The 144,179-nt window shown below is 41.4% G+C and overlaps 1 protein-coding gene across 2 annotated transcripts; it reads right to left on the bottom strand.

Moving 5' to 3' along the window:
• Nucleotides 1-42,306: 42,306 nt before the first annotated feature.
• Nucleotides 42,307-138,631, bottom strand: RYK (receptor like tyrosine kinase). 2 transcript variants are annotated; one of them, XM_080671961.1, is made up of 15 exons: nt 138,314-138,631; nt 108,744-108,865; nt 93,466-93,565; nt 91,693-91,827; nt 90,534-90,587; nt 87,899-88,043; nt 82,219-82,319; nt 78,835-78,969; nt 77,272-77,358; nt 71,304-71,373; nt 66,450-66,582; nt 65,128-65,237; nt 64,804-64,963; nt 44,950-45,086; nt 42,307-43,010 (listed from the first exon to the last, which is right to left on the bottom strand). In XM_080671961.1, exons 1-15 carry the CDS (start codon nt 138,540-138,542, stop codon nt 42,899-42,901), a joined length of 1,830 nt encoding a protein of 609 aa, XP_080528087.1. In that variant the 5' UTR covers nt 138,543-138,631; the 3' UTR covers nt 42,307-42,898. The 2 variants fall into 2 exon arrangements, with proteins under 2 accessions (XP_080528087.1, XP_080528088.1); XM_080671962.1 differs by having other exon boundaries at nt 78,835-78,960.
• Nucleotides 138,632-144,179: the final 5,548 nt, after the last annotated feature.

Here is a 144,179-nt window from a genome sequence, read left to right as displayed (position 1 = left end):
GAAATCTCAGCTGCTATTCTTACAAAATGGCTAAGATTATCCAGATTGGACGGGAATACTGTTTGTCCCAACATCAGAGGCCCCTCTAGAGGCAGGAGCCCCAGACTTCTGCCCCTTGCCCTGCAAAACCACAGGAATGATTTGCTGGTCCACAGCAAACAGGGGCAATGAGTAATGATGTGGGATGTTCTCCCCACCTGGGCCACACTCCCAGTGGCAGGAGAGGTCGAGGTCAGGGAAACATCCCGCTGGGAGGAGCCAAAGGAGCAGGTGCACTTCCCAAGGTGGCATGTGGGGTCACTGCAGGCAGTACAGGGTACACACCCGTTATTCCAAACGCATGTTTTGGTTTTTATGGACTCTTACTATTTGTTGGGTTTTCCATTTATCACAGGCATATATGCAGTTTCCTCTTAATACAATTGCCTAACATTTTCTTTTTACTGGGTCTTAAATAGATTTTTAAAGAAGACGGTTAAGCAAATAATTAGAGGCAAACCCAGAGACACTCTGGAGCCCTGGTCAGTAGGCAAAGAGATCACAGGAGGCAGTGCTGAGCTGAGCTGATCAGGGTTGTAGGAGGGGCCCAGACCCAGCTAATTTTAGGGCTCCCTTCAAGACCCCCCAGAGCTTTCCTAAGGTTATGACACCTGGCACCCCCGGCTAGTCTCTAATAAGCCTGCTTCAGCCACACAGGAAAAAGGCACCCACCCTCCTGCTTCTCTTTAGTCACCAAGCCTGACGTTGCGGATCCGACCCCAGGCTGGCAGGAGCAAGGAGAGGGGCTCCCTGTGCTGTATGCCAGCACTTCCTCTCACTTGGCACCAGGAGTGTTAGTGCTCACCAACTGGAGAGACATATGTCCCCAGCTCCAGGCTCCGACAGACACCTGCTCACTGTGTCCTCCTGACACCCCTTTAAGGTAGCCTTCAGAGGGGAGGAAACTGTCTCAGAAATGTTTGAAACTTGTATAAAGTGCAGGCACAGCCAGTACGTAGGTGGCAGAGCGGGGATCTGAACCTGGGGCTGTCTGAAGTTAAAGGCTGCCCCCTCCAGGCTCCTCCCACTGCATCTGGGAGCCCTAGTTCAGTGCAATCAGGGCCAATCCCTGGGAGATGCCGGCCACCCTACCCAGCCTCCCACTGGTTTCCCCTAGGGCCCATCCAGCCTGGTGGAGCGTTTGCTGCACCTACTCACCTAGGGACTAGGAACTACATTCTCCTTTTACAAACAAGGAAACTGAGGCTCAGAATGCTAAACGGATGAGTCCAGAGTTGCACAACTAGTGAGGCCTGGGATTTAAAGCTAATGCAGAAAGCTTCTCCCCAATTTCCAGAGACCCAGGAGGAGGGGTGCCCTTGGCTCAGAGGAGGCGACCATGGACTGAAGAGCAGTGCCCCCTTGGATATCCACTCTGCTGTCTGTCTAGGACTAGCACCCCGGGGGACCACCCCAGGTCAATCCCACTTTTTGGGCTTACCTTCTAAAAGATCTCAAGTCCTGGGGGGATAAGCATCCCCAGGCAGGGCGCCTCGAAGTCAGTAAGACCTCCCAAACCACTTCATGGTCCATCCGGGGAGAAGGTTGCTTCCACGAGGCAGCAAAGAAGGCCAGTGTGGGATCACCCTGAACCGAGTTGGAATTCCAGCTGAGACATTCACCCCCTGTATGTCCACAGCCATGTTAATGGACCTCTCTTTGCCAATCTTCCTACCTATAATATTGAGATAATACTAACTTCAGAGGGTAGCTACAAAACATGTAACACCTCTAGCATAGCTCCTAGAACATGGAATGTGCTCAATAAATCAACAGTAATGGCACCCATTTCAATCATTGCACAAGGGCCTATCATTCAATGTTTTTGCTTTCATAGCTTTCTAATTCTATGTCTTCATTCAATCCTGATTGGTATCCAAACTGTCTCTGAATGATGTGTTTTTGTTTGTTTGTTTGTTTGTTTGTTTTTTGGCTGTATATCTTTGCTTATGCTTTATTTTTTCTGAAACACCATTCCCTTCCCTTTCTATGTGCCTAAATTTTATCCATCCTTCCTGACACAGCTCTTTATGGATCTTCCTGAGAAGAAAGTAAGCTGAAACAAAACAGTCATTAATCAGGGAGAGTGTGAGGGACCAAGAGCCAGGCTCCAAGCTCTGGAGGAACCTGAGACCTAGGAAGAAGGGTACCCACTCAACTGCCTTCATCTCATCAACTATCCATCTGCCTAATGACCACCCAGCCACCTATATCACACCCCCATCTGCCTACTTACCTGTACTATTCAGGGTAGACTCTCTCTGCTCTAACAGGGCCAGATCTCATCCAGCCATTGTTCGCTTTTCTCTTATTTTTTGCCTTCTTTTGGATCAATTTAGAATTTTTTTATCTCCTCCTTGGTTGACTTACAAGCAATAACTCTATGCTATTTTAGTTGTTGCTTTATAGAATTGGTAGCATACCTATACATATAATGTTTGTCATACTCTACTTTCAAGTGATACCACTTCATTCCTGAAAGATATTTTCACTAGGTAAAAGATTCTAGAGTGACAATTCTTGTCTTTCAGTACTTTAAAGATGTCAGACTATTTCTGGTTTATAGTATCTTAACAGGGAATATATGCCTCTTTTTCCCCTAGCCTTTTTTTTTTAACATTTTCTATTTTTCTCTTGATTTGAGCAATTTTATTATGAAGAACCTTGGTGTAGTTTTCTTAGTTTGTTATGCACAAGGTTTATTGTGTTTCTTTAACATCTGGGTTTGTAGTTTTTATCTAATTTAGAAAATAACTGGCCACTAGTTCTTCAAAAAATATTTTTTAAATTAAATAGAACTACCTTGCCTTGGCCAGTGTGGCTCTGTGGTTGGAGCATAGGTCCATGCACCAAAGCATCTGAGGTTTGATTCCCAGTTAAGGGAACATATCTGGGGTTGCAGGTTCGATCCCTGGCCCTAGTCAGGGCTCATGCAGGAGGCAACCAATCAATGTGTCTCTCTCACATCGATGTTTCTCTCTATCTTTATCTCTATCTCTCTCTCCTTCCCTCCCTTCGTCCCTTCCACTCCAAGGAATCAATGGAAAACATATCTTCAGGTGAGGATTAAAAAAAAATAACTTATGATCCAGAAATCCCACCTCAGGGTATATGTACAAAGGAAATGAAAACAGGATCTGTAAAAGATCCAACCTAAGAGTCTGTCAACAATGAATGGATAAGATGTGATATCTTTACTGTGTGTGTAATCACAAGGAATATTACTCAGTGATGAGAAAAAAGGAAATCCTGCCATTTGCAACAACATAGATGGACTTTGAAAGCATTATGCTTAGTGAAATCACTCAGGTAGAGAAAGACAAATACTATATGATCTCACTTATATGTGGAATCTAAAAAAGTCAAATGGAGTAGAATGGTAATTACCAGAGGATGGGGATGGGGAAGGAGGGGTGTTGTTATGAAATGTTGGTCAAAAGGTACAAACTCTCAGTTTTAAGATGAATAAGTTCTGGGGAATCTCATGTACAACATGATGATTATTGTTAATAATACTGTATTATATACTTGAAAGTTGCTAAGTAGATCTTAAGTGTTCTAACCACAAAAAAGGTAATTATGTGATGTGGTGAGGGTGCTAGCTAACACTCGGGTGGTAATAATTTTGCAATACACATGTGTATCAAGTCAACACATTGTACACCTTAACTTACACAATGTTATATGTCAACTATATCTCAATAAAACTGAAAAAAATTGTTCACATCCTCATCCTCCTCTCCTTTCCTTCATGTCTATTAGGATGCTGGAAGTTGTCCCATAGCCCACTAATTAATTTGTTTGTAGTATTCCTATTCCTTGTGTTTCATTTTCTATTGTTTCTATTGCTCTGTCTTCAAATTCACTAATCTCCTCTTCCATAATATCTAATATGCCTTTGGTAACATCCAATGTATTTTTTAAATCTCATACATTGTAGTTTTCATGTCTGTAAGTTCAATTTGAATATTCTTTATATTTTCTATGTCTCTACTTGACATGCTAATCTTTCATCTGTCTTCCTGAACATGCGAATCATAGTTCTAATAACTGTTAAGGTCCCAACTTACTGATTCTGTCATGTATGTAATTTCTGGGTCAGTTTCTATTGGTTGATTTTTCTGTTCTGCTTCTTTGCATGCCTAGCAATCTTTGAATGTAATGCAAGACATTTTGAATTTTACCTTTTTTGGGTGCTAGATGTATTTGTATCCTTATAAATGTTTGCCTCTTGTTATGGGGCATGATTAAGTTACATGGAGCCAGTTTAATTCTTCAGATCTTGCTTTTAAGCTTTATTAGTTAGGACTAATTATGCTTAATTAGGAAATTTTGAAATTAGGAAACTTAAGAAATTTTCCTCTCTAGATGGTGAGAATAGGCTCTATGTCTGTCCCTATGTGAACTACAGGGATTTCTCCTCTGGTCCTTTACATGACACTTTATGCTGCCTAGTGAAATTTCCTCATATACGTGCATGGCCAGTACTCGGCTGCATACTCCAGAGAGCTTCTGCAGATTTCCAGAGCTCTCCCTGCAATTCCTCCAGATGGTCTGCCCTGCAAACTCAAGTCACCTTGGTCTTCCAACTCCATCTTCTCAGCTTGAGGAGACTGGTAAGCTCCCTTGGGTTCTCCTCCAGGCATTAAGCTTGGGCCATCACAGGGTTCATCTCACTTGCTTCCCATCTTTCAGAAATCACTGTCCTTCATTGTCTAATACCCAGTGATTTAATGACATTCTTTCTTGTATTTGCCCAGCTTTTTACTGATTTTGGGTGGAAGTAAATCTGATCCGTTAATCCATCTTCATCAGAATCAGAAGTCACAAATGTTTACCTTTTGATATTATACGTTTAAAATGTCTATTAGTGATCCAAGTGGGGCTGTAGATGCCCTGATTTTATGAGTCAAAGGCTTTGTGGGCACCAACATGTTCAGTTCATTGTGCCTGTTTCCTTGGAACTTGCTGCCAATACCTGGGCTGCTGACAGATGTTTAGAACATCCAGGATGTTCTGTGCATGGAGGAATGTCGAATTTAGGCTCACCTCCCACCACACCACCATTGCCACTCTGACTATTAGTTTAAGTCTTGAATAGTTAAAGCCGTTTTTTGTCTGGGCTTGTGGTAGCTTACAAAATTTAATTCCTCCAAACACTTACAGAGCTGCTAATCTATTTGCTTTCAGTTCCATGTATTAATCATAACCAAGGCTCTTTCCTGGTCATAGTACTCAAATCTCAGAATGCTTTCTCACACCTCTCTCTCAATGTAAAGGTAGCTACCTGGAACCTATCCAGTTTGAACAAAAAGACCAAAATTAAAATTTTCCCTGAGTGTTTTATTCAACGGATACATTTTACTGAGCCTTTATGCTCAGAGCTTTTACAAATCCTATCTCTTCCTACTTGGTGCTTTAGAACATCAGCCTTTCCCTTCCTTCAAGGTGCCAAATTTATAGACTCTCTCAATTTCCTTTCATGTCTATTTTTATGCTAGCGGAGTCTTTCCTCAACACATGTGACCACTGCAATACCTTGTCATCACAGCCAGTAACATCCACACATGCTGAGACTCTGCTCTCCATCCTTCCCCTGGTACCCAGGACTCACTAGGCATGTGGCCTTCTTCTCACATTTCAAACGCAATCACTTTATCAAATGGCTTTTCTCTCACAACACAGATCTCTATTTCTCCAGACCCCAGTATAGATTCCCCTTAGGCCCTGCCCAGGTAGCATCAGTTGGCTAGAGTGTCATCACGATATTCCAAGGTTGTAGGTTCAATCCCTGGACAGGGCACATATAAGAATCAACCAATGAATTCACAAATAAGTGGAACAACAACAAATATCTCTCTCTCAAATCATTAAATAAATTTTTTAAAGAAATATAGCTTCCTTACTGCTTACCACCTACTACTAAGCCAATGCCACATATTGTAGGATTTTGTTTCACCAAGACTCCAGTTCCTTTACCAATTTCTGCATTAGTCAGGATGGACTAACAGCTGCAACAAACCTAAATCTCGGTGACTTAATCCAACAAAGGTTTCCCCCGACACGTAAGCAAAGTGGATGTTCCTGGTTGGGGGCCCCTTCCACCTTCTGGCTCCTCCATCCCCTTGCAGAGTCCTTTGCTGAGTCCCCTGCATTCATACAGAGACCTCCTAGGAGCTGGGCCAGGAAGTGGCATTCCACTGGCCAGAACTAATCACATGGCCCCATCCAGAAGCAGGGGGCACTGGGAATGCAGTTTTCTCATATGCCTGCGAGAAAAAGGAATTGGCTTGGTGACTTCCCAGCACCGTCCAAGTGCAGGGACATTATTACATAGGCGTGGGACTAGTTTGTCTCTAGCCCTGGGAAGTTTGCATTCAGCAGAACAGGTCTGAGTGGCAGAAGACAATGTGGAGAAGGAAGGCAGCCCCTAAGGCTGGGGGATGCCAGGCCCTGTGTGGAGCAGGGCTTCAGCTGGAACAGAGAAAGCCTCATCAGCGCCTTGCCCCAGCAGAAAGGTCTGCTGGCAAAACCGCTCTCATCAATACCTTTCCCTTTCTGCTCTGTGTAGAGCCCTCTCTTACCCAGCAGTTCCTTAACTACTAAACTGTTGTCAAATTTATTGAGCACCTAGCATGTCCCAGGCACAGTGTTGGGTACAGAGGATCCAATGTGATCTACAGAGGCCCCACCTTCATGGGCCTTCCAGCTAATTAGCCAGCAAGTAATTAACTGTGTGTATACAGTATGACAACCTGCACAGTTCTCTCTCGGTCTGAGAATGTGTCACCTTCACCTTTATCTTGTGTAACAATCAGATTGTTATGTGGACAAGCCGAATTTTCCAGTTTTCTTCCTCTTCATCCCTTTCCTGGAACAGGAGTCAAACCTACTTTCCTTCTGGGGCTTTGGCCCTTACCATACCAGGCTAATGGGATAACAGGAGGTATTACCTTGAGTAAGGTAGAGAAAACAGACAGAAACTAGGATAAAGGAAGCAATAAAGTGTACCTGCCACATATCAGTCCTGCTTGTCTGTATCATGTAGTCCACTCCCAGATGAAGCTGCCCCAAGGCTAGCTCTCAGGACAGGCAGGGACCAGGTCAGCAGGAAGAATGCACCTGGGCGTGCCATGGGAAGATGAAAGTTTGTTGACTTATGGATGCACCTCTCTAAGCCTAATCCAGGAAGTGGGGTGGCCCTTCACCCCTACCTCCATGTGCAGGACCACACCCTCTCTCCTGTCCATCCCCTCATGAGCTCCATTAGGACAAAAACCTGACCTACCAGAATTGCCTGGCAGTACTCATGAGGGTGGCCATGGAATGGAATGGGATGGGATTGAGGCCAGCTTTAATGAATACATGGGAGAAGGCTTTTGAGCTGCAGGTCTCCCCCAGAGGAGAAGAAGATGGCCCTGCTTTAAGGCCACGTTCATGGCCCTGGAGCCTTCAGAGAGTACCTGGGGCTAAGTCAGCCTGCTCACCCCCCTACCCTCAACCACCATCCCCTCCTCCAGGCATTACCTGGCCTCTGCATTAGCCCTGATCATTCCTGTGGACTTTTGACAGTCTGCCTCCTTCACCATGCCTGTCTTCTCCAGAGAGCCAGCATGTTCAATTCATAAGGCTTGGTCATAACCAGGCACACAGTAGGCACATGTAATGAATGGACAAGGCATGCATCCAATCACAACAATAATTCTCAATCAGTGAAAAGGATACATTGATATTTTTCCTATCTATCTCACAGGGTTGTTTCAATAAGCAAAAGAGATGGTATCTGTGAGTGTACAGTGTAGATGGAAGGCATTTTTTACTGATGATTGGAATATGGGTGGGAGAGCTTAATAAAGTCATTCCACATTGATTTCTGGTCCAAGGCCTCTGTCTCGTCTCCCCCAAGAGGGTCTCCACCCTCTTTTTGTTGTTGTTGTTGTTAATCCTCACCCAAAGATATTTTTTCCATTGACTTTAGAGAGAATGGAAGGGAGGGAGAAAGAAAGGGAGGGGGCAAAATAGAGAAACATCAATATGAGTGACACATTGATCGGTTGGTTGCCTCCTTCACATACCTCATCCAGGTCACAGGATGCAACCTGCAACCCAGGTCTGTGACCTTGACAGGGAATCAAACCCTGACTCTTTGGTGTCTGAGCTGATGCTCCAACCACTAAGCAACACTGACCAGGGCTCCATCAGGTTCTTTCCAGCCTAACTCTGATTATCTATCATGCAAATGTTGTTCCAAAGATCACAAGTGAAAGTGCTGGCTCTGGGACACCTGAGGTCTAGAGCTGTAGAAGGAAGTGGAGTAGGAAAAAAAGTACAGACTGTATTGTTTTGATCTTAATTACACAGGTCAATCCAATCCAAGCAATAAGAGTATGATTAAGCCCATATGGTTACAGGGTCATCAACGATCAAGAATAATCAAGATGGGAGATGGTTCTTATTGTGACCATTATTTGCTTCCATGTAAGGAAAAATCTTGAAATAGCTGCTTTGCTCAGCTAAGTTACTGTCCACAATCCCTCCTCTCAAGTCCCCAGTCCCAGGCTCAGAGAGCAAGCATTGCTCTGTCTAGTAAATCCAGGTGAACTAACTGGCAGAATTAAGAAAGAGAGAGAGAGAGAGAGAGAGAGAGAGAGAGAGAGAGAGAGAGAGAGAGAGAGGGAGAGAGAATGAGAATCAGAGACAGAGCAACACATAGAAACAGAAACAATTATGTAGGTAAAGACAAAAGAAAGAGAGAAAGAGAGAAAGGAAGGAAGGAAGGAAGGAAGGAAGGAAGGAAGGAAGGAAGGAAGGAAGGAAGAAAGAAAGAAAGAAAGAAAGAAAGAAAGAAAGAAAGAAAGAAAGAAAGAGACACCCAAGGTAGCTAGGTAGTAAGACACATTTGGAGAGATAGGATGTATTTAGGACAAAGATAGAGACAGAAATAGAGACAGAACAAGAGAAAGACACACAACACACACACAACACACACACACACACACACACACACACACACGGCACTTTACTATGTTGATGTCAAAGATCACGAGTTAAACAAAATTACTGGTCTTTGTTAAAACAAGGGAGGCCACACAGCAGGAGGAACTTGGCGATAAGTACCAATAAGCCTAAGTTTATTTGACTACAGATGTGTTTCTGGTGGTCTCTGACTGGCAGGAATCAATGACTGTGATATCAACAATCACAATAAATGTAATTGGGATTAATTCACCTATTTTTAAAAGCTTGTCAGATTACATTTTAAAAAGTAAAAATTATGCTCTTTTAAGAAAACATAGCATACTAAAAATGATGCAGAAAGCAGATGATGCAGGTAAAGATATATGCAAATGTTAATAAGAAGAAAGTAGGCATATAGTATTAGTATCAGTCAAAACAGAATTCACCATAAAAATCACAAACTGGGACAAAGAAGGATATTGGATAAGAGTTATAAGAAGATTATCCCTCTTATTAAAAATAGAACATGGCAGTCATGAACCATTATGCACTAAACAACATGTTTTGCAATATATTAAATGAAAACTGGTAGCTATAAAAGGCCCAGAAATATTCATCAGATTCTCTCAAATTTCTTTCAGAAATTGGCAGATCATGTGGTTTAAAATAAGAAGCAATGTTATACAGAATTTAGAAAGCAAAGAAAAAGTAAAGTAAGGAGCTGGAACCCAAAGATAAAATTAGGACTTTGTACTACAAACAACAACAAAATTTAAAAACTACAATACACATAAAAATTTCACAACAACGTACCATGTAGTAGCCACAAAGAGAAGCTCCAAGAGTCCCCCCCACACACACACCTGGAAAAAATATTCAATTCTCTAAATCACTTGGGGTGTTACCCAAAACCCCAAAAAATCAGACTATAAAACTATTTAGGAATGAGAGGCAAGACAGGAAACTAGGAAACTACATTCCTCTTCCCTTTCACAGAAACACTGAGTTAAAAACAACATATGGACCAGAATACCTCGGTGAGAACTCAGGAAATCAGTTGAGAAGCTACAGCACCAGGCTATTGTAAAATCAAGTGAAAGGGATAGGAAAATGTCTGATGTTTGGTGGGTCCATTCATGGCCCTTTCACTGTGCAGCATAGTCTGGAGCAACCAGGAACAACCCTGAATTCTGGGGTCCCTTCCTTGGGACAGAAACAACATATTGGACTGTGTGTCCAACATCCTGGTTTGCCGAGGAACTCGTTGCTGTGTTTCCTGACTTGAAGCACAGTCTAGCACCAGAGTTTGGAAGCCACTGAAAAGAGAGGCAAGCAGCACATTAGAGCTGCACTGCCATAGCAGACACCAGCTACAGCGAGCCATCAGAATAGGTTTGAGGTCTTAGAACCTCTGGCTGAGCTTGTCACTGAAGCTCTTTCCTGCATGAAGCCAGTATGCAAAGCCTGGAAGAGGTGATTGTTTTCTCAAATGCCCAAATTTCAGCAAAAGATTACAAGGGATACAAAGAAATAGGAAAACATGACCCAATCAAAGGAACAAAACAAAACTGCAGAAACCAACCCTAAAGGAATGCATATCTATAAGATGCCTCACAAAGAATTTAAAATAAGTGTCATAAAGATGCTCAATAAACTACAAGAGAATACACACAGAAAACAGAACAAAGCAATGCATGAACAAAATGAGAATATTAGCAAAGAGATAGAAACTATAAAAAGAACCAAATAAAAATTCTGGAATGAGCCCTAACCAGTTTGGCTCAGCGGATAGAGCGTCAGCCTGCGGACTGAAAGGTCCCAGGTTCGATTCCGGTCAAGGGCATGTACCTTGGTTGTGGGCACATCCCCTGTAGGAGGTGTGCAGGAGGCAGCTGATCAATGTTTCTCTTTCATCGATGTTTCTAACTCTCTATCTCTCTCCCTTCCTCTCTGTAAAAAAAAAAAAAAATATATTTTTAAAAAAATTCTGGAATGAAAAACTAATGAGGGGTTCAATAGCAGACTTGATCAGACAGAAAAAAAAGTATTAGCTTAAAGAAAGGTCATTTAAAATCATTAAGTCAGAGGAGCAAAGAGAGTAAAAGAATGAAGAGAACTTAAGGGATGTATAGGACACCAACATACACTATGGGGATCTCAGAAGGAAAACAGAGAGAAAGGGGCAGAGTTTATTTCAGGAAATCATGGCTGAAAATCTCCCAACTCTGAGGAAAGGAATGGACAGACAGATTAAAGAACAACTAGGATAAATCCAAAGTGAGTCACACTGAGACACATTATAATCCAACTGTCTGAGGTCAAAGACAAAGAGAGAATCTTAAAAGCAGCAAGAGAAAAGGGATTCATCATATAATCCATAAGATTATCAGCGATTTCTCAACAGAAACTTTGCAGGCCAAAAGGAAGTGGGATGTTACTATATTTGAAGTGCTGAAAGAAGAAAAAACTGTCAACAAAGAATACTATCTGGCAAAAAAGTCCTTCAAAAATGAAGGAGAAATTAAGACTTTCTCAAATGAACCAATGCTGGGGAATTTATTACCACTAGACCTGCTCTACAAGAAATGCTAAAGAGAGTCCTTCAAGCTGAAACAAAGGATGAGGATGGCAGACAGCAGCACAAAGCTGTTTGAAAATATAATCATACCTGGGAAAAGTAAGTACATGGATAGATATAACCTGTACTTCTGTAATCCTGATGCACAGAATGTATATACACATGTGACTGAGATAAGACATTCTTTAAAGCTATGGGTATACAATATAGCAAGATGTAATCTGTGACATCAATGACATAAAGTTGGGGAAGGTGGAGCTATAAAGAAGCAGAGGTTTTATATGCAATTGAACTTACGTTGTCAGTGTAAAGTTGAATGTTATATTAGGAGGTTTTATGCAATTGCAATGGTAGTCACAAAGAAAATATCTATAGAACATACATAAAAGGAAATGAGAAGAGAACCAAAACACACTACTACACAAAGGAAGGGAGTAAGGAAGGAAAGGAAAGACAAAAAAACCACAATACATACAGAAAACAATTAACAAAATTACAATACTGAGTCCTCCCCTATCAGTAATTACCGTAAATGTACACAGATTGAACTCCCCAATCAAAAGACATATATTGGCTGAATGGATTAAAAACAGGATCCAACTATATATTATCTACAAGTGACTGACTTACTTAGATCTAAGGACACACACAAGCTGAAAATGAAAGGATGGAAAGATATTCTATGCAAATGGGAACCAAAAGAGAGGAGGGCTACACTAATATCAGACAATGTAGACTTCAAGTCAAAAACTGTTACAAGACATAAAGAAGTACATTATAAAGATACAGGGGTCAATTCACCAAGAATATATACAACTAGAGGCCCAGTGCACAAATTCGTGCACTGGTGGGGTCCCTTGGCCTGGCCTGTGGGGATCGGGCCAAAACCAGCTCTCTGACATCCCCCGAGGGGTCCCGGATTGAGAGAGGGCAGTTCTCAGGTGACACACCCCAGAATCTGGCTCATCACCTGAGAACTGCAGCTGCCAAGTCACTGCAGCTCCTATGTTGAGCATCTGCACCCTGGTTGTCAGGGTGAGTCATAGTTACCAGTCGGACGGTTGAACGGTCAGCCGGTCAGCTGGTTGCTTAAGCTTTTATATAGAGAAATTATAAATATTTTGCACCAAACCTCAGAGTTCCTAAATATCTGAAGCTAACTTTGACAGAATTAAAGGAAGAAATAGACAGCAATACAATAATAGTAGGAGACTTCAAAACACCTACTTTCAATAATGAATAGAAAAAACAGATAGAAGGTCAGTAATAAAAGAGAGAACTTGAATGCTACAGTTCAATTGAACCTAACAGACATACACAGAACACTCCACCCAATACCAACAGAACATATATCCTCCAGTGCACATGAAACATTCTCCATGACAGATCACAAAACAAGTCTCAACACATTCAAGATTGAATTATACAAAGTGTATTTTCTGATCACAAGTGGAATGAAACCAGAAATCAAGGGTACAAAGGAAATAGAAAACACACAGATATGTTGAAGTTAAACAACACTCTCTTAAACTACCAATGGGTCTAAGAAGAAGCACAGGAAAATTAGAAAATACCTTGAGTTAAATGAAAATGAAACACAACTTATGGGATGCAATGAAAACAGTGCTAAGCTTATAGCTGTAAATATGTATATTAAAGAAGATATAAACAACTTAAATACCTAGAAAATACTAGAGAAAATAAAGCTAGCAGAAGAAAAGAAATAAAGATTTGAGAATATATAAACAAAATAGAGAATAAAAAACAATTTGTAAGTCAATGAAATTGAGTTGGTTTATTTAAAGATTAACAAAACTGACAAAATCTTAGCTAGATTAACTAAGAAAAAAAGAAAGACTCAAATAACTAAAATCAGAAATGAAAGAGGGGTATTATAAACAATGCCATAGAAATTAAAAATATATATATAAAAGAATTATATATATATATATATATATATATATATATATATATATATAATGAATTGGATAACCTAGAAGAAATGGATTAATTCCTAGAAACACACAACATAACAAGTCCAAATCATGAAGAAATAGAAAATCAGAGCAGACTAATAATAAACAAGGAGATTGAATTAGTAAACAAAAACATTCCCCACAAAAAAATCCAGGACCTGAGGGCTCACTAGAGAGTTCTACCAAAAAGTTACTGATTCAGGTAAAACAAGTAAATAATTAAACTGAATAGAGAATACAGAATGAAATCCATGCATGCACAGGAACTGAACATTGCAAAAGTGTTTTTCAAGTGATGGAATATTCAACCAATGATTTGGGAACAATCCTATCTAATAAAAGAGTAATATGCAAATTGACTGTACCTCCGTTACACCCACAAGCCACGCCCACCAGCCAATCAGGAGCAAATATGCAAATAAAACCCAACCAAGATGGCTGCGGCCACGGAGAGCAGGAGGGAGGCTTGGGTTTCCCTGGCAATGGAGGAAGCCAAGCTTTCCACCTGCCCTTGCAGGCCTAGGCCTCCACTCAATGCTACAAAGTTTCAATGATAGAAGATAAATAAATCCCAACAAAAATGGTGGCAGCCATGGAGCTGGAGAGAGCAGGAGGCTAGGGTTGCCCCCGGCGATGGAGGAAGCCAAGCTTCTGCAGCCCTGGCCGGCCTAGGCCTCCACTCCAGGCTACAAAGTTTTAATTATAGAAGATACAGAAATCCCAACAGAAATGGCTGCCGCCACGGAGTGAGCAGAAGGCTTGGCTCCGCTCTAGGCTACAAAGTTTCAATTGTAGAAGATAAATAAATCCCAGATACCAGGGCCTCTGCTTGGGTTGCAGGGGGGCGTGGCTGGCCTGCAAACCACCACAGGCCCCTCGCCCAGGCCGCCCCATGCCCCAAGGGAACCCCCACCCTGATCTGGGACACCCTTCAGGGAAAATCAGCTGGCTCCCACCCATGCACCCAGGCCTCTATCCTATCTAATAAAAGAGTAATATGCAGATTGACCATCACTCCAACACACAAGATGGCTGCCCCCATGTGGTCAAAGATCCTGCCCCCATGTGGACACAAGATGGCCAGCAGGGGAGGGCAGTTGGGAGGGACCAGGCCTGCAAGGGAGGACAGTTGGGGGCAATTAAGCCTGCAGGGGAGGGCAGTTAGGGGTGACCAGGCCAGCAGAGGAGGGAAGTTGGGGGTGAAAGGGCCTGCAGGGAAGGGCAGTTGGGGGGGACCCAGGCCTGCAGGGGAGGGCAGTTGGGGGGGACCCAGGCCTGCAGGGGAGGGCAGTTGGGGGGGACCCAGGCCTGCAGTGGAGAGCAGCTGGGGGGGACCAGGCCTGCAGGGGAGGGCAGTTGGAGGGGACCAGGCCTGCAGGGGAGGGCAGTTAGGGGTGACCAGGCCTGCAGGGGAGGGCAGTTAGGGGAAAACAGGCTGGCAGGGGAGCATTTAGGCATCAATCAGGCTGGCAGGGGAGTGGTTAGTGGGTGATCAGGCTGGCAGGCAGAAGCGGTTAGGGGCAATCAGGAAGGCAGGCAGGTGAGCAGTTGGGAGCCAGCAGTCCTGGATTGTGAGAGGGATGTCCACCAGGATTAGGCCTAAATGGGCAGTCGGACATCCCTCGAGGGGTCCCAGATTGTAGAGGGTGCAGGCTGGGCTGAGGGACACCCCCGCTCCGTGCATGAATTTCATGCACCGGGCCTCTAGTTAAGTATATAATGTGAAAGGGGGAAACAGAATAAAGTTACCTTACCCCTTCATAAATATAAATTCATCTATAAAAGTACTAGGAGAAAATTTTAGCTGATATGTTTAAAATTAGCAGATAAGAAGGAGTTCTTAATACATAAAATACAAAAACTACAAAAGGAAAAAAGAAACACTAATGAAGTTGACCATACTAAAAAAAAATGTGAACAAACTAGTGATAGACTGGGAGAAGATATCTGCATAGTACATATCAAACGGTAAATAATATTGAGAATATCTGATGAACTAGAGTGAAAAGAAGAGAAAAAATGATAAGCCATCCAATGGAAAGGTGGGCAAACACTAGGAACAGGCAATTCCCAGAAAGGAAATACAGATAAAACTTGGAGGGAACCTTACTCTTTTATAAGAGTATCTGCGGTCTCAATAGTGTCCCCAAAGGGTGACTCAAGCCTCCATTGTTGGTATTTTTACCCCTCTGTCCTTCTGCCACTTGGCCCAAGACATGAGGACAAGTGTGGGAAGTGGAGTAACTAAAGCGCCAGCTTTAGTTTCCTAGACAGAGGACCAAAATGGGGAGCCACAGGGAATCAGCATGGAAAGGCTGCAGAAAAGCAGGAGCTTGGGAAAAGAACTCATGAAGTTTATGAAGTCCTGGACTCACCTTGTGCATGTGTGGGTCTAATCCTGAAGAGTATACCAAAGGATCTGAGAACTAAACCAAGAGATAGACTGTATCCTAGGACCCACGCACATCATACATGCAGGACAGATCTGAAGAGCACTTGCAGATGTTTGAAAATGGAACTCATTTAAAAACCACAAACCACAGAAGGCTGGCTGGAACTTGCAGCCAGAACCCAAATGAGTTAGTTGCCTCTAAAAAAAAAAAATCAATTTTTCATAGGATTCAAACAAGAACCAGAATACTGTTACATACTATTCACAATTATCAGAACACAATTCAAAATTACTTGCCATACAGAAAAACGCCCACAAAAAAACAGCTAGTAAAATCTCAACTCTCATGGAAAAAGATAGTTAATAGATATTATTATGATATCAATATCAATATGATATAAATATTGGGATTATCTGACAAAAACTTTAAAATAGCTATCTAAATAATAAAGAGCTAATATGCTAATGGATGTGATGCCCTCATGCTTAATGACTGATCAGCAGGAGGCTGCATGTGCAGCAGGCGCGGGTGGGTGGGGACTTGCAGCATTGGGGACTTGTGTGAGGCTCTTGTCTCTGCCCCCTGGTGCTGGGCCCAGGGATGTGAGGCTCACGTCTCTGCCCCAGTGCTGGGCCTGGGGATGTGAGGCTCACAGCACTGGCCCAGGTGCCATGAGGCTCACGTCCCCGCTCCCGGCACTGGCCCCGGGAAAGTGAGGCTCACGTTCCTGCCTCCTGCACTGGCCCTGGGGATGTGAGACTCACGTCCCTGCCCCCGGCATCGGGCCCAGGGACGTGAGGCTCGCAGAGGCCTACCTCTTTGGGGTGATGGATTACAGGGCTCCTGCACTGTGACAGGGCACAGGCCAGGCTGGGAGACCTCCCCCCACCCCGAGTGCACAAATTTTGTGCACCGGGCCACTAGTTGTTAAATAAAAGGAAAGGAGACCTCAACAGTGAAATAGAAGCTACAAAGAAGAATCAAGTGGAAATTTTAGAACTAATACAATTACTGAAACAAAAACCTCATTGGAATCTAGGAGGGAAGGCAGGAAAGGGTGGGTGGGTAGGAGGTAATCAACCTTGTATGCATATATGCTTGGCCCATGAACACAGACAATGGGGCAGTGAGGGCCTGGGGCAGAGGGCAAGGGTGGGCTAGAGGGGATTAATGGGGGGGAAAAGAGGACATATGTAATACTTCCAACAATAAAGAATTATTTAAAAAATAGTTGTAAAAAAACCTAAAACCTCATTGGATGGACTTAGTAACAATGTAGATGACAGAGGAACAGTTGTGAGCTTGAAGATAGAGCAGTAGGACTTATTTCATCTGAACAACAGAGAGAAAAATATTGGGGGGTAAGGGAGTGAACAGAGCCTAAGAGGCCTGTGGGACAAAACCAAACGGTGGAACATTGGCATTATCACAGTTGCAGATGGAGAAAACAGTGTAGTGCAGAAAAAATACATAAAGAAAAAAGGCTGAAAACTTCCCAAATTTGGTGAATGATATAGCTTACAGATTCTAGAAGCTAAATAAACCCCAAAGATAATAAATCCAAAAAATCCATGCCAAATGCTTCATAATCAAACTGCTGAAAACTTAAGACAAGGAAAAAAAATCTTGAAAACAGGAAGAATGAAAAATCAATGATGCACCATTTCTTATGGAGAAACAATTTTTAGGGAGAAACAATTTGTTAGGGCTTCTGAAATCCACTTAAATTGCCTGTTTTTTGCCCTAAAGTTAGCACTTCTGCAGAATGGTTAGCTTTTTTTCTAAAGATCTTCACATAGCATTAGGCTTTGTTTTCATTATAAGCAAGCTTACTTTCTCATGCTAGAGAAAACACACTTCAATACACTCATGTGCTAGAGAAAATCACACACAAACTAGCAGAATTTCTGCATTATGCTGACATCATTATGCTGATATCATTCATGTATGAGCTAATCTTCATTTTAAAAACATATTAGTGGAACAGTCTGTATTTGATAACAATGGGAAAGGAATACATGGGATTAAAGTGTCCTACAGTCATTTCATTGTCCAGGAAATGGGTAAGGTATTAACATTAATCTTTGGGAACATCAAAAAGTGAATGTTATGATTTCCTGGTTAACTATTAACAATAAAAATAGAGGGTATAGATAAAGGAGAGAAACCAAGATGGCGGCATAGGTAAGCACCTAAACTGCTGCCTCACACAACAATTTCAAAACTACAACTAAAAGACAAAACAGACACCATCCAGAACCACAGGAAAGCTGGCTGAGTGGAAATTCTACAACTAGAAGGAAAGAGAAAAGCTCACAGAGAATTGGAGGTACGGCAAAGGGTCTTTGTGTGCACAGAGAGGAAGGGCAGCTGAGAGCCTGGCTGACTTTCTTTGGTGGGAGGGGGAAGGAAGCCCCCAACTGCACTGAACCCCAGTTCCGACTGCACTGAACCCCAGTTCCGGGCGAAACCCCGTGGACCCAGGCTCATACAGGGGGAGTCTGGACTGTCAGGTAGAGAGAAAGGCACCCGGAGACTCAGAGACCCAGGGGAGCCCCAGCGGGCAGGGGTCTGGAGGCACGCGCACCAGTGTGCACAAAGACTGCGGAGGTTGCCACAGGCTTTCCCTAGCAGAAGGGAGTCGGAAGCTCCTGACTGCACTGAACCCCAGTTCTGACTGCACTGAACCCCAGTTCCAGGTGAGCCCCTGGGGACCCACGCTCTTACGGGGGGGAATCTGGACTCTCGGGCGGAGACTCGGGAGCTGGGGAAGGCAGAGGTCTGGAGGTGCATGCGTACAAGGGCAAGGCTGATGGGAAGCCAAGACTGTCTGCTCCTCCCTGAGACTCCACCCCATCCAAGCTGAGCACAGAGGTTTTTGCAGTTTGGCAAGTCTAATCCTATAAGGCTGTCTCCAGCACTAAACTTCTCCCAGCTTAGACACAGCTGATCCTCACAGCCAACTGGCCTGGAGGTCAATTCCTCCCAGTGATACCAACAACAATCAAGACTTAACTACAACAAGGCTGTACACACAGTCCACAAAGGGGTGCACCAAGAGTATCCACCTCAGGTTAATTGGGGAGGCCGACCCACTGGGCAATATAGGAAACCTAGCACACAAAGCTACCCTACTAACTCAGGGAAGCAGTGAAAATGCGGCGACAAAGAAACAGATCACAAACGAAAGAAATGGAGGAAAACAAACGACTGGATATAGAATTCAAAACCACGGTTATAAGGCTTTTCAAGAATATCCTAGAAAAGGCCGATAAATATAACGAGACCCTCGAAGATATGAAAAAGGACCAACTAGAAATTAAACATACACTGACTGAAATAAAAAATATTATACAGAGACCCAACAACAGACTAGAGGAACATAAGAATCAAGTCAAAGAATTGAAATACAAAGAAGCAAAAAACAACCGAAAAAGCAAAAAGAAAAAAAAATCCAAAAAGTTGAAGATAGTGTAAGAAGCCTCTGGGACAACTTCAAGCGTACCAACATCAGAATTATGGGGGTGCCAGAAGAAGAGAGAGAGCAAGATACTGAAAACCTATTTGAAGAAATAATGACTGAAAACTTCCCCACCTGGTGAAAGAAATAGACTTACAAGTCCAGGAAGTGCACAGAACCCCAAACAAAAGGAATCCAAAGAGGACCACACCAAGACACATCATAATTAAAATGCCAAGAGCAAAAGACAAAGAGAGAATATTAAAAGCAGCAAGAGAAAAACAGTTAGTTACCTACAAGGGAGCACCCATACGATTGTCAGCTGATTTCTCAACAGAAACTATGCAGGCCAGACGGGAGTGGCAAGAAATATTCAAAGTGATGAATAGCAAGAACCTACAACCAAGATTACTCTACCTAGCAAAGCTATAATTCAGAATTGAAGGGCAGATAAAGAGCTTCACAGACAAGAAAAAGCTAAAGGAGTTCATCACCACCAAACCAGTATTATATGAAATACTGAAAGGTATTCTTTAAGAAGAGGAAGAAGAAAAAAGTAAAGATGAAAATTATGAACAACAAATACATATCTATCAACAAGTGAACCTAAAAATCAAGTGAATTAAAAACCTGAGGAACAGAATAATCTGATGAATATAATAGAATCAGGGGCATAGAAAGGGAATGGACTGATAATTCTCAGGGGGAAAGGGGTATGGAGGGGTTCAGGAAGAGACTGGACAAAAATCATACACCTATGGATGAGGACAGTGGGGGGGAGGTAAGGGCAGAAGGTGGGGTGGGAACTGGGTGGAGGAGAGCTATGGGGGGAAAAAAGGAGAAACAATTGTAATAATCTGAATAAAGGTTTATTTAAAAAAAATAGAGGGTATACTTGGAAGCTAGTTGAGGGGAAATAAAAATGTTAAGATATATACTTAGTCAAACATAAGAAAGGCGAAAGAAGTATGGGACCCCTGAGACAAACAGTAAGCACACATATGTGAATTAAATTGAAATATATTAGCAATTAATTGTCAGACTATTTAAACAAAACAAAATACAACTGACAATATTTACAAGCTATATTTAAAAAGAAGCAGACAGACTCTAGCTGGTTTGGCTCAGTGGACAGAGCGTCAGCCTGCGAACTGAAGGGTCCAGGGTCAATTCTGGTCAAGGGCATGTACCTCAATTACAGGCTCAATCCCCAGCTCTGGCCAGGGAGAGTGTGGGAGGCAACCAATAGGTGTCTCTCTCTCACATCAATGTTTCTCTCTGTGTCTTTCCCTCCCTTCCACTCTCTGTAAAAAAAGAAATTAATGAAAAAATATTCTTGGGTGAGGATTAACAACAATAGCAAAAATAGCAGACAGGTTTATAGTAAAAAGAAGGACAAAAGGTCATGAAAATACTAACTAAAAGAAAGCTGGCTTAGCCAATTTTAATATATTTCTATTTGGAACTGATAGAACAAGTACACTAAAAGCAGCAATATTTTTTAGCTGATTTGAGCAATGCTGTTAAGAAACTTGATTTAATGGACATATTTGTTGCACCTAAAAACTGTAGATGCACATTCTTTTCAAGCATAAAAGGAACATTTACAAAAATTTACCATAATGCCGTAAAACAAATTTCAAAGGAATGAAAACTACAGAGCATGCTTTGTGACCACTATGAACTTATTCTAGAAACTGATAACAACAAAAGATAACTAGAAGTTCAGGGACCCAGAATATTCAAAACAGTCATGAAAAAGAATAAAGTTAGAAGACTCAGATTTTTTTATTTCAGAACTTACTACAAAGCTATAATAATCAAGACAGTATGGTGTTGACATAGAATAGGTATATGGATCAACAGAACTGAAAGCCCAGAAATAAACTCTAAGATTTATAGTCAATTGATTTTCAACAAAATGGCCAAAAAATTTAAATGGGGAAAAGAATATTCTTTTCAACAAATGGTTTAGAAACAACTGAATATCCACATGCAAGGAAATAAATTTGGACCCCCTACCTCAGATCACCATAAAAATGAACTCAAAGTGGGTCACACATGTAAATATTAAATATTTCTATTTTATTTTTAAAAGCTTATAGTTTTACTATAAATTTCTTAGAAGAAAGCACAGGAGTAAATGTTTGCAATCATAGGTAAAGCAATGTTTTGTTTTTTTTTTATATATATAACACAAAAGCACAATCAATAAGAAAGAAGATTGGTAAACTGAACTTCATCAAACTACAAAACTTTGTTCCTCAGAGAACATTATCAAAAAAGGAAAGCCCTGGCCTGTTGCTCAGTGGTCAGAGCATTGGCCTAGGGACCTACGGGTCTCGGATTCGATTTCTGGTCAAGGGCACGTACCTTGGTTGCAGGTTCCCCAGACTGGTAGGGATGTGTGCAGGAGGCAACCAATTGATGTGTCTCTCTCACATTGATGTTTCTCTCTCTCTCTCTCACCCCTCTCTTCCTCCCTTCAACTCTCTCTAGAAATCAATGGAAAAAATATCCTGGGTGAGGATTAAAAAAAAAGGGGGGAAATGAAAAGGCAACCCACAGACTAGAAAAAAATATTTGCAAATCATACATGAGTCTAGTATCAAGAAAATATATTTTTAAAAACCTTACAACTCAATAATGAAAGGGCATATAACTCAGTTTAAAGATGGGCAAAGAATATGAAGAGACATTTATTGAAAAAAAAAATGCTCAACATCATTAGCCTTTTGGGAAATGAAAATAAAAAACACAATGAGATATCACTTTATACCCACTAATATGGCTATGATAAAAAAAAAGACAAATAATAACAAGCATTTTCAAGGATATAAAGAAACTGAAACCTTTATGTATTGCTAGTAGGAATGTAATATAGTGCAGCCACTTTGAAAAAGTTTATAAATTCTTCAAAATACTTAATAAAGAGTTACCACATGACCCAGCAATTCCACTCCTAGATATCTACCCAAGAGAAATAAAATGCCCACACAAAAACTTGCACACAAATGCTTATAGAAGCATTATTCATAATATCCCAAAATGCAAATAATCCAAATGTCCATTAAATGATGACTGAATGGTATAGCATATACAATGAAATATTATTCAACTATAAAAATGAATGAAATACTGATACATGCTATAACATGGATGAACCTTGAAAACATTATGCTAAGTGAGAGAAGCTAGTCACATATGATATGATCCCATTTATATGAAATGACCAGAACAGGCAAATCCATAAAGATAAAATAAATAAATAAATTAGTGGTTGCCTGTGTGGAGGAGAGGAGAATGGGGAATGACTGCTAACAGGTACACGTTTTCTTTCTGGAACTATGAGAATGTTCTAAAATTAGATTATGGTGATAGCTGCAGAACTCTGTAACTCTACCAAAATCACTGATTGTTTTAATGTTTATTATTTAAACAGATGAACATTATGTTATGCAAATACCTCAATAAAGCTGTTAAAATCAATAAAAGTGAAAGAAGATGCATTGACCATAACGTGAACAAATATCAAGTAGCTAGGAATAAATCTAACAGAACATTGGCAAGACCTCACTAAGAAAACAATAAAATTTGTTAACGAGAAAATCAGAAGACCTAAAAAGAAATGTCATGATCACTCATATTAAAGAATGGACTTCTCGTTTCTGATTTGGCATGTAGATAGTTTATCACCCCCATCCTCACAGAAGAAAAATGCTGAACACACTGACAATCAACAGCTCATCTTAGATCTACAGAGAGTTAAGGTCATAGGGCAAACAGCTGCCCCAAACCCTGGAGCAATACACAGCTTACCCAGAGAATTCCCGGAGCAGATGCCTGAAGCTGGAGCCAGGAATGGTAGGAACACTTCAACAAAATTGCCAAATTGCCGGAGGCTCAGCAGAGACAGGTTTCAGAGTAAAAACTTAGGAAGGGGCCATCTTGGGGATCCCTCACACTTTTATAAATTTTACCTCAGGAACCAACCAGGAGATTGGAGAAGGTTTCCCTTGTGCTTCAGGTAGGGGGAAGAGGAAAGGAACCATTTTGGAACATACCCAGACCTCTCTGTTCTCCTTAACATGACTTGTCCTCAAGGGAAACTATTTTGCTAGAGCCTAACTGACTTGAGTTTTACCAAAGCCTAACCAACCTGTGGAAAGGGAAATCTCCAACTCCGGTTCCTTTTAGGCTTCCTGTCTGTTAAAGGGAGAGGGAACTCAGAAGCACTTGTAAGCTCAGGGACATAGGCCTATCAAAAGATTGAGACTTAATCATAGGACTACAGAGTGCTCCCCCCACCCCTTCCCCCAGAACTTAGAACTCCTATAGAGCAACGGGAGATTACAGCTAGAAGACTGCAAGCCTCAGATCCTATTTAAGAAAGAGTCTGTAAAGAAACCCAAAGGCAGCAGAGGAGACAAACAAGAACACTAGAGGAAAACTGAGCCTCTGATACCACAGCTACAGCAAGCAGTAAGCATAGCCAACTCCTAGCCAGATAAACATAAAACTTCATACTCATGTCTTATCAGTTCTTTTATGCATCATGTCCAGCTTTCAACAAAAAATTCCAAGCCTGCTAAAAGGCAAAAAGCACAATCTGGAGAAACAAAGAAAGCATCAGAACCAGACTCAGGACAGAGATTTTGGAATTATCAGTGAGAATTTAATATAACTATAATTAATGTGCTGTGGGCTCTAATGAGAAAAAAAAATGGACAACATAGAACAGATGGGTAATGTAACCAGAGCAATGGAAACTCTAAGATAGAATCAAACAGAAATGCTAGGAATCAGAAACAGAAATAAAGAATGCTTTTGATTGGTTCATCAATACACTGATGGACATGACCAAAGAAACAATCAGTGAGTTTGAAAATATGTTAGTAGGAATTTCCTAAATGAAAAAGCAAAGAGAAAAAAGAAACAGAATATCCAAGAACTGTGGCACAATGACAAAGGGGGTAATATATGTGTAATAGGAATGCGGGAAGGAGAAAGAAGAAAACACAGAAGAAATATGTGAAGTGAAAGGATGTCCATTTGCTCTGACTTGATCTCCAAGATTTGTGTATTCCCAACCAAAATACACAATAGGCTTTATTTTAAAGTTTTTTCTAGAATTTGACAAGCTGATTCTAAAATATATACAGAAATACAAAAAACTAAGAGCCCAGATCTCTTAAAGAAAAACAAAATGGAAAAACTTGCCCTATCAGATATGAAGACCCTACAAAACTATTATAGTACAGAACGTGTGAATACATAGCTCATAAACACATATAAATAGACTGGATTGAGGACAATGGTAGCACTGCAGAACAATGGGGAATGGATTGCCTTTTTGATAAATTATTCTGGAACTATAAAATATCCATGTGAGCCCTGTCAGAGTAGCTCAGTTAGTTGAGTGTCATTCTGTGCATGGAAAGGTTGCCAGTTCAATTCCCGGTCAGGGCACAAACCTGGGTTTCAGGATTGATCCCCAGTCGGGGAGTGTGTGGAAGGCAGCCAAGCAATGTTTCTCTCTCACATTGATGTTTCCCTCTTACAATGATGTTTCTCTCTCACATTGATGTTTCTCTCTCTCTCTTCCTCTCCCTCCCTCCCTTCCTCTCTCTAAGCATGTCCTCGGATGAGGATTAAAAATAAAATGGAGAAGATAAAAGTATCGATATGACATGCTATACACTTTAAGCTTACACAATACAATGTTACATGTCAAATTTATTCAACACAAATGAATAAAATAAAGCCTTATTAAAAAATACCCACAAGAAATGCAAATGAAACTTAACTCCTATAATCAAACCATGCGCAAATGTCAACTCCAGGTGGACTATGGACCTAAATGTAAAATGCAAAACAATAAAGATTTTAGGAGATAGTGTAGAAGAATATCTTCTAACTATAGGATAAAAATATTATTTAAAAATAAGGCACAAAACTAGTACCACAAAGGTAAAAGTTGATAAATTTGACTACATTAAGGAAAAAAATCTGTTCCTCAAAAGATGCCATCAAAGCAGTGAAAAGGCAAGCAGAGTGGGAGAAAATATTTTCAATATATGTAACTGACAATGGTATGTATATCTTATATCTAAAGAATTCCTATAATTCATAAAGAAAAGGCAAAACAAATAATTTAAAAATGAGCAAAGGGGTGAACAGGCATTTAAAAGTCTACCCAAATGAGAGAGAGAGAGAGAGAGAGAGAGAGAGACAAAAAGGTGTTCAACCTTATTAGTAATCCCCCTAAGGAGATACCACTATACCTCCACCTGACTGGTTAAAATGCATGTTTCACAACACATAATAAAATATGAAGAGATCCAAGTTGCAGAACAGAAGGCACACTAAACAAATAACAGTGATAACCTATGATGGGAAATATCAAGGCCACGCCGCAATAACTCACTGGCTTATAGCCAGTCTGCGTAACTGCAGAGAGCCCTGTGAACACAGATTCAAATGAAAACAACACTTTAAGGAACTCTCCCAGTTCCTGGAAACAACATCTGAAGGCTAAGGTGGAGAGCCCTGAAATTCCTTCCCACTGGTTCTCTCCAGGGCCCTTGAGTCAGCCTCTCCAGAGAATGTGGTAGATCCCGACATGAGAACCAGGAAATGTTCCTTCCTTCTTTGTCCCAAACAATAAGATGGACCTTTCACAGGGGGAGGCAGTAGGACAAGGTAGCCTTTTACTAACTGGTTAAACAGTTTATTCTCTGGACAAGACTCCTCAATGTGTGATAACTTAATGATTATTGCTAACTGAACTATAATGAGGGAAGGGCTGTCTATGGTTCCTTTAGGTATGCTGACAATTTTTGTACAGAAATTTGTAAAGAAACCAGTGGAACCAGGTGTTTGGCATTTTAATCCAATGCAAAGGTGTCATGCATTTGGAATGTGCTTATCTCTTCCTAAAAGGGGGAGGGGACATAAGCTTACTGATAGAGGTTTCCTACTTTGGGAAACAAGGGACAAATGTGGGCTTCCTGGTAGGAACATAGACCAAAAGAAAGCAGAGAGTTCTAGAACAGGCAAGAGAGCAGAGACAAGCCAGCTGAGGTTGGAAAGGGCTTCTCACAGCACAGCATGTAATGAGCCCCCAATGAATGGCAGTGATCAAGGTGATGGTGCTAGTGGTCCTGAGGATAGGGTAGGGAATAGAATGTGGGACCCTGTGGTGTGTCTCTTTGGATACACTGCTGTCTCTGGCCAGAACACTCTGCCCACATCTCCTCCCCCTAGCCAACTCTACTTTTCCTCAAAACATCGCTCCTGGGAAGTCTTCCTGACACCCCAATGCTGAATGTGGGACCCATCCCTCGTGCTGCCCTCTCTTGGATCTTGACCACACTGTGCTTGTATGTTCTTACTGTCCTCTGAGAGTTACCATCACATTCTGCAGTGGTGTTTGCTCAATAAACAGAAAGAAAGAGGAAGGGAGGAGTGTCATAGTCCTTTATAAACAGTGATGAGAACTTACTAACGTGAGGTTGGTATTATCAGCAATAAATGAAAAAAGAGAGGTAAAGAATGAAAGCAGGAAAAGGGAAGAGGAGGGGTGGGAGAGAACCAGAAACAGAGGACTTTTGAGGAGAGAAGGTGAAGGGCAAACTACCCAGATCCACAGGCTTCCTGTGAGAGCAGACATTAGGTGGGTGGGATTACCAGCTTCCCAAATCTGCTGCTGACCAGCACGAGGAAAGAATAGGGTAAGAGGGCTGGTCAGCTTCTTACCAGCTCTTTCTCACTGTGGCCTCAGCCCTTCTGGGGCTGGCCTGTAGGTAGATAAATGGAGGTGGGGGTGGGGGTGGGGGAGGATTAGTATAAAACTACCTCCAAAGAAATTCTCTGAAATGCTTTCTTCCCAGTTCTCCCCTCATTCTTATATGAAACATTCCTTGGCCTTTTTCATTGTAAATTATGCATGTGGTAGTCTGTCACAGACTTGCTTGGAATTTGTCTCTCACATTGTTGATTCAGTCAAACTAATAGGACAGAAGGAGTCCCATTTCAACATTGATTACACTAGTGAAAAATGGCAAGTGAAAATAAAAATCACAGCACTAAGCATGGAAGAGGGGGCCACTGGTGGAGTTTGAAAACATGATATAGAACCAACCTGATGGGCAAAGCAGAGCAGAGGAGACAACCAGAGGGGATGAAAACCATTGCTCACTGGGGGTCTGGGAAGACGTTGGGGTTAGAAGGTGTATGCACAGAGGGCAGGAGCCAATAGGGGGAGAAATCAGGGTGCATCCTAGGTCTATCTGGAAAGAGTTGTGTTCAAGAGCACATCCACTCTATGCTTTTTTGTTAATCCTCACCCGAGGATATTTTTTCCATCGATTTTTAGAAAGACTGTAAGGGAGGAAGGAAGAGAGGGAGGGGGTGAGAGAGAGAAAGAGAGAGAAACATCAATCAAGAGAGACATATGGATTGGCTACTTCCCACACGTGCCCCAACTAGGGCAGGGGATCGAACCTGCAACCTAGGTATGTGCCCCTGACCGGGTATCAAACCCATGACCCTTTGGTGCATGGGCTGATGCTCCAACTACTGAGTCACTCCAGCCAGGGTTTGCGTCTTTCTTGAGTAGGCAGACAAACAAGACAACATGGTATGGCTGAACCAGAAGGTGCCCCATAAAAGAAGTTGGACAGGATCTCTGGGGAAGGATGGGGCGCCAAGAAAAGGCTTCCCTCATTGTACCAAGTGGGGAGTGTGTTCTGACCATGGGCCCTAAATGAAATCCTGCCAGTCAAGAATGACCAGTCAATCTTGCCCTAGCCTCCCACCTGGAGCAGAGGGCTATTGAAGAAACAGATCAATATGATGGTAGAGAAGACCAATACCAACCACCTATGGGAAGAGAAAATAATTTCTAAAACATCTATTGAGCATCCTCATTGAAATTCTAGGTTTTTCACCTGGCCAGTGTGGCTCAATAGTTGAACTTCAACCTATAAACCAGGAGGTCATGGTTCAATTCCAAGTCAGGGCATACGCCCAGGTTGTGGGATCAATCCCCATTAGGAGGTGAGCAGGAGGCAGTTGATCGATGATTCTCTCTCAACATTGATGTTTCTCTCTTTTTCTCCCTCTCCCTTCCTCTCTAAATCAATAAAAATATATTTTTAAAAAAGAAATTCTAAGTTTTTCTTTTGTAGACAAAGAAAAAAAGTCATGAAAGAAGAGAAAATAAAAAACAATGAAATGTTCTTGAAAATTAAAAATGTAATTATCAAACTAAAAAAATACAAAGAAGAAATACATGCCAGAGAAATACAGGGAGAATCTGAATTGTGTGGCTTCAGGTTAAGGGCTGGAGGGACGGCTGACATTGTCCCTGTGTTGAGCCCTGCCCCACACGACCAAACCTAATTCTGCATTAGCTTGGTGAACTCCATTACCTCCACCCTGACAACTCCCTGAGACTCTGCCTCATCCAACCTGCACTCCACCAGGGGCTTTATAAACAGCTGAACTCTATGGCAGCCAGCAGGTGGCAGCAGGTCTCAGGGTGCTTTGGGCCTTTTACTGACCTGCCCCAAGCCTAGTACTGGTGGCAACTGGCCTCTCCTGCAGCATGGTCCTTCCTATGCACATCCATCCAGATCCAACAAAGGCAGCTATCAACTGTGAATCACTCTGCAGCTCCTAACTGGTAGCCCCGGGCCAGTCACACACAGCATCTGACACTGACCACATGGGATTCCCTCCCAAGACTCTCCAGAACCAACACACCCAGTGGATAGTTTCAGACCACAAAAAAAAAAAAAAAAAAAAAAAAAAAAAAAAAACAAAAACAAAAACAAAAAACAAAACCACCACCCAATTAGCTCCACAAAGCAGCACACAAAGGGAGGTAACAGTAGGTACAAGACCCCACTGTGGTAAATCCCACTCTGTAGGGTCAGCCTCCACACAGTAGCTCGTACACTGTGGTTATGACCAAACCTCACAGCCAGTCGTCCTGAAGGTCAATCCCACTGATGTGCCAATAGCAATCAAGGCTCAACTACAATAGGAGGGCACACACAACCCACACAAGGGACATTCCAGGTGATCAGGGAGACTGCACCACTGGGCCCCACAGGACACCTACTACATAAAGCCACCCTGCCAAGACCGGGAAAGGTAGAAGATCTATCTAATATATAAAAACAAACACAGAGAGGCAGCCAAAATGGGGAGACAAAGAAACATGTCCCAAATGAAAGACTGGGAGAAATATCCAGAAAAAGAATTTAATGAAATGGATGCAGTAAGTCTACCAGATAGAGAGTTCATAACACTGGTTATAAAGATGCTCAAGAAACTTAATGAGAACTTCAGTAGAGATAGTAAGCATTAAAAACGACATAGAAACCATAAATAAGAACCAGTCAAAAATGAAGATACAATAACTGAAATGAAGACTACACTACAAGGTGTCAATAGCAGATAAGATGAAGCAGAGGATCGAGTCAGCAATTTAGAAGACAGAGTAGCAGAAAACACTCATTCAGAACAGCAAAAAGAAAAAGACTTTTAAAAAATTATGATAGTTTAAGGGACCTCTGGGACAACATCAAGCATAACATTTGCATCATAAGGCTACCAGCAGGAGAAGAGAGAGAGATGAGATTGAGACTCTACTTGAGGAAATGACGGAAAACTTCCTTAACCTGGTCAAAGAAATAAACATACAAGTCCAGGAAGTACAGAAAGTCCCAAACAAGATGAAGCCCACACCAAGACAGCAAAGGATAGAGATAATAAGAGAATCTTATAAGCAGGAAGAGAAAGACAGTTACCTACAAGGGAACTCCCATAAGACTGTCAGCTGATTTCTCAACAGAAATATTCTTGCACATTTTCTCTTCCAAGTAAGTTTTAGAATAAGCTTGTGAAGTTCTTTTTATTTTACATTCACTTATTCCTTTATGTAGACCTGAGTTCCTGGCCTATATTATTTTCCTCATTATTTCTAAAGAATTTTTTTGAACATTTTTTTGCAAGGGAGGTCTACTGGCAACAAATGCCAATTTTTATTTGTCTGAAAAAGTCTTTATTTCTCTTTCAGTCTTGAAGAATAATTTTGCAGGGTAAAGAGTTATAGATTTGTAGGATTCTTTTTTTCTCTCAACACTTTAGTTTCATTCCTCTCTCTTCTTGCTTGTATGCTTTCTGATAAGTGAGATATAATTCTTATCTTTGTTCCTCTAAAGATAAGGTTTTTTCCCTTTGGATTTTTTCAGAATTTTTTATTTTTGATTTACTATAGTTTGAAACTAATATGCTTAAATCTATGGGTGTCTTTTTTTTTGGGGGGGGGGGGCAGCGGATTATCATTTTTAGTGTTCTCTCAGTTTCCTAGTTCCTATATCTGTGGTTTGGTGTCTGACATTAATTTGGGGAAACCTTCAGTCATGTTTTAAGTATTCAGGTTCCTTTCTTTCTTCTCCTTCTAGTATTACCACATCACATATGTTACACCTTTTGTAGTTGTCCCACAGTCCTTGGGCATTTATTTTTTTTCAGCCTTTGTTCTCTTTGATTTTCAGTTTTGGAGCTTTCTATTGATATGACCTCAAGCTCAGATTCTTTCCAAAGCAGTGTCAGTTCAATAAGTTATCAAAGGAATTCTTCTTTCTGTTAGTATTTCGAGTTCTAGCATTGCTTCCTCTATTTACATGCCCCACTGCTCTTGCATGCTATCTACTGTACCTCAGCATATTAATCATTATTGCTTTAAATTCCTGGTCTGATAAGTCCAACATCCCTGCCATGTCTGGGTCTGATGCTTGCTTGCTCTGTCTCTTCAAATTGTTTTATGCCTTTTAGTATACCTTGTATTTTTTTTTTTCCTTGATAGCTGGACATGATGTACTGAGTATAATGAACTGCTATAAACAGTTATTATGGCTTATTAGAAGGCTAATAATTCTGGTAAGTTATTTTTTATTAGGCCTTTTGTTTTTTAAAATTAGTTCCAATAGTTTGTCTAATAGTTTTATTAGTTCTAATTGAGAATCAGCAAAAGCACAAGCAGCTTCAAGAAATGGAATTAAAAGATTTAGATTAAAAAGGCATACACACAATGATTAAAACAATAAAGATGCAGTGGAAAACATAAGCAACTACTTAGAAAAAAAGATATATGTTTTACAAGGGGAAAAAAAAAACTTTTAGAAATGAAAAACACAGCCATTAAACTTTAAAAACCTAAGTCCATTAAAAAGTGGAAGAACCAGAACTGAAAAAAAGAATTGATGAATCAGAAGGTAGGGTAAAAAATGTTACCCGGAATGCAGGATCAAGTTAAAATGAGGAAAATATTAGAGAGAGGTTAAGAGACCGAAGATAGAACATGAAGCGACAACATCCCCCTTCAAAAATATTTTCTCTCCCTCTTTTTGTTAGGGTTTAATTAACCTGACAATAAACTCTAGTCCTAAACCTACAGCTTGGCATTTTCCTCCGAGACAAGAAGTTAAGCAAATGCTTAATGTAGCAAGTACACGTTATAAAAAATATGTTTTCCTTAGATCTTCAAAAACAATTTCAAAGCCACTTCCTGGTATCTGTGCCTAGATGAGAAAGTATGTAACAAAAGTACTGTGCACTTTCTAATTTCACTGCATAAAAAAATAAATAAAGGAATAAATAAATCCTGGGGCAGGAAGGAGGGAAGGCCATTTGTCATGAAGTCACCATGGCAGTTGCCAGTGCTTCCCTTTCATGGTAGGTCAGCCAACAGTAACAAGTCTTCCGAATGACATTCTAGGTGGTGTTTGCACTGGTGAATTAGAGCAGGGAGTTGGTGATGTCTAGGTCATGGGTCATTTCCTGCTCATGGCCACAGGCAGCAACCCAACCCCAGTAGGCGCCTGTGGTCTCAGGTCCGGGTCCAGCGGTCAGGGCCATTGATCCGAAGTTGTTGCCACTACTAGAAAAGCAACTCTAGACACTCTAGCTAGATTGTGTAGGAGTATAAGTATGAGTGAATGTATGAACAGATGAGCCAGATGCTGTTTAATGTCATGGGGACACAGATGTGGAAGAGGAAAGGTACCCACATAATCAGTGGAGTTCATGTAAAAACTCCCTATACATGGCCATCTCACCCTGTAGATCAACATTAATGATTACCTGGCTGGCTAGCTGGCTCTCTCTCTCCTTCCTTCACTCCTTCCCTCCCAGTTTTTTTTTCAGGAATGTGTTTTAGAAACGATCTCTGGCATACCTTTCTCTAAGAATTTTACATACATTTACGTTTTTTTTTCTGCCAGTAGGAACTCTTGGAATAATGAATTCCTTATCTGTATTTCTCATTGGAAGTGGGAAGACTACCTTGGTTTGGTCAGTAAAATTACTCTTTGCTCCAAGAAATAATATATTTAATAAACCCTAAGTGCTAAAAGAAGTTGCAGAGGAGAGGATGGAGTGGTTCTTCTTTGCTTGGGGTTCTACAATGTAACAGACCAAAAAATTCATGTCTTTGAGACTTCTGGGCAAGATGGCACAGTGGGTAAATGCGGTACGCGCCTCCTCCCACAACCACATCAAAATTACAACTAAACTACAGAAAAACCATCGTTCAGAACTGCCTGAAATATAGCTGAATGGAAGTCCTTTAACTAGGGAATTAAAGAAGCCGCATGGAGAATGGTAGGAGGGGTGAAAACAGGGACTGGCTAGTCCCATACCCACAGACCGTAAATAGAACGAAGCCCAGGGGATCCAAGGTGGCAGAGGACAGTAATGTTGGCCAGAGGGAGAGATGAGAAAGCTCTTGTGAAAGTCCAGGTAGTTCTCTGCCTAGCATAACCACCCTGGCCTTGGTTTGTTTCCTGGGGCTTCCTCCCCTCACCCGGTTTCCAGGGTAAGGAGGTGATGCTTCCTGTGCAATCCCTTCTAGAATTCTTGTGCAGGCTTGTGGGGTCTCCAGCTGTTCTGAAAAATCAAGCTGTGCCATACTTGTCCACTGTGGTGATCCAGATAGCTCCTTGGTCAGCAAGATCCCATCCCAGGATGGCTCAGGCAGCTGTAAGGAGAGTGGACTAAGTGGGGGAGGTTGGAGGGCAGCCCATTAGGAAGGGATTGTAGTTGTCCAGGCAGTAGTGGTGAAAGCCTGGGCCAGAGGGGTGGTGATGGAGTGAAGTGGGGGATACAGAGACACATTTTAGGAGTACGGGGATGAGAGAGAGAGGAACCAAGGCTGGTCTCTCATACTGACTGAGTGGCATGGAGTGTTGTCATCTGAATGAGAGACTTCTAATCAGAAGTGTAATAGCTGACTGTGTGACCATCCAGAGTGCTTCTTCCTTGCCTGGGAAACCTCAGGGAAGAGAGAGATGTCTTCTCTCCTGAGGGAAGGAGGACCTCGGGATGACTGGATAGGAGCATGAGAGGGGCCACTCTTCACGTCCAACCTCAGCAGGGACTTCCCTCAAAGACTCGGGGCCACAGTCTCGGAGTCAGCTCCAGGGAGGCTGTGGGAGGTCCGGCCTAGTGAGACCACCTCAGGCCTGCCCCTCAACTTCTCCCAGCTCCTGCCTGGGGCAGCCATGCAGTCAGGGCCTGGGGGCCTGGCTAGACGCCTCACTATCCTGAGAAGAGAAATCCCCCTTGACCTATGTGATGCAGCTTTCCACAAAATGAGCATTTTTCATTTTTTACCTCTGGGAAATGGAATATTTGTTTTCCAAGAAACAGATTCTTGGATAGAAAGGGCTGGATTTACAAGTAAAAGTTTTAATAAAAATAGGGAGGCAGGGGACAGAGGAAGGCAGCCTGACTGGTTCCAGCTGATGCCGCAAGTGGTTTCCTCACGGTGAGGACGAGGCCCTCACACACTGGGACCGGCTGGTCTGGGCCCCTAGGTTTAGAGGGGCAAAGGCTGGGGAAGGGGGGCTTGAAGTTCATAGATGCAGTTTCTCCTCACACCACTGGGGCCAATTAGGAAACCAAACTCAAGGACAGAAGTGATGGCCACTCATGGGCAATGGTTTGAGCCATTCCTCTTTAGAGCCGGAGGCACTACTCCTTCATGTCTCTGGAGATGCTCTCCCCAAATGGGACTTTTGGGTTTTACAAGGCCCTTGAAGAAGGCTCTCTGGGGCTGGAACCTGGGGGGTGTCCACAGCACCATAACTCCTGCTTATGTGCCCTAGGTCCCCCTTTGCACTCCCACACTACCAACTGTGAGGACAGGGTAGCCTCCTTGCCTTCCCAATTTCCAGGGCCTGGCAGAGTGTCTCAGCTGTTCTAGTTGAATGAACAGACCAAAGATCAGATCCCTCCAGTACAGTATAAACTTATTGTTCCTGATGGTAAGGAGAAACAGCCAACTTTTATCTCCCTAAAAACCCCTCCCCTGCTCAAGGCCAGGCAGGAAGATCAGCAATGATGGGGTTGTATTCCTTCCCACAGCTCTGCCCCCATAGGTCACAGCCTCGGCACTGAACCAGCATGGCAAGCAGCCGGGTTAGTGTCCTGATCTGCCCATTCTGTTCCCCTGCACATGAGTGACCAGCTGATGGTAGCTCACATCCAGGACAGCTATGGTCCAGTGTGAAAAGAAGAGATGAACTGGTCAATCAGATTGTCTCAAAAAATTGATACAAAAGTAAGTCCAGAAACTGCCCATTAATAGATATGTAGTGCATATATAATAGGTTAGAAAGGCCAAACTGGTCCGATGTAAGGTTGTTACAAACTATAACTAAGCAAAAGAAGAAGACCGCTGGTACCCAGACAGAAACAAAGAGACTTTAAGAGGCCTGGGATCAAGGACGGCCTTTGGGAGAGATGACACATGAGGTGGTTTTTATAGGTGAGGGGAGTAACCTGGATTGATGGGAAGGGGGGTATGAACACTGATTTAGTATTAGGTAGTGAGGAAGGGAGGAGAGAAGGTGAGACAACCAGGGGCCAGATGATGAAGGGTACTCAATGCCAAAACAGGAGGTCTGACCACTGTGCAGGGTACACCAAACATGCCGTGACTGCCTCAACTCTGCAAACCGCCACCTCACCATGTCAACCTCCTGCACCCATGGCTCCACCACAGGTCTTGTCTCCCAGAACTAAGCCACCTCTACATCCAGCTCCAGCTCCTGCTCTAACCGTGAATAACTAATTCCTATCCCAACCACTTCCTCCTTTAGTCTCACATCTATTCTGCAACCTCCTGGACTCAAGGCTTCCAAGGCCCACAACATTCTGGCCTAACTACCTTGCCCGGCTGGAGCTCTTAGCTGACCCCCTGAACTACGTATGGCTCAACACCCTAAACTCTCTTGCACTGCTATCCTCACACCTGTCCAGAAAATCCCAAAACTCAACCTTTCATCCATCGACCTACAGTTACCTTCATCTTCTGTGGCAGATTGTTTGCTGGTCCCTCAAATCTAGTCTCTTTTTCCATAGAAATAGCGTTTTAGTTGGGAACATGGCTGCCCAGCTAGACCCATTTCCCAGACTTACTTGCGCTAGGTGCCTACACTCTCACCAATGAAATATGAGCAGAAGTGATGTGTACAACTTCTCTCTCTTACCTAAAAGGAAATTATTTGCTTTCCACTTCTCTTACCTCCTTTCAGAACCCCGCGTTGGCCATGCAGCCATATTAGCATAGTGTACGGAATGGCAGAACAAGATTGGAGGGACCCAGGACTCTGAGTGGTTCTGGAAATTGAGCTACTCCACCAGCCTTGGACTGTAAGGTGAGAGAGAAATAAACATTTATCTTATATAACCCACTCCTTGTTGTAACAGATTCTATTGTAGTCAAATTTGTGGAGAAAGTGCCATAACCAATCAGGACAATACCACCATACAATTCTTATCTCCAACCTCAGCTCAGTTCCACTTTTGCTTGATCTTCAGCTCCCTTGCAAACTCCCCCCAGTAAAGGCTTCCAACTCTCATGATGTTTATCAGAGGTCTATCCAACTCCTTACATTTCTACAAATGTTGAGGCCACCAAATAGAGTCTCTCTTGCCACTCTCTGCCTCGAATACTATGCTCCAATAATACCAAACTGCCCACAGAGCTAAAAAACTAAAATAAAATCAATGTCCACTAATTCGACAGCTGTATAATAAAATGCCCCCTTTTGGAGCATTAATTTATTTGGAGCACACTCCAATAATTAATTCCTCTCCCTGGGAAGGAACACCTACCTCCTTAAAAGAGAAAGAGCCTATTTTTTATCTTGTGTCTAGAACAGGGGTGGGCAAACTTTTTGACTCGAGGGCCACAATGGGTTCTTAAACTGGACCGGAGGGCCGGAACAAAAGCATGGATGGAGTGTTTGTGTGAACTGATATAAATTCAAAGTAAAGGAGCGGAGGGGAGAGCAAGAGAACCGGATAGAATAGCCGGATCTGGCCCGCGGGCCGTAGTTTGCCCAAGGCTGGTCTAGAAAGTGATACTGAATTCCGTTTCCTTAATGGTAAAAGTATTAGGTTACTCGCCTTGCAGCTCTAAAATGCAATGCTATGCTAAGGTGGCTAGATGGGGAAAAACAATTTAATAGCTCCTTTTAAATCATATTATATTGTTTAAATGAACTTGAAATATCACATCCTGTGGAAAGGGAATGAGGTTCCTTTAAGAGGGACATGTAATACATGAGCCAGATGGTCAGGCTGGCAATAAAAGGATGCTAAAGAACAGGAAGAAGTTCCCAGTGGCCAGAGGACGGTGGGGACAGGGGAAGGCCCTTGGGTGGAGCCAATATGAGGTTTCCATGAAGCCCAGCAGTGCCAGGGCTTCCTTTTCCTGCCTTCCCAGAAGGGGCAAGCAGGACCCTGGGGAGCACTTCACACAAGACAGGTGTCTGCTTAGCTGACCAAGAATGTCTATCAGGTCAAATAAAGCTGCCCTTCTTTCTGCTAAGTCATCTGTGGGTCTTTCTCAGGAAGAAAAAAGAAAAAAACAAAAGAGCAAAGCCCAGAGGGACACTGCCTAGAGATTCCAACACAAAACTTAAACTACAGGAATATCAAGACATTGCACTTCCTGATGAAGAGATTAAGGTCAAGTCAAACCCATTTGGCCTGAGGAAAGTCAGAGTTAGAGGAAGTTTATTCAGAACATTAAATAACTTGGGTGCTTTTCTGTTGCCAGGGCCCATGACCAATTCCTCCTCAAGTCCACCAGTCTCTGGAGTATCCTGATGGAAAGAGAGAGAGAGAGAGAGAGAGAGAGAGAGAGAGAGAGAGAGGAAGAGAAAGAGAGAGAGGTGAGAGAGAAACATTGAGAATTGAACCCAAGACCCTTCAGCGCATGAGCCAACATGCTAACCACTGAACCACACAGGCAGAGCTAAAAAATATTAACATCTGTTCTTTGAAAGGTTAGGAGACATCTTCTACTAAGCCCTCTAGGCCTGGTTAGCCTGAATTACTTAAAGAACATCATTCTCAGGAAGAAAATAGAACCCACAGATTCAGTTTACTTATATTTACACAACAACGGAGTCACCAAAGGACACTTTTCCCAGAAGGTATTCTGTCGGTTAAGTGGCACTTGACTGTACTCAAATACAGTTATACAAGATAACTGTATTGTGTCCCAGAAAATTAAGTTCAATGTTATCCTGAAATATTAAAGGTGAAAATGAATGCAGAAACAAAAATTATTAATAAGCAACTGTTTAAATTTTTCTTTTTAGCCCCATAAATTATATCACCTCCTTTTTATTATATGGTGTTGGTGTGAATGAGGGGCATGGGAGAATAACACCTGGAAAACAATCTTCAAAGTCAATGAATTACATCATGTATAACTCCAAATGAAGTGGGCCTTGTAGAGAAGCATAAAGCAGAATTTGCAATCAGGCTTAATTATTCCTGTGACCAAAGAAAAAGCAGGAAAATAAAGTAAAAAGGGTGTTGGGAAATGAGGATGGGGGTGGGGGGTGCTTAAGCCAGCACTACAGTGGGATATGGTCTTCCCCACCAATCTGTCTCTTTTTATTTCATGTCTTCTTGATTTATATTCCATAAAAAAACTCTTCATTTGAATACAATATATCACTGGTGTTAAAACATAATACTTTAAATATGAGATAATCCTTTAAAGGAATTAGGTTTTTTTTTTTCTTTTAAGCCTAATTGCTCTCTTATGTAAATTTAGATATTTTTACTCATCAATGCATTAAATATTCAAGCCTACAATATGTCAAGTGCTAATTAAGCAATGGAGATTGAGATCTCAGGAAACACAAGTTTCTATCCCCAGAGAATGCACAGCCACGTGGTTAAAATAAATAACTACATGTGCCCCTGTCTTACCTTTGTGGGAGTGCACACCCAGGGAACACGCTGAAAAGCTCCGGCAGGGGCAGGGGAAGGTGTCAGAGGAGCCTCCTGGCACCGGGCAATCTAACCCGAAGCCTGGCATTCTAAGAGCAGCAGCACATGCAAAAGAAGGAACAGGTGGAACAGCAGTAGTGAGCCAGCCGGTGGAGAAGCAAGGGAACTGCAGCGACTGCACCTAGGAGTTCGCATCCCCACCCTGAAGGCTCCGGGAAACTGCTGAAGAGTGTCAAGCAGGAATGGCAGCAGCTCTGTGTGGGAGTGTGGGAAGCGTTACTCTGGCAGAGGTTGGCTGGATGAGTTAAGGGCCAAGAGCAGTTAGCAGTTACAGAGGCAACAGGGAAAAGATTGCAGCTAGCAAGACACCATGATGGGTCTGAGGTTCTAGGTTAGTCAACTCAATAGAATGTCATTCAGTGGGAATGTTTCACGTTTTGTATACCGCCTCCCCTCACCCTCACATTATTTCTTCATTAAAAACATAATCTTTACCACAACCAAAGGGACTGGGAGGACCAAAAGGCAAGAGGCATGTCCCATACTCCAAAGGGGTTTTTCTCCCTCTACTGGATCATTCCCATTAGCCTGTGAAAGAAACATTCTCTGGTACCTGTATCTTCATCTGGAAAACAAACACGCTCTCCTCCCAGTCCCATACTCCCACCAAAAAAAACCAAACCACCCAGAACACTTCTTTGACCTTCCCTAGTTACCACTCTATTTCCCAATAGCTCTGACTACAGAAGAATTTCCCTTTCCCACGTGTTCACACTTCAACTTGCTCTGATACCTGCTGGTTTTGTCAATACTGTACCCTCCAAACGCCAAGTCCCACAGAAGATTCTCTCTCCACTGGAAACATTTTCTCCCCTGGGTTTCCATGACACCTCATTTTCCTGTTTGTTTTTGTTGCTTTTTCCAACAGCAGTGGCTTCTTCTCAGTCTTCTTCTCAGACCATTAAATGCTGGTGTGCTTAGGCTCAGGCCTAGGACCTCCTCTCCATCTACACCATTGCCTGAAGCAAGTTCATCCAGTGCCATGGCTTTTAAAGATAAATTACATTACACTCCTCCATTTACATGTTCAATGAGACCTCTTCTCTGAGCTATACTCCCATGTATCTATTCCATTCAGATGACCATTTGGCAACTCAAACATAGCCTACAACAAATTACTGATCCCCTTGCCACGGCAAAATCCTGTTCCTCCTGGGGTTTTTTCCATCTCATTATATAGCTTAGCCATACAGTCAGATGCTCAAGCCCCAAACAAATTAGTCATCCCTGATCACTTTCTTTCCTTCTCCACTCCACCCTGTCTGTTACCTTCAAAACACATCTCCACTCTGTCCTTCCAATCTCCCAAACCACTATACTTTCTTTCCTAAACTGTGCAAGTTTCTTAAAAGTCTCATGACTTTCATCTTTTCCTTCCTATAATGCAATCTTCACAAAAGAGTTGGCATAACCTTTTTGAAAATTATAAATCAGGTCATGTCAATCAATCCCTTACTGAAAAAAAAATCCTTAAAATTCCATTGTATGTAAAGAAAATATAAATGTGTCCAATAGTTTGTAAGACCCTGCTGCCCGTGCGTGTCTCCCAGACTTCATGCAGAACCCGCCCTTCCCTGACTACAGTCTGGCCACACCGACCTCTGTTCTCTTCTTCTAGCAGCAGCCACAGCCACTGGAAGATAAACAGGAAGGGCCGAGCCTGGAGGCCCACTCGTTCCTGCTTCAAGTCCTCTGCAACTATGTCCCTTCTCAATGCTGTGTTTTTGGCATTCAGATCTCAACTCAAATGCCACCTGCTCAGAGAAGCCTGGCTAAATATTACATCTAAAGTTATAATACCACTCTACTTTATTTTCATAGCACTTACCAAAATCTTAAGTTTATTATCTGCTTCTCCTAACCAGAATATAAGACCTAGAAAGGGCAGAACCTCATCTGTCTTGTTCCCTGCATATCTTAGAGCCAAATATACAGTGGGCACTCAAAACATATATACTGAATAAATAGCCAATCCTCCTTGCTTCTACAAATAAAATATTCTTATAATAGCAGTATCGCAAGAAAGGACAGAGGGGTGACTAGAGCCAGCTTATAATATCATGTCAGTGCTTTGTCAATTTGTTTATTTCCTATAAAAATATCATTTTCTGCAACGTCTGCTCAGTGACATTCACAATCTATGACAAAACAACTGGAAGACCAGCCATAAAAATCCTGTAACTGCCCTTTTCTTCCTATGACTCCAAGTAGGTTGGCAAGAAAAATCTATTTAAATTCTTAAACCACCTACTATGAAACAAATATACATACATACAACAGCTTACAATCAAATTCTAGTGGACAGCACCTCTACTACTCGCTAATTTGGGGTAGAAGTCAGATGTCAGTACTTTTTCTTTTGGGCTGACCTTATACATAGAACTGTGACTTCTAAACAGTACACTAACCTGAACACAAAAAAAGGAATGCACTGAATGTTGGAAGGGAAGCTAGCGTTGTGCATAATACCATAGTTAGTGCTAAACAATATGTGTTGATTGGATGCCTTCTAAGATTGCAGGTTGTGAATGAAAACATCTATAACTTACAAAGAGTTCAAAGAGTTTTTTTAAAAACCGGCCATTCAGGGTGTTGAGTACTTCAAAAAACCAAAGAGGCAGTGTTAATAAATCGTACATAGAAAAACCATGCTCTTGGCCTGTTTGTGACAGAGGATGGACTGTGTGAGCTATTTTTCCAGATGTGCTGCTAATTCATAAAGCTTCTTTGACAACATCAAAGGCCTCCAAATGCTATGCATTCCCTCTTGTATACCTATGAGGATGGGAGTAGCAGGAGGCACCCTTAGGCCTAACCATCTAGGAGGCCCATTCAACTATGCATTAGGCCAACTATAACCAAGCACCAATACACACACACCCCTAATTTAAAGGTTCTGGAGAGAAGTGTCAGTGTTGTGACACTTCTTTGTAATCATAATTCCAACTTTTTATTGGAACCTGGAGGCTGAGCAGAGTTAGCTGCAATTGTATCAGGGGCTGGGAGCCTTAGTAAAACACCCATGAAATACAACATCTCATCTACCTGCTGCATGTTCAAACCAATCATTGATTAGGAACAATATTTTCAATACTGCCATAATAGAAAACAAATCCTTTAATTTTCCAAGTGTTTTAAAAAACAATTTTATACTTGTCAGCCTAGAAGGTAAGCACAACATTTACCAGTTTACATTTTTTTAACTCACAACTTGAGCACCCGCTCTGTGCATAGCACTAGTCTAGGTGCTTAAAGGGATTCCTAACCTTAGAAACGTGACTTCGCTCTCTGAAATTGTATCACCACCTTTTCCAGAGAGTGAAAATAAATAAAACCACCATTCTTTACTACTGACTTGCCCCAAACCTACTTCTGGCTCCTGGAGAAGCTAATTTCTGCCAAATTTATGATGTTTCAATGAACTCAACTCCTACTTCCTCAAAAATAAAAAAAACAGAACTCCTTTTCTTTAAAAAAATAAAAAACAAACAATTTTCCACGAAAGGGTAGTTTCCATTTCTAATAAGTATTTTTTTTATTTCTTTTTTTATTCTAGCTTTTCAGTTTTCTTTCTCCAATATTGCCTTTTCTTGTACAAGGCAAACCAGACATCTTTGTATGCTGTTTTTCTTTTCCTAAGAAAAAGTACTTCATCTCGAAGACAAACCATTCCCAAGACTAGTGATAAATATTTTAAAAACTTTAAAGGTGAATCACCTACATTTTACCTTGATGAAGTAAAAAAAAATAAAAAGCAGTTGGCACTAAAATGGCTATTCCAAGTGTTTAAACAATTTTAAAAACTGTTTATTTATTTTGTAAGAAGGTACCCCTAGTCCAAAGTAACTATGTTTTAAAAAATTTGGGCCAAAAAATTTACAAAAACCTTTTCAGTTCAACCTAATAAAAGTGATATCTAGAAAAATTCCCCGTTATTAAGTCTGTCTTTAAAAGTTCAGATTCTAACGCATTTCTAAGGCACAGTGTTCTGGAAGATGAATGTGCTTCTGCTGGCGTCGCAGGATGGGTGAAGCATCTATGACTGGTTCCCAGTGAGCCTGGCGGGAACCTTCCGCCTGGACGCTGTGGGATGTGAGAGTCAAACATAGGCCCCCAGGGCTGCGTGGAACTCCGTGAGACACTGTACCAGCTGCTGGAACTTGGGCCTCTCCTCCGGATCCAAGGCCCAGCAACAAGCCATCACAGCAAATCTGCAGAGTGACAGAGATGGTACAGTGACGATGCAGTACTCCCAACTTTTTAGTAGATTTGATGCCAGTTATGTTTTCTGTCCACACATGGGCATGGAGAGGATGACATATTAAAAATCAATCACCATTACTACCTGTTGGGAACTCTAAAATGAAAAGAAGCTAAAAGGAGTTATGTGAATTTTATATGTGGATTTCAATTCTTCATAAGAGCATACCAAAATTTATCAGCAAATACAGAGATTTCATGTAAATATCTGTGTTATCCTGTATTTATGTTCTGAGAGAAAGAACCTGGAGGAAGAGGAAGCTTTAGCTAAGCTCTAAGAACCTTGGGTTTTCAGTAAAATCAGGGCAAACGCTGTCACCCTGCCGTGATGATTCTAGAATGAGATGACACTCACCCCTGCACTCATCAACCCCTGACTGAGTCCCATTACAGGGGAAGCTGAGCTATGTGATGCAAGCAGGAAACAGGAACTATTTCACTTGCCAGCTCAAAACTTCTTTATATATCAATTGACACCAACTGGCACGGCAAGATGACAATGAGAAAGCCTTTTTATAACTAAACTAGTGGCTCAGTGCACGAATTTGTGCACATTGAAAGGAAATTAATTAGAAGAAATATTTTAATATTACTATTCGCCCTTTCTCTATAATAGAAGTGTCGACCAAATTCATGATCGACAATAACAGGTCAAAACACACATGTGCGATTGGTGCCAGTGAGAGCTTTATATGTATCGTGCATGCGTGAGTCAACCTAGCCTTTTATATACATAGAATAAACTTGCTTAATTAGTTAAATCTGCTTTCTGATTTAGATAAAACTTTTTCCAGCCTAGTGAAGCACCACAACTTCTCTTTCAGGTAATTGTCAGCAACACAGCAGTAAATGTCAACACGAAGCAGATTATTATTGTAATCATACAGGGAGAACAAAGGGTAAAATATTCAACTGTAGCAGTGTTTGATTATATTCTGCACAGTGAGAAAACCTGAAGTCATTTTCAAGGTCTACCATTTCTTACTTCTTTTCAGTCAGGTCAGGTTTCTAAATCTCCGTTTTCTGGCTAATGAAAAGAAAATAGGGTTCCACTGATTCTCCTACCTACCTACTCCAGGACTTCTGTGAGGCTCAAATGAGATGAGGCATGAGAAAATACTTTACAGACATTTGATTACAGTGTGAAATGTTTCCACCTGGCTATAAAGCAAGCTGTGTTCCTGGGCTGAAGAAACTGCAAGGAGGCTAGTTGCTAGGAGAGGAAGCCAGGTGTTGATACGTGATGTCATTGCCCAGTGCCCACAGCGACTGTTTCTGGGCTGGACTGGGCTGTGAGCCTCATTTTGTGCCATGGGGTCTTGGCAGCATTGGCTGTGATTTGGTGGGGTGTCGCTCCGGGGTGGTGGTGGGGCCTGTGTCCCACTTGGGGGAAGCTGAATGTTGCTTTGTGGGCGCCAGGTCTGCAGTGCTGTTTCTCTGTAAATGGCCAGTGCATGTCACGGCAACTCCTGCATTGAGCGTCTGACCCCTTGTGGTCAGTGTGTGTCATAGCGACCAGTCAGATGATTGGACACTTAGCATATTAGCCTTTTGTATATACAGATATGTCCTTAAGACTCTACTAGTATAAGTAAAAGTCATCCTTCACTCTGCATAGAGTAACCCACATAATGTTCAGTGTTTTCTCACTACGTACATTAATCTCTTGGATGGATTAATTGCTATAAACATAAGATAAAAAAAGTTCTAATGTCAAATGTGTTAAAGAGTGGACGAGTCTGGCTGACTCCGGGGTTCTCTGGAAGAGTCTAATTCACCTCTGAGGAGTCGTTATTCTCAAAGGGAAGCCTCTGCACACCCGCTGCTTTTCTTTTATACCAACATCGTGAAAGGAATGAAACCCATGTCTTCAAGCACAGAAAAACTTACAGTTCATCAGGACAGTTGATAGGCTGGGCTATTCGGTAACCATCTTTCAGATACGCGGCCATCTCAAAGGGGTCGATGTCCACATAGGGTGTTTGGCCCAGAGTCATGAGCTCCCACAGCGTCACTCCGAAGGCCCACTGAGGAGAAGGAAAGCACAGGAGGGGTATTTAGAACAGTTGTCAGAGTGCTGCTGCCTGTGGCCAGGTACAGACCCAAAACAGCAGATTCACCAACCCTTACGGAAAGGCAAAATATTATCTACCACGCCCAATTAGTTTATCTTACTGGGACAAAAAAAAAAAAAAAAGGCATTTTAGTGGATGCATCCTTTAATGTGAATATCATTAATGGATATTCTAAGGTGATTAGATGCATTGGAAAAAATAGTTTTTACTGTTGATTATAAGCCCACAACCCAAAACTGTTAATTATAGATTTTCCTAATATGAAACTTTGTTAGTTTAAATACTGTAGCTCGTATCCACAATTGAGAAGTGGAAAATGAATATAACTTTAGCCTAACTAGAGGGAAGAGCACCCTGAAAGAGTGAAATATGCAAAATATGTAAAATATAGAATGCCATGCATTTTTTAACTATATTCACGTAATTTATTTTTTTTATTTTATTTTTTTAAGATGTGATTTCTTTCTTTAAAATATATTTTATTGATTTTTTACAGAGAGGAAGAGAGAGGGATAGAGAGTTAGAAACATTGATGAGCGAGAAACATCGATCAGTTGCCTCCTGCACACCTCCTACTGGGGATGTGCCCGCAACCAAGGTATATGCCCTTGACCGGAATCGAACCTGGGACCTTTCAGTCCGCAGGCCAATGCTCTATCCACTGAGCCAAATCAGTTAGGGCAGTGGTCGGCAAACTCGGCTCGCGAGCCACATGCGGCTCTTTGGCCCCTCGAGTGTGGCTCTTCTACAAAATACCACGGCCTGGGTGAGTCTATTTTGAAGAAGTGGCGTTAGAAGAAGTTTAAGTTTAAAAATTTGGCTCTCAAAAGAAATTTCAATCGTTGTACTGTTGATATTTGGCTCTGTTGACTAATGAGTTTGCCAACCACTGGGTTAGGGCATATTCACATAATTTAAATTAACAGGTGAAAGTACCCTGAGAAGATATCCCCCAACCCTGCTTGAGTAAAAGATCAGATTTATTTAAAAGTAACCTGTGAATTACTGACAGGAGCAGAACTCCTAAGCAGAGGCCACAGTGCTCATTCCAGGTCCACCCTGGCTACCCCGTGGCTCCCGGAGTGTGTGGGAGGGCAGGCAAGGTGTCCACACAGAGCTGCCGCCATGTGGCTGGGAAGGATGCACCGAGGGGGCTCCCACTGATATGCTGCACCTGTGAGCCCCAAGGTCAGAAAAAAGGCACAAAGGAGAACACCTGTGTACCCTGGTATCGTGTTTATGTCCTTTCAAGTTCTAGAAGTTGTGTGTCCTGTATCTCACTTAAGTTTCACAACAAATCGGTGAGAATCACTGGCAGCCTCATTTTACAGGTGAGGAAACTGAGACTGAGAAATAACTTGCCTCAAAAATTTTTGAGTGAATGAGAAAAAAACTGGAAAAATAGAAAAGAAAAAAAAAACACAAGACAAAAACAAGTCTGTTTACAAAATCTGAGCATAGTGTATTAAATTTTATGTTACTATTTTTTCAATAACGTACTCTTGAAATACTCCCTAAAATATACAGGTTTTTTAAAAAAGCCTTCTATTAAAGAATAAAAGCTTTATTTCTTATCATAATCTTTGTAAACAAAAAAACAATGGAATGATATCTTACAGAATTTTTAAAAAACTGCTACTGGAGAATACTATATCAAATCAAAATATACTTCAAAAATGAAAGCAAACTACAGTTTTCAGACGAACAAAAGCTGAGCGAATGTCACCAGTGGGCCTGCACTGCAAGACCCAGGAGAGCAGCTCTTCAGGTGGAAAGAAAGAAGCCCAGACGAAACGTGGACCAGCACAAAGAATGGAGAGAGTGCTGAAAACATACGAGTAACAACTAGGTATGTTTTCTCTTGTGAAAATGTCCTCACTAGATTGTTTACAGCAACAACAGCAACCCTGTATTGTGGGGTTTATAATATCTAGAGAAGTACAATGCATGCCCATGATAGCACTTAAAGGATGGAAGGGGATGAGTGGAAATATTTTATTGCAAGCTGCTTATGTTAAACATGAAGTGACAATATTAGCTGAAAGTAGGTCTATATTGTAAACCCTACAACAGGTTTCCCAGCCTCAGTCCTTCTGATACCGTGGGACGGGTAATTCTTTGCCGCGAGAGGTTTTGTGCTTTGAAGCATGTGGCATAAGCACCCCAAGTTGTGATAACTAAAAACGCCTCCAGACATTGCCAAATGTCCCCTGGCTGGGGGTTGGAGGTGTGGGGGAGTGGGGTATGGTAAATTGCCCCCAGTTGAGAAACACTAAAGTAGACTGATCAAAGAAATAAAGACACAGATTACCAATATCAGGAATGAAAGAGGGAATGTCATTACAGATCCTATAGACATAAAAAAATATTATGAACTCAGCTTTATGCCAATAAATGTAATGTTAGTTGAACAAATTGCTTAAAATAAACAAATTACCAAAACATACACAAGAACAAATTGAAAATACTTATAGCCCTATACCTATTAAAGAGTTCATAATTAAAAATCTTTCCACACACAAAAAACTATGTATCCAGTTTCACTGGGTGAATTCTATCCAACTTGAAAGAAAAAAAAAATCTGTATTAGTTTCTTAGAGCTGCCACAACAAAGTGCCATAAATGGGGTGGCTTAACAGAATTTACTTTTTCACAGCTCTGCAGGCTAGAAGTCCAGCACGAAGGTGTCAGCAGGGCTATGCCCCCGCTGAAGCCCGTGGTGAGCATCCTTCCCGGTGGTTTGCTGGCAATCCTTGAGAAATGCAGTTGAAACATGTCAATCTCTGCCTGTTCTAAAAGACACTCTTCCCTCGAATATCATGTTGGTGTCCTTTCTTATAAGGATATTAGTCATATTGGATTAAAAAGTCCACCCTAAATGAGTATGACTTCATCTTAACATTTTACTGCAATGACCCTATTCCCAAATAAAGCCACATTCTGAGGTACTGTGCCTATTTTGTGTGTGTGTGTGTGTGTGTGTGTGTGTGTGTGTGTGTATGGCACACAATTCAATCCACAACACAACCCTACACTAACTCTTTCGGAAGGAGGGAACACTTCTCAACTCATTTGGAGGCCAGCATTACAAGAAATACCAAAACCAAAGAGTTCAGCCTTTGGGCACTTAGTATCTTTTTCATTAACAGTGACCATTAGGGAGCAGCAATGCCCATCCTTGAGATCTGTACTTTTTGGTGGTGGTGGAGTGGGGAGACAGGAAATTGATGGAGATGGATGTACACATTTTAAATCTCTATAGAAGCAGAGCCTACTGGTTTAGGGGGAACAGTCTAGTCCACTTAAAAATGAAAAAATGCTGTCAAGTTAATAAAAGGTAAAGGAAGCTGCATGCTTACATACAGGTATTTATTTGTCTACTTTAATACCTTCCTCTCTATGAACTTTTAGTACTGACACTGATTAGTACAAATGATGCTTAATTTTTAAAATTGTGTCCAACTTCCATCCGGAAGGTAGTTCCCTACACAGAATAGAATCCAAAGAAGGGAAACTGGTTAGAAGGGATTTTCCACCCATGGAGCAGCTGTGGAGAAGGATAATCAATCCAAACCAGATTTTGGAGGAAGAAACAGTGGGAAGTGATAACAAATGGATACTGACACTTTGTACACGGGAATAGCTCCATCCTGACAAGGGAGGTACATTCTGACAACTTCGGACTGTAAGGGACTTTCACAGTCATGTTAGTGGTGTCTGAGGCCTGGCGTGTGCACAGGTACTGCAACAGTTCAATGAGTAGAAACTGACTTTTAAAAATTACTTCTTTTGCATTATTTTGTCCACATTATTATCGCTGAGCATTCACCCAAGGTTCTCATATTAAAAATTGCAATGCTAATAAATGCCAAAAAAAGGACAATAAAGCCAAAGGGTGCACTGCAGTTTCATTTCCTTAAAAGCCAACAAGTGATTAATTGCATGTTGGCTCACCAAACCCTTCAAAAAAAATCAAGACCAATAGCACAAGGATGATTTGTGGAAAACTTGTTCTCTGAAAGTCTTCTGATAACTGAACCATTTAAAACTCAGAAAGACTTATTCTATAATTTCCTTGTGTTTGACGTCACTGGAAAGGGAGTGATAAGAAGGTCAAGTTGTTTTTTCCAGAGTTTTATAAAAGGCTGCTGCTACTGTTAGAAGGGTCTCAAGGTCTGGGCCATTCTTACTCAGTGCTATTCTTACTAAATGTTAAAATGTGGTTGAGTATTTTGCAGATGCAGCTGTAAACAGAATGAGCTGACAGGAACTCAACCAGATAAGGAAAGCCATTTACAATGAAGAAATCAACATGTATTTGACCACATAGTGTATATAAGCAATGCCTAAGCCTCCCTGCAAAGAGGCAGAACTATCCCATCTTTTTCACTTGCTGAAAGAAAACAAAACTACCTTGCAACAGCCCTGAACCCCTTGAGTTCGGTAACGCTATGTCATTTAAAGAACGTTTAAATGACATAAAAGAACATTTAGAGAATAACAAATTCTATTCATTTTATTCCTCTTCTCACAACTTATGTTATTTTATAGATTTTAAATATACAGGATATAAAGCATTCTTTTCAACTAACAATGTATTCTGATGTGACTTGTCAAAACGGCATAAATAAAATTATTTTTTACTCTATTATGTCATGTTAACTAACGCTGGGGCTACTAAGAGATTTCCATGCTGTTACTTCAGGAACTTAAAATGCAAGGCTGACCTCAGTATACTACATGGATAAGAAAAAAATGTCAAATTCTTGATCATTCCATCTGACCACAGTAAGAGCATAATTAAGAATTCTATGGCTAGGCCTTTCTGTCAATACCAGATACCTAACATCCCTTTCTCGTGGAAAGTGGAAATGGGTTCCAATCACCAAAGTGCAATTAATTTAATCTGGGCCAAGTGCTTGCCAAGCCTGACTAACAAGAAGAATTATCTGGGGTGCTTGTTTAAAGTACAGACTTCCCAGTTCTATCTTCAAAGTCCTGAGGCCTGGAACACAGTATTTTTAACAAGAATCCTAGCTGTGTCTTAAGATCCAGCAAATTCAGGTACTTGTCTTAGATATGTTAGCAGAGGTGGTCAGATAGCAAAGACAGTTTTCATTTTTATTGTAGTATGGCCGACATACAATGACCTGCCTTCACATAAAGTGTTCGATTTCTAAGTTCTGACCTGTGTATACACCCCAGAAACCACTGCCACATCAAGAAAATAAACACCTCCATAATCTCCAAAAGATTCTTCCTGCTCTAATCCTTGTCCTTTCACTCCTATGTAACCATTTGCTTTCTGTCATTAGAGATGTTTGTATTTTCTAAAATTATACATAAATGGAATTATTTAAACTCTATACTTCTTTTTTGCCGAGCTTCTTTCACTCAGAATAAGGATTCTGAGATTTATCCATGGCGCAGCATGTTTCAACAGTTCATCCTTTTTCGTTGTTGAATAAGTAGTCCATTGTATGAATATAGTGATTTGTTTATCCATTTACCTGTTGATGGACACCTGGATTATTTCCAGGTTCAGCTACTAAAAATAAAGCTGCTATGAACATTTTTGTACAAGTATTTGTAAGGACATATACTTCCATTTATCCACCAGCAAAATGACTGATGTGGTACATATATGTTTAACTTTTTAAGAAACTGCCAAACTATTTTCCAAAGTGAATGTACAAATTAGATCTCTACCAGCAGTGTAAGAGCTATAGTTCCTCCACATCCTTGTAAACACTTCGTCTTCTCCATTTTAGTCATACTGGTGGGTGTGTAATGGTATTTCATTGTGGTTTCAGTTTGCACTTTCCTGATGACTAATGATGTTGACCCTATTTTCATGTGATTATTTGCCATTCATATATTTTTGCTGCTGAAGTGTCTCTTCAAATATTTGCCCATTTTTGTCTTGGGTTGCTTTTTTATTACTGAGTTTTTAGAGTACTTTTATATATTCTGTATATATGTCCTTTATTGGATATGTGTTGCAAGTATTTTTCTCCATATGGCTTGTCTTTTCATTCTCTTAACATTGTATTTCAAAAACAAATTTTAAATTTTTATGTAGTCTAAATTGTTCTTTTATAGATCTTGGTGTCTTATCTATGAAATCTTTAACACAAAATTTTCTTCTATGTACTTTTCTAGACATTTTATAGTTTTAGGTTTTAAATTTGGTCTATAGTCTATTGAGTTAATTTTTGTGTATGGAGGAAGATATGGATCCAAGTTCATTTTTCTGTAGCTGGATACCCATTGCTCCAGGACTGTGTGTTTAACAGAAAATTCTCTCTCCACTGAATTGCCTTTGCACTTTTGTTGCAAATTAGTTGACCGTACATTATGTGGGTCAACTTTTAGATACTCTATTTTGTTCCACTGATCTGTCTACCTTAAGACTAACACCAGACTGTCTTGGTTACTATAATTTGAAATCAGACCTCCAATTCTGTTCTCTTTTCAAAGCTGTGGTGGCTACCCTAGGTCCTATGTATGTTCACATGAATTTTAGAATCAACCTGCCAATTTCTACCGAAAAAATTAAAAAGCTTGCAAAGATTTTCTTTGGGACTATGTTAAATCTTTATGTCAACTTAGAACAAACATCTTAACATTGAGTTTTCTAACCGGTAAACATGGTATAGTTTTCTATTTATACAGGTCTTTAATTTCTCATAAGGATGTTTTATAGCTTTCATTGTATAGGTCTTCACATGTTTTGTCAGATATATTCCTAAGAATTTTATATTTTTGATGCTTTTTATGTTTAAAAAAAACCTTTGATTTCTGATTTTTCATTATTAGTGTACAGTAATCCAATGAATTATTGTGCATTGATCTTGTATCCTGAAATCTTTATAAACTCATCTGTTAGTTCTAGTAGCTATTTTGTATATCTCATTGGATTTCTTCATAGATGGTCATATCCACAAATAGTACTTTTTCCTGTCCAATCTTGTATTGCCTTTTATTTCCTCTTCTTGCCTTTGTGTGCTGGCTGAAACCTCAAGTACAATACTGAAGAGAAATGATGAGAGCTGTTATCCCTCTTGTTCTTCTTATCAGGTAAAGAGCATTCCGTCTTCCCACCAGTAAGTATGATGTTAGCCATAGATTTTTGTTTTTGTAGATGCCCTTCATCAGATTGAGGGAGTTCTCTTCTATTCCTAGACTGCTAACAATTTTTATTGGGAATGAATTTTGAATTTTCTTTTAATACTTTTCTGCATCTACTGAGATGATCATCTGGTTTTTCTTTTTTAGTGTGTTAATACAGAAAATTGCCCTGTTTAATTTTCAAATGGTAAAACAAACTTGTATTCTTGGGATAAAGCCTATGTGGTCATATTATTTTTAAAATATATTTTTGAGTTTTATTTACTAAACTTTAGGTTAAAATTTTTGAATTTAGGATCATGAGGAATAATGAGCTATAGTTTTCTTCTCACCTTTGTCTGATATTGTTTCAGGTAATGCTAACCTTATAGGATGAGTTAGAAAGTATTCTTTCCTCAATTTTCTGAAAATTACATAGAATATGTATTATTTCTTCCTGGAATGTTTGAGATACTCAACAGTGCCCTATAATTCACTATGGACCTAGAGTTTTCTTTTAGGACATGCTTTTAATTAAAGATTCAGTTTATTTAATAGGTATATAGGGCTATTCTAATTATCTACTTCCTGAGTGAGCTTTGAAAGTCCTCATTTCCCAAAGAATCTGTCCATGTCTAAATTTATTGGGAAACAGTTTTTCATAATATTTTACCACTGAATACCTATGAGAATCTGTAATGATATTACCTATTATTCATTATATTGTTAATTTGCAACTTCTTTTTATTCCCCTTAGTCTGGAAAGAGATTGTTAATGATATACTCAAAGAGTTAAGCATTGGTTTCACTGATTTTCTATCGTTTTTGTTTTGCATTTCACTGTCTTCTGTTAAATCTTTATTATTTCACTTTATCTACTTACTTGGTTTTTAATTTGTTCTTTTTCTAGTTTCTTAAGGTGAAAACTAAGATCACTAATTTGAGACTTTTCTCCTTTTCTAATATTGATGTTTATTAGTATATATCCCCAAATTTTTGAAATGTGTTTAATTGAAGTCTACTTTGTAATTTCCCTTTTGCTTTTTTCTTTGACACATGAGTTATCTAGAAGTATATTATTTAGTTTCTAAATATTTGGGGATTTTCTAGATTCCTATTTTTTATTTTTAAATTAATGACATTGTATTCATAAAACCCTACTTTTTATGAATTAAATTTTTTAATTTATTGACTTGTTTTATGGCCCAGAATATGGTCTAGCTTAGTAAACATTCTATGTGCTCTTGAAAATAATATGCATTCTGCTGTTGTTGGAATGGAGTGTTCTATAATTGTTAATTAGATCTAGTTGGTTGACATTTTCATCCAACTTACTTTCTTTTTTTTTTTTTTAATAAATCTTTATTCAGATTATTACAATTGTTTCTCCTTTCTCCCCCCATAGCTCCCCGCCACCCGGTTCCCACCCCACCTTCTGCCTTTACCTCCCCCGCACTGTCCTCATCCATAGGTGTATGATTTTTGTCCAGTCTCTTCCTGAACCCCTCCATACCCCTTTCCCCCTGAGAATTATCAGTCCACTCCCTTTCTATGCCCCTGATTCTATTATATTCACCAGATTATTCTGTTCCTCAGGTTTTAAATTCACTTGATTTTTAGGTTCACTTGTTGATAGGTATGTATTTGTTGTTCATAATTTTTTTAAAAAATAAATCTTTATTCAGATTATTACAATTGTTTCTCCTTTTTCCCCCCATAGCTCCCCTCCACCCAGTTCCCACCCCACCTTCTGCCCTTACCTCCCCCCTGCACTGTCCTCATCCATAGGTGTATGATTTTTGTCCAGTCTCTTCCTGAACCCTCCATACCCCTTTCCCCTGAGAATTATCAGTCCACTCCCTTTCTATGCCCCTGATTCTATTATATTCACCAGATTATTCTGTTCCTCAGGTTTTTAATTCACTTGATTTTTAGGTTCACTTGTTGATAGATATGTATTTGTTGTTCATAATTTTTATCTTTACTTTTTTCTTCTTCCTCTTCTTTAAGAATACCTTTCAGCATTTCATATAATACTGGTTTGGTGGTGATGAACTCCTTTAGCTTTTTCTTATCTGTGAAGCTCTTTATCTGCCCTTCAATTCTGAATGATAGCTTTGCTGGGTAGAGTAATCTTGTAGGTTCTTGCTATTCATCACTTTGAAAATTTCTTGCCACTCCCGTCTGGCCTGCATAGTTTCTGTTGAGAAATCAGCTGACAGTCGTATGGGTGCTCCCTTGTAGGTAATTAACTGTTTTTCTCTTGCTGCTTTTAATATTCTCTCTTTGTCTTTTGCTCTTGGCATTTTAATTATGATGTGTCTTGGTGTGGTCCTCTTTGGATTCCTTTTGTTTGGGGTTCTGTGCGCTTCCTGGACTTGTAAGTCTATTTCTTTCACCAGGTGGGGAAAGTTTTCGGTCATTATTTCTTCAAATAGGTTTTCAGTATCTTGCTCTCTCTCTTCTTCTGGCACCCCCATAATTCTGATGTTGGTACACTTGAAGTTGTCCCAGAGTCTTCTTACACTATCTTCAACTTTTTGGATTTTTTGTTTTTCTTTTTGCTTTTTCGGTTGAGTGTTTTTTGCTTCTTTGTATTTCAATTCTTTGACTTGATTCTTGTGTTCCTCTAGTCTGTTTTTGGGTCTCTGTATAATATTTTTTATTTCAGTCAGTGTATGTTTAATTTCTAGTTGGTCCTTTTTCATATCTTCGAGGGTCTCGTTATATTTATCGGCCTTTTCTAGGATATTCTTGAAAAGCCTTATAACCGTGGTTTTGAATTCTATATCCAGTCGTTTGTTTTCCTCCATTTCTTTCGTTTGTGATCTGTTTCTTTGACGCTGCATTTTCACTGCTTCCCGAGTTGGTAGGGTAAATTTGTGGCCCAGTGGGTCGGCCTCCCCAGTTAACCTGAGGTGGACACTCTTGGTGCACCCCTTTGTGGACTGTGTGTACAGCCTTGTTGTAATTAAGTCTTAATTGTTGTTGGTATCACTGGGAGGAATTGACCTACAGGCCAGTTGGCTGTAAGGATCAGCTGCGTCTATGCTGGGAGAAGTTCGGTTATGGAGACAGCCTTATAGGATTAGACTTGCCAAATTGCAATAGCCTCTGTGCTCAGCTTGGATGGGGTGGAGTCTCAGGGCGGAGCAGACAGTCTTGGCTTCCCGTCAGCCTTGCCCTTGCACGCACTCGTAGACCTCTGCCTTCCCCAGCTCCCGAGTCTCCACCTGAGAGTCCAGACTCCCCCCACAAGAGCGTGGGTCCCCAGGGGCTCGCCTGGAACCGGGGTTCAGTGCAGTCAGAACTGTTGCCCAGTGCAGTCAGAAGCCTCCGACTCCCTTCCACTAGGGAAAGCCTGTGGCAACCTCCGCAGCCTTTGTGCGCACTGGCACGCGTGTGCCTTCAGACCTCCGCCTTCCCTGGCTCTCGAGTCCAGACTCCCCCCGTAAGAGCGTGGGTCCCCAGAGGCTCGCCCGGAACTGGGGTTCAGTGCAGTCAGAACTGGGGTTCAGTGCGGTCGGGGGCTTCCTTCCCCCTTCCGCTAGAGAAAGTCAGCCAGGCTCTCAGCCGCCCTTCCTCTCTGCGTGCACAAAGACCCTTTGCCGTACCTCCAATTCTCTGTGAGCTTTTCTCTTTCCTTCTAGTTGTAGAATTTTCACTCAGCCAGCTTTCCTGTGGTTCTGGATGGTGTTCGTTCTTTTAGTTGTAGTTTTGAAATCGTTGTGCGAGGCAGCAGTTTAGGTACTTACCTATTCCGCCATCTTGGTTTCTCTCTCTCAACTTACTTTCTATTTGATCACTTACTGAGAGGGCTTGGCAATGTTTTCAATTATCTTTTAAAGAGATATAAATAATAAGAAAAAATCTTATGTATTACCCATGTAGTTACCATTTCTGGTGCCCTTTGTTCCTTTGTATAGATCCGTATTTCCACCTGGTATCATTGGTTCCTAAAGGATTTCCTTCAACATTTCTTGTAATGTGGGTTTTTTGGTGATGAATTTTTAAAGCTATTTTGTTCTGAAAAAGTCTTTATTTCTCCTTCATTTTTGAAAGATACTTTTCCTGGGTATAGAACTCTATGTTCACAGATTTTTCTTACAGTGCTTTAAAAACATTGCTTCTCTGTTTTCTCTCTTGCATTGCTTCCAATGAGGTATTTGCTGCCATCCTTTCCCTGGTTCCTTTGTTAAACATATTAACATGTATTGTTGTCTTTCTGGCTGCTTTTAATATTTTCTCTTTATCACTAGTTTTGAGCAATTTGACTATGTGCTGTGGTTTAGTTTCTTCAGGCTTCCTGTGTTTGGGGTTTGCTGAGTCCTTAGATCTATGGGTTTATATTTTTCCCCAAATTTGAAAATACTTCAGTGGTTACTTCTTCATCATTCTTTCTATCCACCCGACCCTCCACTCATGTCTTTGGGGACCTCAATTACACATATATTCAGCAAACTGAAGCTGTCCACCAGCTCAGTAAGAGAGCCTTCTTCAGGAATTTTCTGTATCTTCTCTCTCCTTTATCTTGCTTTACTCCCATCTCAGAAGGGAGGTGGACTTCCTCCTGTGCCAAGACTGTATCTTTACCTGGACTCCTGGGCACATTCACCCATCATCTCTTAGACCTCCCCTCCAATAACCACGTTTCCAACCTCTTTCTCTCTATTGCTTCCCTGGCCTAAAAACAAACCAAACATCCCAATATAATAACACACACACACACACACACACACACACACACACACACATAACAAAATAGAGCCTCTCTTGATCCTGCCAACCCATCAAGCTATGATCTTTCCATTTCTCTTCATAGCTGAACTTCAAAGTGTAATATATTTATTGCCGCCCTGTTTTCACCTTCCATGGTGTCAAATAGCACATCTATCTTTATTGATTTACTAAAGTTGCTTGTTTAAAAGCCCCTCTTTAACCCTCCCCACCAATGATTTCCTCATTCTTTCTGACCACTGCAATTATGTTTACAGACTAGATTCTCCTTGAAACTATTTTCTTCCCTGGCTTCTATGACACAGCATTCTCTGGATTCTCTTCCTATCTCTCCATTTTCTTTCTTTTCTCACTAATTACCAATAAACATTTCATATCCCCTTGGCTTTCTCCTCTCTAGATATTCACTACCTCTGGGGACAAATGCTCTTGTTCATTCAATCACCACTTTTAGGAAGTTAATGTCCAGTTTCTAATACCCTACTTCTATACCTTTAGAGAATTCCAGAACCACATTCTTAAACTCAACATGCCCCATATCAAATCGAAAGTACAAATCAAAGATTGCACTCAAGTTTTCAGAAACATGGGCCCTGATTAAAAAGGCACAGTAGACATTTATGCAAAAGATATAATAGTTATAATAACTGTGGTCAAGAGAACAAATAGGATATCTGATGGGAAGTCTGTGGGAGTGGGACAAGGAGAAATGTGAGGATTCAACATTGAAACAGAGAGAAGAGGCCAGTGTAAGGCCATTCAGGGCTCTCTTACACAGTGAAGTACACAGCTCTCCAAAGATAAGATCAGTACTGCTGGCTGAGACTGTTCTTAAAATAAGTGACCCCAAAGGCATATATATGGATGTCAACTTCAATTCTGTGACTATGGAACATCTGCTAAGGGAAAATAAGTAAGGCAACGTTCCCATTGCCCATTCTGGGAAGAATGACTTGTCCATAAATAATGTATATAAGGCAGCATGTGATAGGTAGGTACAAAAGTCTCTGGGGAATCGAAAAAAGACAAAATCAAAGGTCATAAAAGGGCCTTGGCAAGGTGGTTCAGTTGGATGAAGCATGGTCCCATGCACCAAAAGGTTGTAGGTTTGATCCCCGGTTGGGGAGTATGGGAGGCAACTAACTGACCAATATTTCTCTCTCTAAAATCAATGAAAAACATCCTCAGGTGAGGATTTAAAAAAAAAAAAAAAAAAAAGGTCATAAAAGGCCTTGGTATGTTTGGAACCAGCAGGAATTCCAGATTTGCTGAAATGCAGAATATAAGGAAATATACAAGGGATTTATGAAGCTAAAAAAGGACAAGGACAATAAGATTAAGGAATAGGGGCTCTAAAAAACAGGGGAAGGAGTTTGGATCTTTAAGCCTTCACTTTGAAGATCAAACCATCATGGAGAAATATTCCTAGCAGTGGAAGATTGAGTTTACTGGACTTATTAACATTAAGCAATTTTCACAAGTTTTTAAAACTGACACTCCACTGTGCACAAGATACAGGCTTTATTAGTATATAGCCCTTCTAAATATCCAATTTTTTAAGATTTTATTATTCTGTGAATTTTAATTTTTCAGACACATTTTCTAGGCCTTTACAATAACTATAACTGAAATACCTGGTATACTCCTACAGGATTATGTTACTCTAAAAAAGTTTTACTATTAAACTTTAAGATCCAATAAATTTATACAAGTAACCCTTGAAGGGATCGGGTCCTTTTAATAATTCTTCAATGTTATCTATTAACTAAAACTCTTAATACTCCTCCAGATTTTATCACTGTGGCTAATATTTTTTATTCCAGCTAAACAAGCATACCCAGATGTACAATGACTATATAAAATGCATTGATTGCATCACATATCAAATTTAGTACGTGTTGCTAACACAACTTCAAAAATCAGCTATCTTTAGGCACAGTATTACATGTGACTGAAAAGATACTCCTTATGCTGTAAATCTGTCCTAGGCTCTGTGATTAGGGAAGACAGAAGAGCCAACATTGGATGCCTACCAGGCCGTCATACATTTCTGCTATTTATGGCATGTCCCTCCACTGTCCCAGATGCTTAGACACTGCTCCACCAGAGCACTGGGTCTATCTGAAGGGAATGTTACATACAAAGGGCAGGGCAGGAATGTTAACAAGATCTCTTAAGGAAAATATCTATTCTTAGGGAGAGCCAAGTACAGGAAATACATCAAGGGCAATTACTCAATCAAAAAATAGCAACTAGTCACCTGTGAAAATATAGTAACTGTTCTTGAAGTAAACCCATTTATTCCTCATTCCCAGGAAATATTAGGTCTAATAAATACTTTTAAATAAAACTAAACAATATCTTCTTAATTTTAAACTTCAAATCTTTATTTCCTAGTGTCTGAAAAATACTATCACCTCTTTAGCTTTTCCTTAATATCTTTATATCAATTCCTCTTAACCTAAATTTAATATTTAAACAGTAAGTCTAAGATTGTTGATGTATAAAATTTGCAACCATAATGGCAGCAAATACATATTAAGCATCTAAGCATTATTCTAAAATTAATAATGAAGATAAAACATAAAACAAAACGTTTTCTAGAGGGATTGAGGAAAAAAAGAGAAAGAGCTCATGGACACGGATAACAGTATGGTGACTGTGTGGGGTAGGGAGGTGAAGAAGGGTATAGTGGAGAAAATGGTGATGGGGGGAAAAAGGATTCTCTGAAAAGTATGGTTTTGTCTTTGATACTAGAGTAGTTCTAGGTCAAAAGACCAATCCTCATGGGTAAGTTATGAATAGGAGTTTCTCCTGCTCAGATCTGCTCAGGGCGTGGCAATGACTTTCTAAGGGACTGGGCAGTGCTTACGAGTAATAAGAATCACTCTGCTATAAATGTCCTACCTAGATAACTTTATAGATTTCCCTCCTCTAGGTAATGTTTCATGTTTACAAAATAAACAGTATAGAAGCCCTGCACCCTAAAAACTGTTCAAATATCTTGAAGGATCTCCTTGTGGCCATAAACCACACTGATGTGATTAGCATTAAAACCATTTCCTTGACTTGTTTATCCCAAGAAAATGATTTTTAAACACAATGTAATACCATAAAGACAAGAAAACCAACAAGAACGAAACTCTTAATTGTGCATTCTTGATTGCATTTAGTCTCTTAATAAAAGATAGTCTTTTAACAGAATTGTTGGATACTATAATTAGCTAAATAATTCAACGGAGATATAAATCAAAAAATCATTTTCAAATAAAGGAAAAGAAAGTCACCAAAAAAATCTATGATGGAATTCACATCTAATGAAAACAGAATAAAAACAATATCCAGAAATTCTTAAGAATGCCCATGATGACATCATAGCTTAAAATAATGTTAGAAAGAGATTTATAACTAGTCAAACCTAGTTGTGTGCATTTCCTAAGTTCAACAGTTAGAAGCTGATATTAGCTTTATAAGAATCTTGACATATTGAAATATAGAATCTTTCCATTAAAAATTGTGAAAACACAATCCAGAGATAAAATGTATTATTTGTACGATGGAAAACATTAATATATTCCTAAAAAAATCATGTAGAGTTTTTAACTATAAAAAAAAATACAAAAATGTTAAAAGGACAAAGAAAATGTCCCCTCCAAGGCAGTAATACAATTAGTTGTTACATTTATACCCAAAATATGTATTTTACATGTGTAGAGACTCTGGTGGGAGTGAGGTTATATTACTTGTTTTGCATGTGAATCTGCATGTTTTTCAGCCCAAAAGCAGAAAATTAAGTGTAGCTTTTAAACTCCCAACTCCATCCATAAAGAAAAAAACCACGTAATTATACCTATACATTTTTTCTGATTTATACTATTATTTTTTAAATATATTTTGAATTATAGTTAACATACAATATTATATTAGTTTCAGGTGTACAATACAGTGACACAATATTTATATACCTTATGAAGTGATCCACAATAAGTCTAGTAAGCATCCGTCCCTCACAAAGTTATTACAATATTAATAACTTTGCTGTTATTACAATATTATTAATAACTATTCCCTATGCTGTACATTACACTCCCAAACAATTATAACTGGAATTTTGTACTTAATTACCTTCCCCTTTTCTGTTAATCCTCCCACTTACCTTCCCTTCGGGGAACCATCAGTTTGTTTTCTGTATCTATGGCATTATTTCTGTTTAATTTGTTTCACATTTTTCTTTTTTAAAACACGGTGTTTGTTTTTATTGATTTCAGAGAGGAAGGGAGAGGGAGAGAGAGATAGAAACATCAATGATGAGAGAGAATCATTGATCGGCTGCCTCCTGCACGTCCTCTACAGGGGATCGAGCCTACAACCCAGGCATGTACCCTGACTGGGAATCAAACCGTGGCCTTCTGGTACGTGGGTTGACACTCAACCACTGAGCCACACTAGCCAGGCCACACAGCTTTATATTTAATCTCTTCATTAAGAGCAGTACATATTCCATTTGGATGGTGAATTATCTTTCCTTTTTATCAAGTAATTTTTATTGTTATTATCATTGATGTGGCTGATATAAGAATTCAAAAAATATTCAATCCTATGAAACTGAAAAGCAGGATTTTTACACTAACAGCCACATCATAGTCTTAGGAAACAGAAGGGTATTCCTCTTCCTTTAAACCTCAATTATCCAAGGCAAAACATATTTGGGAGGGTTTGATACCCAGTCAGGGCACATGCCTGGGTTTCGGGCTCGATCCCCAGTAGGGGGCATGCAGGAGGCAGCGCATTGATGATTCTCTCTCATCATTGATGTTTCTATCTCTCCCTCTCTCTTCCTCTCTGAAATCAGTAAGAATATATTTAAAAACAAAACAAAAATACTATGTTTTAAAGCCAAAGTTAAACCTGTTTCCCCCCACACCCTATAAACAAAGTTTTGCTTAATGTAGAAACTGGTGAAAAATTCCAGCTATGATTCAGAACTCCTGACTAAAGATTTGGTAACCCTAAAAACAAGCACCCTAAAAACAAGTACAGTTGGTCCTTACTGTCATTCAATACAGCGGCTGTGTGCTGGCCGAAATTCCAATTCTGTTTTCTCTTTTTATATTATTTGAGAAAAATAAAAAACAAAAAAGCAACCCTCCCCACTAAAGAAAAGTTCCACGTTTTCTTCAGATGCTTTGCATATTTGCACGGTTTTACTTGAAATTGTAACTTCTTGACAATGTTAGAGAAGTTTTATTCCATTATGAAAGCTCTGAGAAAACAGATGAGAATACAAGCTGAGCCCTTAGGGTTCAGATCTAAGAGACTGGATGTGAACTTGTGCAGCTGCTCCTAAAGGAAAACCTCCCTTCCTCATCATCACTCATATTTACTCTGCCCCTATGACAAGTGTCAGATACGTCCGTTTTTTCCCCTGAGAGTGGTTGATTTTAAATTAAATTAAAACAAAGTCTTTTGGCCCTAACCGGTTTGGCTCAGTGGATAGAGCGTCGGCCTGCGGATTGAAGGGTCCCAGGTTCGATTCCGGTCAAGGGCATGTACCTTGGTTGCGGACACATCCTCAGTGGGGAGTGTGCAAGAGGCAGCTGAATCGATGTTTCTCTCTCATTGATGTTTCTCACTCTCTATCCCTCTCCTTTCCTCTCTGTAAAAAATCAATAAAAATATATTTAAAAAAAAACACAAAGTCTTTTGAAGATATGCACAACAGAAGACCTTAATTTACAGAAAAAAGGCAAAAGACAATGTAAGTAAATTGTTCACCCACATCAAGTGAACACATTTAATCAAGACACTTGGTATATAAAAAAGGCACCCTATTATCAAATAGCTAACCTCACCTTTGAAAAAGAAAAAAAGGTAATCAGATTTTAATTAACAAGAGAGGGTTTCTCCCCTTATCAACTCATTCTAATGTCAAAGATTTTAAATTAAAATATCAGGTTTTCAATACGGAAGTCTTAAATAATTTCAATTACTGAATGTAGTACGTTGAAAGATGGCCCAAAGATATGTCCACATTCAAACCCCTGAGACTTGTAATATGTGGCAAAAAAAGTGATTAAGTTAAAGACATTGAGAATAGAAGCTTATCCTAGCTTATGTAGCTGGGTCCTAAATACAATCGTATCCATCATTATGAGAGGCAGAGAGAGTTTTGAGAGACAAACACACAGGGAGGAGAAAGTGACCTGAATATGCAGCAGGGAGAGGCAGCCCCAAACCAGGAAACGGCAACCGCCCCCTGAAGCTGGGAGAGGCAAGGAAGGTTTGCCTCTGAGAGCCTCTGGAGGAAGCACAGCCCTGCCTGCATCTGGATTTCAAACATTTGGCTTCCAGAACTCAACTCTGAGAGAATAAATCTCTGTCACTGCAAACCACCAAGGTTGTTGTAATTTGTTACAGCGGCCACAGGATACTAATCCATTGAGGAAAAGAGTGCGTTAAAAGAGTAATCCTTAAAGCACACACACTTACTAGTAGAAGTAAAAGGATAACTCGATACTATAAATAAAATGAGAAACAATATATAATGATATAGTAAGCCCATTTTTTACAGTTGTAACTTTGAAACAAATTATTCTATTAAGATTTTACATGTAACACTAACAGATATCACTGATCATTCAGTGTTTGCAGTTAGCACAAAAATTACGATGGCAATTGCTTCTTTTTTAAATTATGTTTTTATTGATTTTAGAGAAGAAGGGAGAGGGAGAGAGAGAAACAACAATAGAATCATTGACCACCTACCTCCTGCACACCCCCAGGGAATCAAGCCCCCAACCCAGGCATGTGCCCTGACCGGGAATCGAACCATGACCTCCTGGTTCATGGGTCGACTATTCAACCACTGAGCCACACCAGCCGGGCACAACTCTTTATTTTATTCCACGATTCTATTCTATACCAAAATATTTCTTTACCTACACTCTGAATGTTTTAAAAGCTACTTTGTGACCAAAAATATGTTTCCATAGCTGCTTGTACTTACACCTACCTTAACTGCAGTTTAAGATAACCTCTGAATATTCACTACAATAAAGAGACAGGAAAATATATTCATCTTTCAAAACAGATTAAAAAGTGACAGAACTTAAAAATGCCTGCAAAATACCCATAAGTAGATGTGACTTCTGAAACTGAACATTAAGTATAAAGAATCCCACCTACTTCGTGATCTGCTCGAGTGGGCAGACCACCCAGAAGCTGATAGAGGGAAAGAATGACATCTGAGGAATTATAAATGACACAGGTTGTAATATTTAGGTCATTTTAAAAAAGAAAGCAGTAAATTTTTGTGATCTTGGAACCACTTGGTCATTCTGAGACTTCAATAAGAAAATAAGAATAATCAAATATTTTAACCTCTCTAAGCCTCAATGTTGTTACCTTTAATACTGAGAGAATCGTAGTTGCCTACCCCATAGTGTTAACAGTGCTCCTTATGGGGTAAATGTGAGATGCCACACAATAATGGACCATGGTTTGGGTCACAGCTTCTCTCCATAAACTGGCTGACTGAGCTAACTACACTTGCTTTCTCAATGAAAAATTTCAGGGAAAAGTTACTAGATTTCAATAATAATAATCCTATAAAATAAAGAGCTAATATGCTAATTAGACTGAACAGCAGAACGACCGTCCAGACGACCTTCTGGATGAAGCTGTTGCTGTGAGGGCTGAGTCCCTTGCATGAATTTCATGCATCAGGCCTCTAGTAGTAGTAATAATAATAATAATAATAATAATAATAATAAAACAGAAAGCCTTGTTTCCATTTTGTTGAAATCCAGGCCCGAGCACTTACCACATCACTAGCGCTGGAGAACTCATTATTAACCAGACTTTCCAGAGCCATCCACCGAACTGGCCTGTTTTCATTGTCCCCCAGACAGTGGTAGTCCATGGGGAACAAGTCTCTGGAGAGGGCATTGTCTGTGATCTTAACTTGAAGCGTGTCATCAATGCTGAAAAGTAAAGATACAAATATCAAATGCAATCAGAGTATTTAAAAAATATAGGTCACAGTTACTCTTAAACACAACATAATTCCCACTATGATTTCTGGAAAGAACCCCAAATCCAAGGAATACTAAACATCGGATGACAGTGATGAGCCCGTGGCACCTACACACAGTTCCTAGCAGCCAGGTCTTTGTGGATGACTTCCCTTCTGGCCAGATAGCTCATTCCACAGGCAATCTGAATAGCCATGTGTACCAGGTCTTGCTGAGAAATTGCCTGTGGGAACAGAAAATGACAATGTTTGCAGTTAGCACAAAAATTATCATGGCAGCTGCTTATTTTATTCCATAATCCCACTCTATCCCAAAATACTTTTAATACTTACACCGTTTTTTTAAAGCTACTTTTTGACTAAGAATATATTCCCTGTACTTATATCTACTATAGTCCTTACTCTGTAAAATAATTTACCATTTATTTCTCTCATCTGTTAGGTATATCTCCCCAGCATCCAGCACACAGAGCAGCTAGCTACTCATAAGTGTCTGCTCAATGCTGAACACACAAGGTAACATTTCAGATGCTTATTACTCAATAACCAGTTCTTTTCTTTTTAAATAGTTTTTAGTAGGAGATTATCCCCTAGGGGTCATTTTCAAACGACTACAAGCCTACAGCTCTCTCCACACTGGTGTGCTCCCTGGAGCCAGGATGCCAGTACTATGGGCAGAGGAACGACATTCTTCCCCAAGTGATGCTGGGGCTTTAGCCTCCAACCACTGGTTAGGAACCAGCTTTAATCCTGTCTGTTTCCAAAGCATGTCAAATGTATTAAGCCAAATACTCAATGCAGCCTCTGAATCCATGTTCTCCTGACAACCATAATAAGTAAATTATTATACATCTTGAAACAAACTTAATGGGGCTACAAGATACAGTGGCAGCAAACACCTACTAGGTTTTAGCACCACTACCATCAAGATGCGTTTGCAATCTGACTAATGCTTCACAGCTATGGCACAAGTAGTGCAGAGAAAGAAACGCTTACATGACTAACATCTTACAGCCGAGCATATTAAAAATACACCCTCCAGTCATCACCAGCTTTTGGTACAATATGGACCAATGGCTCTGAATATGGACTAAATAGGCCTGTTTCCTAGCCTAGAAGGGAGACCTAGTTCAAGTACCTTCAAGAGTTATTAGAGAAATGACTGGGAAGGTGTTACAGAGATTTTGAGGTGATTCTAAATAAACACACAATAGGTATACAAAGAAAAACTTGAGCATCAGCAAAGTGTACACCTTTAGGCAGGAATCATAAAGCAATCTTCCTCCAGACCAACAGGTTATAAACATCATCTGATTCACTTTGAGTTTCTTTTTGCAGGCCTTCACACAGATTATAGTTAAGAATGTAAACATCTGCTTTCAAATACAATATCAGAAACTACTGGTAAATAACTGGTATTTGGCAAATTTTCTCACCTGAGGATTATTGGCCTCTACTAATTTGCATTGCCGTAAAAACAATTTTAGATTCCCCCAATTCATGTAAGGCAATATCACCATGGGCTTTTCTCCTTCTTCTATACACACATGGGTAATAGGAAGAAGATTTCTATAAAATAATCAGAAATCAGGAGAAATACAAGTGAAACTTAAAACTTCAGGGGCTTATTTGTAATAAAAAGCAATAAAATAAAGAAAACCTAAAATAAAATAAGAATTATCTCTAACATATGTACTTAGAAACATGATTACCATTAAAAATATAAAATTATAAATGCTCCTTTAAATTAGACTTCAACATTTCTCATAGATGCACTCTCTCGATAGGGAAAGTTATAAGCTCAAAGCTGCTTCCTGTGGACTGGATTCTCCGAAGACACATCGGGCCACACTAAATCTTTACTCTAAAGGATAATTAGAGACAAATGTTTGACTATGAGCATATTATGATAATACCCGATTCTGTCCATCATCACACTTAAAAAAAAAAAGTCCTGATGCAGACTGTGGACAAGAATATGACAATCAAGAAGGTCTTTATACTGGACAAAAAGCTGTTCCTAAAGTGGCAACTAAAATTTCTATTGGTAGTTCATCTCATGGTAAAATTCCTGAACATGCAATGAAACTAAAGCAGTCATATTTTTGTGCAAAAAATTAAAATTTAAAGTTATCAAGACTGCATTATAAAATTTACAAAAGCCTCCATTAACCAAAAAAGGGGGGGATAGTAGGGTAATATCATGTAAGGAAAAATATCCTATAAGTAAATTACATCTAGAAAACTTTTACCTTACAAAATTAATTTTCATTTGTAATGCTAACAGCAAGACACCCATGAAAAACACACATGGTGTCTAAATAAGACAAAGAAAAATCGTTTGGGCAAAAATAAAAAGGATCCCAAATCAATTATATAGAAAAGATTCCTTCATTTACTTTTGGTTGAGAATATGTTTGTATATTTTCAGAAAACAACTCCAAGACCATGTGGATTCCTGCAACAGAGAGGAATTGACAGGTCTGCTCCAACCACGAAGACAAGAGGAGAAACAGTCCAGAGATGGAAGACGCTGACGACGCCTTGCCACGCTAGCAGTCAACAGCTGTGCAACGCAGCAGGTTGCCTAGGACCAAACCAGAGAGGTTCGGACCTGCATAGCCACCGTGTGCCCACCATCCAGATATCATTGCTGACATGTACACTTAAGGAACTGTTTGACATTGAAACGGGGACTCAGAACTGTTGGACACTGAAATTGGGACTCAAACATTTTTTGTTATTATACGTTTATTTCTAGTCTGCAGAGGCAAGATTTTTTAAAGGAAAGAAAAGGGGAAAAAAATAGATACAGAGGCAAAGAAGCATTGAACAGACTGTCAAACTACAGCGGGAAGGCAGAGGAGGTTGGGGGGGGGGGCTGTAAGAGATCAACCGAAGGACTTGTACGCATGCATATAAGCATAACCAATGGATAAAAGACAGTGGGGGGGGGGCGGCAGGTAAAGGCATGTACTGGGGGGAAGGGGAGGCCGGGGGGAGGTCAATGGGGAAAAGAAAAAAAAAAGGAGACACATGTACTACCATTTGTAATACTTCAAACAATTTTAAAAAAATAAATAATAATAATAGAAAGAAAGAAAGGTCTTTAAGGGGCTGAAACTGTCACAAAAAACAAGATGTTCTTAGCTGGTCACATGGTATTTAGAATCCAATTTCCAAATCCATAATTTACCATTAACTCTCTGTGCAACCATCTCTTTGGGCCTTAGTTCTCATACTAAGAACATAGGAATCCCACCAACCATAAAACGTTGCTGTAATGTGCAAAGTTAAGCATGTGGAAAACAATTTTACTTTTTTAATTTCTATGGCACAATAAATACATTTCACCTTATTGCCTAATTGGCATCTGGAAATAACCATTAATTTTTCCCACAGTTATATAACTTCTTATATAATTACCTTATCTTCCCCACTAAGCTGAAAACTCCTAGAAGGCAAAAAATAACACGGACTCTTATTTTTACACCTAATGCCTCATATTTTATATCACAGAAAGCAAGCATTTAATAAATAGTTGATAAACACAGAAATAATATAGCTTTAAAAACATTCCTGTTCCTTAACATAATCTGCTTCCAAACATGTTTAATAAAGAAAAAAAGCTACAAGAGCAAGGACAATTAATATTAATTGCAGAAAGTTGCAAACAACTTGAATGTCCAAAAAGTAAGTAAAGGAGAGCACACCCAAACAATAGGAGAGTATGTATCAAGAAAACGGTCAACAAGAGCTGTTATGAGAATGTGAGTAAAAGCTGATCTCATAGGAAAGCAAGACACAAAAGTCACCTGTTTGCAGGATAATTACAGTCATGAGGGGGGTGGTGGTATAAAACTGCACAGAAAGATGCCACGATTAAGGAGTTGTTTTGAGTGTGGGACTCTGGATCAGTTCTAACTTGCTTTTCTGCATTTCCTAAACTGTCTCAATTGAGCATACGTATATCTCCTCTAAATCCATCATCACGTAATTGTAGCCTGACCATCAGTGTGTACATGAAGGCTGTGGGCTCCCCTGTGTGTGCAGGGAAAGCACTGGCTCGAGGAGCTGGGGAAATGTGGACTCAGTAAGTAAGCCTGTGTGCGGTAACCTCTCCCTAAGGCTTCTGCTTGCACTACCGCCTGAGAGTGGCAGTGACGATGAGTCCACTTCACAGGCAGAAGTGAAGAGAGAGGTTAGGTAATCTGTCAAGGTCAAAAAGCAAGTACACAAAGAATAAAAGGCAAATCTTTATCTGATTCCAAAACCCTCATACTTTCCCCTGGACATTTCCTCCCAGGGGAACAAAAGGGAGCAGAAGGGAGATGAAAACTCCTGCAAGTCCCATGCACACTGAAGTGACTACAGCAAGTTTGCACTCAGGATTAAATGAGCATTTCAGGGGGGATGTAAAGAGGTGCCCGATCTCTTACCACCACCTCCCCCAAAATTATTCCTCTGCTCCTTTCCTCATGCCTGAAATTCCCTGAGCAGAGTTTAAGGCATTTATCCAGGCACAGCAAGTTTGCTAGAGGAGATCACATCATTTTTCTATCATCAGAGGATTAAAATCCCCTCTGGGAAAGGTAACAAGTAGCACGAAAATGTTTCAAGGTACAAATGGCTGCTCTTCATTCCACCCATTTCATAAAGTAAAGGAGCATGAGGAGGAAGGTCTGGGATCTAAGAAGAGTGGATAAGGGCAGAAGCAAGTGCCGTAGAGAAGAACAAGGTGGAAGAAGGGTGGATTCTGTGGGAACTTAGACAAGAACTGCATCCAGCTCTCAGTCTTCCTGAGTGTCCTTGCAGTCAGAGCTGGAAGGCAGCGATGCTCAACCTTTTCATCTAGTGGCACACATAAATTACTAAAATTCCGCGGCACCCCAAAAAACACTTTTTGCTGATCTGATTTTAAAAAAAGTGTAATTTTGATTCATTCACACCAACAGCTATTGTGTTGGCTCAGAAGGTAAAAGCTTTTTGTTATAGCTCTCTGAAGAGGACTAATACCAAGCTTTCAAAAAAGCTCTTTAGCCCTGGCTGATGTGGCTCAGTTGGTTGGGTGTCATGCCATGCACCAAAAGGTTGCTGGTTCGATTCCCAGTCAGGGCATATGCCCAGATTTCAGGTTTGATTCCAGCAGGGGCATTCCGGAGGCAGCTGATCATGTTCTACTCTCATACCAATGTTTTTCTCTTTCCCTCTCTTTTTCTCCCTCTAAAAATCAATAAAATATATTTTTAAAAGCTCTTCATATAGAACTATCTTTTTAAAAATCATACTATGACCACCCTACCCAGTTTGGCTCAGTAGATAGAGCATTGGCCTGCGGACCAAAGGGTCCCGGGTTTGGTTCCAGTCAAGGGCACGTACCTTGGATGGAGGCTCCTCCCTGGCCCAGGCCCTGGTCGAGGCTCTTGCAGGAGGCAACCAATCGATGTGTTTCTCTCACATCGATGTTTCTCTCTGTCTTTCCCTCTCTCTTCTACTCTCCCTAAAAATCAATGGAAAAATATCCTCGGGTGAGGATTAACAACAACAACAACAAAAATCATACTATGACCTAACAAGAGATTGGTTAAATAAAATGTGGTAGTACACTGACTTAATGAACTACTAAGTAGCCTTTTTAAATGTGGACATGATTTTATAGTGACTGACATGAAAAGTTAGATCTTGTTTTGTTATTCCAAGAAGCATGTTAACCTTGCTAAGGATAATAATAGTATATGATTATATAGAAAAATATTCTTTTAAATGCATCGAAAGTGTTAAGATGTCCAATTTACTTTAAAATATTTCCACACTCACAAATATCTATCATCTATCTAGACAGATGTTACACATACACTTATATGTACAAATGCAAATAAAAATGGCAAAATGTTAATAACTAACAATGAATTTAGGAGCCAGTCTTTTTGTGTTTATTATTCTTGACTTTAGCATTCTCTAGGTTCAAAAATTTCATAACCAAGTTTTTTTAGCACATGTATTATCATTATTCTATTTTTAAAGGGAAATATGCACATAAATATGTATAAACTCTCCAATGCTTAGCTCTGATTATCCAGATGTGGGCTCACAAGCTCTTGTATAGACTTTTCTGCATTTTTAAATTTTATGCTATGAGTATCATTTCCCTTTTATACTCAGAAAAAAAAAAACCCCAAACTATCCAAAAAGACACTATTGAATTCAGAACACATCACAATGTTCTTAAAATAAAAATGTGAAATATAATGCCACCATGCTTATTAAGTGCTGGTGGTTTTTCCTCTCACCTGTGATGGAGGCCTCGCAGCTTACAACTTTCAGTGAGCATCATTGTCACCTGAATTTCAGAAGCTTGATCTACGTCAAGAAAAAGACATTATCTTGAATGACAATACTATATGTACATATGCATTACTATTCTCTGCTATTAGTAAATAACTGTCTCAAGTAAATTTAAATAGGTCTTGCTTAAAATTCTATTGCAGTAGGTAGTGTCTTGTTGAATAGGTCAACACTAACAGAAGTCATTAAAAATAAATTTGACTACATAAAAGTTAGAAATTAAGGATCTATAAACAAAGTAGAGAAGTTAATAACAGACTGGAAGAATATCTGCAACACATAAGGCACACAAAGGGCTAATTTCCTTTCTGTCCCCCTTCTTTAAAGAGTTTATACAAATCAATAAGAAAAAAAATTAAAGAGAAGGCATTTCTCCACTCTTTGAAAGGAACATTTCCAGTAAGCATAAAGTATATTTTCATTATAAAATTAAAAATGAGTGTCATTAAAAAAAAAAGGTCTTAGATGCCAAAAACATAAGAGTAAAGTATATCTTTAAAAACACTTTCAAAGAAACCATAAAAATAGTTTTTACTGTCAACAGTAAAAATAGTAATAATAATTTACAAAGCTTCTGACCAATGCAGCATTAGAGGGAGGAGAAGATATAAAGACTGGCAAAGCCAAGATCCATATCCCAGCCCTACCTAGTAAAATGCAGAACCAACAGTAAAATCTGTACCACTGAGCTCAGGCACTAGGATTACATGTCACATTCACTCCTTAAAGCTGATAAATTGCGAATTTCATTTACTTTCAACTCTAACAGATGTTTCATTTTCTTCCCTCTCCCACGACTTGTTATTAGTGTCCCCTTCCCAGGAAGCTTCACTTAGTTAAGACTTTTGTCGGAATGTCAAATACATGGACAAAAAGCCAAGGATGTGGAATGCTTGGTACTTCTTTGGAAACGGTGATCCACACCAATGTCCAGTGAAATAAACTCTAGTTGTCTAAAAACTACTAAACATTTAGGATCACTCAGTAAATGTATTATTAGTCTCTCTGTATTCTAAATAATTTTTAACAAAATTATAGCCAGACTATTTGGGGGCTGGCAGGATGTTTTTAGGATCAAAAACTAGTAATCGCCAAAACCGGTTTGGCTCAGTGGATAGAGCGTCGGCCTGCGGACTGAAGGGTCCCAGGTTCGATTCCGGTCAAGGGCACGTAACTTGGTTGCGGGCACATCCCCAGTAGGAGGTGTGCAGGAGGCAGCTGATCGATGTTTCTCTCTCATCGATGTTTCTAACTCTCTATCCCTCTTCCTTCCTCTCTGTAAAAAATCAATAAAATATATTTAAAAAAAACAAACAAAAAACTAGTAATCATTGGAGGTCCACAGCAGTTGGTAAGCATATACCACCTTCCCATTAACTGGTACAGAGACCCAAATAGAACAAAAGGTAATTTCAGGATATGTCATTTTTGTGCATAATATTTTTCCAGTTCTTAGCTTTGATATAAACATGTTCTATTAAGTAAGAAATACCTGAACTGGATGATAATCTAAGAAAATACTGAATTGGAGAAAAAATAATTTTACCCACTTATTAAGAAAAAATAATTTTCCTGGATCCCTTTTCCAGTCTAGTCCTAGTCTTTTAATTTTAAATACTGAAAGATCTATTTTCAAGATGGATACACTTGAAAAGAATACCATAAAATAATGCACATTGTAAAAACTACGAAAGAACAAAATGATATTAAAAAACACATTCACAAGTTACAAAAGATTAGCTATTATATAAGAACTTAACACAAAAATACCTCAAATTAATTCATTTATTTTATTAAATTCAATTTTGCAATCCTGTGTGAAATATTCAGATTCCTAACTTTAATCTCTAGAAATTTATATTGGAATATCTATTAAGTGTCTGTGCAAAACTGAATTTTTTAAGCCAAAGTTTGCCCTACGGTAAAAGTCAATGATCATTTCAAAACATATATTTTTGCATTTAAGCTGCACTTTTAATTGTGTAGCATGTAACAAAGCATACAGATTTGTGAAAGTACTTTCAGTTACATATAGGCTTAATTAAGAGATAAACATAACATTGTAAAAAAATAAATCACAGAGAAAATCACGTGAAGTTCTCTAACAATTTGGAAGTGAGGGCTGTGGTCAAAGCACTTCCTCTTTGTTTCCAAGCAAATCATGACCATATATTGGCTGAGGACTCACTGTGCTTTCTCTTGTTTCCGCCTGGCTCAAAAAGAACATTGTCATTACAGTAGTTCGGCGCAGAACCAAGCAAGTGACTCCAATTCAAGTGCATACGGAAAGAGAAATCTTATCTTGTGAAACAGTCCCAGTATCCACATTGTGTTTTCTTATCACTATTATTTCCTTCTTTCTCCCCTTCCAATCCTATATCAACCCAATTCTGTACAGAAATCTCTTTTGTTAATTCGAGATTCATTCAGAACAAATTAATAACAGCCCAGTCTAAACTGTCCAAAGAATATTTATAAAGCCCAGAAGAAATATTATAATTAAGGGGAAATGTTTCCTTAAAAAATGGGGAAAGTGTAACCAAAGGCAATGGTTATTAAATTTAGAGTTCAAAGTTTATATTTACGAAGAGTACTATGTACACTACCCCTCAAAACTAGGCAGTAATGGAGGGATAAGGACACATATGTAATACCTTAATCAATAAAGACACTCACCCTTCAAAAAAAAAAAAAAAAAAAAAAAACTAGGCAAAAAATCTGGTGGGACCTGATTTAAATGTTAACCTTTAAAATTATTTTGGGGCTAGAAAAAGTGGGTGAATAATATAAACACTGAACAATATAGTGAGTTAAACCATCTACTTAGAAAAGATAAAAAGTGTGAGTGTGTGTTTGTACCACCCTTAAACAAGCAATTTTGCTAAATTCAAAGAATCAAATTCAAATCCCAAAGAATTTTTGTTAGATTAGTACAACTCAACTTTTTAGAAACAATAAACATGCTTTCAATGAATCCCTTTAAGTAAATTTAGAAACAAGTTCTTACAAACCAACTTTGTAAACTTCATAAAGTTGTCAGCTCCTATTCATAAAACTGAATTGAATTTTTCCCTCAATTTCTGCATTCAAAATGAATTTGTTTTTTCAAAATTAATATCTTGTCATCTCAATCTATATCAGTGTCAGACATTAAGCACCTTATAAATTACTACATTTTTCTTTCTCTTAAATACTAAGAATTATTTAAGCTCTTAGAAACATCAATTATAAATAATTAAAATTCTAATGTTTTAAAGTCTTACTAGTATTTAATCCTATCTAATAAAAGAGTAATTTGCAAATTGACCATACCTCCGCTACACCAACAAGCCACGCCCACCAGCCAATCAGGAGCAAATATGCAAATTAACCCAACCAAGATGGCTGTGGCCATGAAGACAGCAGGAGACTTGAGTTGCCCCCAGCGATGGAGGAAGCCAAGCTTTCCGCCTGCTCTGGCTGGCCTTGGCCTCAGCTCAAGGCTACAAAGTTTCAATTATAGAAGATAAATAAATCCCAACAAAAATGGCGGCAGCCACGGAGCTGGAGAGAGCAGGAGGCTTGAGTTGCCCCTGGTGATGGAGGAGGCCAAGCTTCCCCAGCCCTGGCCTGCCTTGGCCTCTGCTCAAGGCTACAAAGTTTCAATTATAGAAGATAAATAAATCCCAACAAAAATGGCTGCAGCCATGGAACAAGCAGGAGGCTTGGCTCCGCTCAAGGCTACAAAGTTTCAATTATAGAAGATAAATAAATCCCAGATACCAGGGCCTCCGCTTGGGTCACCGGGGGGCGTGGCCAGCCTGCAAACTACCACAGGCCCCTCACCCAGGCCACCCCACACCCCAAGGGAACCCCCACCCTGATCCGGGACACCCTTCAGGGCAAACCAGCCGGCCCCCACCTGTGCATCAGGCCTCTATCCTATCTAATCCTATCTAATCTAATAAAAGAATAATATGCAAATTGACCATCACTCCAACACACAAGATGGCTGCCCCCATGTGGTCAAAGATGACTGCCCCCATGTGGACACAAGATGGCCGCCACAGATGGCCAGCAGGGGAGGGACCAGGTCTGCAAGGGAGGGCAGTTGTGGGTGATCAGGCCAGCAGGGAAGGGCAGTTGGGAGGGACCAGGCCTGCAAGGGAGGACAGTTGGGGGCGATCAAGCCTGCAGGGGAGGGCAGTTAGGGGTGACCAGGCCAGCAGAGGAGGGAAGTTGGGGGTGACCGGGCCTGCAGGGAAGGGCAGTTGGGGGGAACCCAGGCCTGCAGGGAAGAGCAGTTGCGGGGTGACCAGGCCTGCAGGGGAGGGCAGTTAGGGGAAAACAGGGCAGTTAGGGGCAATCAGGAAGGCAGGCAGGCGAGCAGTTGGGAGCCAGCAGTCCTGGATTGTGAGAGGGATGTCCGACTGCCCGTTTAGGCCCGATCCTACCAGATTGGAGGGGGTGCAGGCTGGGCTGAGGGACACACCCCACCCCGTGCATGAATTTCATGCACCAGGCCTCTAGTTTATTAATATTAGGGAATAAGCCATATATAAATAATATTCTAATATATTTTGTTAGGAAATCTCTAATTAAACAATATATGTAAATCATGCCCTAGCAGTGTGGCTCAGTTGATTGGGCACCATTCCATGCACTGAGGAGTGGCCAGTTTGGTTCCCAGTCAGGGCACATGGCCAAGTTTTGGGCTTGATCCCTGGTCGGGTTCGTGCAGGAGGCAGCTGCATGATCAATGTTTCTTTCACTCTCACATTGATATTTCTCTCATTCTTTCTTCCTCTCTCTCTAAAAAATTTCAATAAAAAAAATCTTTTAAAATTTTGATATAAATCAATAATTGAAAAAGTAGGTATCACATTTCTCCAAGTGGTTAATATATTCATGGAAATATAAAGTAGTACTACAGTATACCTTTTAGAAAACAATCTGGCAATATATTTCAAAATTTTAAATGTAGTATCTCTTGGAGCAGCCAAGCCCAACTATGGCTATACACGCAAAACTATACCAAGACATACCCACACATGGCCACATGGATATGGATATTTTCTGCAGCATTATGTAGCAAAGGCAGGGGCAGGAGGAATGAAATTCACATAAGGAACAGTGGGTCATCCTTTTTTTTAAAAATCCTTACCTGAGGATATATTTCTATTGATTCTAGAAAGAGAGGAAAGGGAAGAGAAAGAGAGAAAGAGAGAAAGAGAAAGAGAGAGAGAGAGAGAGAGAAACATTAATGGGTTGCCTGTTATATGTGCTCTGACTGGGAACTGAATCAAACCTACAACCCCTCGGCGCATGGGACGATGCTCCAACCAGCTGAGCCAGGGCTCATCTTTTTTCTTTATAGTGTTCAGTACTGGGCAGGTGGAGAGAGAGGAGGGAAAATTATTAACAATGTTTTTCTAATTGAATTTATTGGGGTGACATTGGTTAATAAAATGATGTAAATTTCAAGTGTATAATTCTATAACATATCATCTGTATATTGTATAATGTATTCACCACCCCAAGTCAAGTCTCCTGTCAACATTTATCCACCCTATGCTCTCTTCTACTCCTCCTCACCCCCTTTAACAATGTGCTTTTTTAAGGGTGAAAACCAAAGACTTTTAACTTAGGAAAACTACAATATTATATGTAGCAATAATGAAGTCAAGTGGATGCAGTTTAACTAAAAGCCTGAGTAATATCTAATAAATGTTTAAGGTCTTAATTTATTAGACTTCTATTTTCTATACCTGGATGAGAACTACCCAAAACTCTTTAATAGTCTCATATGAGCTAAATTAACATAGACTGATTTATAAAGGTCTGGCACACACTGAGAATTTAAGGCAGAATTTAGCTGGCATAAGCCACCTTAGACAGGAAACCATTATGGAAATAGTATGGAAAAATTCCTACCTTTAACTGTTTTTACAAATGCTTGCTTTTCTTTATTTGGATCTTTTTCATCTATTAAAATCCCATGGAAAATACGCCCAAAAGTACCTAAACGGGAAAGAAATGAAAGAGATCATAAAATAACCTTCATAAAATTATAAGTACAAAACTTTCTGGCACAATATAACTTAAACATAACAAGGGTATATGTGATCAACAACATTACTATAGCTCTGGGGTAAGAAGACCCAAATCTTTGTTTTTTTTAATGACTGTTAGAAGTTCTTTGTTACTAAGAAATAATTTGCTTTCACCCTAGCTGGTTTGGCTCAGTGGATAAAGCATTGGCCTAAAGACTGAAGGGTCCCAGGTTTGATTCCGGTCAAGGGCACATGCCCAGGTTGTGGGCTCGATCCCCAGTAAGGGGGCATGCAGGAGGCAGCCAATCAATGATCCTCTTTCATCATTGATGTTTCTATCTCTCCCTCTCCCTTTCTCTCTGAAATAAATAAAAATATGTATTTTTTAAAAAGAGATAATTTGCTTTCAGAAATACCAGATCTCACAAGTACATGAGAATTCTTTCTGAATTATCCTAAATAAACCAGTGATACAGCCAGGAGCACTGAAGCTCAGCAGCAGGGTATCCACAGAGGCATCTGAATTTCTGGGCTTAGCCTCAACACAATGACAAAGGAGAAAAATGGGCTATTCTCACGCATTTAAAAACATACACAAAAAATCTGCTTCTGTTAATTACTATTTGCCACTGGGGACAGTTTAAGATCCCCAACTAGCTGTGATTGACCTACTGCATCCCAACCAACAGATAAATTCAAATGACTCACGTATCCCAAACATTCCTAACCGAATTATGGGGTGGGGTGGGGAAAGTGTAACTCCGTATTTAACAACTTGAAGAGCTCAACGAAGTATTTATTATTAACTTCTGTCCTCTTCTTTCAGCATCTCTCCCATCAATATCCTAAAACTCAAAGCAAGGACCAACAAGTGGGGAAGGAAAGAGTACTAATATCTATCAAACACCTAAATGTGTTAGTTCATTCAATGTGCATCATTTCATCGTAACTAGCCTAAGAGTAGAACGGGTAGTCCAAATCTACAGAAGAGAAAATTGGACACAGAATATATGAAGTGATTTCTCCAAGGTTGTAGGAATGGAACTGGAAGTTGGGTGTAACTCCAAAGCCCATGCATGCTCCTTTTGCTGGAACCCCACACTATATGCCACAGAGAAAATTACTTAGAATGTTTCAAAGAGGCCTGCTAGGTTGTGATCATCTTTAAATAAGAACTAAACGGAAAGAAAATATACTTTAAAGGGAACAAGCATTAATATAAGTGCTTCAATATACTTGAAAATCAAGAATTACAACAAAGCCCTACTAAGTTGAATTAAAGATCTAAAGAAGGAGAAAATAAAATCAGTTTTATAAAGGAAATAAATTATGCACTGCTTTCTATCCTTAGACATAAAATCAAATTCTTAAAATTAGAAACAAAAAATTTGTTAGTGCTAACATGAAGTCTTCTGTGAAAACCTGATTTTGAGATAATAAATACCTTCTTGGAGTACATCTTTTAGAGTTATCCTCTCCCTGGAGATGGCTATGTCCTTCACCTTAGCTTTGGCCTCCAAAAGAGTGACACTTCTTAGGTCGTTTTTCTCTATTCGCAGGGTAGGATAACCTGAGGAGCCAACAAAGCCAAACCAAGAAATATAAATACCCTAAGTATGGCACCATGGTCCACTAGGTCGGTTAGGACCTCAGGACTCAAGGCACAGGAATGAATGAATGTGCACACAGGAATGGGAAATTATTTATGTAGGCAATACTCAATTTTAAAGAAAAACTTTTCCACCTACCCCAAGATCTTAAAATGAAGAATTAAAATAAGAAACACTAAAAATAATATTACCATTACCGCCACTTCAATTGCCTGTCAGCCAAATGAAACAAGCTTTGATTCATGGAATTCAATTTAATCCATCTTATGGACTGTTTGCTTCCCAAAAGATTTTCTAATATAGTCTCCTAACAAAAGAACTTTTCAAAGGAAGAGATGTTTGTAAAAATGTCTAATAAAATGTGTACTCAATTTAATCATTCTGATATCCACAGAGCCTAGTTCTACCATTGTGAGATTCATATTTGTTTTTCAGTTCCCTAACTAACTCTCACTCATAACATGACAGCAAAAAAAAAAAAAAAAAAAAAAAAATTCTAGCCATAAATTAAAATTCTCATGCCCGCCCCCCTCCAAAGTTAGAATAAAAGAAAGATCCAGTGTTAGCAAGGGGAAAAAGGGGAAATTAAAATGGTATCTCCAATGGTTTATTTGCTTTAGGAGAGATTGGGAAGAAAAATCCCAGAAATATTAGTGGACCTAGACAGTGGTCATCAATGGCTGCTAGAAGAACAACATGCAAGTCTTTGGGGAACTTCATAATGGATGGATCAGCCTGACAACCCGATTGCACTATAAGCAGCTTGACCAAGACATGCCTAAGTGTGAGTATAATGTGAATATCCGTATCTGTTTAATCCTGCCTAGAGTTCTCCGAGTTTCTTGGACCTGTGGTCTGTTGTGTTTTATTATTTTGGAAAATTCTTGGCCATTATGTCTTCAAATATTTTTTTCTGCTCCTTTTTCTTTCCTTTTTTAAATTTATAAACAAAGTATTTCCATTGAGTTTTTTTTTAAAAAGTATTCGTCTTATGATATATAATAAATAAATTATCTATCTACTTAAGATTATATCCACAAAAATAAGGAAATTTTTTATTGATTGTAACTAAAAAAGTATTTTAATAAATAAATGTATTCCCACTGACTTTTTAAAAAAGTATTTTGCTTTCTACTTATACAATAATTGAATTACCTGCCTCTTTAAGGTTATATCCACAATCACAAATTGACTCCCAAGAGCAAAGCCTGGCATCTGAACATTACTAGTAAAAGCAATGTTTTGTTTATGCTGAATAGTCTGGACTACTTTCACATCGATCATCGTATTTCCTGAGGAGCATATATTTCTTTCTTTTGTTGGTGGTGATGGCAATTACTGTTAAGATTTCTTTTAAATTTATTTTCATCTAGAGAGCCCCCTTAACCACTCCTCCCCCCCCTTTTTTTCTTGCCACTATCTTATTAAAGAAACCTGGTCAGTTATTCCAGAGAATATCTAGTACCTGCTTTTTCGAATATCATTTAACTTCTGTATATTTTATAAAGTATAAATCAGTTCTATAGCCTTGATTAGATCTGGTTAGGTCCAGGTTAACTCTTGAGGGTGGGAGGAGAAACAAGAAAAGCCCAGGGCCGGTGCTTCACAAATGTGAATGCAAAATATCTACTTGTCCTACTTTTCGTGATGCTAGATTCATGAGTGGGTTCAGGTGTGACAATCTGATCCTCAAATGGTAAAGTTCCCATTTCCCTTTGTTCACAGGGTTTTAAATATTGATGATCTTTTCCTGAATCAAAATTTTACTGAGATTACAAATATAATTTCTAATTCTATGATTCCTTCCATATTTATCAGCTGAGAGTCTTCTGTGAGGAAACATTTTGCCTCATGAACCTGCACTATCTGGTTACTCTGAAATACAGTTCATGGAGCCAGCTGTCAGAGTAAGATATTGTTGGTACCTTAGTTACCTGAGAATGATCAATTTTTTAAAAAGGTATCATTATGAACTCGTGGATTTATACAATTTATGTTAAAGTCCACTGTAGCCATCATTGTTTTAGATGTTCAAATGGGCCCATTTTGGGAGCTCTTCAAGTCTTTCGTAGCTCCCTTAATTTTTGGCTCAGCAACTGGTTTATCTGGTCCGTTCCTGATTCAATCCTGGAACCATGCATTTTGCCAAAGAATTCCGGTTCTTTTTATTGGGAAACGGTACTGAAAGACCACAATAGGGCAGTGGGTGAAGAACAGATATTCTTAGTATTAGTTTACTAAAGAAAAATGCTAGCCCAAGGAAGGTAACAGTTAATACCTACAAGAACCTAATTCATCAACAGCACCAATGAGTGGAGCCCTGACTTGTGACCTAGTGTCTATCTTGATGTTACCTTGTTCCTTATTTGTATGGTGACTGATTTCTCTTTGCCTACATTATACTCTATGAGTGATAATTTCCCATCTACATGTTCCAGTATAAAAACTTTTATCAAAATCCTGTTTAAGCCCTGGCCAGTGTTGCTGTGTGATTAGAACATTGGCCCACACACTGTTGGGTCATGGGATCAATTCCTGGTCAAGGGCATATACCGTGTTGCAGGTTTGATACCTGGACCTAGTTGGGATGTGTGTGTGGGGCAACCAATTGATGTTTCTCTCTCACATTGATGTTTTTTCCCCTCCCTCCCCCACCATTCTCTCTAAAAATATCCTCGGGTGAACTTTAACAAAACAAAACAAAACAAAACAAAACAAAACAAAACAAAACCCTTATTCAAAAAACAGGAAATCAGATCTCCAGCTCTCAATTCTAGTAGCAGCTAGTGTCCTATCTAGATTAGGAAACAATGTAAAGTCCTTACCATAGCCCATAAGACCATCAAACAATGTATTAAAATCCAAATCTCTGTCTTCATGCAGTTCAATGGCTTATACTACCTAAATACCTGAAAACCTTCCTTCCAAATTTCTACAGGAGTGATTTTATAGCTCTCTAATACACTTAATCTATGGAAATCTCCACGAAACTAAATATAGCAATTAAACTTAAATTTTATTTTTCACACTCCAATTGCAGAATGTTTCATTCAATGTTCTAGAAAGCAAAAGTTGAGGATCAGGCCTAATTCTGCAATCAGACACTATGTACGTAGTATGGTAAACACGTCCCATAAGTAACTAAACACACAGAACCACTGACAGACAGACCACGGACAACTTTAGTAAATCAACTTTAGAATTAAATTAACTCTTACTGGTGATAGGAGTTGCATTGTTGGGTGTGTCGGCTCTCAGATACTGAGTCGTCTGGGTAGATGGCTGAGACAGCCCTTGGGAACTGCTGCTGGCACTGATGCTGCAAATAATTAAGAGAAATATTTGGCAAGTCAGCTTCAATGAGAAATTTCCTTTCTCCATACACACAAAAAGCATGTAGACATTATAACTAATTTAAAGTCCTGATGGAGATGGCAATAATGCATGGATTTCCAAAACAAACGTTTCATATTGAAAATTTTAACTACCTCATAATGCAAAGCTAAATGTTTTATTTCTCTTCTACTTCCACAATCATCAAGCAGGTTCACCTATCAAAGTCATACAGAAATGTAGGTGCCAGTCCCAAGACACCACAAATAGTAGCCGTCCTGAACCTCATACCATGATAAACAATACGTTACGGAACTATGAATCACCTCTTACGAAAAGAGCCCATGCCACTCAATTAGATTGTTTTTAAGAAAAGGAATCAGAAAGAGAGATCTCTTTTAATGATGGCCCAAAATCAAATGGCATACAGATGATGGAATAACAGAGGATTTACAAATTATTATTATCAATTATTTTTGTTATTACTAATATGACGCATCCCCAAGCCTTAGAATGACAAGGAAGCACAAGGCACCCGTTTTTGGAGTGCTACTTAAAGATCACCCTAGAAAACAAAGTTGTTAAAAGTCCAGGATTCAATAACAAGGAGGGAAAAGAAGCATCCCCACCCCCCCAAAGGGGGTAAATAAGGAACTTCAATTTATTTCCCACAAAATAGAATAAAGAAAAACCTACACCCAGGATTTTTTGAGGCTCAAGTTGTATAACATATATGAAAACACTAGTTAAATATTCCCTTGCAACCAACATACAGTAGTGGGAGAAGGCTCAGACCCCAAATTATTTACTATCTCCAGTAGGTGGCACTCTTGTACCAACTCAGAATTCTTGAAAATACTGTGGGCATACCAAGAATATGAGTATGTCCATGCCAATTTTTTTTTAAATATATTTTACTGATTTTTTTTTTTTTTTTTTACAGAGAGGAAGAGAGAGGGATAGAGAGTTAGAAACATCGATGAGAGAGAGACATCGATCAGCTGCCTCCTGCACGCCCCCTACTGGGGATGTGCCCGCAACCCAGGTACATGCCCTTGACCGGAATCGAACCTGGGACCCTTCAGTCCGCAGGCCGACGCTCTATCCACTGAGCCAAAACGGTTAGGGCTCCATGCCAATTTTTTGTTTGTTCAACAGATATTTAGTGAGTCCCTACAATGAGTAAAGCACTATGTTAAGTGGTTAAACAAACCTTTAAACCCCAGACTTACTGTTAAAAAAGAAGCGGGCAGCAGTCAGGGATCCACCCCTGGTAACTATTAAACCCGTAATCTATATACGGTAGCTGTATCACATGAGGTAGAAAATGGGATAAAAGTGTATGTTTTCTAGCACTTAATAGTTTAAAGCCAGAATAAATAAATTACCTAATTTGATTTTCATAAGTAAGTAAGATTAGTTATGGGGATATTAACTCTGCTTCAGAGTTGAAGTTAGGAGTTAGGGCAAAGAGCATCATTTTCTTTCACAGCACTTATTACAATTTGTGTTTCTCTGTAACTTTATTTATTCATTCCACAAATACTTGTTAAGTGTCTACTACATACCAGATGCTGTGCTAGGGACCCGGCAGTGGACATAACATACAAAGACCCCCCTCGTGAAGCTGGACAGCAGGGATTTCTTCTTCACTGTCTGCCTTGCCCAGGCCACTATCAGGCCCTGTGGTTGGGAGAGCGCCTGCTTGTTCACTTCTTCCTCCCCAGCACTGAAGCCAGCGCCTGGCACTGCAGGCCCAGGGGCCCAACCGAGCCTCAGTGACAGCTCAGTGAACAACTACTGACTCGATCACTGAGCAGAGAAAACCATACTTCCTTGTAACAAAAAGAACAGTTGCTTCTGACATGAGTTGGAGACATATACTGAAAGAGGCAAAAAATTATTGGTATAATGCAGAGGTTGGGAACGTCCAGGCCATGGGCGACAGTATTTGGTCTGGCCCTGCCTCATTCCCGTTACCTCATTTCTCTCTCAGTGCTGCCAAGGCATTAGGAGTAAGTAATTAAATGCTTGACCAAATATAGCTAATTTTTAAGTTGATAATTTTGCATGGCCCATGAATGATGTTATGAAATATCCAAATAGCCCTTGGCAGAAAAAAGGTTCCCCACCCCTGGTATAACAAAGTGGTTTTTGCCTCTCTCTACTCATTCTTCAATCAACAAATTTTTCATCCAACATTCTTTCGGCTGAGACCTGTTAGGCACTAGATATAGAAACAAAAAGAAATATAGGTGACCTCGTCACTAGTAATGGTGAGGGTGGTGGGGTAGTGGAGATAATGGAAAATGAAGATATTGCAAAATAGCAAGTTCAAGTACCTCACAAAAGAGGAACGAACTTCCCTGCAGTTATAAACTAACAGGAGAAGACCACAGTGTGGACAGGGTACAGAGCATCACACTGTGGGAGGGCCCCGGAGTGAATGTGGCAAGAAGCTCTGCCTCTCAGGACAGTCTCGCCTGGCATAGCACTGAGACGGAAAGATCACCTTATGCTCTCAGGAAGGGACAGCTACACACATGGGACCCAGTGGCCCTGGCAGGAGCAAGCCCAGGGAGTTTATTCTCTGCCTCTAAAGAAACTCTGTGTACAGCAGGACTCGGCTCCTGAATGCCTGGAATCGAGGAACTCTCCATCATCCCTGTCCCAGGAATTCCATGGAGCCACAGGTCCCATCAAACCACACAGGGCTGCGGTTTAGGGGATTAGGGGAATTAACGGGGGTCAAGCATGTGTAACAGTGCCTGGCACGCAACAAATGCTTTGTACAATTACAATACTGAGCTACTGCAATAATGTCTCCTGCTGCTCTGCCCTGGTGATAGCACTGCTATCCTGGAAAGTTAATCTCTTTGAGCCTGTTTGTTCATCTTTAAAATGAGGACAATTTCACGCCAATAGGTGATATGAGTGTCAAATCAGATAATACATGTAAAGTGCTTGTACAGTGCTAGTAAACAGAAAACACTCAATACCACGGCAGCCATTGAGATCTCAGTGGGCCCTGTGCAGAGGGAAGTATGTGTCTCTTAAATGCTATTGGATTACTGGATGGGAACTTCTAGTCACCGCTGTTAGCTTGCCAGGCACATAATAAATAGTGGCTAATAGAACAGAAAAAAGCAGAATAAATTAGTCCATCACTACTGACACACTGAACCTTTCTGAAAACAAAATTGTAACAATGGCGCTTACTGTATGTAAGTTCACAACATCCCCAGTAAGTATGTGCCACTATTATCTCCACTTTAGAGATGAGGAAAACTGACACATAAAGAGGAGACATAACATTCTTGAGGCCAGAAAGCTAGTAAGCAGGACACAGAATTCAGAGATGCTCTGGCTCCAGAGGCCAAGCTCTTAACTACTAAGTTATGCTCTGAAAACAGGTGATAGTGTAAGAGCTTTTATTCAGGCAATGTCTGGAAACATTCAACTGAAAGCTAGAGAGAACTTGGGACCAATTCATGGGTGATAACAGATTATTTCCACAGGTAGAGGTTTATACCCCGAGGAATCGGGAAGTGCCTGCACAACTCTGGCCTATGTGGATTCCCAGGCCTGGTACACAGGCAAGCACTCAAGGAAAATGTGTGCATCGAGACTGACCTCTAAGTGTCATGCTCTTCAATGCCCCTCTAACTCTACCTGTTCCCTTACCTCATTTCTCCCTCGGTGCTTCCAAAGACCATTTCTTCCTCTATAAAACCGAAGTCTAACTTCAACACTACCAAGTATACAAAACATATTCTGAAACACATCACCCATGTATTTCTCTTTTCATTCGCATCTCCTTTCTCGTTTTTTCTCGACTCAGGTAAAGAAAGTAAAACAATGGGAACAGAGAGAACTTCGGGGCAGGTACTGAATTCAACCAGGCTCCCTGTCCCCTGGGGCTTTGTTTGGGCCACAAATGTGCTTATCCAATGTATGAACAACACTGTGTTAGGACTGGGGATTCAGCAATAAGTAACACACACTGCTCTCTAATTGGAAAAAGCTTACATTCTAGTAGGAGAGACAAGTACACAGAAAAACGATTTCAGGAGGGAAATGTATAGTAATTGTTACCCCAAAGAGGGAGAGAGACAGGGAGGGAGAGAGAGACAGAGAGGAGAGTGAAATGGGTAGTTGGGAGACTTAGAAAAAGACTTCATGAAAGAGATGACAATAAAGTTGAAATGTGAAGAATGAACAGAGTTTGGACTGCTGGAAATGTAGGGAGCCTTGTGGACAAAAGGAAACTTGGAACAAAAGTCCTGAAGGGCAGGGTGTAGGGCTAAAGTGAGGGACAAGTAATCACGTGACTAGAGCAGCTGGAAAGAACATGGAAAGAAAGGGAGAAAGGTTCAAAGAGCATGGGAGATACATCTCTGCATAAGGCAGAGCTTTGACAGCCAACCCATGCTGCTGGGATGTCTTCAGTCAGCAACTGGGAATCCCTGAGGCAGGAAACAAGAATGGTGTCTTGGAAAAATAAAACTGTCTATCACTCCTTTTTGACCTTTTACCCTATCCTGTTTGTAATGTCTTCCTTGTCATCTCTGACTTACCCAGGCTAGGACCAGCACCTTTTGTATCCCACACTATAATACACATACCATAATCATCAACTTCATAAAACTTCATAATTATGGGTCCATGTCAAAGATTAAATACCTGAAGCTAAGGTGTATATCATTAATTTTATTATTCCCAGCACTTAGTATATATAACCTAGTTTATCTCAAAGTCTACAAGTTAAAATCATCCAGGAAGCTTTAAGAAAAAAAAAAGTATGCCCAAACACCACCTCAGACCAATTATGTCAGACTCTCTGGAAGGTGGGACCCAAGGACTGGTATGTTTTAAAAGTTTACCCATGATTCTAACGTGCATCCAGGTTGAGAACCGATGGTTTAAATTATAGCAAGTTCTCAACAAATGTTTACTGGGGCCCAGCTGGTATGGCTCAGTGGTTGAGCGTCGACCCATGAACCAAGAGGTCGCCAGTTTGATTCTGGGTCGGGGCACATGCCCAGGTTGTGGGCTCAATCTCCAGTAGGGGACGTGCAGGAGGCAGCTGATTAATGTTTCCCTCTCACCAATGTTTCTATCTCTCTATCCCTTTCTCTCAAATCAATAAAAACATTTTTTTAAAGAAATGTTAATGGATGGATAGATGGATGAATGGACAGATGGATGAATGGACAGATGGATAATGATGGAGGAACAAAGTAGGAGGAAGAAACAGGGCTATTTTTAAAAGGTACTAGGAGTCTGCTGTAGGGTCATATCAAAGGGGATGATGCGGAAATTTTGATCTCGACTTCTCTACCAACAAATAAACTGTAATTTCTGACTTCACAAATTAAAAAAAAAATTAGAGAAACACAATGACAGCAATCACAGATACAATAATTTTTCCTTTGCTTAGGGACTTGATCATCCTCCCTCCCTCCCTTGCACCACTGCACACCAGTGTGCGTGAGTGTCTGTGGGCTCCCAGGCAAATGCAGATACTGCTTTTATTTCCTTACTTTCCCAAAATATGTACAATACCTGTCATCCAGTTCAATCCTTTTCATACTATGAAGGTGCAAAACAGCTAATATTATTGCTACGAGAAATATTACTGCACAGCAAACCCCTACGCTGATATAAAACACACGCGTAGAAGTGGTGGGAGCTGCATGTACAGGATCATCTGAAACAAAAATGAAAAGCACGTCAAGCTTTTTAAATAAATTCACCAATTGCTTTGTGACCCAATATACAGTATAAGTATCCTGTTCTTTGTAAAAAAAGGTTTTCATTTCATGTGTCCATTCTCTGATAAGATCAGTTACCGGCAGTGCATTGATGTAAGCTCACACAAATTTTTTAAATGTTTTGTTGTAGCTTTTTAGAAAGAAGTTTTAAATAGAACTTTTTGGTTAATGAGTATACAAGTCACAGCAGCTCCATATAATAAACCACCTATGGTGATGGAAATGTTCTAAGTGAGCTGGCCAATACAGCTGCCACTGGCCACCTGTGGCTACTAAGCACTTGAAACATAGCTAGTGCAACTGAGGAACTGAAGAATTACTTTTATTTCATTATAATTAAAGTTAAATAACTGCATGTGGTTAGGAGTTATCATATTGGACAGCACAGATCTCCAGATCCTCATACTTCCTCAGCAGTGATGCTGAAGTAGGCAGATCAGCCAACCACACTGCTCCCAGGAGAAGGAATATATAACACAGCAACCCATATGTTTAAGAACAACAACAATAAGCATTTAACCTTTTTCTCTTTTGAGAGTAACAAATTATTTTGCTTATCTGTTTTTAAAGATAAAAGCAGAAAAACAAGACTATTTATGAAATAAAATAATATTCAGCGTTATATTATTCAAAAAAGAGAAAGAAAGGAAGCCTCAACAATAGAGAAAATAACTCAGAAGACAGAGACACACACACACAGAAGCAAACTGAGAAAGAGACACAGAAAAATGAGAAACGGAGTGGAAGACAGAGAACAGAACTGGTGTGAGTGGAGATTTAAGTGAGTTTTGATGAGTACTTACATGGTAATTCTATTGAATAAAACCTGAGGAATTTGGGTTTTATCCCAAGTGAGATAGGAAATCATTGCAAGGTTTAAGCAAAAGAATGACACACATTATCATAGTAGAAGAAAAAACAAAGACGACTGACTGCACGCTGTGTAGAGAATGCTGGGGGGGGGGGGGGGGTGCAGCAGAGCAGATGCAGGGAGAGAGTGAGAGGTCCAAGAAAGAGAGAGCAGTGGCTGGAGCAAGAGTGTGGAGTGGAGAGAGAAGTGAATGGATTGGGAAGCAGATTAACAGGCCTTGCTCGTGGATTATACTGAAGTGGAAAGAAAAAAGAGGAATCAAAGCTCTGGCTTAAAGAATCAGGTGAAGAATGGCACCTTTACAAAGACAAGGAGAAAGCAGGCCAGAGGAGGAGAATCCAGAGCTTTGTTCTGTCCAAGAATACTTTGTGCACATCTATGTGGAGATGTCAAGTGTGGGGATAAGTTGGGACAAAAGGTAAAAGTTAGAGCTTTCAAGCCCTTGGGGAAAAGATTGCTTTCTAAAACTTTAACTTGGAGTCCACAAACAAGAAATCAGAACAGATTAATGCAAAGAGACCGAATGGCTTCTTGGTCCTCCAGACCTGACTGCAAAAATACAATCTAGTAACCTTTTAAGATGCTGCTATTAAAACTACCTCAGGGAGAGTAAGTCTCAATGATGTGTCCATGTCAGAAAAGGAAAACGGAAGTTACTATCTAAATACAACCATTACCATAAAAACAAAAATCTACTTTGAGTTTCTGCTCTGTGGGTTTAATTAACATGGCATCTGTCTTTAAATTGACACGTTCACCTGGAAGAAATTAGCTGAGGGTTAGGTCCAGGTCACAAATCAGATTTTCTAACCTGCTAAAGAGATGAAGATCTTACACGTATTTCATGTTCACACTTTAATTATAACCATTTGAAATGTGATATGAATTCTTGCTTAAAAATTTTTCTAGATCACTTGTTATGAAATACTAGAGGCCTGGTGCACAAATTTGTGCACCAGTGGAGTTCCTCAGCCTGGCCTGTGGGATCAGGCCGAAACCAGCTCTCCGACATCCCCCAAGGGGTCCCAGATTGCAAGAAGGCACAGGCCAGGCTGAGGGACCCCACTGGCACATGTTCGGGGCCAGGGGAGGGACACAGAATGTTAGCCAGCTGGGGAAGGACCGTGGGAGGGCTCCAGAGCGTGTCCAGCCTGTCTCCCTCAGTCCCAATCAGCTGGACCCCAGCAGCAAGCTAACCTACCAGTTGGAGCATCTGCCCCCTGGTGGTCAGTGCACATCATGGCGAGTGGTTGAGTGACCTTAGCATATCATTAGCATATTATGCTTTGATTGGTTGAACAGCTGACCAGACGACTGAACACTTAGCATATTAGGCTTTTATTATATAGGATACAAATTTTACTTCAGGAAATGTTTAGTATTCTAGTAGTTTCATCTGACTATACCAATCTACAAAACAGCAAATTAAACAGCAAGGTGTTTATCTTTTGACAACCTGGAAACCACAAGGCCTCCAAGCTTCATGTAATCGTGTTCATTTCCAATCACCATTTTCATCCCTAATGAAGGAGAAGGATAATACAGAAACACTTACAAATAGTTCTGCTAGTGTTTTTGTCCAATGCTGAAGTTTTTACTTCTTCAAGTTCTGAATTAAAAAGGAGAAAGAAAATGCTTTAGAAATTATTTTCCATGAAAATCCTTAAATATTATCATTACATTTTCTAAATTTTCTCTAGCACAGTTTTATGTTATAGAAGAACACTGCCTGAACTAAGATATTTGTTGCAAGATAATAAATGATAGGTTATTATTCTGATAATCATCACTATAATCATCAATAACCAAAGGATGTTCCTTATAGATAGATGCTTAATGAAAAAGGGTTTCTGTGCCCAGCTGGTGTGGCTCAGTGGCTGAGTGTCAACCCATGAACAAGGAGGACATGGTTCGATTCCCTGTCAGGGCACGTACCTGGGTTGCAGGCTATATCCCCAGAAGGGGCACGCAGGAGGCAGCCAATCAATGATTCTCTCTCAGCATTGATGTTTCTATCTCTCTCCCTCTCCCTTCCTCTCTCTGAAAGCAATAATATACTTTTAAAAAATAATAATAAAATAAAATAAATGGGTTTAATGCTGTAAAGTACTTGGAACATTGTAAGCATAATAATTTGAGTAACAAATTATTCAAAAGCAAAAATACCTAATATTTAAGTACCCATAAATGGTATTCTAAACTTTAGGCTAGGCTCGGTCTAAAACAAAACACACCTCTGAAACAGGTTATTATGCCCAGTTTTCAGATTAAAAAACTCCTGAGATTTGGATTAAGTAATTTGTCCCAAACTTCTGCCAAGAGCAGAGCCATAATTCTAACCCAGGTCTATCGAACCTCAGGCAATGCTTCTGTACAATAGTAACTTTATAAGGTAAATACTCCTTCACTCAGGGCCCTTGTCAGAATCACCTGATTTTTTTAAGTCTTCAACTATTACAGTGCTATTTCACATTCCTAATATAAAATTCCCTAGCAATTCCGACAAAAGGTTTGAGAAAGTAGGGAGGGGCTGCTTCCAGGCTGTAAAATGACCTGGCGATTATCTTGGAATTTTACTGGGCAGTGCTCTTTCTTTCCTCATTTACAATTATAATCGAGATTTGGTTACAAATCTGTAAAAAACACTACAAAATCTATTTTTGACCTTCTTACAATCTATATAGAACACATAAATTAGTAAATAAATTCCTTACTTTTGTAGCACATTTTCCTTCGTTTAAAATTTAAGACTGTAAAGTTTTTTGAAGAGGTTACTGTCAAGTTGAGCTGCATTAGAATCATAACCTCAGAATCTACTTTGCCAGTACAGGAAAGCTCAACCCGGAACACTGTTTAAAAAAAAAAAAAAAGAAAGTTTATTTTAATTTTCTAAAATTCAACACTAAAGCCCATTAAATATCTTTAAATTATTTGATTTTTGTTTTATTAAAACTAAAAATACATTTACATAAAATTCTAAGCAGAAACTTTCAGAAGACTTATCTTCAGACTACACAGCCTGAGACATTATTTCATTTATTACAAATGTAAAAGTTAGTGTTAAAGAACAAACCAAGAAATAAATGGAAAGATAATTATTTTCAACTTTTGCGCATGATATTAGTATCACTTTGTCTCATATGTTCTCTTACTGTGTTATAATTAAGCTACAGAAACATAAAGCAAACCCTGCCATCTTACCAGCCACATCGACAATAATAAACATTACTTGATAAAAAGGAAAGACAATTCACCACTTGAATGCAATATGTACTGCTCTTAATGAAGAGATTAAATATAAAGCAGTGTGGCCTGGCCAGTGTGGTTCAGTGGTTGAATATCGACCCATGAACTAGGAGGTCATGGTTCAATTCCCAGTCAGGGCACATGTCTGGGTTGCGGACTCGATCCCCGGTGAGTGGCGTGCAGGAGGCAGCCAATCAATGATTCTCCCTCATCATTGATGTTTCTATCTCTGTCTCCCTCTCCCATTCTCTCTCTGAAATCAATAAAAACATATAATAGTGAATAAGACTGCCAGGAAGACTTCCTCAACATCGCTGTGGCTTATATCATCCAAGTTTAAATAATTTTCATTTTCTTAAAATTTCACATCTTCAGGAACCTTTCTCAAAAGGCTGGTCCAAAAGTAATTAAACTGGTGTAAATATGATACTTCAATCATTTACTCAGACAAGCCCTGAGTGCCTATCCCAGGCCAGATGCTATACTAGGAGCCAACGGTAGAGAGTTGAAAAAGACAGCACCTGCCCTTTGGGTGGCCACAGGCTAGGAGGGAGAGAAAAAAAAAAACGAAGAATTACAAGATAATGTATATCTGTTCAAAAATAGTGAAATAAAGATTCTATGGGGAAGAAAGAACAGAAGAAAGGGTTAACGATTAGAGGGAGAGGAAGAGGCAGGAAAAGAACAGTGCAGATTTTGAGACTTGTAGACTATTACATGTGAATGGGAGTTCACAAGAGGAAAAGATGGTTCCAAATACAGAGACCAGCACATGCAAAGACATGGATATCAGAACTGCATGGATGTGGAGCTGCTGGAACACTGGGGCAAGTGCAGCAACAAGGCCAGACAGGCAGGGGCAGACAGTCATCCTACAGCATGCTGGCTGGAGCGTCTGGGATGCATTCAGTTAATGGAGGTGGGGGACACGGTGTGGGAATTACTCCCAGAGGAACAAGACCCAAACACGGGGACCCATACAGAGGCCAATGCCAGCAAGGCAGAAAAGGAGATAAGGAAGAGCTGAGCACAGATAGTTCTGGAGGCGATGGAAAAGAGGGAATGGTCTAAAACTCAGTACAAATCATCAATATTTATAAAAATTACTTTTCAAAGTACTTATATATCTTATGCCTATCAAGTAAGATGCACTACACAGCAGCATGGAATATAACTTGTTCTTTTGGGATATGGGAGACACAGTTGTAAACAGTAGGTTAAACACTGTCTTTGAGACTCACCTGATAAAGTGCGTGGAACTTCCCCCTGAGCAGAAATGTTGACCTGGGGCATGTCCATTGCCACAAAGTTGTCTACTTGGAATCCCAGCTTATATTCAACCTGTAAAATAGAGAAATAAACAAACTGGACCTGTGATAACAGAAGGAACACTGATCACCTGACTTCACTGATTTGGCTCATTAATGAATACATGTGCCTTTCAGATGTACAATCTAGCTATTAAAAAATGCAAATAGAAACAGTCCTAGGAATTTTCAACTGGACAAAAATTCAGCCCAGTAAGCCACTGTCTACTTCATATCCACCACACTCCTGTAAAATCTGCCATGTAGATTTCAGAAATTCTACTGAGAACTACACAGCCATTGAAAAAGAAGCCCTGGAGAGCCACTGAGATGTGTAATTCACAGACCAAGATTAGCCAGCAATGCCTTCTCTAGCTGGTAAAAGCCAAGCTCTGATGGGCTACATGTGGCTGGCTGATCCACTCCCACAAGCAGATTCCAAGGCAGGAATCTCTAATAGAATATCTAAGCCACGTTCTCTAGTCCAACTTTCACCATTAAGCAAATTCATGGTTGGATGCCCATCTAACTTCTGAATCTGTTTCTCAAGTGAGTCAGAATCCAAAAGGGAAAAGAGGTGACTTAAGAAGATTTCTCTGGAATATTTATCTATCAAATATCTGCCTTACACAGTATGACTTAAAAGAACCAACCAGCATCAATAAATAAATAGTCTTGCTGCTTAGAAAGATGTTCATGGAAGCAATAGCTCAAACTGCAAAGCAATAGTTGAAATTCAGAATGGCTGCCACCTTCAATAAGGCCTTATATCTCTCATTATTCTTTGTTCTGCCCATGGGCCCTTTTTTTCTTTTTTAAATCCTCACCCAAGGACATTTTTTTCATTGAATCCAGAGAGAGGGAGAAGGAGAGGGGGAGGGGGAAATGAGGAAGAGGGGAGGGGAGGGAGAGAGAGAAAGAACCATCAACTGGCTGTTTCCCATTGGGGTTCAAACCCGCAACCTCAGTATGTGCCCCAACTGGGAATCGAACCCACGATCCTTTGGTGTGTGGGCCACGCCCTCACCATGAGCCACCATGGCCAGGGCCCATGGGGTCTTGATAAGACTAGTACCTGCTTCCATTCAGGGGTCACAGAGCAGCTTTGGTGGAAGGCTAGGATAGGTGGAAGCCAAGGGGCAGTGGGTTGGGAAAAGAGTAGCAGGAAAGAGATTCGAGAACCCATTCTTTAAAAAATATATGTATTTTTTCAGTTATAGTTAACATACAATATTATATTCGTTTCATGAGTACAACATAGTGATTAGACATTTATGTAACTTACCAAGTGGCCACCCCAATAAGTCTAGTACCCATCTGACATCATACATAGTTATTATGATATTAATGATTACATTCCCTATACCAGTGGTCGGCAAACTGAGGCTCGTGAGCCACATGCGGCTCACGAGCTGCGGTTTGCCGCTCTGTTGACTAATGAGTTTGCCGACCACTGCGTAAGGCATTACCCTTACCCAGAAGTTTTGACTTCAGGTTAAAGACATTAGTACATTATTAAAATGTTTTTTAGGTGTTTTTCACTAAGGCAGTGGTCGGCAAACTCATTAGTCAACAGAGCAGCTAACAGCGGCTCGCGAGCCACAGTTTGCCGACCACTGCCCTATACTGTACTTTATAATTGGCAATTTGCAAATCTTCTTTAAGAAATAACAAGGAAGAATTGGAACCAGGTTGGAGGGGGTGGAATCCCAAAGCTTTTCTGTCTTCTTTTATTAATGGGAGCTATTCAAATGTATATGCTAATGAAAAAAGCCAATGAAATGGGACATCATAAAGATGAAAGGCAACTGGGAAAGAGTATCATCCCATATGTAAGACGGGTGGGGAACCTTTTTTCTGCCAAGGGCCATTTGGATATATATAACACCATTCAAGAACTATACAAAATTATCAACTTAAAAATTAGCCTGCTATATTTGGTCAAACATTTAATGAACTCACCCCTAATGCCTTGGCAGGCCAGACCAAATGATTCTGCAGACCTTATATGGCCCGCTGGCCGGTTGATGTTCCCTACCCCTGCTGTAAGAGAAAGGACTGGCATTTGGTAGGGCTCCAGGAAAAGGGGTGTCTACCCATGGATAAGAAAAGGGACTTAATTCAACAAATTTAACTCTCCTTTCACACTCTATCTGAAAGTCCCTGAATGCTGTAGGGCAGTGGTCAGCAAACTGCGGCTCGCGAGCCACATGCGGCTTGCAAGCCGCGGTTTGCCGCTCTGTTGACTAATAAGTTTGCCGACCACTGACCTAGACTCTCGATTCCAATAATTACAAGCTGTTGTTGTTCCTTGTGATTAAGCTCCTATCCCAGGGGTCGGCAAACTCATTAGTCAACAGAGCGGCAAACAGTGGCTCGCGAGCCGCAGTTTGCCGACCACTGCTGTAGGGAGATGCAAATGTTAAACTACTGCTTTGCAGTTACAATAGGTATACAAATAACTGTCAATGGCTATATTTGATAAGTGCAACTGTTCATAAAGGAAATGTTCTTGCTGCTGCACATCAGTAAGTGACTTAGTGGTGCCTTGGCTAGGAAGTGTTCACTCTCACCTTAGCACACCACCACCCGGTTACTGCCACCAGGAGGTGCTAGCAGGCTTTTCAACAATTCTCATTGACTAACAGTGAGAGAATGCACTCACTGTATCCCAGTATCTACGCTATCTCTGAACAGGACCATACATGGAAAGCAAGTGCACAAACTGGCAGTCAGCAAGAACTGGGTTTGGAACCGTTAGACTATGTGATCCTTAGGGAAATTAACTTTTCCAAGTTTCAGTTGTTGTAAAATGAAGATAAGGGAACCCGTTATGAGGATCAAACAGAACAATTAACGCAGCACATCTATCGGTGTGGCACAGGTTCCCCTTGATGAAGAGTCCAGTGGCATCAGTAGTTATTCCAAAGTAGCTACCCTATTGTCCCACTGCACTTCCCATAAGCACCAGCCTACTCCTGACCCTAGAGATCCTGACACAGCCTTCCTGTGCTCTGCCGAGATCACTGCTGCAGCCCTTCTGTTTTGTCCCCCACCCTGAGAACCCCACTATTCTAAACAGCCCTCACACTCTTGGCCTCTTCACAAATGTCTTCCCCACCTTGTCCCCCAACATGGCTTTCCTCAGAAGTTGTGTCCTCCCTTGTTTATCATTCAATTCCTACAACACCTGACCCTCAGGGTCTCTAGGCAGTAGGGGCAGCATTCTTTTATAATCTTTAGGTCCTTTCTGAACATCCCTTCCTCATGCAAAACCACCTACATTCTGAGGCTTGCAAGTTCTATTCCTAACATCTACTTCTCATGCCATCAACATAAACAACAGACACAGGTCTTTGCAGAGGCCTTGGCCCTTGTCTCACTTTATCTCCTGCCATCTTCCTGGTGGCTTCAATATTCAATATTCCTACCTACTAAAGAACTTGCTCCATAACCAAACAATGCAAAAATCCCTCTCTATCAAAGATCCCATCACTTCCTCTGATTTCTACATAACTAGTTCTTTCTCTCTACTCTAATTCAGCCAACATTTATGAAGCACATTTATAAGCAAGGGCTGTGCTCTCACAGCTGAGATGTAATAGCCAATTATTTCCCTCCTTTCCAGCCCAGCCAGTGACCTGGTTTCACTTTCCCACACCAAAGAAGACAATGTTACTGACACTCATATCAACACCCTAGGTTCACTCCCTGCCCCCTTAGGGGCAGCCCCAGCTCCTGATGCCCCTCACTCTACTCCTGCTACCCAGCACTGCCAGAGGCAATCACATTCCAGGAGGGAAAGGTACTCTCACACAAAGTTGACTCCAGGCTCAGGGTAGGCCCTTAATCCTGCTCAGCTATCCTTCCTCACCAACCCTCTTTCCCTAGTTTTCTCATTCCAAACCTCATAGGACCTCTTGCCTCATCACCTGCTGCTCTGCCTGCTTCCTCACTCAACAACGTTCTTGTCCCTCTTGGTGAGCACAGAGGAGCCCCCTTTCTGCCTTCCTTTTCAGCACCAGGAACATCTGTTAGAACACCCATCCTTTGCACCCAGTCCCAAGGAAAGATCTATTCTCCTCTCCAAATGACAAACCTTTCTATCTAGCACACTAGGTTCTAGCCCAGGGGGATCTCATATTACCAACGGTCTTCCTCACTTTCCTCTATCTTCAATCTCTCCCATGTGCCCAATTACCTACTAAACATAGCTACCTAACAACTTATAGCCCTCAAATTTAACAGATTCAAAGCCAAACTTATGTTTCCCCACACGCACTGTCTCCTTTACTGTAGGACTCAGTTATTATAAGCAGAGGCACAGCTAACCAGGGACCAGAATCCCTAGGGAAGCAGAGAACAGCATACGGGGTCAGGGCTCTAACCGCAGAGCCCAGGACAGGAGTGGGGAGAACGGCAAGAGGCAGGGAAGTGAGCTTGTGAGTGGAGCAGGGTAGAGTGAGGGGCATGAGGAGAGGTGGTGAAGGGGCTCAGTAACAGGTTTGAGAAGGACAACCCTGTTGCCAGAACCGCAGCCTGGCAGAATAAGTCTGGAGGTGTGGAAGCCTGCCTTTTGCTGGCTCTCTTTTTGAGGGTTCCTCAAAATATGTGAGGCATTCGTTAGGCAGTTCTCTTCTCCCTCTGGAATCTTAAGATACAAAGTTTAAAACTGCTGTTTCTGGGGTCAGGGAAGAAAGTGCCCATTGCTACATTCCATTTTCTATACTTCGGCATGTACTGATCTATACAGAATCGCACTTGCCAATAATCCTTTGAAGAAACTGATCTGTTCTACAGCTAACATTCATAATCTACGGCAACAAAGGAAATCTGAACAGCAGTTGTTTGTCAGAAAAAAGAATGAACCAAAAGACTTCAGAAAAGAAACTAGAGAAAATATAAATATTTGAATAAGCTAAAAAATAAACATTTTTGGTAATCTTCCCTTACTTGGAAATGAATGGCTACTGCAAATAGGCAACCGATGAGTAAAGCCATTTCCTTCTGAAACATAGTACAGATTTAAAGTGAATACCTTTGCCTACAGCCTAACAGCATTTTAATTTCTCTGAATTTCTCACAGAAGCCTTACTCTGCTGGGGACACTGCAGACTGCTCCCCGGAGCTGCTGTTGGAACGCTGAACGAGTTCCCTCAAACCCTCTTGACAATGATGAAAAATTCCTGAAACCAGAGAACAGCTATGGGGTGGTATGTGTAGGGGAGGTATTCTGCTACCCTTTCATATATTTTTGCATTTCAGCTATCTAAAATATAGACACTTAACAAATGCAGGGTTGTTTTTTTTCTGGACATAGGAGAATGTTCCAGAATACAGAAGAAACTAATTATTTGTTAAAACAACCCAGTAGCTTTTGCTTTTTTTAAAGTGTGTGGCCTTGTGAAACAGAAGCAATATCACAGTTCTCATCCCATCTGGAAATGCAATTAGCCAATGGTATTTATCCACCACTCACTACGGCAATGTGACACATATCGAAAATAAGATTCAGCTCCAGCCTCCAAGGAGACCAGTCTGTTTGGCAAGACAAAACAGAGTTGTGTAAACACTAAAGAACAGCACTATGAGCAAAAGCTTTGATGTGTGAAAACGAATGTTAAAATTTCTACAATGTGAACTGACATACCAACGAGCCCAGGGATCTTTGGAAGCAAATATTGCATCTTCTGGCACGGTCTTAAAAGGCAAGAACCAAGAGTTTCTGATAAAGTGTTGGAGCTTGGGAGCCATGGCCCTCCTTGTGAAAGCTCATGACTGCATCCCAGGGCCAACATGACCAGGTGAAGAACCTTCTCTATGTCCCTCCTGTCTTCTTGCATGACTTTCCCATTTCAAGTCAACTCTACTTCCTGCTTCCTCCCAAATATGAGTCTTAGTTTCCTCTTATAATAACTGATCGATAAACCAAAGTACAACTGTATAATTGTATCTGATATAGATATCTAGAGGGAGGAAAAATTCAACTGTATAAGCAATGAGACACTTTACCAGGATACATTGGAAAATATGCAGTATATTACTTGTTCAAAAATACACACACACATACACACCTTATCCATGGACAGATCATCTCCAGAAGGGGAGGTTAGAATCAGGTAACAGTGGTTGCCAAGGGGAAGGGGACTAGGTGGCTGGATGGCTTGGGGTGGTACTAAGAAGGAGCAAGAGACTTATTTTTCACTATATACCCCTTGTGCCTTTTGAATTTTGTACTATGAGCATATATCAAATATTTAAAAGATTAATTTTGAAAATAAAAAACTTCAATTCATCAACTGTGCTAAAATCACCAGAGATTATGACCTAAAACTGGAATTATGAGCTGCAATGGTGGCCAAAGCCTGAAACGAGATTCTCTCTCTCTCTCTCTCGCTCTCTCTCTCTCTCTCTCTCACACACACACACACACACACACTTCTTAGAATTTTTTTTTATTATAAAATGTTTTAAGATACAAGATGATTACTTTTCTCTAAATTCTTATACCTGTTACACATGAACTTGTGAAATTAGTTTAGCTATATAGTCAAGCTATGAATTCCATTCATTTATTCACATTTACAACTTTATTCAGAGTAAAACACCTGAAAAAGCCCACGTGTGCAACTGGTGTCAAATGTACCCAGGCTATGTTTTCATGCTCCTAGAAACAGGAAATTCACAGCTCCTAAAGGAGCACACTATAATTCTAAAAAGCTCTACTGTCCACAAGTTCCCTGTCTGATGAGCTGTGCCCTGTGGCTTTTACCCCCAGCATCTCTTCTGCAGTCAGTTAAGGAGCACCTGTAAGGAGCATCTCTTCTGCAGTCAGTTAAGGAGTACCAGGTGTCACAGCAGGCACAGAGGACACAGAGAAATATGAAAGGGATTCCCACCTTGGGGTGCTGAGCATCGAGGAGGAACGCAGAAAAGAAATAACTACTACAACACACTTAGAACATGATGAGGGCTATGGGGGAGGAAAGAGCAACGTATTGTGGGTACAGAAAAGGGCACTGACACCGCCAAGGAGAGGTGACACCAAGTCTTATGGTTTTATGAGATAAGTGGGAGTTAATGAGATAAAGAATGAAGAAAGCACATTTCTAGCAGAGCCAATAGCAGCAATGTAACAGAGCACAGGGCATTCAAGAAATTGCTGAACAGACAAAATGGCACTAACCAATTAGCTGGAGAGGACACAGAAGGGAAAGGCAGGGATGAGATCATGAAGGCTTCCTAAGAAACCAGAACTTGATTCTGGTGGCAACTGAGAACCTGGAGCAGCTTTGTGTTGGGTGCACCAAAAGGCCATCCAGAGGCAAAACCATTCACAAGATCATTTGCATATGTAGGTAAGAAATAAATTAAGGTCCAAAACTAAGGATGAGGCATTAGGTCCCGACATAGGGAGGAAATTAATTTAAGGTGTAATTATGAGAAAGAAGCAACTAGACTTTAAAGGTCTAAGAGGGTTAGTCTAGGATCCAGTCTGGGCTTCTGGCCTAGCCATGTAACTAGATGGTGACACCCTCCAACAAGTCAGGGAACTTCTGCAGTTCCAGGAATGTCCTACCAGCAATTAAACACCAAATGTGCACTAATGATAGTATTTAATATCTGCCACAGAAGTAGTTTAGAAATTATGCTGTACACGATAATGTGAAGAAAATGGATGTACAATAGAGCTATGCAACATGTACCCCAGGCCGACACTACTTCCCATTCAAACGTGTGTTCATCTGAGCCCCTTCTTCTATCTACGCTCTTCTACTCCAAGTTTCTCCCATGACAGGCTCCTAAAAACTCCTCATGCACCCTCTAAGAGTGATGTCAGATCCCTGAAACTAATTCCAAATAAAATCATCAGTGTGTGTGTGTGTGTGTGTGTGTGTGTGTGTATTAATCTTTATTGTTGAAAGTATTAAATATGCCCCCCACTTCTCCCCATAGTTTAGTTTAGTTCAATTGTAACTGTGACATCCCACGTTGTCTTTTTAGCTACAGGTCCCCCCATAACACTTGCCCAGGAAACAGTCTCATAATATATCAGCATTCTTTTTTCCTAAGTGGGCCCAGAAATAGTCACCTTGTTCAAGTTTAATAAAGTACCTAGAATAGAATCTCTACTACTTCATTACATTTTTCTCTATTTTAAAAATCCATCTATTACTTGTTTTTATATCCATCAACATTAAAGGTAGAAAAGGTAACAAAGGATTGATTTACCTATCAGTTTTTTTGGAGAACATAGAAGCTTCTCTGCCTGAAAGCTGTTCACAGAAAGTGGATCTCAGAGTTGCAGGGAAACTTAAAATTCAAGACCCGCCACTCCACTAACGCTTGAATTCCTTCTACAACAGTTTTACCACGTGGCTGCCCAGTGCAGATCTGACTGCTTCCCCCGAGAGGGAACACACTACTCTCCATGACAGCACTGGCTGGAAAGTGAAACCTATTTTTAGCAGATATGCAAAAACTAGTGGTTAAAAGTGTGATAAGAAATGGGATTTTTTTTTTTTATTAAGGTATTATATGTGTACATATCTTACCATTGCCCCCCCCACCCCACTCCCATACATGCCCTCACCCCCCAATGTTTTGCATCCTTTGGTTACTCTTATATGCATGCATATAAGTCCTTCAGTTGATCTCTTAATTCCCCCACCTCTCCCTAACCTTACCACTGTAATTTGACAGTCTGTTTGATGCTTTACTGCTTCTGTATCTATCTTTTTGTTCATCAGTTTATAATGTTTTTCATTATCCCCAAATGAGTGAGATCATGTGGTATTTTTCTTTCATTGACTGGCTTATTTTACTTAGCATAATGTTCTCTAATTCCATCCAGGTGCCTACAAATGGTAGTAATTCCTTCTTTTTTATGGCAGCATAGTATTCCATTGTGTAGATGTACCATAGTTTTCTGATCCAGTCATCTGCTGACTGGAATGGGATTTTTAAAAAACAATTTCAAATTCTCTCTCCACAATTACTTATCCATCACAAAGAAGAAAACTGCAGTGTGAAAAACCTGGTGAACTGGGTGATCAGCGCTAACAGCACCAGCAATGGAACAAGCTGGCAGTGTGTGCACTGTGAAGAACAGCACTTCTGTGGTGTTTACAGCCAGAGACATTCCTGAATTGAATCAAGAGGATACCTCAGACAACTCAAAATGAAGGACTGTCTACAAAGTAACTAGCCTGTATGTTTCCAAAGTGTCAAGGTCAAGAAACACAAACAAAGGCCACGGATATATCCAGTTTAAGAGGGGAATAAAGGGATATCAACTAATTGCATGCATGATCCTAAATTGGGTGGGGAAAAAAAGAGCTATAAAGATTGGGATAATTGACAAAATGTGAGTCCTGTGGTAAAATAGTGTTATTGTATCAGTGTTAAGTTTACTGACTTTGACCATGTTATGTAAAGAATGTCCTTATTCTTAGAAAATATACCCTGATGTATTTAAGGTTAAAGGGATGTGATGCTTGCAATTCCCTTCCACACAGTTCAAGGAGGAAAAAGTGTGGTCACATGAGAGTGGGGAGAAAGAAAGATAGAATGAATAATAAAGTAAGTAAGTGGAACAAACCAGTAACAACTAGTGAATCTGGGTAAAGAATATATGAGAATTCTTTTTACTATACTTATAATTTTTCTTTATGTTTGTAATAGTCAAAATTAAGTTTACCAGACCCCTCCAAATAAGGTTACATAATCTTTATACTGAAAAATGTGTAAGCCCGGTTTCCTTGAAGAATTCAGGTGCACACTCATTGAAACGGACACATTCAGGTTAAAATGTCTCAAGTGAACTTTTTTTAATTATTTATACCACATCCAGGTTATTATGTACTAAATGTTCTTAATTATTTCACATTAATTTTTCTCTCGTCACCTCTGTTTCTGCATCTATCCACTCCTAAAAAAGCACCCCCCAAATTAGAATACCCCAAGGCAACAATGTTGGACAGCTGGGGTGCCCCAGGCAGTAAGGCATACATGCTTTACCCAGGATCCAACGAACAACTTTACCACGACATTCCTGCAGCTATGTTTTAGTGCATAATTTGTATGTGTGTACTGTTTCTATAAAGTATGCATGGGTATCCTATCTAATAAAAGGGAAATATGCAAATTAACCGTCACTCCACAACAAAATGGCGGCGCCCATAGCCACAAAGATGGCAGCATCCGCCATAGCCACGGAGCCCGCAGAGCAGGCAGGAGGCTTGGCTTCCTTCATGGCTGGGTGCTGAGGGAGACATGCAGGGAGTGCAGTGGGGAGACATACGGGGAGTGAGCAAGGTTCCCTGTCTGGGGGTTCCAAGTCCACCATTGGTTCCTTTCACCACTGATTCCCCTCCTCGCAGGTATCCTGCACACAAAAGCCATTCTGTGCAACTATGTCATGTCCTAATGGGTGAATCCTAAACCGAATGAGTGTCACATCTGGGCAACCTAACTCCCCTTAGAAAAAGGCCCTGGGAGGAGGGATTTAGGAATCACGAAGCCATGGTGACCTGCTCGGTCTCCTAACTGCTGCCACACACAGGCCGTCTGAGACCCTCCCAAACACCACCTGAGCTAAACCTGAGAACCAAGATATTTTTTCAAGGCCCAAAGTTGACAGGCTTAAGCGGGCAGGGGATCAAAGCAGAACAGCCAACTCAACCAAAGACGCAGGAGCCTAAGATAACGCAGAGAAATGTCCTGGCCACCATGTCCCACAGACGAGAAGCAGTCAGAATCAAGAAGTGAAGTCTTACCTCAGCTGGGGTGTTTAAAAGTATCTAAAAATATCAATTCCATCACCGAGTCCACTGCCATGTTTGCCGCGGATGGGAGGCACGCAGAGAACTTTCAGGGCAGCCCTAACCCCCGGGGTGACAGCGGCTCGGGAGAGGGAGAGACTGCAGCACTTCCGGTGTCCAAAGAGCTACCACTGCAAACCTTGGCCTATTCCGGTGCGTGGTGCTGCCCACCGGAAGCCTCCGCCCCGCCTTCTCCAGAGCAGCGGAGAAAGGCTGAGAGACGACAGGCGGATACGGTGGCTCCTGTGGTCCAAATCCTGTGTCGTCTCCATTACCTAGCCTCTGCGCCCTAGCCGATGCCTGGGTGCTTGCAGAGCAGCAAGGAACCAGCCACCCTGTCCTACAGATTGTGTGTTCCACCAGGAGAGGACAGGGATGCAGGGAGGAAACAGCCTCAGACAGACATGCGGTGCAGCTGTTAGAGGGCATGAACACCATGAAAACATGGGAATGAAGCCACATAGGGGCTCCACGAGGGAGGGGCAAACGGAGGCTCACTGAGGGAAAATGGACTGAGGGAGGAGAGCCAGGCGGATGCCTGGATAAGGGCATCGGGCAGAGGGCACAGCCTATGGAGAGGCAGCAGGACGAGCAAGAGGCCAAACGCGAAGGGGGTCAAGGCTGGGTCAGGGGCACATCCTGCAGGGATCCAGGGCCTGTGAGAACCTGGCGTCCCCTGAGTGCAGGGGGAGGCACCGGGTCTTTAGGTGAGGACCCGCTGGCTTCTGTGTCAGGAGCAGGCTGAAGGGGAAGAGGAAGCAGGGAGACAGCAGGAGGCGACAGCACCCTCCCCAAGGGCGATGCAGAGACAGTGGAAGCTGTGGCAGCCGAGGTGGTGGCTTTGGGGTGTACTGGAGGGAAGCCAGAGTTTGAGGAATGATTTGGGGGAGAGGGGTGAGGAGGCCTCATGCTCCGCTGGGCCCCTGGGAAGACAGGGTCTCCCGCAGCTGCTGGCAGGGGGCTGTCTGTTTTCAGGGTCTGACTGTAAAACTCAGACCTTAGTTTGAGCTCCACATGAGGGATATGGAATGTTCAGGACTAGCCTCCCACTGAGGTCCAGGAGGCGGGTCATTCCCAGCTGGCTGCCCTAATCCCTCCTCGCGGCCCCGCCCCCCAAGCTCTCCTCAGTGATGACAAGTACTTATTGGAAACAAGCAAATGGTTTTAGTTTTGGTACAAAAAAACAACAGAATGTACAGTATTATGGAAAGCAAACGTTGAAAACTAGGAAAATGAAGCTCCCTTTTGGACACGCAGATCAGCTGTGCCCAGAACCAGGTCACGGGTGACACAAAAGGTCTCAGGGTCCAATGCAAAGGGCTTCCCCAGGTGGTCTGACTCCAATCCCCGACTCCAGTTTCCAGGACAGAGACGATCCCGCACCACAGAACAGAATGGCGGAGACCAGCCCCAAGTCCCGCCGCCTAAGGCAAAGCTTGCAGTGCTTGCATAGAAAAAAACACTCCTGAGAAGCTGGGACAGGGCAATCAGCATTCAGATCAATCAATGCCTCTAACTCCCACCCTGGATCTGTAGTGCTCCCAGCTTTGCCCCTCCCTCCCCTCCCATACCCCTCTCAGGTGAACCACAGATGGCCCTTCCCATCCCCCACCCTCTTCAGCTCTGATGGGAGGTAGGGAGAGTGGGGGGTCATGTGAGAAATCTGAGGGCCTCAAAGAAGAGCTGCTTAAAGAGCCAGAGACAATGTCTCATGAGTGTGTGTTTAGAACCGGTCCCCCTCCCTCCCTCCGACTCTGTCACTGCAAAATTTGGCTGTTTTGGGCAAGTTGACCTCTGGAGTGTTAATTCTCTCTCCTTTAAAATAAGAACAAGAGCCCAGCGGGTGTGGCTAAGTGGCTGAAAATGGACTGATGACTCAGGAGGTCAAGGTTTGACTCCCTGTCAGGGCACATGCCCAGGTTGTGGTCTTGATCCCCAGTGTGGGGCATGCAGGAGGCAGCCAATCCATGATTCTCTCTCATCATTGATGTTTCTCTCTCTCTCTCCCTCTCCTTTCCTCTCTGAAATCAATGGAATATATCCTATATAATAAAAGACTAATATGCGTATTGTCCCCTCCACCAGGAGTTTGACCGCTTGCTATGACGTGCACTGACCACCAGGGGGTGGCACAGAACATGGTGGGTGTCGGCGGTGAGGCACTGGCAGCGGATGGCAGTGGAGGTGCTGCTGGCCCCAATGGGCTTCTGAGACCGCAGGGGCTGGCTGGGCTCACCATGGGTTCGCGCAGGAGCTGGTCTGCCAAGGCTGACTGGGAGAGAGCGTGCTGCCCGCCTGGCTTCCGTGCAATGCAGCTGGGCAACCCAGAGGTCCATGCTGCAACCCGGCCCACGGTGTCTAGCCGCACTTACCACATCTCAGCGTAGGGACTTGGGCACTGTGACTCAGGCAGAGGGGGACAAGTGGGGGTGTGGAGCCCAGGTACTGCTCAGGCCCAGAGGTCAGCTGGGACCTGCCCTTCCATGCCATACACTCACAATTCAATAGCCAGCCAGGCCTAGGGACCGTAACTGTGCACGAATTTCATGCACCGGGCCTCTAGTATATAATAATAAGAATATATGCCTATTTTTATAATCATTTTTATTTATACTTACTCACTTTGTAAGGAATATTGGTTCATTGGTACCATCTTGGGAGAGGGAAGGGAGAAATAATGTGGCACTGTCAATCAAGATTTTTTAAACATAAATGTTTTTGACCTAATCATTTCTTAGTGATAATTTACTATTCAGAAATAATGCCACAAATGCACAAAAATTTCTGAACAAAGATGTTCTTAATGTGTACACATACACACATACACACACACACACACACACACACACAATTTTTTCTAAGTTTTTATAGTCATCAATAACAAAGGCAGAAACAGCAACTACCAGTTGTTTTCATCATCCTGTTACCATGGATTCTGCCTGCCAAACGAAGTGAGGGAAACTATTTGTAGGAGTGAAAGGAAGCACTGTTTGAAATAGTAAAATGCTATTAAAAATCCATGTGTCAATGAGGCACTTAAATAACTATAAATTATACTTCCTTACAATATCATATTACAAAGCCACTAAAGAGAATGAGTTAAATCTATAAGTAGAGAAATGGAAAAATGCCAAGATATAGTATTAGGTAGGGGGGAAATACTGTACAACACATGTGTCATAAAATCCCCTTTTTGTTTAAAAGAGGGAGAAAAAATGAGCCTTGAAGTATACCAAACTATAAACAATTATTACTTCTGGGTACAGATCTACAAAGTTTTAAAAGTTCTTAAAACAATTCTATAATATTTGAATTTTCCCAAAAACCACTATTGCTTTACAAGTAGAAATAAAAATCCATATTAAAGTGGTCAAATTTAAAAGACTTTGCAAAAATACAGAACAGCCACCACTTTACAATACTTAAAAAAAAACACTCCAGTCAGACTGGCGTGGCTCAGCGGTTGAGCGTTGGCCTATGAACCAGGAGGTCAAGGTTCGATTCCCAGTCAGGGCACATGTCCAGGTTTCAGCTCGATCCCCAGTTGGGGGTGTGCAGGAAGCAGCCGATCAATGATTCTCTCTCATCACTGATTGATGTTTCTCTCACTCTCTCTCTCCCCCTCCCATACCCCTTTTCTCTTTCTCCCTATTCTTACTCTCTGAAATCAATAAAAAATATATTTAAAAAAAACACACACTCTGAGAATAGGTATTCTTATTTGTTTTTTAGTAGCAAATTTATTTTTATTTCCCAAATAAAATCCTACTCAGAAGCCTATATATAAAGCTGAACGGAGGAGGTGGGCTCCACATTGAGCCTCCCACTCTTTGACTTTTGAGAAAATTTGTATTCAAGGAGTCTGAGGAAATGTGAAGAATTCAGCAAACCAAGCAAGATGTGCCTTACAGTTAAGGAAGCTTAGCCACAGCACACATGGGTGCCTGAATCAGCTGCACCTCACTTTCACCGTTTCTCCATAGATGGGAGAATTATATCCATTATATCAAACATGTCAAAAATATCTATCTCACCAATTCTCCCACCCCCACTCATATTGCTTCACCATAACAGCATAGTCATTAGCAGGTGCAAATGCCCCTTCAAACTAGACCTTCATCCCTGCTTGAAAAGCCTGAAGGGATGTTAAGTGTTCTGTCATAAGCTAGGCACATAAATGATGGCTACCTCATTTTAAAAGACTTAAGGAAGCCTAGAGGAATAGGCTAAAGATTTAAAATAAAAATCTGAAAGGACCTAGTATTGCTACAGCCCTCTACCCACTGACCCTTTGTGCAGATGGCAGCCCACCCCTCAGATATAGCCCTTGCCTCAGCTTCTGGGCCTAGGTGGGGTTAGGTTGGCATCTTTGGTTGACCACGCTCTTACCTTGGACTTTGCATGCCAAGTGAAGTGCAGGAAATTTGTCTCACTGGGTACTAATAGGTTAAAGGATAGAGCGTAGTGACTAACAAGGTCATTTCTCACATAATAAAGTTCTGCATCGAGACCTAGAAAAAAAATAAAGAAAAAATAATTAAACTCCTAAAATACTCTCAAAATCATTAACCATCAGTATTTCAAGTACAAATAACAGAGTGAAAATAAAACTGATGTACAAATGCACATCGCAAATGTCTCCCATTGTGCTGCCTTATGAAGCAGGAAGAACACCGGGCTTCATCAACACCCACAAAGGTGAAGAAATTGGGGTTCAAAACAATTAAGTAGTTATCTGGCTAAACACAGGGTGCTGGAACCAGCACTCTGGTAACCATCCTGTCTTCTGTGGGCCAACGTGACCCTCTTCCTTTTGGACACAGTGCTTCTCAGAGTAACGCCTACAAACAACACCCCTTCTCCCCCCAGAACTGATGTGGATTTAGGAAGAGAGAGTCAAATGGAAGGAAGAAAGGCACCTGGGTGAGAACACTAGTGTGAGCCAAGGCCTCAAGCCCCCCAGCCAGAGAGGACCTTGGCCAGCAGCCTGCTCCACAGGCATGACGCCTGGCGGCTCTGGCAGCACTGACCACAGCACTCACAACAGCTGTTGCACAAACATACATCCTCCCCCCTACCTGGACTATAAGTTGGAGCAAACCATGTTTCTCCTTGTTTTCTCACACAGTTTTCTGCACAAAGTAGATTTTCAACAAATAACTCGTTAAACAACAAGTTAGTACTGCAGATAAAGGAGAAATAATTGGGACACCTGATAGATGCTGGGGAAGTCACTCAAATTTCACTCATTCCCACACCACATTTTTAACCAGGGCCACATCCAACTTCCAACACATACCACATTCTCCAATTTTGTCATACTCCTTCACCCTTCATGCATTTAATATTTTTCTTTAAAATTGATTCAATTTTTAAAACAAAAATTTTAAAGGCCTAAGTTCATCACTTTCTTGAATAAAAAATCAGTAATAACTGTGAAAAAATACAAGGTAACCCCCAAAAATCAATTAAAAAATAAAACAATACTACTAAATTCTAGCTAAATACTAGTGTTCATCAAAGAAGTGAGCTTGAACCCTTACAAAAAGGCGGGGGGAGGGGGGGGATTAACAAGTGTTTAAGAGAGGTAAAGAATCAAACAGAGACTTTTCCATGATAATCTAAAATAACTGAAAGAATAAGAGGAAGTAGTAACTTTCAGTCGATTTATTGTTGTTTAAAGTTGTGTTCAGGTGTCCCTCTAGTAATGCATGACATATGTATTTCACGCATTGGAGGGAAAAAGATACAGGTAAACCAAATGAAATGTAAACTTCATATGTACTGAGCCTGAGCCTATTCATGGGTCTCACACCTCCAGGTATGCAGAGGAGTCACGATGGGGATCTCACAACTCCTAAGAGAGGAGACACAGAAACAAGTAACTGCTACAGGCACTGTTCCTATAAAATTAGTTTGTCTCATTTCTGAACTAAATCTAATATAATCATCAATTCAGAAATAAGATTTGAGGCTTCCACAGGGGAAAGCTGCTGCACTGGCTGGGTAGCACTGTTTTATTTATCCTATAGAGGGTACTGAAGGCAATGGGAGAAGGTTAGAAGTCTTCAGCAAAAGGCTCTGCCTGCTGGCAGGACAGGAAGTGCCAGTAAACATCTGGAGGGAGGATTGGAGGTGCTAGAGAAAGATAGAAAAGGAGAAAGAGGGTAATAAGATGGGAGAAAGGAGGAAAAGCAACAAGAAAACTGGGAACAAAGAAAACAGTAGCAATCATAATAATTGCAAATAGCATATTTTTGATAGGTTAAAAAATAGAAGAAAAGCAAAGAAGTAGATGAGGCACTATTAATAAACATGAGACAAACTAGAACTTAAGGTAAAAGACTTTACACCAATAAATCCATTAATATCAAATTTATTAATAAGAAAACTGTCTTATTAATAAAAAACATAAGATATAGTAGTACAACTAACAAAAGAGTTCCAAATAGAGAAAGCAAAAACCGATAGAAAAAAAAATCAAGAACAGACAAATAAATTCACAATAATAGTGGGAAACTAACAAGCTCTCAGAATACAAAAGATCAAAACAGATAAAAATTTAGTGTGCATATATGATTTGAACAATACAATGTGGGACAAGAAACAAGGGGAGTTAATGAATTAGACCATATACATTAAAAACAATGGATTCTAACTAGAAATAACACAGGTTACCTTCTCTGATCAAATACCATGATAAAGAAATTAACCATAAGAGAGAATAAAGCCAAAAGATGATTATTTGGAAAGATCAATAGTTAAAACCTTTGCAAGACTGATTAAGAAAAAAAAGAAAATACAAATTACCAATATTAGGAACGAAGAGGGAATACCATTACAAATCCTACAGATGTTAAAAAGATTAAAAAATTATAAAGTTTATGACAATAAATTCAATAACATATAAAACAGAAAAATCTATGAAAAACAAAATTTACCAGAAATGACAAAGAATTAAAAAACCCAAATAATTAAAAAGCTCTAGGTCCAGATAAATTCTATCAAACATTTAAAAAAGATAAAATACCAATCTTACATAAATTCTTAGAAAACAGTTGAAGAAAATATTTCCTAATTCATTTTATGAGGCCAGCATCACACTAATATTAAGACCTAACGAAAACATAAGAAAATTATAGACAGGCATCTCTAATGAACATAGGTACAAACATTCTCCATAAAACATTAGCAAACTGAATCCAGCAATATATAAAAATTACTAGAGGCCCGGTGCACGAAATTTGTGGACGGAGGGGGGGTTCCCTCAGCCTAGCCTGCACCCTCTCCAATTGGGGACCTCTTGGGGGATGTCCAACTGCCAGTTTAGGCCCTGTGGGATCAGGCCTAAATCGGCAGTCAGACATCCTTCTCACAATCTGGGACTGCTGGGTCCTAACTACTCACCTGCCTGCCTGCCCAATTGCCCTTAACTGCCTCTACCTGCCAGCCTGATCACCTCTAACTGCCCTCCCCTGCCGGCCTGGTTGCCCCTAACTGCCTCTGCCTGCCTGCCTGATCGCCCCTAAATGCCCTCCCCTGCTGGCCTGGTTGCCCCCAAATGCCCTCCCCTGCCGGCCTGATCTCGCCCCCAATGGCCCTCCCCTGCCGGCCTGATCTCGCCCCCAACTGCCCTCCCCTCCCAGCCTGGTTGCCCCCAACTGCCCTCCCCTGCAGGCCTGATCTCGCCCCCAACTGCCCTCCCCTGCAGGCCTGATCTCGCCCCCAAATGCCTTCCTCTGCTGGCCAGTTTGATTCTGATTGGTCGGTTTCTATGCCAGTCAGCGTCAAAAGCTCTGCCTCCTTGGCAGCCATTGGCTCCCCGCAGCACCCAGATTTGGTTCTGATTGGTCAGTTTCTATGCCAGTCAGTGTCAAAAGCTCCACTTCCTAGGCAGCCATTGGCTCCCCACAGCACCCAGATTTGGTTCTGATTGGTCGGTTTCTATGCCAGTCAGCATCAAAAGCTCCGCCTCCTAGGCAGCCATTGGCTCCCCACAGCACCCAGATTTGGTTCTGATTGGTCGGTTTCTATGCCAGTCAGCATCAGAATCTCCACCTCCTAGGCAGCCATTGGCTCCCCACAGCACCCACATTTGGTTCTGATTGGTCGGTTCCTCTGCCAGTCAGCATCTCTGGGCCTATCAACGGGGCCTGATCAGAAAGGCGGGGCTGATCAGCAGCCCTGGTGGAGGCCTGGAGAGAAATAGAGGTGCAGCTGCTGGCCAGACTGGGAGGGAGAGAGAGAGGGAAGTGCTGATCAAAAGCTGCCTCAGAGGCAACGGATCAGTCCCTGCTTCTCTCTTCAGGCCTCTCTCTGGCCCTGATTCGCAGCCCCCTCAGCAGTCACTGCTGGGGCACCATGCCTGCAGCGGAAACAGTCAGCGCTGCATTGCCATAGCGCTGACTGAAGGACTGACTTCAGGTTGGTTGAGCCTCAGTCGTTACTGGTCGTTACAACCCAGGGTTTTTACATATTAGGATAAAACATCATGACCAAGTGTATATGAAAGGTTAACCTTTAAAAATCAATATACTTGATTTATTAAATTCTTATTTCTAAGATCAGAAACAAGGCAAAGATGTCCACTTCATCATTTCTATTCAACCTTGTATTGGAGGTCCTAGCCAATGTATTAAGACAAGACAAAAAGCAAAAAGTTAACCCATACAACTATTCTATGACCCAGTAATTCCAGTCCTAGGTAGTTATCCAAAAGAAATGAAAATGTATTTCCACATAAAATACTTGTACATGAATGTTCACAGCACTTTTATTCAGAATAGCCAAAACTGGAAACAATACAAATGTCCATGTTGGATAACCAATTTTGGTATATTTGTACAATGGAATACTATTTTGCTAAGAAAATTAACTATTGAGGCTTTGTAACAAAAGGGATAAATCTCAAAGACTGTATGAGTGAAGAACGAAGCTACATACAAGAGTATATACTATATAATTCTATTTATATAAAGTTCTAGAACAGGCAAAACTAATTTATTCTGATAGAAGTCAGATAAGTGTGACTACCTGGGAAGCAGGGTGGGAGGAAGACTGGTAAACTGATTGCAAAGGGGCACCAGGGAACTTTCTGGGATGATGGAAATGCTCTATTTCTAGTTGGGGTAGTGTACGCATTTTCCAAAACTCAAACAACTATACATATTAAATCTGAGCATTTCATTACATATAAAGTTTACCAAAAATTTTTTGAAGAGGGGGGAAAAAAGAGTCAACAACAGATTTTACCTCTTTGTTCTAATCTTAAAAAGCTTACATACCACAGAATGTTACCAGCACTAACATAAAAGTTTTAGGAAAACTAATTAACCTTACATAATCAACAACTTCCGAATTTACACTTCAAACATCTTTCACAGGGAAAAAGAACTCTGGTCCTAATAAGTAGCAGTTATAATGTTATTACTGGTAATAATAACAACAATGTGTAAATATTTAAGTTTCCCAGACACAGTTCAAAGTATCAAGAACATATAGGAGTTCTGTAAATTCAACTGCCTTAAATAGCTAGGTTAAAAAGAGCTGTAAGTAGAAAAGAAATAAAGAACAAAGGAGAACACATCCTCAAGCCATTCACTCAGTCATTTAATAATTTGTGGTTTATGTCCTTCTTGAAATTCTCTAAATTCTTACTCTCGTGAAACTGAGGGATACAGCCAATTCCCTTTCCAACGTTCTGGGGACATCTGTTCTCCCAAATTGCTCAAGGTCTCTCCTGTTCTACCAACTCAAATTCTGGATAGAAACCTTGGTTCCTAACTCGTAAACATTCTTTGGAACACCGGTGAGCAACTTCACACCATTCTAATTGATGGCTGGGCAAAGATTGGAGTCTGTAACTTCCTTAACCTTCTAAAACCTATCTGGACTTCAACTTTTGCTGGCATGCTTACTTACCTGATCGTCCATCCATGATCCCTTCTCCTCAACGACCCTTCTGTATACTGTCATCCCCTAATGCCACTGTGACTTCCACAATCACCTCACCTTCTTGAAGCATCACTGGCCCTGTAGAGACCGAATGACCCATTCTCCTACCCTCAGTGGGCACTGCCCCGGATCCCTATGACCTCCTCAGATGATTATTTGAGCACCCTTATTAAAAGTCCTGTTTCCATTTAGGCACATGCCATCAAACTATGCCACCTTCTATCCTCCCATTATCTTAGCTACCTAGTTCACTAAGGACTCTGGAACCAATTTATAAGGTTTCTACTTCTACACATCCTTCTCCTGTGACTTATTATGACAGACTCCAATGTCCCTGAGACCAACTCACTCTCAACCTGTCCTTCAATGGTCCTTTTATTCTTCAATTCCTAACAACTTTTATCCAAACCAAAGCAATCCATTTCTATGAACAGTAACAATATGTAAATTGCTCCACCTCCAAAAACTTGAGCTGTATATCTCAACAGCTAGTAGCTCTTTAGCTCCTTCCCTTTATTGTTGTGACACTAGCTTTTCTCTAGGCTCATTTCTCAAGTGTCTATAATCCTCGTTTCTCCCATTTTATTATACCAATAATTTCTCATTTTCTTCTTACTGGCCTCAATACCAATTACTTCAGTTACTTATCAGTACTTTCAACTTTTCCCCACCAGCCTATGTCAGATAAGCATATGCCACCATAAAAACACCCAATTTTGAGCTGACTTGATTCCCCTAATCCATGTTTTCTCTGGTGGTATACTAGTAATTAAATGCTGCATAATCCTGGATGAAGCCATTCCCACAAATAAGAATCACTACAAAACCATAACTACTATCCTCAACAAATAAATGAATATTCATAAGCTGCTGACAGTTTGGAGCCCTGTGACCCACCAAAATATATTGAAAATTTGAAATTCACTGCAATTGAGGTATTGAAATTGTAATGCAATCGCTAAACAAGTTGCTGTTTTCTGACTACAGATTTTGAGGACACTGTTTTGAAATAAACATTCTTTATTAACTAAGGTAGTTAACTCCTAGCTGGAAAGGGTTTGTATTTTTCAAAGAAACCATTAAAATGAGATGCCAAGTTTTGCCTATCAAATTAGCAAATACAGTCTGTTCTGTCATAAGAACACCAATTAGCTTATAAGTGGTTAGTAAATAAAATAACAATTGTCCATATAACATAGAAATTGTGTGGGTTACCATTTGAATTTTCCCAGGCAAGGGAAACTGGAAAAGCTGGTAAAGAATTACAATTTCCAGTGGGAAAGGAAAAGACCCTTACTCGGCTCAGATACTAGCAGGCAGGAGCCCCCTCAGCCCTATTTTAAGAAAACTAAAAATGAGCACCTGAACTCAGAGATCCCCCCTCAGAGGAGCACTGCCGGCCTGTGCATGGATCCCAGATCCCAGCAAGCTGTACTTCCTCTTGTGCCATCTCTATGGCAGCCCCATCAGCTTAGAAAGGCACCCTCAGCTGCACTACTCCAAGGCGATGCAAGCCAGCAATTTCCATCCTGTTATGTATTAATATATTTGACTCTCCTCTGAGGCAGCCTCAGCCATTATAGTGGCTTGACTGGGCTATCCAAGGTATCTCATAAGGTACCAATTATCCTTTTGTTAGTACTTGTTTGAAAATTGCAGAGGTCTTGAGTGGTTTACCCTTAACCTTATTTTTCCCATAAAGCCTGTTATTTTTAATGAATACGTAATCTTAAAGGTGTGTTTTTTTAAGGAATGTATGTGATGTAGTAACAGAAACACTTATATTCTTTAAATATAATATTAAATGTTAGGCAGGGTATGGTAAGTAAGCGATTTGTGAATATATATCACAGTTCTATAAATATTTATACTCTTTGATCTAGTAATTGCACTTCTAAAAATCAATCCTAATGAAACCAAATATAGATACAAATTCTTATGTAAAAAGATATTAATCAAAGAAATATTTAAAATTGAAGAAAAGAAAGAATATATATGACTGGCATTAGAGCATTGATTAATAAACTATAATGCATCCATAACAGAGAACAATAGTTTTCACAGTTTCTCTTCTTTGGAGAAGAGATGGTACCCCAAGCCACTATATCCCTTCAATCAAATCTCTCCCTGTTCATCTATGTGACATATTGAGCTTCCCCTATAGAGACAGGCTTTAAGGACCAAAAAATACTGAAAAAGACCAGGAAGCCATGAACAGCACTATTGTAATAAATTTTAATGAACTGGGTTTCGCTTAGAGTGTAATGTTAAATAAAAACAGGTAAGATACAAACTGCATACAGCCAATTTTTAATAATGTCTGACCTAGAATAGTTCTTACACATAGCAGGTAATAATAAATGTCCAGTGGATTAAAGTTAAAAGTATATGTATATGTACAATGTGTGTGCTCCATTTCTCAAAAAAGAAAAGAAACACTAAAATAATATTAACAGTGGTTAATGATGAATGGTGAATTATGGGTTACTTTTATTGCATGCCTTAGTTTTTTTCTTCTCTTAGCTTTCATGTTTTTCTATGAAAGCTAAGTTAACTGAAAAAAATCGTTTTCAAAAAAGTTTAAAGAAATACACATACAGCTGCAGCAATTAACTAAACAAAAATCCAATTACTGCCTAAAATAAAAGGCCAGTGGGAGGTAGAGAAAGCCCTCAAACAACAAAACACAATTGAAAAAAATCACACCATTACATTGGTAATGGTAACATCTCTGATATATCAAGATTAACACTAGTAATAATAAGTTATTAAAACTTTCCTCTGACTTTCCCTTAAAGTACCCAAATATACTAAAAGTTAAATTTGGCAAAGCACTATGAACTGAAGGAGAACATGAAAGCTCAGAATTTCCACACTAAACACTGACAACAAGATTGAGAAGAAAATTCTTAGACTACCCATGCTCACTATTTAAGTGAGAATAACATGGGAAAGAAGACCTAATTATGGAGACAGGCCATCTTCATATATTGGAAGACTTACTATTTATTGTTAAGGTGGCAATACTACCCAAAGGGATCTATCAGTACAATCCCTATCAAAATTCTAACCATCTTTTTTTTTTTTGCAGAAATGGAAAAGCAGATTCTCAAATTAATATGGAATTGCAAGTGGCCACCAAGAGCCAAAGAATCTTGAAAAATGAGAACACAATTGAAGAATTCACACTCCCCCATTTCAAAACTCACCACAAACCCACAGAAACCAAAACATTGTGGTACCAACATAACTAGGACATGCACACCAAGCCCAGAAATAAGCCTATATATTTCTAGTCAGTTGATTTTTGGCAAGGATGCCAAGACCATTAAATGGGGAAAGAATAGCTTCTTCAACAAATGGTGCTGGGAGAAGATATTCACAGGCAAAATAATGAATTCAGACCATTACCAAATACCATAAATAAAAACTAATGAGAATAGATCAACAACCTAAATATAATATATTATGCTATAAAACTCTTAGAAGAAAACATAGGGCTTCATGACTTGGGATGTGGCAATGGATTTTCAGATATGGCATTAAAAGCACGAGCAAAAGTAGTAGATAAATTGGACTTCATAAAAATGAAAAGCTTCTGTGCATCAACATTATCAAGAAGGTGAGAACAAACTAAAGAATGGAGGAAAATGTTTGCAAATTATCCTATATAATAAGAGAGAAATATGCAAATTAGGCCGGGATATCATGACCAGCTCGGAAGGCTGCGTCATGACCAGCTCAGAGCACACCCCCAGCCCCAGCAGACACACACCACACACCAGCGCTGGGGGTGGGCTCCGAGCTGCACCGTGGCCACTCAGAGCCCGCCCCCAGCCCCAGCGCCACCCAGTTCCCAGGCCACTCCCTCCAGGGATTCGTGGGCAGGCACACCACGCAGCCTGTCCTGGGAGCCTTCCTGTCCTGGGAGCAAGGCCCCCGCTGGGAGTGCGGCACTGCCCAGCTCCGAGGCCACTCCTGCCAGGGGTTTGCGGGCAGGCCCTCCACACCGCCTGCCCTGGGAGCAAGGTCCCTAGCGGACTCAAGGACCCGCTCAGGGAGGCGTGCTCCAAGGTGCACCATGGCCGGGACCAAGGCCCCCAGTGGACCCGTGGACCCGCCCAGGGGGGTGTACTCAGAGCCACTGTGGCCAGATTGTGACTTAGGCCCGCTCTAAGCCGTCAGTAGGACATCCCCTGAGGGCTCCCAGACTGTGAGAGGGGGCAGGCTGGGCTGAGGGACACCCACCCAGTGCATGAATTTCATGCACCGGGGCTCTAGTGTATCTGATAAAGGCCCAGTATTCATAATATATAAAGAACTCATAACTCAACAACAAAAAGACAACTCAGCCTGGCCAGCATGGCCCAGTGGTTGAGCATCGGCCTATGAACCAGGAGGTCACGGTTCCATTCAGGGCACATGCCTGGGTTGTGGGCTCAATCCTAGTAAGGGGCGTGCAGGAGGCAGCCAATCAATGATTCCCTTTCATCACGATGTTTCTCTCTCCCTCTCCCTTCCTCTCTGAAATTAATAAAAATATTAAAAAGACAACTCAATTATGGACAAGGGACTTGAATAGACGTTTTTCCAACGATACACAAATGGCCAACAAATATATGAAAAGATGCTCAACATCATTAATCATTAGGGAAATGCATATCAAAACCATAACAAGGTATCACTTCATACCCACTAGGATCGTGTTAATTAAAAAAATAAAAAAAAAACAGAAAATAGCAAGTGTAAGCGAGGATGTAGAGAAATTAGAACTTTTGTACACTGCTGGTGGGAATGCAAAATGATTCAGCCACTGTAAAAAACAGTTCGGTGATTCTTCAAAAGTTAAACAAGGAATTACCATATGACCCACAATTCCACTCCTAGATACTAGTATACATCCAAAATTGAAAACAGGTACTCAATCAAGTATATTTATACATGTGCTCATGATAGCATTATTCATAATAGTGAAAATGTGGAGCTAGTCCTAATGTCCATTGACAGATAAATGAATAAACAAATTATGGTACATATATATAGAATGAAATATTATTCAGCCATAGAAAGGAATGAAATACTGATACATGCTACAATGTGGATGAACTTCTAAAACATTATGCTAAATAAAAGCCAGACACAAAAGGTCTCACACTGTATGATTCCATTTATATGAAATATACAGAATAGATAAATCCATAGAGATAGAATGCAAATTGGTCATTGACAGAGGCTAGGGGGAAAGGGGAATGAGAAGAAACTGCTTAATGGGTAAGGAGTTTTACTTTGAGCATTGGAAATGTTTTTAAAATAGAGTTGGTGGTTGTACAACTACACATATACATACTAAATGTTATTGAATTGTTCACTTTAAAGTGATTAATTTTATGTTATGCAAATTTGACTTCAAAAAATTATTATGTTTTTAAAAGAAAAGATAAAGAGTTGACCCCTGACCCATAAATGGGGAGGGAGTGTAATAAAACCGGCTTCCAGAGACGTGAAAGGATTATGAGGAAACTATCACTCATGAGAGAAAATCAGGTTTCAGTTAAACTGAAGAGATAAAGAAGCACTATGAAAATAGTCAGAGGAGACCTCCAAACAAAACTGGAGCTCCGGAGATAACAGTGAAAGACCAGCAGGAAAGAGGACAGAGCAGGTGAAGTAGAGTGGGTGGAGGGAAGAAAAGGCCTCTGCTGGAAGGCAAATAGCAACAGGAGTGGACAGCTGTGGACTGAAGAGGTAGCATTTTATTAGAAAGTACAGAACTTTTCTCTTCTAATCTAGTTGTTCAATTATCATCACCAGGCTGCCAATTCCAGGAAAGTAGGAATGTTGCTCTCTTGTTAGAAAATATGACATATGACTTTTGTTCATAACTTCAAACATCCCAAATCCAAGCTGAAAAACCAAAGTTATTCCTGCAAAACTCAACACCCATTAAGAAAAATTCTTTTTCCCCCAGACAATCTTAAGTTCAAACTTAATTCAGGCATGTATTTATTCTGCATGACCTGGCCTGTCTAGCTCAAGTTCATATCATTTAATAGTTCAAAATTTTTTCCAAATGATCTTAAAAGTTAACTACTTATTTCCCAAAGCTACAACATTGGTTGTTCAGTGTCACTGAGCAAGCCATCTCCCTTTATAAAAAGAGCTACCTTTACAGCACTTGACGAAATACATTCCAGGGAATTATTCACATGTCTGTCTTTCCCAATACCTCACAAGCAGGGTTCAATCTTAGAACTGGTAGCTAAATGTTAGATGCATGAATGGCTGGCTGTTGGTAAAAGTCAACTACATCAAAGATGGATTTTGATGAACTGAATGAAATGGGTTTTCTGTGTGTGTTCTTTAAGTTCAGAAATCAGTTAGGGCAAGAAGATAAAAGTGATGTCATAGAAAGAGAACTAAAGCAGAGTTTTGTTAATCAGTAGCTGAGTGACTTTTGGCAATCAATTATTTAACCACCTTCTCCAGGCATCAATTTTTCTCAACTCTAAAACAAGGGAGGTAAACCAGATGATGTTAATGTCCCTCCCCAGCCACAAAATCCTATTATTCTATGATATCATCCACGGTTTCCAAATGCCAGCCAAAGCTCCATTATTCTATGATATCATCCATGGTTTCCAAATGCTAGTCAAACTCAAGTAAAAAAATGTATTTAGTCAAAATAATCTAGGTTCTGAGGACAGTATGGTATATGAGCCAGGTGGAAAAAAGCCAAAATCACTCAATACGTATGAAATCATTAAATACTCTATAGTTTAACCGACACTAAAAGATAATAAATATGGAGCTCTTATTTCAAATTTTTCTAGTTTATAGAAACTAACAAGCTGAAGTAGATATAATAAAATAATTTGTCCATTAGAACACAATAAATCTATAGTCAAATTATACCAAGAAAAATTAGCTGAGACCTAATATTTAACTAGAAAGGGCATTTCTTCATAACTAAAAAAGAAAAGGCATGTAAATCTTCAATCGCTATAGCTGTTTAAACAATAATCTTATAGATTAAATATAATTTTTCATGTAATCCTCTGTCCATTCAGCATTGGCCTCCTATCCTCAGGTGACCTAAAGTGCCTTGGCAGAGCTGGGTTGAGGTGTATACAAGTACACACAGAGAGTATAAAAAAGAATTAAAGTGAGTTTCTAAGAGAAAGGAGATATGCAGGATCAACAACAGAAGACAAGGTAAATATGCCACCACCTTCCATGCCCTTCCTCCAGGATGCCTCCACATCTCCTTGCTAAGACTGGACTAGCCTCCCCAAAGGAAAGGCAAGAGGACCCACCCCCTTTCAGACCCTGAGAGGTAAATAAGGAGTCAGCTTCAAGGAAGAGAATCCCCTGATCCCCCCAAAAAGCCAGGCATCTGTAGTCTCTGAGCACCTTTCCTCACTTGGCCACTTCAGGAAGAAAACATGATATGCGGTCAAAATCAATAGTTCACTTAAAAACAATCCATTGGAGCGGCTCTTAGTTACCACTGCATTAACAAACCAAGCTACAGGGTGCAAAGGTCCACTTAGTAAGCATCTCTGCCCCTGCCCTCCCCTTTTCCAGAGATTACATTTCAGATCCCTGAAAATGGAAGCCCAAAGCTGTCCACCTCCCTAATACCTGTGATAATGTCATCTTTGGAAGAAGTTACGTGAAATCAGAGGGAAAGCAAGGTCACTTGTGATTTCAAATGGATGACTTGGATGATGCACTGTCACCTCCCTATGGGAAAATACTATGGCAGTTGGAGAAGAAATTACAGAGAGAGCTAGCCACTAAAATACAGGATCAGGAAACAAGATTTCACCTCCAATTAATATATGTCATTTTTTTAAAAACCCATAAAAGAATTCCCCCAAAGATGTGATTTGTACCACAACTGCACAGATGTTAAAGGTGATTCCCAAATCCTATCCAAGGATAATAAGGAATAAAAACATAACCCAGATCTCCAGCACTATAACATAAAATATGAAGCATGCCCTGCCATAGTGCCAGAATGTTTCACTATCTGGTAAAAAGATACTGGGAAAACCCTGGCTCATTTGGCTCAGTGCATAGAGCATTGGCCTGCGGACTGAAGGGTCCCAGGTTCAGTTCCGGGCAGGGGCACAAGCCCAGGTTGAGGGCACAATCCCCAGTAAGGAGCATGCAGGAAGCAGCCAATCAATGATTCTCTCTCATCATTGATGTTTCTATCTCTCTCTCTCCTTCTCCCTTTTTCTCTGAAATCAATAAAAATATATATATTTTTTTTAAACATACTGGGAAATAATTTGTCATTGGTTCCTGCCCTATAACAGAGATGCAGCAATTTGCACACAGTTTGACATAATCACCATTCAACTTCTTTCACAGGCAACTCCTAACAGGAGCATGCTCCACAGTCAGCTGTAGAGGCCATTAGTAACTTACAGTTTGCTGTTATGTTCATGGTCTCAAAGCACAATGGAAAACTCACAAACACATTTCTCCCTGCCAGCAACAGGAAGCACTGCAAAGTACTAACTTGGAGTCCAGATCCAAAGCTACCTGAATTATTTTCTCAGGCAAGTCACTTAGTGCTCTGCTAGAAGTCAGTTCCATGAAGGCAAAGATCTTTATTTGTTTTATTCACCAGAATATGTCCCATACCCCCCAAATACAGCCTAGTACATACTCAATAAATAATTGTTCAGTGAGTGAGTGATAAATGTTGCTACTAAAGGCAATCAATCAACCATGTGATATCTAAATGGCCTCTCTTTTTAACATTCTATGATTCTAATTTTCATCCAAAAACACGCAAATCACCCACCAATCACTAAAATAAATTGTTTTGAGAATTATGTAGCATTTTCATATACATCATAGCAACTATGGTAATACACATCCTATTGTTGATTGAAAAGCATCTTAATATGAAGAAACCCACCTACACTCAGAAACATTAATTACTTGCCTACACAGATTGCAGGAGAATTAAAACTCAATATGCTGATTCCAAGTCCAATATTGTCCCACACCATGTTATCTACTATATATCTATACTTATGTACCCATGCATGCATACATACAAAGCCTTGGAATCCTTTTCTTTAAATTGGACTACATTCTCTCCTTTAACAAATAATTTAAGGAGTTAAATAACTGTGGGAAAGATGCAAACAATAAAAAAGATAATCCTTGGTTATTTCCAATTCTGGACCAGATAAAATAACAGGACCAGATTAACCCTCTCATCTGTAATAACAAAAAAAAACCCAAAATATATAAGAATTCATAAAGAAAAAGACAGCTATAATATGTAGAACAAAGAACCAGAGAGGAGAGAACTTGCAAGATCTGCAGAGGGTTACCCTCCAGCCTTCAGCTGAGTACTGGTCAGGGCAAGCACAGAAAAAGGATAAAAGGTAAGTGTCTAGCACCTACATAGGATCTGAAACATTGCCTATTCCCACCAGCCAGACTGGAAAGCCTCATGATTCACAGGTCACTGGAAAAAGGACACAGAATAGACTTGACTGGGTAGTGAGGAATAATTAGCCCTACACTGAGGACTGCTCCTGTGCTACCTAACAAGTCTTAAAAGCAAGACCTGAAAGCATCAAACTTTTTACAAGTAACTTCACTGAGTCCTAGAACAAAAACCAAGAATATTTAGCTGGCTGGAGTGGCTCAGTAGTTGAACGTCGACCTATGAACCAGGGGCTCATGGTTCGATTCCCAGTCAGGACACATCCCCAGGTTGTGGGCTTGACCCCCCGGTAGGGGGCGTGCAGGAGGCAGATCCCCAATAGCGGATATGTAGGAGGCAGCTGATCAATGTTTCTCTCTCATCATTGATGTTTCTCTCTCTCATTATCCCTTCCTCTCTGAAATCAACAAAAAAAGATATTTTTTAAAAGCCAAGAATATTTATATAAATACAAAAATATCCAGCACCCACCAGGAAAAACTCACAATGTGTCACATCCAGTCAAAAACTACCAGGCATGGGAGATAGATAGATAGATAGATCAATTGAAACCAACCTAGAACTGGCACAGATGTTAGAATGAGCAGACAAGGACATTTAAACAACTTGAAACAACTATTATAACTGTAATCCATCCACATGATCAAAAGTTAAGTAGAGACATGGAAGATATAAAAACACCCAAATCGAAGTTATGAGATATTATGAGATGAAAAAATACACTGGATAGAATTAACAGCAGGTTATGCATTTCAGATGAAAAGATTAGAAATTATATTTCCCAGCTTTTAATTATTGGGGAAAAAAAAAAACAGAATCTGTCTTCAATACTTCACACCCTTTAACTGGAGTGTGTACCAAGAGTTTCTTGAGAGACTGCTATGTGCCAAGATATGAGGTGGCCTTAGTGCAGTAGAGGAAAGACAATGTGATGGGTATAGTGACAGGGATTTGTTTGTAGAGAGTATTGAGAACTATGGAAGCCAAGATGGGGAGCACCTTACCCAGGGAGTGGGGTACAAGGAACAGAGACTTGGGGAAATTAAGCAACTTCAAAGAAAATAAGCTATTAAAAACTAATACTTCCATTCATAGGTATAAGTTCAGTCCAATTCCCCTTTTGAGACTTATCAGACTATGAGAAATGATCAAGAGAATGATGGCCTCAGTAAGGAACAAGATAGTGAATAAAAAAAAAAGGTAGGATTCATTCACTGATCTTTTACTGAGCATCTAATACATACTAGGTTTTAGGTGCCAGGGATATAGAGTAGAAATATAAATAAAGTCTCCACTCAAAGAAAATAAACTTTCCTATGGGAGGGATGGGGTATAGAAACAACAGAAGTATTAATTGCTTAAAATAAAACAGGGTGAGAGAACAGAATGGCACAAACCTAGAAAGGCAAGGCTCTAACCATGTAAAGATCTGGGAAAGTATGTGAGGCAGAGCAACCACCTAATGCAGACCCCAGGGTAAGAAGGAGCATGGCACCAGATAACTAAACACATGGCAGGGTTAGGAGAGGAAACCAGTGTCAGGCAAGAGTCTCAACATAAACAAAGCCTAAGTGGTCATCACGCTGTGATGCCCTCATGCCGTCACAAGATGGCTGTGCACACAGCAGGCACGTGCAGGTAGGCAGGGCTGGGCTTGACACTGCATGTGCAGCATGGAGCCTGCCTGGGAGTCCGGCGAGGCCTGCCTGGGGGTCCCCCAGCTCCGCGAGGCAAGGCTGCCTGGGGGTCCAGCAAGGCCTGCCTGGGGGTCCCCCGGCTCTGCACAGTGAGGCCTGCCTGGGGGTCCCGCCTCCACGTGGTGATGCCTGCCTGGGGGTCCTGGGGGTCCCGCGCCCAGGCTCCACATGGCACAGAGGCAGGACCCCCAGCTCCAGCCTACCTCTTTGGGGCAATCCATCGAGGAGCCCTGGATGGGTGGGCGGGGCCTACCTCTTTGGGGTGATTGATTGTGGGGCTCTAGCACTGTGACAGGGCACAGGCCAGGCTGGGGGACCCCCCACTGAGTGCATGAATTTCATGCACCAGGCCTCTAGTTCATTTATAAACTAGGAAGATCTGAACAGCCTATATGTTTGATATGTACCAATTATTCTTTATTTCTTAGGTATAATGATAATTATTACTAATTTTTAAAGAGTATCTTTTAGAGATACATAATAAAAAGTTTTACAAAACTGTATGTCTGAGTTTGCTTCAAAATAACTGAAGTGAAGAATGGGGAAGTGAGGACAAGGGAGTGGATTGGGGAGTGGAGTGGTATAGACAAAACAAAATTGGCCATGAATTACTGTTTGAGATTTTCCATAATGAGTATGTTTTTTAAAAAGCAAACTTATTTAAAATATCAGGGAAGTACTTATAAATATAAATGCCCCCTACTCAGGGGTTTTTTTTAGGGTAGAAAAACTATTCTGTATGATAATCTGGTGGATATATGACACTGTACATTTGTCAAAACCCATAAAACATTAAGAACCTTAAAGAATGCAAATTTTTTAAAAATTCTACAGGACAAGCATGTCAAACTCAAAGGCTAACACAGGCCAAATAAACAAGGTTTAATTAAGTTTATGTGGGGCGCAAAAAAACAAAAGCTTCAATTTTCATAGAAACGTAGGTTTATTTCAATAGAGACATGCTGAATACAAAGGGCTGAAATAAATGAGTAATCCTATCTAATAAAGAGGGAATATGCTAATTGACCATCACTCCATCACAAAGATGGCTGCACCCACAGCTGAGGCCAAGTTCCCATAAGGAGCCTTAATGAGCAATCAGCAGGGACCTGAGGCTACGCCCTCCCCCCACCCCCATGGGCCTTGTCAGAGGATCTCAGGCCGTGCCCCCCACCTGGCAGGGCTTGACAGGGGACTCAGGCCATGCCCCTCACCCAGTGGGGCTTGACGGGGGACCTGAGGCTGTGCCTCCCTCCCAGTGCTGGGCCGGGGGACCTGAGGCTGCACCCCCCCACCTGGTGGGGCTTGATGGGGGACCTCAAGGCATGCCCCCCGGTCTGGGCTGGGGAACCTCAGGCCATGCCCCCCATCCTGGCCGGGCCAGGGGACCTGAGGCTATGCCCCCTGCCCAGCAGGGCTTGACAAGGGTGGGACTAGCCGGGTCTGGATCTAGCCCAATGGCGGGGGGCGGGGGGGGGGGGGGGGCCAGGTCTGGGTCTCACGCGATTTTGAGGTGCATGTGGGTGGGCGGGGACTTGACTCTGGGTCCTGTGGTGAGCCCCAGACTCTGACAGGAGGAAGGTTTTCATATACATTTTACTAATTTTCTTTCATCTCTGACACTTCTATTATAGTGAAAGGGCAAATAGCAATATTAAATTATTGCCTCTAATTAATCCCCTTTTAATGTGCACAAATTTCGTACACCAGGTCACTAGTCGTTAACATAAAATAATAGAACATTTTAATAAAAATTAATATTTTTTCTTGAACTTAACTTACCAGACACTGAATAACTGCACATATTAATAAGCGCAACACAAATAAACCTATTTTTCTTGTTCTCCAAAAGTGAAATATTTCCTGTTGTGCACACCAAACAAGTCATACAAGACTAATGACGTGGCAATCGGTGCTAAAATATTTGCTGCTAGTATTAGTGGAGAGAAACAGTGTGCCTGCACGTAAGGGGCGTAAGGGAAATGAATGCAATAGGATTATTGTAATCAGTCATTAGCAAATGTTGTAGTTTGTTATTAATAATTATGTATAACAGGATTTTGTAAAAATTAAGTTACAAAATTTTTATTAAAACGTTTCTTACATACTGTTACATTGGCTGGGCCGCAAAAATATTCCTTGTGGGCCGCATGTGGCCTGAGGGACGTGAGTTTGACATGCTTGCTGTAGGAGGTCAGTGAATCCAGGATGAAATACAGAATGTTAACAGATGCCCCTTTCCAGAACCAGCTTTTGTGGGACTCAGATGCACCCATAAGCTTTCAACAGGTGTCCCTGCAAGGCCCCCAAAGTCCAAGAATCCCATACACAGTATACAAAACTTAGGTTTTAGGTGCTTATTATGTGGGGAACCCAGGCCTTTGTCTAGCAAAAGGCCTTAAGGCTTTCACACAAAAAATAGTTGAGAACCACTGACATTACCCTTGCCAGCAACTTCCTAGCTAAATACTGAACTGCTTTTGCTCTTAAACCTAATGGTAATATCACACTGCAGTCATTTGGATTCCCTGCAAAGACACAGCCATTACCATCTATACTAATAAAAGGCTAGGTGACCCTCACATCATCACAAGATGGCCACCCCCAGTCATCACAAGATGGCCACCACAAGATGGCTGGCAGGGGAGGGCAGTGATCAGGCCGGCAGGGCAGTTGTGGGCAACCAGGCCTGCAGGAGAGGGCAGTTGGGGGTGACCAGGCCGGCAGGGGAGGGCAGTTGGGGGCCATCAGGCCGGCAGGGGAGGGCAGTTGGGGGCGAGATCAGGTCGGCAGGGGAGGGCAGTTGAGGGCGGCCAGGCTGGCAGGGGAGGGCAACTGGGGGCGACCAGGCTGGCAGGGGAGGGCTGCTGGGGGTGACCAGGCTGGCAGGGGAGGGCAGTTGGGGGCCATCAGGCCTGCAGGGGAAGGAAGTTGGGGGTGATCGGGCTGGCAGGGGAGCAGTTAGGCGTCAATCAGGCCAGCAGGGGAGTGGTTAGGGGGCGCTCAAGCTGGCAGGCAGAAGTGGTTATGGACAATCAGGCAGGCAGGCAGGCAAGTGGTTAGGAGCCAGCAGTCCCTGCGGGATCAGGCCTAAACCGGCAGTCGGACAGATTGCGGTCCCAGATTGGAGAAGGTGCAGGATGGGCTGAGGGACAACACCCCGCCCCCGCCAGTGCACGAATTTTGTGCACCGGGCCTCTAGTAAGCAAATAATAAATACCACCAGTGAATTTCTGGAAATTGTAACAGGCACTCAAAAAAAGGGTGGAAAATTATGTGTAAGCTTTGTTTAATCTAAAGAATGAAAAATAAACTGTCAATTAACTGATGACTCTCCATTGACTGTAAAATGGTTCCAATTTCAGAGATGTTCAAATGTAGAAAAACTACACATTTTACAATCAATGAAACATGGAATTCAAAAGGTTCATTAGCTGTGGCCCATCTCGGATCTCCTGAACAAACTGCTCAGAGTAGGTCTAGGAATCTGCGTTTTGTTTACGTCCCTCGGATGATTCTGGCCAGATAAAAGACTAAACTGCTAACCTTCAGAGGCAGCACAACAGAGAAAGCATGTGCTCTGGAGTCACAGAGCCCCCGACATTTCTGTGACCTCCAGGAAATTCTGTAATTCCCCAGAGCCTCAGCTTTATCTGTACAGAAATGTCAATGCCACCTAACTCCTACAGTTGACAAAAGAGAACATACGTGAAGCACTTGTCACCCAGCAAGAGGTGCACTAAAACAGACATATTTATACAAGAACATATTTATTTATGAACAAGACATAACTTATTTCTCTTACGAATATGCAATTACTTTTCAGAAATATTCTACAATTCACACTGTCCCTCGCTAGGCACAGTAAAAAGAATCCTTCGATAAGTATGTATTATGTAACTCAGCAATACGCATGCATTTTTTTTGGCACATTTAAAGAGGCCCTTCATAAATGAAAGCTGTTTAAAAACATTCTAGTTAGAAATATTATAGTTGATGTACATCAATAAGAATAACACCAAAAAAAATACCATACTTTTAAGTGTGGTATAATTTCAGAGTAGCTAATGGCTCTGTTTCATGTCCAAGTTTTGTGTGCTGTAGTTTTTAGTTTTTGTAGAGCTGGTGAGTTTTTTCACAACACTGGCATAACTGCATTAAAACCCCAAAAGTAATGCTGTGGAACGCCTCAGTTCATGGTGCTCAAAGAATACCTCCATGTTTTCATTTGTTTCTAACGTGACTCTTAAAATCTGAAAAGTATTTTAGGCAGCACCTTCAGAACTGACTAGTCAACTCAGGATGTGACTCATAGGGGACAGGTTTAGCTATAATTGGATAGAGTTCTCCCACATGTGTAGCACGAAGAAGGAAAAAATAACTCAAAACCCACAATTGCACAATGTCTCACTCAGCCTTGCTCTCCCAATGAAGAACACATGGATTCAAATTGATGCTGCGTCAATGCCACCAACCCCACCCAGAAGGCCCAGGGTGAAGAGGTTGCGGTAGGGTGCTAACCCACCTCCACCAGCACCCCACCTCCTGGGGGTTTCAGCAGTGGTAGGTTATGCCAGACTCAACAGCAGAGAGGACACCCTCATGCCCTCCCACACCAAGCACTTGGCCTGAGGTTGAACAGGAAAGAAAGAGGCTGGGAGAAGAGGAACACATGGCTCATCTCTTTTTTCTTTCCCTCAACCACTTCCCAAAAAGAGAGAGTCCTTCCATTCAGCTGCCCAAATCTGAAACCCTGGATTCTTCTCTGACTCCTCCCTTTTCTTTAACCCTCATGTCTCCACTAAGTCTCCTACAAACTCCCTGTAAATTCCTCACAAATCCGTCCCACCCCTTCAACTGCCCTAGTTGATCCCCTTATCACAAGGCTGGCTTTGTCCCAGTTCCCAGATCCAGTTTTTCAGTCTACAAACCACCATTCTCACTGGGGCCAAAGCTATCTTTTCTATAACTCAGTCCTGACTGTGCACACTCATTTCCTAAGTTCTTCAACAGCTCCTCATTACTACAAGATAAAATTCAAATTCCCAATCCAATCTCAACCTACCTCCCAGCTTTATATTCTACCACTCTCTGACTTTGCCAATTTTTTTCATCTTAACCACATTTGGGGCTTTCTACTCCTTGATTTCACACACCTCTGATTCCACAGGACTATGGCTTTGGTCATACTCTTTTCTCTGCCTAGCATGAACTGTTTCTCTTTTCTGCCCATCTAACTCATCCTTCAAGATGACACTCAAATGTCTCCTTTCCTGGAACACCTTTCCTTAAACTCTCTAAGCTTCTCCCCTCCCTCCTTCTATAGCAGTGGTTCTCAACCTTTCTAATGTCGCGACCCTTTAATACAGTTCCTCATGTGGTGGTGACCCCCAACCATAAAATTATTTTCGTTGCTACTTCATAACTGTAATTTTGCTACTGTTATGAATCGTAATGTAAATATCTGTGTTTTCCGATGGTCTTAGGTGACCCTGTCACGACCCACAGGTTGAGAATCGCTGCTGTAGAGCCTAAGACCATCGGAAAACACAGATATTTACATTACGATTCATAACAGTAGCAAAATTATAGTTATGAAGTAGCAACGAAAATAATTTTATGGTTGGGGGTCACCACCACATGAGGAACTGTATTAAAGGGCCGTGGCATTAGAAAGGTTGAGAACCACTGTTCTATAGTCAAAAGTTATCTACAATAACTTACTTATATCAATCAGCAATATAACTCTTATCTCAGTTTTATAGTTGTAGATATGTCTTTCCTACAAAATTCTAAGTTCTTCAAGAAAAGTTTAATAATTTCGAATCACCATTTTCTACCACAATATGGGCTTCAAAATTCTTCACTGGACTGATTTGGAGAGCAATGACCTCAACTAGCATTGACCTGATTTTAAATAAGATATGAACAATGAATGCTTAACTCTTCCAGGGGAAGCAAGTTGTCCAAAGCAAAATTCTAATTGGTGGGAGGCAGAGTCTATTCTTAGAAGTCCCTCTGACCACTACAGATTCCCTATCACCACCAATACTGCTGTCATGACCAGTTTATACCATACCCCCCACTCACCAGCATGTTATTCCTAAACCCCAGCACTGACCCACATGCCATTTTCACAAGCTCTGGACTTCAGGAAACTCACTTAGAGACCATGGGAGGATGTAGATAAGGATCCAGACTATAACAAGCACACATGGCAGCAGGCTTGCAGATTGTACTCTGAGTATTTTGGTTACTAGCTCCTCTAGAGTTGACAAAGCGACAGTAGGGATTCAGGACGCAGGCAGGACTTAGTCAAGACCTGACACTCTCCTGGCTACCCCAAGGGCCCAGAATCAGAGTCCTGAGCAATAAAAGGAGGAAATGGATGCCTAGAATGCAGCTTGTTAAGAAGAGTAAACTAGAGCAATGAAGCAGGGCCCTGGGGCACATCTGATGAAAAGCTCCTGAGGCTTTGGAGTCTCTGGACCAATGGACTTCCATCAGGACTGCATGTCCACTACCAAGGAACTGGGCTGGTCACATACCTCCTCCAAGTCTGTTTCCTCATCTGTAAAGCGGAAATAACAGTGCATGCCTAACACGGTGACTGTCTGAGGACCTGACACAGGCAAAAGATTCCACTGATCAGCAGCTTTCTAAAGTGTTGGCTGCTATTTCAGCCACCATTACTAGTTTTAATAGTGTTATTACCAAAAAACTGCTACACGGCACCAGTTAGTTCTTCAATAGTCAAAGCCAACCCTAAGTGCCAGTTACACATTAGGGAATGACCACTAGCCTTTATCCCCATTTCCTCCCAAAACGCCCCTAAAATGATAGCAATGAAATCATAAAGGCATTAAACCACAAAGACAAACAGAAGGAAAAGAAGACAACAGCACATCATACATTTCAACAACTTTTGCAAGAAGTTAAGCAGTTGAAGGAATGGTCACTGTCCCTCAGGACTCCTGAGGGGCTCAGCAATGGAGCCACCAAAGGCCTGACAAAGGGGGAGCTTCTGAAGGAGGTATTCAAAGCAGTTGGGCCCCCAGGTCCAGCAGGAGACCTAAAGTTGTTTCTGAAAAAATTGAGCCATGTTGGCAAGAGCACTGTAAACAGAAGTCAAAATCTAACCCACACCCAGGCTGCTGGTGTATCGCCAAACATACCAGAGGCAGAAAATTGGAGGTGTCTTCTCTGTAGACACTAGTCCCAAAGAAGACATGAAAGTGCTGATATGTGGGGTAGATTCCACCTGCACCCCAAGAGCAGTCAAATTACACCACTAGAGCTCATGCACACACACATGCTTTCTCTTACCTAATCAACTTTTCAGCATCTCGCTCTTAATAACAGACAGCCAAGGGTCACCAGACATTTATGATATAAACAAACTTAAAAAGAACCCTGAAATTAACAGCACACTGGAGGAAGCAGAATATTAAAAACATATTAAATATACAGAAAAAAATTAAAAACAACATGCACACTCACCTCAAAGATAAGGAAAGATAATCCTATATAATAAAAGGGTAATATGCAAATCGACCGGCAGAACGACTGGTCACTATGACGCGCACTAACCACCAGGGGGCAGACGCTCAACGCAGGAGCTGCCCCCTGGTGCTCTGTGCGCGCCCATCAGCCAGAACGACTGGTCACTATGACGCGCACTAACCACCAGGGGGCAGATGCTCAACGCAGGAGCTGCCCCCTGGTGCTCTGTGCGCGCCCATCAGCCAGAAGCCGGGCTCATGGCTAGTGAGTGCAGTGGCGATGGTAGGAGCCTCTCCTGCCTCCGTGGCAGTGCTAAGCTGTCAGTCAGACATCCCCCGAGGACTCCTGGGCTGCGAAAGGGAGCAGGCCGGGCTGAGGACCGCCCCCCCAAGTGCACGAATGTCATGCACTGGGCCTCTAGTACATTTATAAAATAAGAATAAAATGGAAATGGACACAGAGAACAAAGAGCTTATAAAATTTAAAAACATCATCATTAAAATATTATTTTATTTTGTTAATTCTCACCTGAGGATATTTTTTCATTGATTTTTAGAGAGAGTGGAAGGGAAGAGGAGAGACAAAGAGAGAGAAATATCAATGTGAATGAAATCAATTGGTTGCCTCCTGCACATGCCCTGGCCAGGGCTGGGTATAAAGACTGTAACCAAGGGCTGTGCCCTTGACCAGAATCTAACCCGGGACCCTTCTATCCGCAGGCCAATGCTCTATCCACTGAGCCAAACCAACTAGGGCTATCATTAAAATTTTAAAAATAAAAACTTGGGAAACAAAATTAAGAAATTCTCCCCTTTTACCACCTCTAATATAAAAATATAAATAAAAGGCAACATAAGTTAAGAAAACCTGAACATCAATTCCAGGAGATTCGATAACCAAACCAATAGACATCTCAGAAAGAAAGAACAAAAAGTGGAGGGTAGGAAATTACCAAAGAAGTAACCAACATTTTTGAAAACTGAAGGATGTGAGTCTCTAGACTGAAAGGGCCCAGACAGACAGACAGAAGGAAGGACCCACACAAAAGCTTATAAATTTCAGAACACCCGAGAAAAAGATTTAAAGACATAAAGAAAAAGAAAAGGAATCTATTGCTTTGGATTTTCATCGGAAAATCTCGTGAGGCCAAAAAACTGTGTGAAAATGCCACCAAAATTGTGAGGTGGGGGAATTATTTTCAACCTAATACACTAAATTCAGCCAAGTTACCTATAAAGCATGAAGACAGATAGACACCTTTAGACATGCAAGGCCTCAAATAATTTACCTCCCATGCACCCCTTCTAAACCAGGTGCACTTTTAACAAAACAAAGCAAACCAAGAGAAAGGAAGACAGGAGACCTAGGAAACAGGCTCCAAGAGAGAAAAGGAACAGAAGTCACAGGAAAAACAATCCTACTGTCCAGATTGGAATAAGAGGCTCTGGAGGGACAAGTCTTTAAGGGAAAACCAAGTGGAACTAATAAATGATCTGATATGCTACCTGGGGGAAAATCAAAAGGCATTTAACATATTTCTTGGAATATTTGAGGGAATGTAGTCATAGGTACATATTTTTAAAAAAATCAAAAACTTAAAAGGCAATTAATTGCCCTAGCCGGTTTGGCTCAGTGAATAGCGTGTTGGCCTGCAGACTGAAGGGTCCCAGATTCAATTCCAGGTCAAGGGCACACGCCCTAGTTGCAGGTTCGATCCCCATTAGGGTGCATGGAGGAGGCAGCCAATCCATGATTCTCTCTCATCATTGATGTTTCTATCTCTCTCTCCCTCTCTGAAATGAATAAAAAATATTTTTAAATTAAAAGGCAATTAATTACTTGCTCCAGGAAAGACCAAAATACATAGGGAAAAAAATATAATCATAGGTCACTATTTAACTCATAAATGAGCAATAAATATATACACAAAAATGTAAATACTGTCTGCTGGTTTTACCAAAAATCCTATATAATAAAGCGGTAATATGCAAATTAACCCTCACGTCCTCACAAGATGGCTGCCTACAACCAGGCCAGCAGGGGGGTTAGTGAGGGATGACCAGGCTGGCTGGGGGGGCCGTGAGGGGCAACCAGACCAGCAGGGGGGGCAGTTGGGGACAACCAGGCCAGCAAGGGGTAGTTAGGGGCAATCAGGCCAGCACGCAGAGGCAGTGAGGGGCAATCAGGTTGGCGAGGGGAGGGGGGCGGGGTGTCAGTTAGGGGCGACCAGGCAGGCAGGCAGGTGAGCAATTAGGAGCCAGCAGTCCAGGATTGTGAGAGGGGTCCCGGATTGGAGAGGGTGTAGGCTGGGCTGAGGGGACCCCACCCCCTATGCATGAATTTCATGCACTGGGCCTCTAGTTGTTATATAACTATATTGGGGGGATTGGGGAAGAGAAGAGGGCAAGTACTCAGTTATGATACTGGAAAGTCAAATGCTTATTACACACTGATTTAGAAATATGAAAGTAAAAAACAGGGGGCAGAGAATAAGCAGAACTAGTTTAAGAGTAGTAGCCCTGTGCACGAATCCGTGTACCAGTAGCTCTCTGCGGGGCCTGGCTGCTCCGCGCCCACCGCCCAGAGGCTCTCCGTGGCCCAGAGGCCCATCGGTGGCTGGGCGCGGAACACTTGCCTCGGGCAACGACGCAAGCATTCCACGCCCTGGCCTGGCCAGAGGCCCATCTGCAGCCAGTGTGGAACGCTTGCCTCATCGCCACGGCAACAAAGCAAGCATTCCGCCAGGCCGTTCACGCTGCCCACTCTCAGCGGCTGCCCCCCTCCCCCGGGTCTGGGGGGAATCCAGTGGGGCTGAGAGGACTGGGCGCCGCCATCTTGTGGCTATGGGCGCCGCCATCTTTGTGACGGAGTGACGGTTAATTTGCATATTACCCTTTTATTAGATAGGATAGTAGCTTCCACTGGAGTAGAGCCTGGGGGATTAAAAGGCCAAAGGTAGGAAGGAGACAGCTGTTTTTCACTTTGAATTTTTTAGTGCTATTTCATTATTTTATAAATTATGTAGTAACTGACTAAAACAACAACTTAGTCTCATATCCAGGCAATCAGTTCAACTTATAACGTTGTCACTATCAACTTCATTTATGTTTCCTACTCGGAATTCCAAACTCATTGTCTTAGAAATATTATAAAATGATGGTTAGCTTCCCAAGCCAGCTTTCTGAAGGCATTTAAACCATAAGGATACAAAAATATAGTACAACGTATTATTTCAAATAGTCGTAAATACCATAAGATTTTCCATGGGAAACCTCATTCTAAGAACTCAGGATGCCTGGTATACACCCCAGTCCTACCCACTTGCTCTTCTGCACCCAGGTGCATCCAAGGAATACTTTAAAGGTAGAATGTATAAGGGACATGGGAAGGGGACTGGAAGGAGAGGACCTGGATCTGGCAGGGTGTATAGTCAAGAGACCCACTGTAACAGGTCAACTCTTTGCATTAGAGAAAATACTGCTGGAGATCCCTCTGGCCCAAAGGTGGACGAGGTTCATCAGCAAGGCAAACCTCCCTCTTTGCTCCCAACAACCCATTCTGCTCATCAATTGGGTAACAAATACACCATTTCAAGTATTTATTAGCAATCATTATTTTTCCACCATGCCATAATCAAGCTGCTATAGAATAAACAATATCTTCTTTATTCAATAAAACTTTGCAGCTAATATCAACACTACATTCAATTTTTTAAAAAGATAATAAATTGTGTGATCTTGAACAAGTTACTTAAAGCTTTACTTTACTCATCTCTAAAATGGGAATAATAATACCTATCTCACTGGGTCACAAGAAAAGTAGAGGAAATGGTGTATATAAAACAAGTAGGGACAGGTATATGCACAGGCACTCAATCAATGTCAGCCTCTGGTTGTCCCATCCTCTACCCCCACCCAGACTGGTTTCTGACATGTAAACAAAGTCACAAATAATATACATGCTTTTAACAACAACAACAAAAACTTTACAACACCACATAATACATTAAAAATTAAAAAAAAAATTAATTATATGAGATCTATAAGTATTCATACTTTTTCCTAAACCTTAGTTTTATGTTCCAAGTACTAACCCAATTTGCAATTTTAATTCAGCTAAACTAAGTTCAGTTGATTAAGCTAGACTAGAAAGAGGATTAAGAATGCAAGACATTATAAAAACACAGCATTCTTCTTTGGTTAAAGACTGCAAACCCTTATATGTAACAATATCTAAACAGTCTGCTTAAAGCAATTCCTTAAAAGACCTCAAGGTCTTACAACTTTAAAAAAAAAAAAGAAACTGACCGATAATTGATCCCTCAGATGCACCACAAATCTGAGATGAAATAACACACAAAAGAAAGTAAATGTCTAAGTATCTGCAACTATCAAAAACTTCCCATTTGGGGCCATTTCTATCAGACCTTCCTCTGAGGGGTCATTTCCAAAATCCACAAAGTCCCAACATGAGAACACCATTATTTTTTTTTAATTAATTCCCAAACGACAAAGCTAATTAAGTAGAATAGAACCAACTGACCCAAAGCCAAGTTCTCCTTCCCCTACAAAGTATTCAAAGTAGGACAGTGGCCCAGAAATAAGGATCAGTCAAACTCCAGCACATCCCAGCTAAGAAGCTAAAAGGTGCAGGCTACCTGGAGACTCGTTCACTATTTAAAAGTATGCCTCTCGGACGCAAGATTTGGAGACTGCCATGAGCATGTAATGCCCTTATAACCTCTCTCTCTCATATTTTTTTTTAAGCGTGATAACCAGAAAATATGAGCTCAGTAGTATGGCCTCTACTGGGGCATCAAAACCACCCGCCAAGGGTTTACAGGGTTCGTCTACATAAAACGTGGATTTCGAGATATCCAAAATCCAGGGCCCTAGAGTGACACCCATAGAAAGGGTCAAAGAAACTTGGTGCGGCGGGGAAGACAAGTTGGAAGGGTGCTTGACTCTAGGGAATGGGGTGAAGGGCTGAAGAGGCTATGTGGAGGAGGGAATGGGGTGCAACCCGGGTATTTCGCGGCGGCCAAGGTAACCCCAGGTCCTTTAGTGGCGGAGCCGCCAGGTCGCAGGGGAGAAGCCAGAAGGCTGACCCGAGGCTGGGGCGAGGCAGGGACCACACCTCCCAGCCAGCACGGCAGGCAGAGGCCGGGCCCCGGAGGCGACCCCGGGTGCTGGGACGGGATAGGGAGCACCAGGGCACCAGGCGGGGACCGGCCCACGGTCCACCGCGCGCGGACTGGGCCGCCGACGGCCGGAAGCAGCCCGGGCCGGGCCTGACCTGCCCGCCCCGGCGCAGGCGGCCCCACTCACCGATGAGCCGGCGCACCTCGTCCTCGCTCAGGTAGAGGCTCACGCTGGGCCCCGCGGCCGCGGGCAGCAGCGCCGGGGGCCGCGGGGCCGGGGCGGCGGCAGCGCCGGGCGCGGGCTGCAGCGGCAGCAGCGCAAGCAGGAGCAGCAGCGGCGGCGGCGGGACCCTCAGGCCGCGGGCCCCCAGGAGGCGGCCCCGGCACGGCGGCCCCGGCCGCGCCGTCCCGCGCATGGCCACTGCCACCGCCGCCAGGAAAGAGCGCTGGCCGCCCGCCGCGCCGCCGCCGCCCACCCCCGGCCCCGAGCCCCTCACAGCCCCGAGCCGGGGGCGGCCGCCCAGCTCATCGCGCCGCCGGCCCGTGGCAGCCGGCCGCCGCTTCAGACCGCCGGAGCGCGCCGCCGCCGCCGCCTCCTCGGCGGCATCGTCCACTGCGGGGGGCTGGCCGCGGGGGCGCGCCCGTGCGCGTCGCCGCCGCTCGGAGAGCGCGCGCGCAGGCATCGTCCGCTCCGTGCGGGCCCGGCCGGGCGCCGAGCGCTTTGATTTTAAAGTGCAGTCGCCCGCGAAGGGCTCTCTGGTCACCCTCGAAAGGAGCCCGCCCCTGCCCCACGTTGTCACCAGCCTGATGTTTGCTTGTCTATTGTCTACAACACCCTCACAGCGGCGGGGAGTGCGGCCAGGCCGGCCGGGGCCGCGCCTGCAGCCTAGGGGGCTCCCCAGATCCAAGGAAATGCATGGATGCGGCCGCTCTGGTTGCAAAAGAAAAAGTTACTTTTTTGTTTAGTGAGAAAATGGAGAAAAATATAAATCACGTTGTATCCCACCATCAGAGGTCCACGTTAACATTTCTGTGTTTGTTCTCATGCATATATACTCTACATTTATTCTCCAAAAAGAGCTTAGGAAACTTCAGTCGCCTATTGTTAAATGTTACAAATTTTTATTTTTTATAGTCGTTCTGCGTCCCTATTACCAACCCGCATCTGGGGTTGTTAACCTGTGGTCCACACCAGGCTTCGACAGCCCCCTCTCCCAAGAATGTAACATTGTGTGCAAAAGTGTGTCTGTATCTCTGCGTGTGTGCTTACGTCGGTGTACAACATCTATGTCTGTGTATGCTTGAGCACACACAGAGAAATGGTATGTACATCTCCTCATTTGTTGTAGGGGGTCCCTGTCCCCCAAAGAGGTTAAGAATCACGGATACGTGGTCTTTTTCAGAGGCAGCCAGCGAAGCCACGGAGTATCTCCAGGCCTCCTGATGAATTATGCGAGCCTCTAGGCGTCCCTGCCTGGCCCGGGTCACCTCGCCCCTATGGGCAGGTCCCGGGCCTGACCCCAAGCCTCTCCCTGGCCCGAGCCTGGGGGAGCAACTGCTCCTGGGCCAGGCAGCTTCCACGGGCAGTTGCTCCACCACAGTGCGGCCCTCGGAGGCGGCGGCTATTTTTATCCTCTGGGGAGGCTGCGGGAAGAGAGAGGCTGATCAGGCCGGAAGTCTTGGAACTTGATTTTCTTCTTCTGGAACAAGACGGATGGGTTCCATTTTAGAGGTTAGCTGGCCTCGACTTATTCAAGCTTCAGCCCCCCCCCAGCACAATACTGCACCCAACATCCTGCAGGAGGAGGCTGGGCAGAGCGTGAGGGTTGAGGAAACTGTTCCACCAGAGACTGATCAAAACCACACAGATCAGCAAAAAATACGTTGGAAAAGGCGCTACCTATTAGGGGACTAGGGTTCTACCAAGAATAGCTTGGGACCTGGGAGTGTGCTATGTGAACAGGGCTCCCCATTCAGACAGGAGGCATTTTTTTAAAAGGGTGGCATATTCCCTGAGTTTTTAATATGGCTCACAGTCCCCAAGTAAGGAAGTTCCTGTGGGCAAGGCAATCTCCTCTTATCAGGGACTCCTTGAGGCAGTCTGTGATATAAACAGAGCAGAGCAGTCAGTCCAGCCTGGCTGGGGTCTGGTACTTGTTAATGGTATGACCTTGAGAAAATTAAACTCTGCAAGCCTTGGTTTTCTCATTCACAAAATCGGGGTGATGATGCCAGATTCACGGGGTTTTTACAAGATTTAATTGGAGAAGATGTGAGTAAAACACCGAGGCAGACTCTGGACCAGGAGTCAGTCCAACCCATTGTTATTACTATTATAATTAATCCCTTCCCTCTAATGACCACTTTCTGGAAAGTTTCATCACCGGTAACCACCAAACCGTTCAAACCAGGGATCCTCAAAAATGTCATTCGATATAGCACCATATCTGGCCCAGAGCCAAGCTCAATACACTCGTGCCAGGCATCATGCTTGGCACTGGGACACAGAGGTGAGCAAGGTGCTTTCTCGAGGATGTACCATGATAGTGTGATTGTTGCATACTACCATCAGTGCTCTGAAGGAAAAATTAGTGGGTTCTCAAATTGTGGTTGCCAGAAAAGCAGAATTCTCACCTGGGACCTTCTGGAAATGCAAATTCCTAGGCCTCACCCCAGACTAACAGGAAGTAACTTCTGTTAGCAACACACAGAGAGCTGGCATATACACTTTATTGTTTGTTCTAAGAAGTCCTTGTACTCCAAAGAGCATCATGGGCCCTCCAGGTGATGCTGGCCACTCTGTCATGGAAAACTTAGCTACACTGTCTCTCCTTTGGGCTGTTGCATTTGTCATCTCACTGGCCTCCCTGCTTTCCACTAACTCCTTTAGTCTGTTCTCAACACAGCAGCCAGAGCCATCCTGTCAAATATCAGCCAGATCATGTCGCTCCCTGACTCTTAGACTGCCAATGGCTCCCTAACTCATCCTAATAATAAAGAGGGAATATGCTAATTGACCCTCATGCCATCGCAAAGATGGCGGCACCCACAGCCAATAAGGAGGGAATATGCTGATTGACCTCCCCACCCTCAAAGATGGTGGCACCCACCGTCAATAAGGAGGGAATATGCTAATTGACTGCTACCCCCTCAAAGACGGCAGTGCCCAGTCCCCTCAGCCCCGCCGGGGTGGCAGGTGTGCGGCAAGGCTGGGCCAGGCCGCTCTGCGCACCTGCCTCCAGAGTCCCCCAGTCCCTTCAGCCCCCCAGCCACCCAGGGCCGGCCCGAGGTGCAGGCAAGCCTCGGATGGCAGCTGCCAAGCCACTCAGAGCCACCCAAGGCTTAGGTAACCAGGGCTGGCTGAGGCTTGCGCTGCCAGCTGTGGCAGCAGCAGAGGTGTGATGGGGCATTGCCCTCCCCTGATCGCTGGGTTGCCTCCTGCCCCTGAGGGCTCCCAGACTGTGAGAGGGGGCAGGCCAGGCTGAGGGACCACCTTCCAGTGCATGAATTTTCATGCACCGGGCCTCTAGTCTAGAATAAAAGGCAAAGGCCTTACAAGATATCAAGGCATTTAATAAGTCACCAACTAGTCTTTTAAAAGATATCAAGGCAGTGTTCACATTACCTTTTTCCTCTTCCCTTCTGATCTTATCTCCTTCTATTCTCCCCCTACTCACTCAGCTCCAACCACAATGGCTTTCTCGCTGTATTTCCAACACACCAGACACAATCCTGTCTCGGGGCCTTTGCAGTGCTGTTCCCTGAACTTGGAATGCTCTTCCTCAGATATCTACATGGCCTCACCTCTCACCTCTTCAAATCTATGCTTAAAGGTTAACTTCTAAATAAGATTAAAAGTGTGAACTTCCCAACACTGTAACTCTCCAGAGGAGGAACCGGTTCCATCTCTCCTGACTCTCCAGAGTAACTTGGTTTCACACAAAGGTCTTCCCACAACCCCTAACCCACCCCTGGAGAAGGAGTCCCTTTCCCTTCCCAGCCAAAGTGTGGGTGGCAACTTTTGACATTTCCCAATAAGCCTCAGCGTGAAAATGCTGGGAAGCCCTGACCTCAGACTCCTGAGGTTTCTTTGCCTGGAGGAAATGAAGGCCACACTCACCACCATACTCTATGCCCTGCCCCGGCTCTTGGTTTTGCTTTTCACTATGGTTGACCTTATTCTGTTCCTCCTGGAGTCAAATTTCAGAAGGACTGGAAAATAGCATCATCAGGACTTGTTTCACTACTGCTTAAGAAAGGACAGACTTGGGCTTGGGATGCAGCAGGGTGGGTGGGTGGGAGCACTTGGGAGGCAGGGGCGGGGGGGCAGATGGGAGGCATTTCAGGGTGAGGCCTTTGCTATAGTAGAAATGACTGGGGTGTTCCATGCATGGAGTCTGATGCCCCACTTAAAGTCCCAGCTCATGTCCACAAGGATAGATACCCTGCTCAGAAAGCCCTGGGGGAAAAAAAAAAAACACCCAACCTGGACTGTGCTCACAGCTGGGGAAGGGATCTAAAAAGGGGTTGCTCTAAGTTCTCAAAACAGCTCCTTCCTTTGCCAAAAGCAGTTTGGGATGCTATTGTGTACTAGAGGGCAGTTTACTTTTTAAAATTTCCCCCTCTACAGGGAATATATTAACCTGTTGCGCTGTGAAGGAGTCAAATGGCACAGAAGTACATAGAGTGAAATATGAATAACCTCCTTGACACAAATCGTCCTGCCTCTCCCTAACCTCCCAGTTTGGTGTATGTTCTTTAGCCTTTTATCTAGACCCTAGTGGCCCGGTGCATGAAATTCATGCACATTAAAAGGAGATTAATTAGAGGCAATAATTTAATATTGCTATTTGCCCTTTCACTATAATATAAGTGTCAGAGATGAAAGAAAATTAGTAAAATGTATATGCAAACCTTCCTCCTGTCAGAGTCTGGGGCACACCATGGGACCCAGAGTCAAGTCCCTGGCCACCCACATGCACCTCAAAATCGCATGAGACCCAGACCCAGCCAGCCCCCTCCACCCACCTTGGGCTAGATCCAGACCCTTGTCAAGCCCCGCCGGGCAGGGGACGTAGCCTCAGGTCCCCTGGCCCGGCACTGGGAGGGGGGCACAGCCTCAGGTCCCCTAGCCCAGCACCAGGACGGGAAGCGCACCTTGAGGTCCCCTGTCAAGCCCTGCCTGGTGTGGGGTGCGGCCTGAGATCCCCTGTCAAGCCCTGCCAGGTGGGGGACACAGCCTGAGGTCTCTTGTCAAGCCCCACGGGGGCGGGGGAGGGCATAGCCTCAGGTCCTTGCTGATTGCTCCTTAAGGCTCCTTATGAGAACTTGGCCTCATTATGGGTGCAGCCATCATTGTGATGGAGTGATAGTTAATTAGCATATTCCCTCTTTATTAGATAGGATTTACCTATATATAGATGCATTTAGACATGCCACTATACATGTGTGTAGTTTTTTTTTTCAGTTTTACATAAATGGAATCAGACAAAAAGTAATGGTCTACATAATTTGCTTTTTTCACTGATCACAATAAGCTGAGGACTTGAGGATACTTGCACAGCAGGGCACACAGAGGCACAGCAACCGTGCTCTTTCGGTTGGGATGGGCCATGATAGACTGTGCATTCTTGCACATGCTTCTTTGTGCACATATGTCGATAATCAGGAGGGTAGATTCTCAGAGGTGGAATTGCTGAGTCAAAGGGAGTTACCTTTTCATGTTGATAGATCCTGCTTAATTGCCCCTCCAAAGACTGCCAATATACACTACCACCAATGGCATAAGTGAAAGAGACAAGGTAACACAGAACATCAGCGTTTTTCATTTTGCTTTGGACAGTCTGAGGAAAGAAAAATAACTTCTTGTTCAATCTGTATTTCCCTCGCTAATGAGGTTGAGCATCTCCTCATATATATTTATTGCCCACTCAGTTTACTTTGTGCAATACCTGTCCACATCTTTTGACAACTTTTCTAGTCATTGTTTGTGTCTTATCGATTTGTAAATAGTTTCTTTTGCTCTATCTCTTCTCATTTAACGTTGGTTATGA

Source organism: Plecotus auritus, assembly GCF_963455305.1.
Source record: "Plecotus auritus genome assembly, chromosome: 6".
Classification (NCBI taxonomy): domain Eukaryota; kingdom Metazoa; phylum Chordata; class Mammalia; order Chiroptera; family Vespertilionidae; genus Plecotus; species Plecotus auritus.
The sequence above is the reverse complement of the archived record's forward strand: the minus strand, read 5'-3'. Positions and strand labels throughout refer to the sequence as shown.

Excerpts from the sequence above, each read along its gene's own strand:
- RYK (XM_080671961.1), bottom strand. The coding sequence starts at position 138,542 with ATGCGCGGGACGGCGCGGCCGGGGCCGCCGTGCCGGGGCCGCCTCCTG. Across the intron at positions 66,583-71,303 it reads CTGCGAGGCCTCCATCACAG|AAATCTTCTTCCTATTACCC; the intron begins GTGAGAGGAAAA and ends ATTATTTTATAG. Across the intron at positions 45,087-64,803 it reads TCTCCAGCGCTAGTGATGTG|TGGGCCTTCGGAGTGACGCT; the intron begins GTAAGTGCTCGG and ends CCTTCTCCTCAG.